Source organism: Megascapheus bottae, chromosome 13, assembly GCF_031878675.1.
Source record: "Megascapheus bottae isolate mThoBot1 chromosome 13, mThoBot2.hap1, whole genome shotgun sequence".
In the NCBI taxonomy this organism is placed as follows: Eukaryota; Metazoa; Chordata; class Mammalia; order Rodentia; family Geomyidae; genus Megascapheus; species Megascapheus bottae.
This window is the reverse complement of record NC_143521.1, coordinates 10,367,169-10,511,347: the sequence shown is the minus strand read 5'-3', so window position 1 is coordinate 10,511,347 and position 144,179 is coordinate 10,367,169. Positions and strand designations below refer to the sequence as shown.

Sequence of the window (144,179 nt, the reverse complement as noted above, 5' to 3'; positions counted from 1 at the left end):
TTCTGACAACTAGATTCATTCTTTGGACAGGCTTGAATTAACCTTCGGTGTACAAAAGAAAATCAAAAGTCTGCTTTTCTTCTGGAGATAGAGACAGAGAAAAAGGGAGAGAGAGATGTAAATGCAGGGGTCTGGTGTGGGGGGAGAGGAAAGAAAGGAGGTTGATAAAAAGGAACACAAAACAGTGTTGGCAGCCAAAAAAGGTGCTGTATATTAGCTTGTAAGATGTAAAATGGCCCAGCAGAGATTGGTGTAACATCTGCCCTGCTCATTTGCTGCATGTCTACATATTCATGCTCAGCTTTGGGAATTCTCTGGAGGCACTTGAGTATATAGGAAGACGAGTTCCAATGAGCTGCAGCCTCCTGCTTTGCCAAAGGGGATTTGGGGGGGGGGGGGAGAAATCTTGCTTCTTTGATTCAACCTCAGCCTAAACTGAAGCCTTCTTGATTCTTTACTAACCAATGCAGAGCCAAGGCACAGGTAAAAAGAATAAAAGAACGTTAGAGCAAATGCCTACATTTAATGGAAATATACAGACTGTGTTAGGATTACATGATAGAATGACTAGGGCAGTAGACATAGAAGGAGTTGGGCTCCAATCCCAGTTTCCTCACCCTCCTTATAAATGCTGAGAGAAGTAGTTTATTGGTGTTAATATCAATGCTTTATCTGAGCACATGTTCAGTAATATGAGCGGGAATTAATTCTCTGTAATATTAGACATGGGCTACACAGTCGGATATTTTTTAATATTTGTATTATCCTTAAGTAGTTGTACAAAGAAGTTTCCCATTCAACAAAACAGTTAATAAATACGGTGTATCTTGATCAATGCCACTCCTTCAACATTCTTATACACCCACTCACTCTTTCCCTTTTTTATTCTTGGCCAGCTCTGGGCTTGAGCTCAGGGCCTGGGCACTGTCCTTGGGTTTTCCCAAGGCTAGAGCTCTACCACTTGAGCCTCAGCACCACTTCCAGCTCTTTGCATGTATGTGGTACTGAAGAACTGAACCCTGGTCTTCAAGCACTCCACCTCTAGGAAGAACTCCCGGGCCCTCCCTTTTTTGTCAGTCCTAGGATTTGAACTCAGGGCCTGGGCACTGTCCTTGGGCTATCTCAAGGCTAGTGCTCTTCCTCTTGACCACTTCTGTCTTTTTTTTGTGTATGTGGCACCAACGAATGAAACTCAAGGCTTCCTGAATTCTAGGCAAGCATTCTACCACTAGGTCATGCTCCCAGACCCTTCCCTCACTGTTATTATTTTTTAAGATATGTATTGGGTTTTTATTTTTGCTATTTAACGAAGCAATTTATGTGTGCACTACATTTTGATGTGTCATCCCATCAACATCTAAACCCCCCTTCAACCCATCCCTTCCCCTATTTTTCTTAGTTCTGTAGTATATACAATGAATTCCTTCCCACTTCCCCTTTGACTTAGTCTTTCTACAAAATTATACTAGTTGAGTTCTCTAAAGAGTCTATTATACTTTAGTTATACTTGTATACCACCCAGTGTGTTTACTTATAAATGTATAACATATTCTAGCTACCACAAATGAGGGAACCACGCAACCTATGTTTCTCTCGGTCTGACTTTCTTTGCTTAATAAGAAATCTTTACATTTCATTATGAATTGTACAATATCATTCTTTCCGATGGATGAGTAGAATTTCATTGTGTATGCAAACCACATTTTCTTGATCTATTCATCCACTGAGAGGCATGTGGGCTGATTATACATCTTGTGATATATAATGGTATATAATGCTGCAATGAACAGGATTGTACTGTGCTCTATTGGATAAATGCCCAATAGTAGGATTACTGGTTCTTAGAATAGTTCTATATTTAGGTTTTTTTTGAGAGATCTCCATACTGCTTTCTAGAGTGAGTGAACAAGATCAGCCACATCTCATTAGCTTTTGTTATTGTTAACTTTCTTAATAATGGCCATTTTAACTACAATGAGGTGGAAAAACAATCTTTAAGTAGAAACAACAGTGTTGGAGGAATAACAATACCAAATTTCAAATTCTGTTACAAAGCCATAGTAATGAAAGCAGCTTGGTACTGGCACACAAATAGGCATGAGGACCAAAAGAACAGAATAGAATACCTAGAAATGAACCCATAGATCTCTGGCCATCTAATATTCAATAAGGGAGTCAAAAACATAGGCTGGAAGAAAGATATTTGTCTTCAACAAATTGTGCTGGCAAAATTGGATATCCAGTTCAGAAGACTGAAACTAGATCCTTATATATCACCTTGCACCAATTAAAAGTGGATCAAAGATCTCAAGGCAAGATGAGAAACCATGAATCAATTACAGGAAGATGGAGGGACAGGCTGAAAATTTCTAGATTAACGTCCAGAAACACAACAAATCAAAGAAAGACTGCATTCATGGTGTCAAACAAAAATTTCTGCACTGCAAAGGCTATAGCTAAAAAAGTTAAATAAATAGCCAACAAAATGGAAGATTTTTGCCAGCTATACATCAGACAAGGACCTAATATCCAAAACATACTTACAGCTCAAAAAATTAAACCCTCCTAGAAACAATGCAATTAATAAATAATGACTTAGAGACTTCTCAAAAATAAAAAATGCCAATAGATACATGAAAAAATGATCAGCATCTTTGGCAATAAAGGCAATGCAAATCAGGACCTAAATTTGTCTGAAACTATTGAAAATGGTTTGTCTCATAATTTCAACAATTTCAGGTTACAGAAGGTAAGAAGAACAGATCTGAAATCTGAAGCAGTCATCCAATCCCTTTCCTATCTTCTAGATAGTTCCATTACAAGATTGAATGACATACGGCTGCCAATCCCATTTTCTAAGATGGGTAGGCATATGCATTCCGGGGTCATTGTTTACCAGTTCCAATATTTAATAGTCATTAAACCTAGTTTATCCTTTTTCACATATTCAAACTCTCTTTGCATGCTAAACCCATTGAGCTTTCAGTTTGTCCACTGTAGATTTAGAGAACAGCTGGTCATTGCCATCTCTATAATTATCTTTCGTATGGTGTACAGCAGTGCTGTCCAAGAGAAATATACTGTGAGCTACATATATAATTTTGAATTAACTAGTCATCACATTTAGAAAAAATAAATGAAACAAGCAATTTCTTTAATACAAATTATTAACAAATCACCACCAACCTATGTTATGATTTAACACAATCAATTTCTGGAAATCCAAAATCCAAAATCAGTACCCCCTGAGCGCTTGGGAGAAATGTTCCCTATCCCTCCAGCTCCTGTGGCTTCTGGCTTTCCTTGGCTTGTGGCCACATCACTACATTCTCTGTCTGCATTTTCCCATGCCCATCGTGTGTGTGTGTGTGTGTGTGTGTGTGTGTGTGTGTGTGTACTTCCTCTACTTTCTTCTCTTTTTTTGCCAGTCCTGGGCCTTGAGCTCAGGGTTTGAGCACTATCCTTGGGCTTTCCCAAAGCTAGTCCTCTACCACTTGAGCTACAGTGCCACTTCCATCTTTTTCTGTATATGTGGCACTGAGGAATCGAACCTGGATCTTTGTGCATGCTAGGCAAGCACTCTACCACTAGGCCAAACTCCCATCCCTACTTTCTTCTTTTAAGGGTACATTTTATTATATTTAGAGCCCAGTTAGACAATCCAGAATAATCTCCCCATTTCCCTATTTGTCATCACATCTGCAGACATTTTTCTTCCAATAAGGTGAAAATAACAACTAATTAAAGGCTTTAAAGACTAGAAGCTAATATCTTGGAGAGAGATCATTTTCATGTACTATAAACAATATTGCAGGCCAGGAATTTAGCCTAGTGGTAAAGTGCTTGCCTAGCATGCATGGAGACCGGGGTTCTATTCCTCAGTATAACATCAATGGACAGATAAAGAAACAACAATAATAAATCATTTGTACCATGAGTCTGAACTACTGTTCACAAATACTAAAGTTATATTTAAACTCACAGCAAATGAGCTGTCAGGTTCACTCCCTGGGCCCAAATATCTGTTTTGAATGATTCAAGTCTCCTCCAGGACCAAAGCCCTTACATGAGTCAGGCCACTCCTGAGCCGATTTATAGTTCTGAGCATAATTTTTATGTATGCTTCCTCTGACCACATCACTTTTTGCTTTAATACTCAGCATCAGCAAGTCATTAAAAGCTCTTAGGACATCATAATTACAAGGATGTGCATGACAGTCACAATTCTTTGACCATGGCCAAAGAGCAAGACACCATGAACTGAAAGGAAAGTCTCCACCACAAGTCCTAGGGTAGACAGAGAATAGGCTCTATCCTCTGTGGCCATTCACTCCTTATTCCAACTTTCCTGTCAGCTTGGTTCTGTACAGGAGGAGTCTGACCTGGCTCATGAACAGGAGAATATTATGCCAAATTTTAAGGGATACAGAACACAATGAGATCTAGGGGTATAAGAGCTGAAAGGGGATTTTCATCATCGCCAAGTTATGCAGATAGCCCTAATGGATGAGTGGATCAAGAAAATCTGATAGATAGATAGATAGATAGATAGATAGATAGATAGATAGAGCGATAGATATGAATTTTACTCACCCATAAGGAAGAATGACATGTCATTTTCAGGGAAAATGAATGAACTTAGTAGAAAAATCCATTAAGTGAACTAAATTAGATTGAGAGACAAAGGATGCATGTCTTTTCCTCATATGTGGAAATTAGGTCTACATTTTATATATATATATATATATATAAAACATATGGGTAATATACATATATACATAATCATGTTAACTAAAGTCCAGTATATTCAGGAAAAGACTTCAATGGAATAATGCCTTTCTGCAATTACCCTATTGTTTAACAAAATGAATACAAGGAAGCGGGAACATGTGTTCAGGTTGAGAAAGATGCGATCACAAGGGGAAAGGGGGCAGGCACATGGAAAAAGGCAGGAATGATTAATTCAATAATAATATTCAATGTACATACTGAAAATGAATCAGGTAAATTGAAGGTATGGGCAGGGTTGGGAGAAACATTGGAAAATGATGAAAAGGGTGATACTGATCAAAATGCATTGCACTCACCAATAAATTCTGCTCCCAAACTCTTAGAACTAATAAACCACGAAGTGGAGGGATACAAAAGCCAACCTTCAAAAGTCAGTAGCCTTTCTGTATGCCAACAATAAACAAACGGAAGGAGAAACCAAGAAAATGATCCCATTTGCAATAGCTCCCAAAAGAATGAAATATTTAGGAATTGACCTAACAAAGGATGTAAAGGAATTGTTTAATGAAAACTATGAAAGCTTAAAGAAAGAAATTAAAGAGGATACCAGGACATGGAAAGACATGCCATGCTCATGGATAGGAAGAATCAACATAGTGAAAATAACCATACTGCCAAAAATTAATATACAATTTCAATTCAATCCCCATCAAAATCCTAAGGACATTCTTCACTGAAATAGAGTGTGTAAATCAAAGGTTCATATGGAACAACAAAAGACCTAGAATAGCCAAAGCAATTCTAGACAAAGAAGAGCAATGCCGGTGGTATTTCTAGACTTCAAACTCTACTATAGAGCCATAATAACAAAAACCACACAGTATTGGCACAAAAACAGACCAGAAGATCAGTGGAACAGAATAGAAGATCCAGAAATAGAACTACATACCTATAGGCAACTTACATTTGACAAAGGAGCCAAAGATATACAGTGGAACAAACACAGCCTATTCAATTATTGGTGCTGGGAAAACTGGGCAGCCATATGCAGAAAACTAAAAATTGATCCCAGCCTACTGCCATGCACAAGCATTAACTCAAAATGATCAAAGACCTCAATATCAGAACTGAAACTCTGAAATGGCTACATGGCAGAGTAGGAGAGACACTGGAACTCACAGGCACAGGCAAAAACTTTCTGAACAGAGTCCCAAGGTCACAACAGATTGGAGAGAGACTCAACAAATGGAACTAACTAAACATAAAAAGCTTCTGCACAAAGACATAGCTACTAAAGTAGAAGAAAGCCAACCAACTGGGAGAAGATATTTACCAATAATACAACAGACAAACAATATCCAATATCTCTAGGGAACTCAAGAAACTAATCCCCCCCCCAAACCCAACAAACCAGTCACTAAGTGGGCAAGGGAACAGAAGAGAGACTTATCAAAGAAAGAGGTTAAAATGGCAAAGAAACATATGAGAACATGTTCATCATCCATGGTCATAAAGGAAGTGCAAATAAAAACAACCCTAAGACACCACTTTACCCCAATTAGAATGGCCAATGTTCTGAACTCAGACAACAACAAATGCTGGTGGAGATGTGGAGAAAGAGAAACCCTTCTGCACTGCTGGTGGGAATGTAAACAAGTTCAGCAACTCTGGAAAGCAGTTTGGAGGTTGCTCAAAAAACTAAAGATAGACCTTCCCTATGACCCAGCCATACCACTCCTACGCATCTACCCCAAGCATCATAACCCAGGATATGATAAGGACACCTGCACAGCCATGTTACTCACTGCACTATTCACAATAGCCAAGCAATGGAAACAGATGCCCTACTACAGATGAATGGATACAAAATGCATTTTACTCACAAACTGACATGTTGAGCTGAAACACTTTTGTACAACTGATTTAAGATAATATAAATAGGCTGGGAATGTAGCTTAGTGGTAGAATGCTTGCCTAGCATCATGAAGCCCTGGGTTCAATTCCTCAGTACCATATACACAGAAAAAGCCAGATGTGGTGCTGTGACTCAAGTGGCAGAGCACTAGCCTTGAACATAGAGAAACTCAGGGACAGAACCCAGTCCCTGAGCTTTAGTCCCAGAATTGGCTAATAATAATAATAATAATAACAATAACAACAAGTGAATAAATGAACAAATAAATAAAATTCACAGTTGTCAGCAAGATTGTTTCTGCCCTTGCCAATATTGTTTCCATCACTTCCACCAGCATCATCATTCCTGTTTGTCCCAAATGGTTTTTTCAGAAACACACACAGCAGTCAGAGCCACAGCTTTCCCTGCTTCTTCATCTCCTACTTAGCTGACAGTAATGTCCAGACTCCTCACCTAAACAAGCAGCCAAAACGAAGCCTTGGGCAAAAAAATCAAGGACAGTCCCTGCTCCCATTTTTCCTCTGGTATCCCTTATCTTCCCACCCTATCTTCCCACCTTTTCTGGCCCTTTACAAGGTAGTATTAGCTAGCTACTGCCATAAGTTTCCTTTGGAGTTGTGTTGTATAGAAAGCTCAGGATGTCCTGCATCCCCCCCCCCCCAAAGTATTTGGACTAGCAGATGCACCCAGGTTCACAGTAGTTAGGATTTATACAAACCACCAATAGTGACCTGGAGGTATAAGTCTCTTCACTAGAAAAGTCCCGACAGAATTTTTATAGAGAGGACACTACCTCCTCAATTCATTCATCTAGAAAATATGGGAGACTCACCAAAATCAGTAGCACCTGGCTGAAATCAGAGAACCAAATGAAACCATATTGCTTCTGGAGTATCTTGCAGGATATGATCCTGCCCCTTCCAGCTCTGATGGCTGCTGGCTTTTTTTGACTTGTGGCCTCATCAAGAATTCCAAGAATATAAATAGAACATCTATATTCCAAGAATATAGATAATGATTGAGTGAAGTGATGCCTGGCAAAATGAAAATATAATACTGATTAAATTAGATATATTCCTTGTATGCATGAAATACAAAAACATAATGGGGGTTATTGAAAAGGGTACCGTTGACCAAGACGTATTTAGAAACTGCTTTGTTAAACGGCACTACTTAAATATAAAAAATACTTATAATGAGAGAGAACAATAGTAACTGAACAAAGACCTTCGTAATATCTTCATTGACACATGTAGCATGAAGAGAAAGAAATAAGGGCTCAAGTGCAAAAGGTATGAGGAACTTGTTAGAATATGGCAGGGATAGAGAATCCAAGGAGGCTTATCTGAAGTGGCATGAAGCTGCTTTGTGACGGTGAATGGATATCAGGTGGAGGGGCAGGATAGCATGTACAAGGCCTCAAGGCAGAAAAGAAACTGAAAAGAACCCTTAAAACACTAAAGTGAGGGCTGGGAGTTTGGCCTAGTGGTAGAGTGCTTGCCTAGCATGCACGAAGGCTCAGGTTCAATTCCTTGGTACCACATACATAAAAAAAAAGCTGGAAGTGGTGCTGTGGTTCATGCGGCAGAGCTCTAACTTTGAGAAAGCCCAAGGACAGTGCGCAGGCCCTGAATTCCAGCAAAAACAAACAAGCACAATAAACAAACTAACTAAAGTAAAAGAATGCACAACAGTGACCTAGCAGCGTTGCAGGAAGGACCTCAGCCACAGAGGAGCTGAAGGTTGAAGGATAGATTTTTAGAGCTCAAGATGCTCTGATTCTTCATTAAAGGAATGATTTCATGACTGAACACAGGTATGCAACTGCATGCTTAAAATAATCACTGGATTTTGTGGTTTGTATTGAGGAATAATTTCCTCCAAGTGTGGCGGGAGAAAATAATGAGTTTCTTAAGTTTGCCTTTTCTAATTCACCCCTTAAGTTCAGCCCACTTTACACATAATGTTCAGACACCAAAGAACAGTGAAGCAGGTGAGTGTTCAATTAGGATGCAATAGTAATAGTTGTAGCAGTAGTAACTAATAGCAGCATACCTAAAAGAATCTTGTGAGCTTTACTCAAACTCTACTTTTCCTCTCCTTACTTCTTTCTCCCTTTCATTTTCTTACTAGGATTTTCTGAAGTCCTTAAACTGGCAACTTTTTACAGCCACAACCAATGAAGTCCATTGTTTCAATGTTAAACAACTCATTCTGAATCCCTTCAGCTTTCCATTGCCCAAGAAAATGGAGTTTTCAATAGAAAAAGGCTACCCTTTCAACCACTCTGAGGTGTTTCTGGAGCCAGGAATTGTGTTCATCGCCACCATAAAAATGCACAGGCAGAGGGCAGACAGGCAGATAGCTTTTGGAAGGCTGGTGGACAAAGGAGGTGCTCTGTGTAGTACAACCATTCACCGCAAAGGGATTGTTTAAGTGGAGACAAGGAGTGGACACTCACACAAGAGGCAGGCCTTCATACGTAAATAAAGGCTGGCTGCTGGGAGACCCCTCCATCTGCTGCTGCCCACCTCGGGCCTTCCAAGGCGCAGGCTGCACTAATTGAAAACATGGATGGATGTGTGCCCACATGCTCACAGTTAGGGAAGGAGTGTGTTTATTGGACAGGCCCAGTTCCAGTCTGACACTGAGCTTTGTAAAGTTAATGGGTATCCCCTTTAGGGCCACTTTCTTTTTAATCATGGATTCCTAACACTTTTCCTCCCTGACACCCTTTCCTCACTCAGATAGCTCAGGTAACTAGAGCTTTATGAAGCCTAAGCTTCTTTTTCTTTGGGGCCACTTCAGAGGGCCCAGAGGGATGCTGAAGGTTGAACTTCATCTTTGCAGATGTGGCCCTATGTACTGGGCAGAGAACTCTTGGGACATTTGTAATTGGGACCCCTGCTACCCTCTGTAGGGACTGATGTGTCACAGGTTCTAGTACAGCAAGCCATCCTTGCTGCATCAAGCTGGCTATATACAATATTCCCAGCCCCAGTAGAGATTTCTTCTAGGCTGAGGCCACATTTGTATATGTCAAATCTGAGGCAGTTTTAGCTCACAAGCACTAGCATTTTTTAAAAATATTTTTTATTGTGATTAATAGAAGGGTTACATTATATTCACCAGATAGAAGGTGCATAACTTCACAAACATTGATACCCTTTCTTATGACATGGTCCCCATTTCCCTCCCACCCTCCCCTTATTCTGATTCCCCCCTTCCCTATCCAATTTCAAATAACCAATTAAGCACATATAAAATACATCAGATAACAAGGTGAAATATTGTAACAATATGAGATAACAAAGGGATGGCAAAAGAGATAAGATAACATAGTACATTAAGAACAATAGTCACTCATTATATGGCTTTTGTTTCCTTATCCTGGAGGTCCTTACATTTAGAAGCACTAGCATTTTCTGAATGTGTGTAGGCATAGGTCCTGAGTAGAAAATTCTGATAAATTGACTTTGACCACCTCCACCTCCATTTCTGATGAGCCTCACAGGTATAAGTGTTTTGCTCCTAAAGGAACCTATGCCAAAGGACAGGAAATAACACACTCACAGTGAAAATAACTGAAGGACTCAACTCCTGGCTAGGAAACTTGGAGCTCTTCTGTAACAGAAGGTGGCAACCACTAAGTTGAAACTAGCCACCTGGCTCTTTAGAATAAACCCTATGTGTCCCGTGGTACAATGGAGCTGGGGGGCGGAGCTGGGGGGGAAGGGAAGGGATCTGCATTCCTGTTCATGTAGCCTAAGCCTGAGTTACATTCAGGGCATTTTGTTACTGTGAATGAGGGGGAGAAGGAGAGGGAGGGGTTTCTCCTTTGTTTGACAGAGAGTGAAAGGTTGTCACAGAAATTGTGTAAAGTAGAATCCAGACTCCTTTTCATACTTCTTTCTTTCTATTTTTGTTTTCTATTTCTTTATTTTTCTCCTCTTTCCTTTCTTCCTTGAGACAGATTCTCCCTATATAGCCAAGGCTGGTCTTCAATTCACTATGTAGCCCATGCTGGCTTTGAACTCATGATCCTCCTGCCTCTCGTATTCTGGAATTACAAGCACGAACTACCAGGCCTGGCTTGACTGTAACCCTTTCTTAGGTGAATTGGAAAGAATAAACTATCTTTTCCACAGGGAGATTTTGGAACATTAGGATTCCTGTAGTAGGCAGAACTGATTTAAAATATCAGCGGTTCTATTGTTTAGCATTTTCTCATTCATACAGTGTTACTGGATATTAAATCTAGTTGCCTTTGCTATATCAGATGCATTCGAGGACATTTGACTTTTTGCTGATTTCACTCCTCTGTCAACTTTCTCCTAACAACTTTGAAACAAAAGTCAAAAGAAGCAACCCACAGGGTTGTGAAATGTTATATACCAACAGTTGGAGAAAGAATATTGCCTTTATTTCAGTTTGAATTCTGTTAATTTAGTGCCAGAATGTTGAGCAGAAATACTTTACTTTTTAAAGCATCAGTGTTTCTAAAGATTTTTTTAGCTCTAGCCATTCTTATGGGGATTTAAATAAAATCTGAAAACATTTTAGCTTCTTCTGTAAGCATGTCCATAGATTACAGAGAAGATGATTGCATGACTTTTCATTTGTTTGTCTGAGTCATCTGTTTACTGTTTACTCTAACAAGCATGTTCATTTTATTAGTTGTTGACATCAATATTAAAAGCTAAGAGCTATTTTAAGTTTTTCTTCCAATTCTCAATTATCTCATAGACCTCTTAATATTTCATGCACAATATGCAGACAATATTGGAATAGTTTTAGGATCTTAAAGACTTTTTCTTTTTGAATGAGGAGCACAAATCAGGATTTACATAATAGATTTTGATCTTATAAAAGATACTAGGGATCTTGTTAAATTGAGAGTGGATAAATTGGTGTATTTTTCTTTAATTTCAACTTCATGAAAGCTAAAAAAAAATAGGGCTAATCCAAGAAAAGAAAAAGTAGGAACAAAGTGAGTAAAGTGTCTTTCTATTCTGCTAAGGGCACTGGGTTAATATGCAAAAGGCTTTGTGCATGTCAGCATCCCTCATGAAAAATAAACATGCCCGGGCTGCTCCGACTTCAGATTTGGGTGACATGTTTCTTTGTCAATGACCTTTTTTTTCCTGCAAAAAGAAAGATTTTTATCTTAAGTTCTATGGCTTCAGCCTAGAGGTCTCTTCTTCCCTCGTTGTATAAGCCTTATAACAAGAGCAACAAAATTCTATTCATACTTTGTTAATGTCTTTTTCGCTTCCATTTCATTCTGATTTTTTTCCTTGAACTTTTTGTGAGGGGGAAAAATAGATTCTTTTTTGTGTGTGTTTATTTTCTCTCTTTCTCTTGAAACATTTAAAAGTGAGTTTGTTGCTGTGAAAGATACTGGGATTTTTGGTTCTCATGTTGTTTAAGTGAGCACAGCTTTGTGTCTATCTCTGCAGACCTTTGTTTGAGGGAGGTTTACTTTACCCCTTCCTGGCTGTTGGAAAAGGGAAGTCCATCAGTCTTTGCAAGGATGCTCAGAGCTGAGTTGGTACAGTTCTCTGCTGATTCTCTTCTTCTTACCCAGGGACGCATACGTGGTAAGAGGCTCTCTTCCAGTATAGCAAAGGGAGAAAGTGATCCTAGTCCAATTGCAAGATGATTCCATCTAGTAAGTATTGATCTCCTGACAGGCGCTGGGTACTATACTAAGTCCAAGACAGATCAATGTGATCCTGCAAGCGTGACCAAAAAAAGAAAGTCAGGGTCATGACAAAGACAAAATTTGGGACAGCTGGAATTAAGAAATCCCAATGAAGCAAGTCTACAAATAAAACGAAGCAAAACAATCACCCTGATGATACCAAGCAGAGTAACAGACCTGGAGGATAGCTGCCTGATGATTTCTCCCTTTCCTGGGCCCTTCCTGAGTCCTGCCTTTGGTTCTAGGCCATTCTCCATCTTCCAATAAAACTCTCTTTTCACTAAAGATGAGGGGTTTTATTTTTTTGAGGGGGACTTTGTTCCTTGCAAAAAGTCCCTGTGTTAAAACAGGTGACATTATTCACTTTTAGCAGAATTCTGAAACATTTCACTTTTCTAAAGAAGAGATGCTTTAAAAGCAAAAGGTATTAAAATATTAAATTGGGCAAAAAAGGAACTTTGTTCCTCCCTTCCATCACCCAGCTTCTCACACTGGAGAATAGATGAATGGTTTGGGGGGGGAGGGTTAGCATATCATTTCTCAGGGTCCCAATACAGAAGGGAAATGAGGCTAACCAGCAACTGACCCAGCTGACGAATCCCATTTCCGTGCAAGCACATTTCCACCAGCACAGACAGATTCTGATTTTATTTAAATCCTACTCAGAATTAAATTCCTGCAACATCAAGCTGAAAAGGAGAGCCAGGTGTGAGATGGAGAGGAAAGCAGGTTCCTAACTTGATAAGTCCTATTGAAATGGAACTGAGTGAGATGACTACTAAGTATGTTGGAGGGGAGGTAGCGGCAGGGAGCTGGCTCTGCAGAAGAGAAGGCAGAAGGGGTGGGAGCTTTATTGTGTTTGGTTTTCTTTTTGGACACATCTGTCTTCCAGTCACCAGCCAGTGTAATTAGGTCAGTATTCAGAGTACTTGAAGAAAGGAAACCATCAGCAGTTCTGAAGGCTTGGGGAATGTTAAGCAACGACCATGAGAAAAAGTTTCCTCTTGTCTTAGTTACTCGGGAGGCTGAGCTCTGAGGATCAAGATTCAAAGCCAGTTTAAGAGCCACGTTTGTGAGACTCTTATTTCCAATTGCCCGGCAAAAAGCTGGAAGTAGAGCGGTGGCTGAAGTGGTACAGTGCCATACACACACATACACACACACATACACACACACACACACACACACACACACACACACACACACACACAGAGTTCCTCCAGGATGATTTGCCAATTGGCCCTTAGAAAATACTGACAGTGGAGTCCAAATCTTCTGTAGGTCATAGTAAGAACTGGAGAGCAGTTATAATCATATGCTTAATCATAACCTCTCCCTATTTCCAGCCTATTATTGCCCCAGTCTCCAGGGTATTTTCTCTTTTTTTTAACATTTCAATATGCTCATGAAATTGTATGCCATCCTAATAATAGGCAGGGTGCTCAAAATTCACTGGTAGCTAGGTAGTAGGGACTGGTATGAAAATAACCCCAATCATATGCATCTTAACATACAACAAAACTTGCCAGATCAATTTCTTGGGATAAGGATTCAGCCTTACACAGAAGGTTGACAGGGCTTTCCTAAAGTTATCTTGGAAAGAGTAAAGACATTTAAGACCTCATTTTATAACAGATTTGGCTGTCCCTACCTAATGAAAGCAAAACAAGATCACCAAGTACATGAACTGCAATTTGTCTCCAAGACTTCTTGTACCTCTCGATTAACACGTATTCTGCAGCATTCACGTGGTGGCAGTTTCTCTCTCCATATATGTTTTTATGTACTCAGGTCCTCTCACTTACTAACTCTCTATTTCCATATCTCTCATTGTTCAGATTGTTCTTCAATAGAAAACCTACCCAACAAAGGGGCAGCACCTGATGCTGTCACATTTGGCACTGCTACCAGCACCACTGCGGAAGCCATTTGTAAAATGGCCATTATTCTGTGTATAATCTGCTTTCCTGATGGCTTTTAACTAACTGGAGAAGTAGATGCACTGAGGTAGAAAGGTTTGTGACCCATCTGTTGAGTGTATAATTTCCTTTTCATTGGCTTGCACAGTCCAATAAAAAATATATTATTAGGTGCCCTAACTCAATCAGCAAACAAATGACAGGCAGATGGTCTTCAAAAACAATACTGGCCATGAATGCCACCCAGCCAGAACGTGGGCCCCAGCTTTTAAGCAGCCTTTGTCTGGAAACACTCCACTGGATTAAGGGATGCAAAATACGAAAGGGAAAGAGAAGCTGTGTGTAAATGAGGAAGAAGCTAAAGGCCTCCAAAGTGCTCCAGAAAAGGCTCTGATCATTTTATTGGGAAGAGGGGAAAAATTCTTGCTTTAATTTTGTTAGACTTGTGATAGTGCTGAAATTCAGCAGATCACGTTAAACTGACACTTTTGCTCTAAATTCTTATTTTAGTCAGGTTATTCTTCCTTTAAAGGGGCCTTTATCTGTCAGAATTTCCTCAAGCTTTATTTTCAGATGAGTAATGAAACTTGGTGTGTAGAAACTTTCGGATGAAAAAGAATTACTTCTTTCAAGGACAGAGAGAAAGACAAAGCAAGAGGAAGAGAGGGGAGGTAGAAAGGAAGGAAGGAGGGAGGAAGAGAGGAAGGGAGAAAGAAGGAAGGGAGGGAGGGAGGGGGAACAGAGGAGGGAGAGGGGAAAAAGGAGAGTTTTTAGAGATTTTGTAAATTCAAAGTGGTAAGAAATTGGCATAATTTCAAAGAAGTTGGGTAACTTCAAAGTCACAGGGAGGTACAACATAGAAATATGCATACACATCCATATATCCACATTGTAACCTTTAACATTTTATTATAGTGAGCAGCAGAAAAGCAATTTCATGTTCTGGCTAGCCCATTCACCATCTTTGGGTGCAAGCTTTGGTTTGTTTAGTCCAGATTGATACCGAGTGGGTTAGATAATCTATACATCACATTTTTTTTCTTGTAAGTGTCAGCATATCTGGCTCCATAATAATCTAAGCCATGGTATCTGTGAGAGAGATAATCTTTGAGTCCTTGATCTAAAAGTAACTTAAGTTTTCTCAACTATGAAGCTATATATGACTTTCATGATCAGAACAAATATCTCTGTTTTTGTTTCTTTTTTTATTTGTTGTCTTTGTTTTTGGTGTGGGAGTAATTATAGGGCTTGTCTGAGATTTTAGCTCTATCACTTTGAGCCACAGTTAATTGGAGATAATAGTTTAACAGCCTTTCCTGCTTAGACTGCCCTCTAACCATGATCCTCAGAGCTCAACCTCCTGAGTAGCTAGGATTACAGGTGTGAGCTACCAGTGCCTGTCTATCTCTGTTTATTTAAGTTAATTTAATTTAATTTTGCTAGTCCTGGGGCTTGATCTCACTGCCTGGGTGCTGTCCATGAGCTCCTTTTTGCTCAAGGCTAACACTCTACTACTTGAGCAACAGTGCCACTTTTTTATGTGATTAATTGGTGATAAGAGTATCACAGACTTAATAAAACAATTTTTTTAAAGTATCACAAACTTTTCTATCCAGGCTTGCTTTAAACTATGATCCTCAGACCTCAGCCTCCTGAGTAGCTAGGATTACAGGCATGAGCCACCAGTTCCTGGCTTATCTTTGCTTTTTAGAAGAAAAAAATAGACCCTATTTAGTTCACATTCTGAACATTTTTCTTATAAAAATAATTTAAAATTATATAAAAAATTTTAAAGGACAGGAAATGTCATCAAGGTGCAAAAAAAACCCCTAATCACCTGAAGCAATTATGTTGAAAACATGCAATTTACACAATACATCCTCCCAGTAATTTCCCTTTTTATTTTTTATAATTTTAAATATATTAATTGATCTTTCTGAAAGCTAGTTATATTGGTAATCATGCCTATATTCCTAGCTTCTCAGAAGACTAGGATTCAGCTCCAAGATAGCTTGTGCTAAAAAGTCTGAGAGGCTCCATCTCCAAAATAACCAGCAAAATCTAGGCTGCAGGCATGGCTAAAGTGGTAGAGCACTATCTAGACAAGCCTGGGCCCTGGATTCAAGTCTAGCACCACAAGAATTTATAAAAAGCTGTTATTATCTTAAATACCTGCTTATGTATTTCACTGTTTCTATGGAACACAACCACCTTAACATTCTAAAGAGAACTGTGTAAGTCTTATTACTTGATAACTTCATAAATTTGAGGAGTTAATGCAACCTCCTGAGGTTCAATCCTACAAAAAAAGAATCAAAATATCCCCAAAAAGAGTTTAACATACCTTGTACATAGTAACTGCTCAGTAAAAGTTATCAATGATGATAATTAATGTATTAAAATTCTTTCTTCTCCCTTTATTTTTGGTGAAAATTGAGGCAGTGGGTCTCACTATGTAGTTCCAGGCTAGCCTGGAACTCAGGACCCTTCTTCTGAGTGCTAGGATTACAGGTATATGCTACCATACCTAGTGTACACAGTAGAATTTATCACATTTCAGATACTTGTTTTACTAAAGATTCCTATGAACGAAGGGTCTAAACATAAGGATGTTTCTTGATGCAGTCTATAAAGTGCTTCCATGGACTTAATAATGATCTATGTCCCACCTGAAATACATAACACTAAACAAACCCTTGCAAAACCCATTTTGTAAAGAACTTTTCCTATTTCATAGGTTAAAATATGCCATCATATTGTTTTCTAACTTCAGACTTCTTTAGAATTTTTCAATGTGTTTTAAATATTTACATTATTTTTCTTTTGTGGGTGTAATTGGTAAATTTTGTGTTTATATTTTTTTGCTGCCTGGGTGGTTTAAATCCTTTGCCCCAAGTCATTCAGAGACACATCTGTGACATGTCACTGTGTAACCAGTGGCTACCAAGAGCCATTGCACCCAAGGTCTAAGGTACGGAAAGACCAACAATTTTCTACTGTAGCTGTCTGACTGACCTGTTGACCACCTGATCTCAGTTTGTTTGGATTATACAAGTCACTGATACTTTAGCAGCTAGTCTGCCATAATCTACATGCTGGTATCAGAAGTCATGAAGTTCTGATATCTTGCTAGCCACTGGTCTTACTGCCTGATCTTAGCTTTGATTAAAATAATTAACTATGATCACCTGGTTTATGCCATGCTGGAATTCTATTTTTCAGATCTTCTTTTTCAAAGAACAACTTTTCTTGTCAGCATGACCTATAAATGAGATTTTCAAAGGTGCTGGAGGGCCTGTGCCCATGAAGTTCCCTGTAATTCAATGTAGGTTGGGTGCTCTGTAGTCTGTGATAGCACAGAGTCAGACTTGGGCCTGTTTTCTTACATTTAATCCATACTAACTCTCATATCTCTGAACCTTTGCCTCTCCCACAATGTACTAAGACAATTTCTGGGTTCTCAACTTCATCGCTGTGTCTGAAGATCAAAAAACTCTTAAGGGTCACAGTAGGACCCATTCTAAGTGTCTCTGCAGTGCCTATCCTGAGGGTAGCAGTAAATGACCTGGTATTATATGCTTTCCTCTTGCCAGCCTTAGATTCTTTCCCGTCCCCTGGACGAACAAGCCAGACACTCCCACCAATATTATTCCATTTTCCTTTTTCTCCTGTGGTATATGACATTGGCCTCAGGTGAGGCTTTCCGTGTCTCAAGATAAAAGGGAGAAAGAAGTTACCATCTTGTAAGAGAAGATGGTTATTTTTCCAGTTGAATGAGTAAGGGATTTGGGGTGGTTGTGATTTTCACTACCTATACACTCCAGTTCAGGGCTCAAGATCCCACCTGTAGGGAGTGAAGGAAGGAAGGATCAAAACAGTAAGGAAAGGGGCCAGGAGTTTGGCCTAGTGGTAGAATGCTTGCCTGGCATGCATGAAGACCTGGGTTTGAATCCTCAGAGGCACATACATAGAAAAAAGCCAGAAATGGTGTGGTGGGGTCAAGTGGTAGAGCTCTAGCCTTGAGAAGTCCCAAGGACTGCACTTAGGCCCCAAGTTTAAGTCCAGGACTGGCAATAAATAAATAAATAAATAAATAAATAAATAAATAAATAAATAAGGCAGTATAAAACTTAAGGGGAAAGTAGACATGCTCAAACTACATTACATGAATGCTTGACGCCCATTATTTTGCATAAAGTACACTAATAAAAAAGTGAATGAAATAAAAGAACTTATTCTTTTGCCATCAAAACCTTGACTTTATCCTGAAGGCTGTGTGCATCCCAGCTATCTTTACAATTACATTCTGGACATGATATTCCGGGGCTGAAGAAAATGAGTATCCTTAGTCATTGCCACAGAAACCATATATATATATATATATATATATATATATATATATATATATATATATTTAATTTTTCCAGTCCTGGGGCCTCAGGGCCTGGGCTCTGTCCTTGAACACTTTTTGCTCAAGGCTAGCCCTCTGCCACTTGAGCCACAGTGCCACTTGCGGCTCTTTCTGTGTAGTGGTACGGAGGAGTCAAATCCAAATCAAAGTCATGCATGCTAGGGGAGCACTCTACCAGGAGGCTACACTCCCAGCTCCCTTTTTGTTTTTTTGTAAGACATTTAAAGGAGCAAATCACTGCCGGTTCAACTATTTATTGGTTTTGTAGTCTCTTATGCCCATATGGCTGTCACAGACATTCTGGTCTCTAAGCCCACTCAAATGCCATGTCCTCAAATGAACCTACTTCACCCCAACATCTTATAGATCAGTGATGCCACAACCTGGGAGGAGCTTATCACTATTAACACATGATCACTACTCAGGCATGATCAATGATAGGATTAACGAAAGATTTACCTCTAAGGTATCATGCAAGTGTGCGCTTTCTGAGACCTTCCCTGTATCAACTATCTCATGTTCCCTGAAATCAGCGTTGAGGCAGGTCATTTTTTTTCCTTTGTGGGTCACAGGGCTTGAGCTCAGCCTCCGTGCTGTCCCTGAGCTCTTCAGCTCAAAGCTACCATCCTACCATTGAGCCAAGCCCCACTTCTCATTTTCTAGAAGTTAATTGGAGATAAGAGTCTCACGTCCTTTTCTGTCTGGGCTGGCTTTGAACCTTGATCCTCAGATCTCAGCCTCTTAAGTAGCTAGGATTACAGGCGTGAACCACTGCATCCAGCAAGGCAGGTCATTTTTGTTAAAAAAAAAAATACATGATTTTGAGTTGGACATTAGTGGCTCACACCTGTAATTCCTCGCTATTTAGGAGGTTGAAAACTACAGAGTTGTTCAAGCCAGCCTGGAAGAGTATCTGTGAGACTCCATTTCTTCAATTAACAAGCAAAATAAATAAATAAAAATCGACTGGAGTACGGCTCTAGAGGTAGCATGTCAGCCATGAGCATAAAACCGGTGAAAGAAAACACGATCCTGAGTACCAAACAAATATGTGCTTAATATATATTATAGATGTTTTTATTGTGAAGGTGATATACAGAGGGGTTACAGTTACATAAGTCTGATAATGAGTACATTTCTTTTTCCCTCCCTCCCTCATGTTCTCCCAGTTTTCCCCCTCCCTCCTCCTGCCACGTTGTATAGTTCATTTCCAACACGGTCTGTAGTGAGTATCACTGCTGAATTAGTTCTAATACATATTGCTCCAGAATCAATATTGATTGCTGATTCTGGAGACCAGGTATGGTAAGGTAGATAAGCAGAGAAGGTAGATAAATGCATATAAGAACGTATGTACATTTAATACATACTTACTATGTTACTATGTGCTTCAGATATCAATTATGTATAACTATCTGAGGATTATTATGACATGTACATAAAATATAACCACCCAGATGAAAGGGGAAAGCATGGCTTTGTTAGCTCCCATATCCTGTTAGCCAGAGACAGCCCCACGGCTACTAACTCCTTTATTCATCCAGGGTGGATAAACTAACTTTTCAGCAAGTTCATATGCTCATCAGAGACTCCCTGGACCACATCCCTTGCCAGGATAAAACTCCTACGGCATTTAGATAAATGAATTATCTTCCTCAGGTAAACACATATACTGTGTTTCCAATTTTATGATATTCTATTCTGGCCTTTTTTTGGTGGGTAATTAGAGATTTTAGATCAGAAAGAGCTGATAGAAAATTTAAAGTTAGCCGAAAGTGAGGCCTGGTGGTAGAGCACTAGCCTTGAGAAAGCGCAAGGACAGTGTCCAGGCCCTGAGTTCAAACCCCAAGAGTGGCAAAAAGAAAAGAAAAAAAGAAAATTTAAAGTCCTCGATTTTCATTTGAATTTTATGCTGAATGGGTGAAACTATCTACAAAGTTCATAGTACATTTTTCTGGAGTTTAAGTTTTGTTTTAACAGGAACATGTTTTTCAGGTTTTAATAGTTCAGCTCTACCAGGATCAGCAGATACAATGATAGCCTTGGTTATATACATTTTTTTTTTAGTAAATTGAAGGTTATTTTCTGGAAAAGATGTTACACGGGTGTTTAGAAAGTTCTCTCTCTTCTTTCTCTCATTTTTCCCCCTTTAATTGGCTATGGGACTTGAACTCTGGGCCTGGTCACTGTCTCTAAGCTCTTCAACTCAAAGCTAGTGCTCTACCACATGAGCCACGGTGCCACTTTCAGTTTTCTAGTGATTTGTTGGAGATAAGAGTCTCACAGACTTTCGTTCCCAGGCTGGCTTTGAACTGTGATCCCCCAGCTCCAGCTCTATTAAGTTCTCTCTCTTTTTTTCTATTGTATTTTATTGTTAGGATAATGTATAGAGGAGTGACAGTTACATTCATCAGGTAATGGGCATTGCTTCTTGAACCTTGATACCCCTTCTCATGTTTTTGTTCCCCTTTCCCTTCCCAGTCCCTTCCCAATCATCTTGTTTTCCCCTTCCCTTTCCTATTTCAAATGAATGAATAAATGGATATACAATATACCAGGTAACAAAGTCAGGTACAGTAACCATAAGATTAACCATAAAGGAAAAAAAGAGAAAAGAAAATAACTTCACAGAGTACATTAAGTACAACAATCACAAAGACTCTGAAGCTGAGTGCCACTGGCTCATGCCTGTGATCCTAACTACTCAAGAGGCTGAGATCTGAGGATAATGGTGAAACTATCTAAGGCAAGAAAGTCCATGAGACTTATCTCCAACTAAACACACATACATGCACACACATGTGTGCTGGAAGTGGAGCTGTGGTTATAGTAGTAAAGCTCCATTCTTCAGTAAATCAGCTCAAAGACAGAACCAGGTCCTGAGTTCAAGCTCTAGGAATGGCAGAAAGAAAAAGGGAGTGACTCTACTCAGACTACTGGGTGAGACTTGGAATTTTTGCTGATATATATATATATATATATGTGTGTGTGTATATATATATGCACATGCACACATATATATGCATATACACATAGTTGTACAAAGAGGTTTCAATTCAACAAATCAGTTTATAAGTACAATACATCCTCCCATTATTCTTTTTCAAATTATATTTTTATTATTTTTAAATGGTTGTTAAAAAAGAGTTACAATTCAATAAATCCAGTTGTTCATGCTCTGAATTAAAGAGGTACTGTGGTCTTTACTCATATACATATTATGTAGTCTCCTGATATTTATTTATTCTGCTTTTTTAATGGAATTTCAAGCCAGGAACTGGACTCATGCCTATAATCATAGCTACTCTGGAGGCTGGATCTGAGGATCAGTGTTCAAGGCCATCCTGTACAAGAATGTCTGTAAGATTCTTATCTCCAATTAAGCACCAAAAAACTCAAGAAGTGGAACTATGGCTCAAGTGGTTGAATGTAAACTCTGAGCATACAAGATCAAGGTCAATACCCAGGCCCTGAGTTCAAGCCCCAGGATCAGTTAAAAAAAAAAAAGAATTCCAAGTTAAAGAGCACCTTCCACCTTTATCCCCTTTCTTAAACTTTTACTTCTATGTTTTACTACTCCAGGCCATGTTCCCTTTTAGAATCTCAGGCTGAAATGAGACATTTGGGCAAAGAGAAAAATCGAACTCCTCATTTCGCACATTTAAATATCTATTATTAAAACATGCACATGAGGACACTTGTCTTTAATTCCAAAATTTTATAAGCATAAATGTGGGGACCATCACAACATTCATCCAGAGAAGGAGCAAATGAAATGGGCCTGGGAGACAAAGCTGTGAAGTGTGGATGTGAAGAGCCAGCACACAGCCTGACGCCTCTGAGCGTTAACACATGGTCCTTCCATCAGCTCTGTATATGCAACTCGGCTGCTGGAATGACAGAAGATTTGGAGTTGTTAACACACACTTCATTAAAATACCAGCTAAAATCCAAGTTTGAAATCCCACAGTTTGTGTTAGCTGATAAAACTCAATTGCTTCTAATTGCTGTTAGTGCGACTTTAAAATAATATTTTGTTGTAATAAAGGGCTCAGTATGACAGTGAAGTTAGCCCGTTGAGCTGAAAATGCCAGGCCAGAGGGAATATGTGTTTCTCTGCCTGATTAGTTTCTCTAAAATGTTTCCAAATATCCAATGGAGTAAAAAGAATGACCAGTCTTTTAAATGGATTCCGCAAGGGTGGGGTCATTTGCATCTCTGATTAGTCAGTGGGTTAAGAGTTTGGAGCAATGACTTGAAATAAAACAGGCAGAATTCTGTGGCTTTCCAGTCCTTTTATGGAACATGCACCAAAGTTAGCTAACATCCTCTTCTTTCCATTTATTTATTCCGTCCATCCCATCTCTAAAAGATGATCAAGTCTGGTCCACTTGAATGCAAAGGAACAGCTTCAGATATTGGAACTTGTTGGCTAGCTTTAGCACTAGAAAGGGGCAAACCTCTCATCAATATCTTCTATTCATTCCAATCCAAGAATACAGACTTCTGGTAAGATTTCCCCAGAGGGCTGATTTAATTCTTACTTCCGGGCCTTCCTCCTTCCTAGTCCCCAGATCTTTCTCCTTGTCACCTATTCAGCCTTAATGTCTGAGCTTAACTCTGGTCCTGAGGGAAGGAGGCCTCGATCTTCCCTGTTTAGTTTAGTCCTTCATCACCTACACACCATCATCACGGCCTTCATTTCTTCTTCAGCTCCTTTTGATCAAAACTGATTATTTGCAACACAATTTTATCTATTGATCCTGTTCAGCTCCAAAGTGTGGACATCTACCTTTTCTGCAGCCATATCAGAGTGCATGGAACGTTTGTAATGGATTGGCTGAACTGTAAGATCTGAAAATGCAAATGATTTTGTATGATACAGAGAAGAAATAATCAAAATGTGAATATGGAAACATTGACTAGAAACAAGATAAAATGTTTGAAGAGTCAGACCCCACTCAACAATAGAAAAGAATTGTCTCATCTTCTTGTTAAATACCTCAGGGAAAGCTACAAAATCCTCTGAAGAAATACAGAAATATAGATGGACAAACCATTGTCTATCAAGAAAGACAGTCTCAACACTCAAAAAAGTCTCATCAGAAATATCTCTACTTCTGCTCTGGAGCTGGTCACTTTTCAATTCACGTACAGCATAAATTCCATCCTAGCCTTAAGCTTTCGCGTCAGATCTTACTAAAGCTATATCTTTGGTAAACGATATCTTTCAATTTTCTAGCAATGGAAGATAAAGATTATAGCAATGAATAATATTGATGATTATAATGATGATGAATAATCAGTGTAATGGTGAGGTGGTTTCCTTTGGTTGACTAGTATCTGCTTTACCTTCTCAATAACTTTGCAATATCCTTAGTGAAAACAACAGTCCCACGGTTCTCTGTCTTCTCCTAACTATTTATATGCCTTAGAATTTGAATCTTGAACAAAGTAATAAGATGAACAAAATAAATCGAACAAAAATAATATGGTACTTTATCTGAGATTACTCATTCTACAAGAAGCATTTAGAAAAGCACTATTGATGATAGTTTTCCTACATCCCTACCCATAACTTAAACTGCCTGAGCCTCTTCCATACCTTCCTCCCTACCAACCTATCAGCTGGTCAATATCCTTCCAAGAAAGTCTTCATGCTTTAGAAGCCAGTCTGTTCCTATTAGTTTCGGATGAAATTTTAATCAAATTATCCTGATAGAGGGAAAAAGAAAAGGAGGAGGAGGAACAGGAGGAAGAGGAGGAAGAAGGGGAGGAGGAGGAGAAGGGGGAGAAGGAGGAGGAAGAGGAGGAGGAGGAGGAGGAGAAGGAGGAGGAGGAGGAGGAGGAGGAGGAGGAGGAGGAGGAGGAGGAGGAGGAGGAGGAAGAGGAAAGGAGAGTGGAGGGAAAAGGAGGAGGGGAAGGAGCAGAAGGAGGAGGAGAATCAATTATCTCCCGAGATTCCATTGCAATCTTCCTTATTATAGTTCAATCACTCCAAGATTACTCATTAACTTCTCTGAAAGCAAATAATTTAAGCTTAAAAAAGTTATATGTGGCTCTTAATGTATCATACAAAATGCTAGTATACCAAATGTTTCTACAAAGATATAATTATGATATAATTCAGCCTCTTATTTGGATTTCTTAATTATATTAAACAGTCATTGAATAGATAATTTTTCTAAAATTATATTATCTAACCCACTATTAATATTCACACCAAAAATGTTCTCTAAATGTTTGAGATTTCCAAAGAACATATTTCTGTGCTTAAAAACAATGGTCTTTATTGTCACTATTAAATAATGTTTCATAAACACATAAACTAAATAATACAAAAATTCACTCTCCAAGTCTCAAATCTTACCTATATTTGAACGTGCCCATTCACAGCTGTTTGAGCCCGCTGTGGTAAGTGGCCAGCCACTGTAAGATTCAGAGGGTTAAAGCCACACCTGTCTATTTGTGCTGATTTAGGCTGTATGACTCTGATCCTAGCTGCTAGACTAGCTAGATTGAGCTCCTAGCTATACGTGGAGCTCAAGCTTTCTGTACCAGTGGGTGTTTTGGGCTCCAGGGTAATGGAGATGCAATTGATCACAGAAAGCTCTTCTCGTGATGATAGCAGAGATGAAAGGTAGTGGAATCAATTGCACATGCACATTACCCGCCTTTGCTTTTGCCATAAACATGCATGTCACATCATACAGAGCACATCACAAGGCCAAGCCAAACCTCTCTGTTCATGGGAGAAGTGGACTCCATACAAGCAAGGCAGGGGAGAGAAGTTTCTGTTTCCTGGAGAATCACCCACATGACTGCATAGTCTAAAAAAGACTCAATACAATGATAATTTACTCAAAGCACATACCTTTAAGGATATCTGTTGCAAGTGGCAAATAGCTAACGAATGCCTAAAGTTAAAGTTTAAGGCCAAAGTTGAAACCAAATGAGAGATGCAGCTCATGACTGAAGCTCAACTTTTGTTTGTCCAGGCATCACTTGTAGAGCTTTGTGGTGGCATGGCTGAAGTTTCATCGATTCTATCTCAGACCTCATGTTCTTCAGCATATGCAGTGGTTCTGCTCAGCAACCATTTGACTTCAACTTGGAAGACAAAAACAGAAGCATAGAATAGAGAAGCATTAAATATTGATTTGTACCACCCTGAACCTGAGTGTTTATCTGTATTCTTTCATTCTTTTTTTTTTTTTGCCAGTTCTAGGGCTTGAACTCAGGACCTGAGCATTGTCCTTGGGCTTTCCTCAAGGCTAATGTTCTACAACTTGAGCCACAACACCACTTCTAGCTTTTTCTATGTATGTGGTATTGAGGAATGGAACCCAGGGATTAATGCATGCTAGGCAAGCACTGGACCACTAGCAGCTGCATTCTTTCATTTTATCTTTAACTCTCATAAGGAAAAAGTAGTTTGCAAGACTTCATAGATTAGAAATCACATAAGAAGGCATTTAAGGGAGAAGGGAGTGGGGGGCAGCAGGAGACTGGGAGAAAAGGAGGGAGAAGGTAACACTGTTCAAAAAAGAAGTGTACTCTTTACTTATGTAACTGAAATCCCTTTGTCCATTCCCTTTACAATATGATTTAAGAAGAAATAAAAAGGTTTTTAATATATTCTTAAATGTCTAAGGACTCACAGGTAAAATAACCTAAAACTTAGCCAGATACAGGTGGCTCATGTCTGTAATCCTAGCTAGTCAGGAGGCTAAAATCTGAGGATCAGGGTTCAAAAGCAACCCGGGAACAAAAGTCCCTGTGAGACTCTTATCTCCAATGAGCCACATAAAGACTGGAAATGGCACTGTGGTTCAAGTGGTAGGCACAAAGAGGCTCAGAGACAGTACCCAGGCCCTGAGTTCAAGCCCCATAATTGACGAGGAAAAACAACCCACAAAAACAAAATGAAAACTGAAACCTTGAAAACATTCCTCTCTACCACATAGTCCCTCCCTGCTTTTCTATTGAATGACTTGAATTACACAACCATTCCACCATCCCAGAATACTCAGCAATCAGGACTAAACGTTGGCACCCAATCTAAGATGCCTTGGCTAATTGTTTCTCTGTTACCTCTCCAGTAACTGGCTCTCCAAAACTGCAAGTTTCATTTTAATACATGGCTTAACAACTAGTCAAAATATTTAAAATACGTATTTTCTAACACATCCTGGTTACTCTCAGTGCATGATATATCCCTTTATTAATTCATCTAACATCTGTGGCTTTTTAAAATAGAAGCAGGGATGGTCCTATGAAATATTATAAATGTCTACCCTTAAAAAGAAAATTCTATTACAAGATGCAGGAAGTCTAAATGTTGATGCAAACATTTCATTTACATATTCCATCATCCTCATGTGTGAGACAGTGCTGCCTCCTGCCACTGATAAAATAACAATAAAAATGGTAAAAATGGTGTTTGTGAATTCTTCATCATCTTCCGCAGCAATTAACCAGGATTCTTTTAATGAACATTTTAATGTCTCAGGTTTTTTTAGACTTTATAATGCCTTCTTTAGAAGAATGTCAATTTGATAGAGCTTCTAGGATTGTCTGTACTGTGACTATATCTAAATATTTAAAAATACAGAACTAACACTTCTGCAATAGTCTCTGCTTATTTGACTGAATTCCATATAGGAGAATCTTAAACTGGAATCATTTGTCATCCCAACTCAAGGTGATCAGATAGGATTAAAAAATCAAATCACTTTAAGAAATTGGTATCTTCTGAGGAAACATAAGAGATTTCATGTACAACGTTAGTAGCAGACATTTTAAAAGAAAATATATATACAAGTGCTATATAAAATATTTGGTCATTTATCTTAGCTCTACTCAGGAAGTAGAGATGGGGAGATCTCAGGTCAGGATTGTCTAAGCAAAAAGCTAGTGAGACGCCATCTCAACCAATAGCTGGTATATGTCTGTCATGCCAGATTTAAGAGAAGTAACAACAAGAGCCCTGTGGCTCAAACTGGCCCAGGCAAAACAAAAAATGTCATCCAAAACAATTACATCAAAAAGGACTAGAGGTATGGGTCAAGTGTCATAGTATACAGTTAGCAAGCATGAGTCTGATTTTACCCAGTACCATCAAAAAGAAAAAGCTTTCTTGTGACAAAGGAACCATGAACAAAGCCTATGAATAAATGATTAGTTTGGAGGTTGGAACTAGGTTCAAAGAAAGAACAAGCAAAGGTTCAGAATCTATAATAAATAAAGAGCTCCTGCAAGTAAACAAAAACTATACTAAATAAATACTAAATAAAGTAAATAAGTAAACATACAAAAGTGCCGCCCAAAATAACTTAATAGAATAGTAGAATTGCCTTTTTTTAAAAGGCAATTTGTAGATAATCGAGTTCAAATGGCTAAGTAACACAGAAAACCAATAACAGAAGCCTTCTGACCAGTCAAAAAAATACAAATTAAAGAGTGAACTAGTGCTTCAGCTTTATTACACTGGAAAGAGTTTACAATCAAGAGGCAGGAAAATAATAGTACTTACATGGATGGCTAAAAACCTTTTAAGTTGAATAGGACACAGGGCACATGTTTATAATCTCAGCAACTGAGGAGGAAAGACAAGCAAATCTCTAATTCAAGACCAGCTCAGGCAAAGTTAGCAAGACCATGTCTCCAAATGAGACATACATAGTTCAAGTGGTAGAGTTCTTGCTTAGCATTCCCAAGGCCTTGCTGAATTTTTTAGAAAACAATCTTTCAAAAATCTATTAAAAGTCAAATTTATATACACACAATCAGAAATATCATTTTAAAATCTTTGAAATATATGTACCAATACAATTTGGTTAATATAAAAAACAAAACTGGAAACAGCCAATATTCATCAACTAAGCTCCTATTAGTACACTTGTCTGTAATGTTTATGTTTATGTATTATCATGAAAATGTAAATAAATCCTAACAATTGATGTAATCTTGGTATTGACCCTTAGCTTGAAATTGTAGATGATCGATTCAACTTTTAAATAGATCATTAAACACTTATGCTAATGGCACAATGTATTTTGTACATTTATAATTTCTTCAAAGAAGTCTATATCAGTAATTTCCATACAACATTGACTAAAATATACTGAACCAGTCAATGTTGTAGGGAACATAATACAATACACCATATTATGTTGTATAGAACATATTATGTTCTAGTAAATTGAAGAGTCTGGTACATGGGTCTTCCTTGACTAAATGTTTCATCACAGAATAGCCATTTGCAAGTAGTTCAGTGTAGTCAGGGCAATGCAAGGTGAGGAGCTTATGATGTCTGCGCAGAGATCTGAAGCCTATATCATGTGTAGCATCTGTAATCTCCACTTATTCCTAAAAAATGGAAACCAGAAAGGACAAAACAACGATCTGCCATGATTTGATGCAATTACAAATACTATAAGAACAAAATCAGTATTAATCTTACTCTCTCAAATAAAATACTAAGCCAAAATATAAAAGAGCAATATTTTGGAAGCATTCTTGTAATTGCCATCATGTACCAGCATGTAAATGTCTCCTCTCTAAGTTATTTTAATTGTTTTTTCCCATGTGTTAACTTTATGGGTGTTTGTTAAGTAATAATTTTTGTTTCCTTCCCTACTCCTCCACTGCTTTTCCCTGTAGAAAACCATCACCAGACTGGATGCCAGTCAGTTACAATCAAGTTTGCACATTTTATAGATTTATTTTTTAATATCAAGATCAGCTGCAGCACAAGAAAACAGGAAAGGCCTTTGGATTCTTGGTCATATCCCATAGTTTTCAAGTAACAAAGGAGGGTTAAACAGTATCACTCTAATGTTCATCTTGTTTCCTATATTAAAAATAAATTCCGCAGGCTCATCCAAATACAAGAAGCTTTTAGACCCCCAAACAGACCTGACCAGAAAAGCACATTCCACCTCCACATTATAATCCATACAGGATCAATACAGACAAAAGAAAGGATACTAAAAGCAGCCAAGGAGAAGAGAACAATCACCTACAAAGAAAAACCAATCAGAATAACCACAGATTTCTCAGGAGAGACCATGCAAGCAAGAAGAGATTGGAAGGATATATGCCATGCCCTTGAGGCAAGTAACTACCAACCAAGAATACTGTACCCAGCTAAGCTCTCATTCATAACTGAGGGAACAATAAAAACCTTCCATTCCAAGGAAAAGTCGCAACATTACTTAGCAACCAAACCAGCATTACAGAAAATTCTCAAAGATGATGTTCACATTGAAAAACAACACAAATGTGGTACTGACAAAGAAATGGCACCACCTAAAAATCATACCAGTTAAGTACAACAAGAGCTGTCAAGCCAAAGGCCCTGATGAAACCTTTTAAAAATGGAAGGAACTAGTAAATATTTTTCAACCCTAACACTCAATGGACTAATATCAATGGACTTAACTCTCCAATTAAATGGCATAGACTCTCTAGCTGGATCAAAAAGCAAGATTCATCATTCTCCTGTCTTCAAGAAACATATCTTGCCCCAAAAAACAAATAATTTTTGGAAGTGAGACGTTGGAATAAAGTAAAAAGCTAACGGCCCCCATAAACAGGCTGGAGTTGCCATCCTCATAAGATAAACTAAACTTCAAACTAAAATTAGTGAAAAAAGACAAAGACGTTTATTACATAATAATAAAGAGATCTCTCCTCCAGGAGGACATAACCATCCTAAATATCTACAGACTTAATCCTGGAGCACTGAACTTCATCAAGCAAACTTTAATTTCACTAAACCAGTCATAGATCGAAACACTGATTGTTGGTGACTTTAACACACCACTCTTACCTATGGACCGATCAACCGGGCAAAAACTACACAGAGAAAACTCAGAATTGAACAACTGTATAGACCAACTAGATCTAACAGACATCTGCAGATTATTTCACCCAGCAACATAACAATATACTTTTTTTTTCAGCAGCACATGAAACATTTTCCAAAATAGACTACATTTTAGGGCATAAAACAAAACTGTGCAGATTGAGAAGCACTGAAATTATTCCCTGCATTCTCTCAGACCACAAGGGCATCAAACTAGAACTGAACACCAATCTCCACCAACAAAAATCCTGTAACTCATGAATATTGAACAACACACTGTTGAATCACCAACGAGTCATCGAAGAGATCAGAACAAAAATTCAACAGTTTCTGAAATTTAACAAAAAGGAGCACAGAAAATACCCGCTTCTTTGGGACACAGCAAAGGCAGTACTCAGGGGAAAACTTATAGCTCCAAGTGCTTGCATTAACAAATTGGAAAAATCACAAACCGACAATTTAATGTCATACATTAAGCTCTTGGAAAAAGAACAACAAACCAACCCTAATGTCAGTAGAAGGAAGCAAATTATTAAAATCAAACAGAATTAAATGAATTGGAGCACAAAAAAAAACTATAGTAAGAATCAAAAAACAAGGAGTTAGTTCTTTGAAAAAATTAACAGACCCTTAGCAAATCTTACCAAAAAAAAGAAGGGAGCACACCCAAATAAACAAAATCACAGACGAGAATGGCAATATCACGACAGAAATTACCAAGATCCAGAGCATCATGAGGGAACACTTTTGAAACCTATATGCCAACAAATTTGAGAATCTAGAAGAAATGGATGAATTTCTAGCCAATATTAACATACCCACACTGAACCAAGAAGACCTAATCCAAATAAACAGACCTATTTCAAGCACTGAAATAGAAATGGCAATAAGAGACCTTCCACTTAAGAAAAGCCCAGGGCCAGATGAATTCACAGCTGAATTCTATAAGGTCTTCAAAGCAGAGCTCACACCAATACTCCTCAAGCTCTTCAATGAAATTGAAAATGAAGGCTCTTTGCCAAACTCATTCTACGAAGCGAGTATAACCCTCATCCCAAAACCAGACAGAGATTCATCAAAGAATGAGAACTGTAGACCCATTTCTTTGATGAATATTCATGCAAAACTTCTCAACAAAACACTGGCCAACCGTCTTCAGCAACTCATCAAAAAATTATGATCAAACAGGATTCATCACAGGGATGCAAAGCTGGCTCAACATACGCAAATCAATTAATATAATTCAACACATCAACAGGAGCAAGGACAAAAATCACATGATTGTCTCAATAGATGCAGAAAAGGCATTTCACAAGATCTAACACACCTTTATGCTAAAAGCTCTGGAGAAACTAGGCATCCATGGAACATTCCTCAGTATAATAAAGACTGTGTATGACAAACCCACAGCTAGCATTATACTTAATGGCAAAAAGCTAAAGCTATCCCCTCTAAAATCAGGAACAAGACAAGGATGCCCAGTCTCTCTATCCCTCTTTAACATAGTATTAGAATTCCTAGCCAGAACAATAAGGCAAGAAGCAAGCATAAAGGGGATCTAAATAGGGAAAGAGGAAGTGAAACTTTCCCTCTTTGCAGATGACATGATTCTGTAGACTCCAATCCCAAGCTGCTTGAGCTGATTCAAAACTTTGGCAAGGTAGCAGGGAATAAAATTAACCCTCAAAAATTAACCGCCTTCCTATATGCCAACAATGACAGGAACTAAGCAACAACCAGGAAAGCAATTCCTTCTGCAATAGCTTCAAAGAAAATAAAGTACCTAGGAATTAACTAAGAATGTAAAGGACCTTTTTATGAAAACTTTAAAACCCTGAAAAAGGAAATTAAAGCAGAGCTGAGAAAATGGAAAAACCTCCCATGCTCCTGGATTAGAAGAATTAGCATCGTGAAAATGGCAATCTTGCCAAGGGCTATCTACAAATTCAACACAATACCCATCAATATTCCAATGTCATTCTTTAAAAAAATAGAAGAGGCAATCCAAAATTTCATATAGAATAATAAAAGACCCTGTATAGCAAAAACAATTCTTAGCAGAAAGAACAGCGCAGGAGGAATTTCAACACCAAACTTTAGACTGTATAACTAAGCTATAGTGAACAAAGCAGGTTGATACTGGCACAAGAATAGGCCTGAAGACCAATGGAATAGAACTGAGGACCCAGATATTAAACCACAGACCTATGGCTAACTAATCTGTGATAAGATAGCCAAAAAAAATAGAATGGAAGAAAGACAGCTTCTTCAACAAGTGGTAATGGCAGAACTGGTTAAGCACATGCAGAAAAATAAATTGGATCCTTCTTTGTCACCCTGCACAAGAATTAACTCCAAATGGATCAAAGACCTCAAGGTAAAAGCAGGAACACTGAAAACTACAAGAAGGAATAGGAGATAGACTATGTCTCCTTGGCACAGGTCGAAACTTTCTTAATGAGGACCAAGAAGCACAACAAATCAGAGAAAGTCTGGATAAGTGGGACTGCATTAAACTGCCGAGCTTCTGTATGGCAAAGGACATAGCTAGCAAATTAACTAGAAGGCCTACAGAGTGGGAGAAGATCTTCACTAACCATACAATGGACAAAGGCCTCATATCTAAAATATATCAACAGCTCAAAAAATTGAATCACTCCCAAACTAATCTCCAAAGAAACAACCATCCCATTAAAAGTGGGCCAAAAACTTAAAGAGAGTCATCTCTGAAGAAGAAATAAGAATGGCCTATAGACACACATGAAGAAATGCTCAATATCTTTGGCCATAAGGACATGCAAATCAAAACAACTCAAAGATTCCACCTCACTCCAGTTAGAATGGCCAGGATCAGGAAATCTAGTAACAACAGATGCTGGAGGGGATGTGGCCAGGAGGAATCACTACTAAACTGTTGGTGGGAGTGCAAACTTGTTCAACCACTATGGAAAGCAGTATGTTAGTTTCTCAAAAAGACTAAACATAGAGCTCCCCTATGACCCAGCAATTCCACTATTTGGCACTTACCCAATCATCCAGAAACAAGGATATACTAAATCCACTAGCACAACAATGTTCATTGCAGTGCTATTTACCATAACAAAGATATGGAACCAACCCAGATGTCCCTCAGTTGATGAGTGGATCAACAAGATGTGGTATTTACACAATGGAATTCTATGCTGCTGTCAGAAAGAATGACATTGCCCCATTTGAAGGAAATGGAAAGACTCAGAAAAAAATCATATTAAGTGAAGTAAGCCAGACTCAAAGGAACTTAGGCTCAATGGTTTCCCTCATTTGTCATAATCAGTAGAAACCTTGGGCTCTCCTAGCAGAGATTTACAATAGAACAAAATGTAGATTCATAAGGCCATATAGAATGACTAAATGAAAGGATCTCCAGGATATAGAAACAAAAGCCATATAATGAGTGATTGTTGTCCTTAATGTACTATGTTATCTCTTATCTCTTTCGCTGTCCCTGATTATCTCATACTGTTACAGTATTTCTCCTGGTTATCTGATATATTGTATGTATGTGTATTTGCTTATTTGAAGTCTGATAGGGAAGGGAGGAAAACGTGAGGGGCTGGGGGAGGGGGAGGGCAATGGGTACCAAGACAGAAGAAAGGGTATCAATGTATGTGAAGTAATGCACGGTCTATCTAGCAAATATAATGTAACCCTTCTATTAATTACAATAAAAATATATTAAAAAAATAAAAATAAATTCCCTGCTGAAAAAAAGAAAGAAAATATTACAATAAGTTACGTGTTATAATGAAAATGTTACTATATGTACTGGATTGCTAAAGCTGGTTATTTCACATCATTGCATTATAAACTGATTTAAAGGGACAGGAGGAAAAGGAAACCAAAAAAAGGAAAAAGAGGGGGAAAAACACACTTTAAAAGAATGATTCTATATTTATACATTTACCTGTATCTTTATTGATGTGACTTCAATTTTAAGGAAAAATTGAAAATTAATTTTTTAATAAAGTAATACTATTGCTGGATTTCATGTCTTATAGATCCTCAAAAATTTACGTCCTGCCTGATATGTGTGGTACATTCCTGTAATTCTAGCTACCCTGGAGACTGAGATGTACTATTTGAAGCCAGTTCAGGCAGCAAAGCTCAGAAGAGACTTACAATTCAATCAACCAGCAATAAACTGAAAGTAGAGGCATCGCTTACGTGGTAGATCACCAATCTTGAGTGAAATAGTTAAGGACAGTTCCCAGGCCCTAAATTTAAGCCCCCTACTGGCATATACACAAATATAAATTGTTCGTGTCCTTTAGAACATCACCATGTGTTTCTATTTGGAAATAAAGTCTCTGTTGATACCACCAGACAAGGTGAAGCCATACTGGATCACAATGTGTCTTGATCAATGGTGTCTTTATACGAAGACCTTGCAGAAACATAGAAAAAAGGGTCATGGAAATATGGAGAGGAATGGGGGTTGCTGCAAATCAAGGAATGTTAGGGCCCACAGCCTAGAATTTATCTTGGGTCATATGGAAATATTTGATCCTCGCCCTGTCTCCAAATAGAATGTCAAGTAATGATTCTACTTTGCTTTTCACCAAACTTTCTCTGTTTTGTCCATTCACGTATCTCTTATGTATAATCGTATTGAAATACAGCAGGTGCCTAATAAATCCATGTGGAATAAATCATGAATGAATAAACCTATATGTAGCACCAATGCTTTTGAATTTTGAAAACAATCTGATTTCTCCATTATTTTGACCAGCTGTGCCCATCACTTTTTTTCTCCAAAAAGTGAGCTTGTGTTAGTCTGTACAATAAATTGTTACAGAAATCTTTCTAGAACATAAAAGCTATTCTGGCATCTGGCTGAAGGTTACCGTTAGCATTCTGGAAAGAATTTCAATAGGAATAGAAAGACAAGGGAAGGTGTAAGGTCATTTCAGAACCATTCTTGGAGGGTAATGCCTTCATTCCGGAGGGATTTCTGTGTTCTGCAAAGAGGGCAGCAGAATTATTGCCGTAGTATTCCTTGTGGAGAGCTTTAACCTCATGGCTGAAGTGTATTCAAAACAATTCTGCTGTGATAGTAAAATATATATATATATATACATATATATATATATATATCCATGCTATGTATTCCCAGAAGAGCATTTTGGCCTCCTTCTTCACAGAAACCAAGAACTGAAAAAGAGCTGAGGAGATAGATTAGTAAAGTGCCACCACAGAGATTTTATTCTAAAGACTGTTTAGGGAAGTTCCACTGTCCCTAAAGGCTGAAGACATTAAATGTTTTACAAGGTATATGCCCAAATGAATAATTCATAGAAAAGGGCTTCTGACTCTATTCAGGTAAGGTTAGATTATAAAGTAACAGAAAAATATCAGATAGAATATTCTTCATTGGTGCAGTCCTTCTGTAGAGCCTTTCAATTAATGCTTAAATTCAGCTCCATGAATACATGGGTACCGGGGAATAAAGAACAGTTGAATCTCAGACTTACTAAGTATATAAGGCATAATAGAAGTCAACAAATCCTTCTTATCTATCTGTTGCATGTTAAATAAAATCTGAAATGCAGCCTGTATTAGTCAGTGTTACATTACGGCAATGAAATGGCTGGAGCCATTCATTTTATAAAAAGAATGGTTTGGAATAATTTGGAATGCTGCCATATTAGAAGATCTGTCCAAGACAGAGTGGCTTTCGTTGGAGTGGTTTCTGGGAAGAGCACAATATAAGGATGGTTATATGTGTGGGAAACATCATGTCTTCAATCCCAGATCAGAAAGTCAAAGAAAACAGGAAAGTCCCATATTCCACATTGAGAACAGGACCAAGGGACTTCTTTAGGTTTCTTGGCAACTCCCAACAGCAAACCTTTAACCACAATGGATCTGAGAATCTCTCAGGCTGCACCCAGACCATAGCACAGTTCTTAAATTACAAAAATATAGTCAAGTAAAGAGACATTGAAAAGAAAAAAAAAAGAGAGACATTGAAAAGAATAAACTGAATCCAATGAAAAAAGTACCCAGCATTAGAATCTGTTCAAGATAGATTGTATTTCTCTTGATGTGGGGACGGGGAGGGGAAAACTAGGAGAGAGCAATGGAAAAAGTGACATTACCCAAAAGAAGAAATGTACTTATTATCCGACTTATGAAATGATAATGAAAATATATAATAACACTGTGGTAAGAAGAAGTATAAAATTATGTTTAAAAAATAAGAAGAAGGCTGGGAGTTTGGCCTAGTGGTAGAGTGCTTGCCTAGCATGCACAAAGACCCAGGTTCGATTCCTTGGTACTACATACATAGAAAAAAGCCAGACGTGATGCTGAGGCTCAAGTGGTAGAGCTCTAGCCTTGAGAAAGTCCAAGGACAGTACTCAGGCTCTGAGCTCAAGCCCAGGACTGGCAAAAAAAGAAAGGAAGAAATGAAACAGAAAGGTGTATTGTTTGGGATAATTAAAGAGCTTCTAATAGCCCTCTTTCACCTCCATAGCGTCCCTGGGACATCTTGTGCCCTTCTGTGTCTCAGAGCTTGCCTATCTGACCACCCCAGGCTCCTGCCATTTCCACTCTTATCTCTGCCAGTTTTTTGTGCAAATGAGCTTTTCCCTGGATGCTACCTTAGGCTACCCTGATCTATTCCCACGTTTCATATTACACTGGTATGCACTTTATCATTCTTAGTCCACATTAGACAGCCAGGACTTTACACTAAGGGTACAATAGTTATCATAATATTAGCAATTTTGCCAAGCTCAACAATTGCTTCATAAAATACATTGACAGAATAAATTGAACCTAAAATGGATGATGCTGAGTTGAGATCAATTACATAGAAATGAGATCAAATCTAAAGTAAAAATTCTCACTATTCACAAACTCAGTTTTTACAGTGATAGGCCACAGGAAAAGAAGGAAGTTTTTGCTAGAATGATGTCACTTCCATGCATATTAGGAATTGACTATTTATGGTAATTTGATGGAGCAGCTTAGGGACTCCAGAGGACACCTGGGTGTCTCTCTCCTTTTTCACCTCCTGTCTAGGGAAACAAATGATGATATAAGTCAAGTTCAAAGAAAACAATAGTGTTTATAGGAGCATAAAAGTAATGCAAATAGCCAGGCACTGGTGGTTAATGCCTGTAGTCCTAACTACCCAGGAGGCTGAGATCTGAGGATTACAGCTCAAAGCCAACTCAAGCACAGAAGTCCAAGAGACTCTTAACTCCAATTATCCACCAAAAAACCAGAAGTGGGGCTGTGGCTTAAAGTGAAAGAGCACTGAAGAGCTTAGGGACAGCGCCTATGCCCAAAGTTCAATCCCCATAGCTGACAATAATAATAATAATAATGTCATTGTTGGGTTACACACTCTCTTCTGACACACTCTCTTCTTTATTCCTGAGTGTGATCTTGCAATCTAAATGCTAAAAATCTAAAAGGACTAAGATTTAGATAGCACCAAGTGCAGGTGGCTCATGCCCGTAATCCTAGTTACTTGGGAGGCTGAGAGGTAAGGATCAAAGTTTGAAACCAGCCCAGATAGAAAACTTTATGAGACTTTTAGCTCCAGAAAACTACCCAAAAGCCAGAAGTGGAGGCATGGCTTAAGTGGTAGAGTGCTAGCCTTGAGCAAAAGAAACTCATGGACAATACCTGGGTCCTGAGTTGAAGCCCAAAACCAGCCCCCCACACAAAAAGATGTAGTGATGAGCATAAGCAGCAACAAGGGAGGAAAGGTCCTCAGTTCCCCCGAGCCCAGCTGCAGGGCTGAAGAAATCACGACATTTTGTTACTAGGGTCTGCATTATTAAGCAGCTACTCTTGATTTTGAGCAGGAGAGGTAGAGTTTGAAGCACTGACTAGTTAGCCATGGTGTAAATTCTCCTTACCACCCTCAGGAATGTCGTATGGTTTAGTGATTGCCCTGTAGTTTGGATTCAGGACCCTGGATTTTGAACACATGACATTTTAACACCAATCTCAAACACAACCTATTTTCCCTAGAGATTTTTTTTTAATTCATTAGCTAGACTACATAAGTGTACTCAAATGATCATAGGGTTGTATGTGGCCTGCAGATGGAAAATTGCTGTGTCTATTTTAACTCACGTGGGCAGAGAGGGTACACATCATGAATTTGGATTTTTCAAAAGCCACACAGCCAAAGATGGTGTGGGGGAAATTATCAAGTGAGAGATAACGTGCATGCGGGAATCTGGATCAGTCTCTTCTTCACTGCACAGTTGAGAAATCATGTGCTGAGATGAAACAGTTCCTAAGTGTGAGTCTTGTAGACGATGTGAAAGAGGCTGAGGTCCCAGCCTTCTGGGGTAGTGGTCAGCTGTGGAATAGGCATGGAAGCAGTCCAGAATGGGCCACTGGGAAAGACCACACTTTATCAGTGGCACTCATCATGAGGAAGGGCGTAACTTTCAAAAGAATGATAAAGTTGAGTCAAGCTTACCAAAATTGAAAAAAGAGGAGATTCAAGAAGGAATGAAGATTAATTAGTAAGGTCTCCATCAGGGCTGTTTTAGCTAAAGTGCTCAGCTATCTCTTGGGTGATGATACTGTCACCCTAGACTTTGGATGAATGGATCTTCTCCAAAACTGCTAACCTGTGAAGGTAGAAAGTAACACAGCCCATGGGGAGGAGTGGGAGTTGGAACTGTGACAGATCTTCAAATGATGAGGTAGCCAGCCCTGCATTGATTGCAACTGATTTGTTTTTTCCATCAAGGCTGGCTCTCCACTACTTGAACCACCTCTCCTTTGGTGGTTTAGTTACACCTAAGACTCTCATGGGCTTTCTTACTAGCACTATCTTTGAACCAAGATTCGCAGATCTCAGTCTCATGAGTAGCTAGGGTGACAGGTGTGAGTCACTAGCACTGAGCTCTAAATGTTGATTTTTCAGCCTCATACAAGACATACTGTTGGCAGGCTCAGAGTAGAATATGGGTATCCAAAGGTAGCTCAAATGTTCCTGAATTCATTGATGTTTGTATTGTCGCTTCAGTTTTCCCCTTTATAATATGAGGTGTTTCCCCTATATCCACTCTTACTCTCACTTCTTGTGGCTGAGTGCCGAATATCTTCCAGATTCTTCAGTTCCCATCCTTTCGCTATTGGTCCTACTGTCGAGCAGATGTATCCTTGCAATCGTGGAACTGGGGAACTAGTGAAAATGATTGTAAACATAGTAGTTTCCAACTCCATTGGTTCTCCAGTGCTCTCATTCATAATTTTCTGATGCTTACCACACAGTGATGAAAAAAATCATAATTTATCACATATGGGATTATTAATAGTTCAGGTTTGATGAATTAATAAAGATTGCCATAGGGATCCTGTTACATAGCCAAAAAGGCTAAAAAAGTATTTTTGTCCACAAATTACTTAAAACCCAATTATAATTTAACAGTTGTCTGAACAAGGAAAAGTGTATATAAAGTATAAGCACAAAATAACAATAATAAAAGAAGATGAGATCAAGATAATATGGCACATTGTCTATTTAGAATAATATGATGGCTCCTTGAAAAATGAAAATAGAATTAACATCTGACAATCAATGCTACTTCTTAATAGATATCTAAAACAATTAAGGATTTGAATGGCTATTTATATATGTCCATAGTCATAGGAGCTTTATTCAAAGTAGCCAAAAAGTAGAAACAACCCAACTACTCATCAGTAAATAAATGAATAAATAAAATGTGCTCTACAGAAAAAGGATACTCACCCTTGAAAAGGAAGGAAATTCTGTCACATGCTACAACATGGGAGAAACGTAGAGATGTTCAGTGAAATAATGCACTCACAAGAAGACACATAAGAGTTCAGTTATATGTGATATATATAAATTCATATAAATAGAAAGTAAATGGTATTTGCCAGGGGCTGCGAAAAAGGAAAAACAAAGAGACGCTGACTTCATGAAGACAGTTTCTGTTTTATAAGATGAAAAGTTCTGTAGATAGTTTTCATAATAGTTGTGAGTATAAGCAGCATCTATCTATTATACACTTAAGAATGAGTAAGCCAAGTATAGTGATGCATATCTATAATACCAGAACTTGAGAGATTTGAGTTAGAAAGACTTGAAATTCAAGACCAGTTTAAGTTACATAGCTAATACCCTACCTCAAACAAAACAAATTGGTAATATTCTATTATGTATTTTCTATCCATATTTTAAAATTAAATCATTCAGAAAATATTACAGGAAGGGATAAGGCAACCACTAGGGCTCTTTGGCAGAGGTAGAAACTTTCTAAGTAAAGATCCAGAAACACAACATATCAAAGAAAGGCTGGATAAATAGGATTACATTAAACTCCAGTTTCTGTATAGCAAAGCACATAGCAGGATAAATAGAAATCCATTGTCTTTGGGAGATCTTTATTAAACATATACAAAGGTCTCATATCTAAAATATACTTAGTGCTCAAAAGCCTAACCCCTCATCCCCACCAAAAATAAAAATCCTCAAAGAAACAACTCCATTAGTAAGTGGGCTAAAGAGTTAACGACTTCTCCAAAAAAAGAATTGCCAACGAACACATGATGAAATGTTCTAGATTTTGGCATAAAAGAAATGCAAATCATTACCATAGCGAAGATATGGTACCAACCCAGATGCCCCTCAGTTGATGATTGGATCAACAAGATGTAGTATTTATGCACAATGGAATGCTATGCTGCTGTCAGAAAGAATGACATTGCCCCATTTGTAAGGAAATGGAAAGACTTGGAAAAAGTCATATTAAGTGAAGTAAGCCAGACTCAAAGGAGCATAGGCTCAATGGTTTGCCTCATTTGTCATAATCAGTAGAAACCTTGGGCTCTCCTAGAATACAATAGAACAAAACCTAGATACATAATACCATATATTATGACACTAAATGAAAGGACCTCTAGGATATAGAAACAAGAGCCACATAATGTGTGATTGTTGTCCTCAGTGTACTATGTTATTTCTCATCTCTTTTGCTGTCCCTTGGTTATCTCATATTGTTACAGTATTTTACCTTGTTATCTGATATATTGTATATATATTTATTTGATTATTTGAAATAGGATAGGGAAGGGGGGAAACAAGATGAGGGGTGGGGGTGGAGATAGGGAAATGGGGACCAAAACATGAGAAAGGGTATCAATGTTTGTGAAGGAATGCACCTTCTATCTGGTGAATATAATGTAACCCTTCTATTAATTACAATAAAGATATATGAGTAAAAAGAATATAATAAATGTGTGAAATGTTTAAAAAGAAAAGAAATGCAAATCAAAACAACATTGAGAGTTCATCTTACACCTGTTAGAATGGGCATTATCAAGAAAACTATAATAACAGATGATGGTGGGTATGTGACAAAAGGAAACACTACTCCACTGTTGGTTGGAACACAAACTTGTTCAACCACTCTGGGAAGCAGTATGGGGTTTCCTCAAAAGATTAAACATAGAGCTTCCCTATGATCCAGCAATTCCACTCCTTGGCATTTACTAAAGATCACAAACAAGGCCACATACCAAAGCTACCAGCGCAATCATGTTCATTGAAGTATTATTTAACCATAGCAAAGATATGGAATCAACCCAGGTGCCGTTCAGTAGATGAGTAGATCAAGAAAATGTGGTGTATATGCACAATGGAATTCTATGCTTCCATCAGAAAAAATGCCCTATCTGTAAGGAAATGGAAAGACTTGGAAAAATTGTATTAAATGAAGTAAGCTAAGCCCAAAGTAAAGCAGGTTATGTGGTTTCCCTCATTTTTAATAACTACAATATGTCTAGGATATTCTCAGCAGAGGATCACAATGGCTCAAAAGCAATGTGGACATGGCTTTATACAATGATGATTATTGGGGCTGGGAGTTTGCCTTGTGGTAGAGTGCTTGCCTAGCATGCACATAGACACGGGTTCTATTCCTTGGTACCACATACATAGAAAAGTCTGGAAGTGGTGCTGTGGTTCAAGGGGTAGAGTGCTAGCCTTGAGAAAGCCTAAGGACAGTGCTCAGGCCCTGAGGTCAAGCCCAAGGACTGGCAAAAAAATAAAAGGGAAAGGGTAAACCAAAGCAACAGTGATACTCACTAGACGTTGTGTAGAAAATAAACTTTACATCTTGTGGGGGGAGGGAGGTGGAGGGGAAGTGGAAGAAAATGATAGAGGGGTAACACTGATGAAAAAGAAATACACTAATTACCTTACTTACACAACTGTTACCTCTCTGTACATCACCTCCACAATAAAAATTTTGATGTAATGAAAAAAATATCCTTAATAAAAATAGCATTGAAGAAAAGAAAAACATTAAATCATTTTAAGATTTTCAGCTGCTGTTTGGCTTATTTTCTTCTTGATCTGAGACCTCTACACATAAGGCAACTGCTCTCCATTTTCTGACCCATTTTTACCTGATCATAGAAGCTTCCATATGACCTGAAAAAACTCCTCACCACGATTCCAGCCACAAAACTCTAAGCTTCCATTTCCATCGATTTTCTCACGACCAGGTTGAAGGGCAGCTCCTCCCGGGTTGTCGTGGCCTCCTGGCCCAGACAGCCCACGAGAGGGGAATTCAGCAGATCAGCACTTTACCACACTGAGCGTCCTTCAAGGACAGTGCCTGGTACTCAGAGGCCATCGTGGGAAAGGTAGGTACATTAATCATCCCTCCTGCCGAAAATGAAGGAGAAGAAATAAATAAACAGCCCATCACCGTGAGCAGGTAGCAAAGGTTTGTTTTAGGTCATACCCCCATTAAAAAGAATTTCCATGTTGTCAGGAGCCGATGGCATGAATCTTCTGTACTCTTTTTTTTTATGACTAATTTATGCAGGGAGGGGGCAGTCTCCCTATGAGCTTCGTAGTAAGTTTCCACGTCACTCTCCACCTTTGCACCTGGAGAGATCTCCCAGCATCATAGAGGAGCTGTGTTTACTCCTCCTCTCTTAGGTGCTTCTGCCTTATGTAAATACGACCTGAATTTGAGGCTGTCAAGAAAATCAGTAACAGGAAATACTACTCACGTTTTGTTCTGTTTGTGCTTTTCTCATAGGGGATTATTATTTGAATATTACAAAATCTTTCAAAACCATTTATCTCTTTAGCATGAATTCAAATAGAAATATTCAAATATATATATAAGCAAAAAAGATGAAAGTATGAAGTGAATGCCTATCTAGGGGTAATAATTGTTAATTCTTTGGTATATCTTACAAAATCTTTCCTTTTCTTTTTTTGCCAGTCCTGAGGCTTGAACTCAGGGCCTGGGCACTGTCCTTGGACACTTTTGGCTCAAGGCTAGTGCTCTGCTACTTAAGCCACAGCGCCCCTTATGTCTTTTCTGGTGTAGGTGGTACAGAGGAATCGAACTCAGGGCTTCATACATGCTCAGCGAGCACTCTATTTTATTGTTAGGCTATGCTCTTGGCTCCACAAAATATTTCTTAAGTGCACATAAACACACACAAACCCATGCAGAAAACTAGATGAATAAAATGTTTTGAAAAATGAGATTCTCATGTCCTAATTTAGTAGGCAGAATTCTGAGCTAGTGCCTAAAGTTTTCTGCCAGATACTAATGCCCCCACCCCACCCCCACCCTTGAAACTGTGCAGGGAGCACAGCACAAACCTTTATCAAGCCCAGGTGAATATGCCTAATATGTGGTATGATGCAGTCAGCAGTACCACTTTGATTGTGGTAAGGGTAAAAAAAATGCTTGACTCCTTTAGTTGGATGGATTATAGAAAAGAAGGTCTGGACATTGTGGCTCATGCCTGTAATCCTTGCTATATAGGAATCTGAGATCCTAGTTAGAAGGAGATCTTAGTTAGAAGACATCCTTGGGGTGGGGAGAAACTAAGGCTCCATCTCCAAAAGGCAGCCAATATTCGGGCTGAAGATGTAGCTGATGTGGTACAGCAGCAGCAGAGAGACACAGAGAGGGAGAAGGAAAGGGAGAGACAGAGACAGATAGAGACAAAAAGAGACAAGGAGAGGGAGAGAGAGGCCCCATTTCCCATTCTAAGCATTTTGCAGGGGGAAAAAAAGACATATCAGTTGACATTAGTTTTTCTTTATAGAAAAAAAAAAAAGACCCTAGGGATTTGTGGAAAAGACACTCCGTATTTGTAGCTGTTGTATTTAGGGATAAGTATTTTTGAGTTGAAATTCTTTAAATAGACTCTATCTTTTGTTTTTACTAATGTGTTTTTAAATTATGGTAATGTAAATTCTACCTCCAAGCTCTAGATAGTGGCAAAGAGCATTAAAATAAAACCTGAACAAACAAACAAAATCCCAAATCCTCAATCTATGTGAAAAAAAAGGCAAACTGATTTATCCCCTGTAGTAGAATGCCCAAAGAAAAAAATTTTCTCACACTGTTAATCCAGCAATCATCAGATTCCCATGAGTCAGAATGCCAAAACTGTGAATATATATATATATATATGAATTTGTATGGCTTGTCTCCTTCCTTGAAAATAGAATGATTTAAAGTCCAGGGGAAAACAGGCTAACTTCTGAGCATTCCTAATTTCTGATTATTTCTACCCCTAGAAGAGTTTTTCTATCGCTACCACTATTATTTGTTAATAAGAGTTTAATACATTTCATTTTATTTGTATTGTCTTTAATCAAATAATGTATACTATTATTGATGGTAAATAAGAATGCTTTATTTAAAAAAAAAAAAAAGAGCATGAGCTCATGCCTGAAAACATTCAGTTTAGTAAGACGAGACCTGGAGTATTAGAAGATTAAGGTTCAAAGATACCCAGAGACAAATCTAAGAAACTCTGCTTCCTATTAATTAGCAAAAAGCTGGGCAGGAGATGTGGTTCAAGTGGTAAAGCACCACTCACGGGCAAGAAAAGCGAGAAAGAGGGAGGGGATTGAATTTAAGCCTCAGTACTAGCACAAAAGAGAAAGGAGAGGAGGAAAGGAGAGGAGGGGGAAAAGAGATGGGAAGGGAAAACTATTGCTGTAATTTGTGTAGAAGGGAAAGCTTCCTCCAGTTTAAAGTCTCTAAGAAGCCCCAGACTACATGTGGTGCAAGCTACCTCTTACTTCCCAAAATCCTTGGCCATCCTTCAGTAGGGAGCTCCATCCTAATCACTCAGCTGAACAAACAAAGCCCTGAATTGAGTTATTTTCCCAGAACCTAGATAAACAACCACTTCCTTTTTAGTGTCTTCTTTTCAGTTAAGAGGGCCACACCTCTCCTAATCACCACTTCATTTTTGGTTTCTGGGTTAAAAGTTGCTGCTCCTCGATTTTTGCTATTTTAGCCTAGTTAAACAAAAGACACTGGCAAACATGTTATATAAATAAGGTAGCACATAAATTGTATGCTGCATTTAATAAATCCATTTTAAGCCAGGCCTTGATGACTCATGATTGTAATCCTAGCCACTCAACAGCCTGAGATCTGAGAATTGAGGTTTGAAGCCAGCCTACACAGTTGAAAGTCCATGAGACTCTTCCCTCCAACTAATTAGCAGAAAACTGGAAGTGGTTCTGTGGCTCAAAATAATAGAGTGCTAACCTTGAGCAAAAAAGCTCAGGGACAGCACCCAGGCACTGAGTTTAAACCCCATGATGGAAAAAAAAATTAAATCACAGATTAATCCAATAACTAGATTCACACTGTGGCACACTATTGAGTTTATGTATACGGTCAAAAACTACTCACTAAGGTTCTGGGTCTGAATCTAGTTTGGTAACACCATCAAAACATACAGACAGGCTATTTGCCTAATTATATTTTTTCTTATCTTTAAATAGTTTACAAAGAAGTTACCACTTGACCAATCAAAACACCTTGAGCCATGTTACACGTCTCATCATTCTTTCTTGCTATTTTCTATTTTCTTTTGTTTCCAGTCCTGGGGCTTGAACTCAGGGTCTGGGCACTGTGCCTGAGCTTCTTTTGCTCAAGGCTAGCACTCTACCACTTGAGCCACAGAGCTACTTCAGCCTTTTTCTGTTTATGTGGTACTGAGGACTAGATCCCCAGGCTTCATGTATGCTAGCCAAGCATTCTACCACTGAGCCACATTCTCAGAGAGCCTTTTCTTGCAAAAGCCACATGGTCAGTGTATTTCATGATATCTCTACTTCCTGGACATGTCTGGTCTATCCTCCTCTTTTTACTTCCTGGCTGCTCTATTCACCAGCCCTTTATCACTTTTACTTTGATCACAAACCAATAGGAGGCTTTTACCTTTCTTATTTCATCTCTGAATTCACCACTTGGTCCAAATTTTAGCATTTACCATATTTTGGGGGCAAATTAGTGAAGAGAGAAATTAGTCTTTGATCATTCCAGTTTATCCAATCAATCTAGAGATTGTAGATTGTCAAACTATAAATTGGTGGATGTGATGCCTACCTCAGGTCACAGGACCTGGGAGAAATCACAGGACACAATCCACCATTCCCCACTGCTACATCATGCTTTAGATTTGTCTTTCTTCAGAATTTATTGTGAGCACGCAATCATCATAAATATATCTAGTAAGTATGTTCAAAGAAAATAAGCCACATTGAAGCTGCATTCTTGTAAAGCTGGCACTGCTTATTTGGTCTGCCCACTCTGAGAACTAGTCTTGATAACAAATGTAGGTTGAGTTCATATTGGTCAGATGTTTTATAGCAGGATTATTTTAGAATAGACATAATAAGAACCTCAAAAATGTTTCGAGTTGAAAATAATAGAATTCTTACCTTGAAACACATTATGTAGGAATAATTAAACAATAAATTTCAATCTAAGGATGGATACTAAGTTGCCACTACATAAAATAATACATCCCACAGTCACAAATAGCTCCCAGTCTCATTTAATAATCTATACTTGACATGTAGAGTCTTCTTGGTGCTATGAAACTTCTATATTCTATTTTTCTTTATATATATATATTGTAATTAATCAAAGGGTTACATTATATTTGCCAGATAGAAGGTGCATTCCTTCACAAACATTGATACCCTTTCTCGTGTTTTGGTCCCCATTACCTTCCCTCCCCCCCCACCCCTCATCTTGTTTCCCCCCTTCCCTATCCTATTTCAAATAAACACCTATTTTTTCTTTTTTGCTTTTTGCATGTTATCTGTAGGACATTTCTAGGCTGACTGCCTCTCTTGGGTCTCAGCCACGTAAGTTAAATTTTACTCAAGAACTCTGAGAACTGTGTCTCTGCTGGTCTAGAGCTCTTTCTTCCGAGTTAACAAATAAACTAGGCATGTGAACTGCAACACCCCTTTTCTCCATGTTCCTGGATTGTTTATGGCTGCCCTTTTCTTCATTCCTTCCTTTTTAAAATTCTTCAAAGGTTCAAACTTAGAACTTGTAAGAAATGTACAAAAGAACTCTAAGGTTTCCTCATCCAGTTTACCAAATTGTTAACATTGTGCTAAATTCTCTTTACTCTTTTTTTTTAAATTTGCTCCTGCCTTTCTCTCTACAGAAACGTATTTACATATATACATTCGCATAAATGTACATGCACTTATTCTGTCAAGTTATCTGTCAAGTGTTATTTTTTCTCTTTTATGTAATATGATGACCGTCTGTCTATGTACATAAATACAAATGTATATATGTACATAAATACAGTGTACATATGTACAAAAAAGTCTCTAGGCCACCAACGCTCAAAATATTGAACACAGACCTCTGGAGATCCCCAAAAGTTCATAAGACCAAGGAATATCCATAGAACCCCAAAGACTTTATTGGCCCTTTCGTAGTACTGCTGTTCCAAAATGATGATAGTAACACCACTCTTGCTTTCACCCAGGACATGATGATAAGGAGAGTCATTTGTCTTTGTGTTAACATGGCTCCAATAAAGGTATAATATTGGGTACAGTATGAGTGTTAGTACTAGGACTATGACAGGTAGGTATTCCTAATATAAATAATACATTATCTGCTTACTGTATTCATGTTAGGGTCTTTATCACCAAGAGTTTGGTTTTCTAACTACCAGTAGCTTCAAACACTGTTTTTGACAAAGCATTAGAAAATAATTTTTATGAAATCTCAAGCCTGGATGACACATCTTTTAAATATTCCCACACATCTCTAGAGGGACATCTGCCTCAAGAAGCTGCATCGTGTCACTCGTCATACTCTTTCTCATCAGGACTAATTCAGACTTGGATATCTGGCAGAACTGGGTATTCTACCAAATTAGTTTGTGACTTTCAGGGCAGCTTCTGACAGTATTGATTGCTCCATAGGTGACATTGCAGGTGAAACTTAAACGTTTTGGAGAATAGCTGCCCTCATGAACTTGACAGCTTAGCTTCTCGATGTCTAAAGGCTTCTCTGATTTGAGATGTGATCACATTAATGACTATAATTTTCCAATTGCATAACAAACACCTTCATATTCAACATATCTCTGTAACTCAATGGACCAGTAAAGCATAATGTTACAAAACCATGCATGAGCTAAGGAGCCAGCTCAACAAAGTACAAAGATATTTCAATCATTTAAATGCAAGAATATATGAACATTTATAGCTACAGTTTTAAATTCTGCATTTCAACCAGCTTTAAGGAACTCACAGATATTGAGGGGTGTGTGTGTGTGTGTGTGTGTGTGTGTGTGTGTGTTTGTGCAGGTTCTGGAGGTTGAACTCAGCACTTGAGACATAGTTCTACTTCAGGCTTTTTTATTCTTGGAATCATTTTTTGGAGATGAGTCTCACAGACACAGATTTTCCTGCCTAGACTGGCTTTTGGACCTTGATCCTCATCTCAGCTGAGTAAATAAGTTTACAGACATCATATGTTGAAATTTGATTGGTGTCAGTAAGAATATCCATCCTTGCCTGAGAACAGCTATTTAATAATGCATTCTTTTCCAACTACTTAAATTGGAAAGGTTTTTCTATTGTTTTTTATACAAAATACCACATTGCAATTGAATGTATGAAGAAGTCATGAGAATGCATCTATTCCTGGCAAGTGATACTTTACTACTTCTAAAAAGATTTTTAAAAAGTGTCTTGTCACTCTTTTTCTTCTGCTTATTTTGGGGAAATAGATACTTTTAATTGTTGCACTAACATTTAATAAATTTATTATTCTTGACTATTTCTATTTTCTTTCTAAATTCTCGACTTCAAGTTTTAATACTGTAGATGTAACACACATAAAGAATTGCTGGTTGGGGTTCTCAATCATTTTTAAGAGCACAAAGGTCTCTGAAAGTGAAAAGCTTAGAGATTGCTGTTGTAAGTTCTGAATCTTGAAATGAGTTGAAGAAAACATGTCCTACAAAACATTGCTAGATAATGTCAAAATGCTACCCAATACAGTCACATTCCTGTATGTTTCCCATAAAACAGGTGTTTTAGATAGATTCATATGTGTTATTGCCTTAATACACTACATGTTTCATTCATAAAATGAACTGTTTTTATTTTAACATATGTTACTTATACTCTCCGTACGATAAAAATTTGGGTTTGGAAAAAAAAGGAAAAAAATACTACACAATTTAATCTTGAGTTAGGAGTCTATATGTTGAAGCTGAGAGATTATAACTTCATGGAATTATCATAATACTTACTAAAAATAAATTAATTCACTACTGTGTAGAATTTCTTTTTTTCACACACACTTTACTAATTTCTCTACAACAGACAATAATATTAGCCTTTTAAAAACAGATTCTCAGTTCACTTGAGGCCAAATGGATCCGAGGAACACAGATGAAAATTAAATGCTTAACTTAGTTAAAAGGCACTATGTAAGATATCATCTAAAACCTATAGCCACTGTGGTGACAGGCTGAAAGATTAAACTACAGCAAATTATCTAATGTGAACGTTAACAATTACACAGCAGGAAGCAAGTTTGTATTACAGGAGACTATAGTACAATGACCAGTTGGGCCCAAGATATTTGGCCAGGAAGAAGTCAAGATAGCTGAATGTAAAGCCAAATAGAAAGGAATAGGTACAAAGGAGTATCCAAGCTACACACAGTCAAGCAGATGATGATGATGATGATGATGGTGATGATGATGATGATGATGATGATGATGATGATGCTTCCTACACTGAGCTACCCTCCACCCACTTCAAGATCCTGCCTAACAACTGCTTAAGCTGAACTACTTGCTCCTGCCTTACAGGGGGCTTGCTGTGGGAACTAGGTTTGAGGTTGTTCAGACCTCTTTTATTGTAGTAGTATAGGCCTTGGAGAATTTGTCTCATATAGGCTGGCTTTGTTGCAAGTTACTTGGAATAAAGGGGGAAAAAAAACCCAAAGCATTCACAAGCAAAGGAGTCTAAACTTTATCAATCACATTTAAACTGCTTGCAGAATATGCACAAAAGTCTGCAAATCTTACAGCTGAGCTCTAGTTCATGCTGAAGGGGTCATAAAATGAGCAAGGAAGCCAGGATAATGCAGGGAGAAAATCCCAGCAATTCATCTCAATTTGTCTTTCCCCAGTTTAGGATCCACTAGCTCTAATATACCATGTGGGATGTAGAAAGCTATACTGGAGCAAGCTAGGTCTTTTGCTAAATGTATCAGATACTAAGAGAAACCCAGGGAGAACAAGGAATGGGGTTAACTTCATTTTTTAAAAAGCCTCAGAATTTATTCCATTATAAAGGGACATGGCTGAATAGGTAAGAAATAGATTGTCCATTGCAAGTTCTTCTGATGGCTTCTGTGAGGATTATGGAGATGTCAATCACCTGCATTTTGGAGCAATGCTTCCTCTTGTCCTCCTGAGGTATAGTGTTGGTGATTACAACTGCTTCAAAGCACGCATTGTTGATGTGAGACATGGCTGGGACAGAAAAGATCCCATGTGTCAAGACTGCATAAACTCTGGTGACTCCAGCTGAGAGAAGTTTGTCAGCTGCACGGCAAGATGGCACCGCAAGTGCCAGCCATGTCATCCATACGGATAGCCACTCGCTCCTTCACATCTTCTACGAGCAATGTGCAGTCCACTTCTCCGGCCTTCTTCTGCTCTTTGTGAATCAAGACAAAGTCCTCGTTTAAGCAGTCTGCAATGGAAGTCACTGACTTGGCTCCACCAGCATCAGGTGAAACAATAGCACAGTTCCTCCTTTCAGAGATGTTCTCCCTAATCCACTTGAGGACTGCAGGCTCTGCATACAAATTGTCCACAGGGTTATCCAGAAAAGCCCTGAATCTGAGAAGCATGTAGATCCATGATGATGACGTGATCTGCACCAGCTACAGACACCATATTTGCAACCAGCTTGTGTGAGATTGGAGCCCGGCTCTTATCCTTCTTATCCTGCAGAGCATAAGGGAAGCATGGGAAGTCTGCACGCAGTAACCGACTGGTTGAAGAAATCTTGCATGCATTAATCATGATCAAAAGCTCCATCAGATTGTCATTAATTTCACCACAACCACTCTGAACAATGTAGACCTCTCCACGTACACTTTCTCCAATTTCCACACAGGTCTCCTGACTGCTGAATTTCGTAGACCACCTTGCCTAGAGGTGGTCCGCAATTTTCTGGGATAAGTCTTGATGGGAGCTACCTCTGGCATCTTGCACAGCTATCCTAGGAGTTCTTCTCTCAGAGATCACGGGTGCTGTGAAGACGAGAAGCTAGGTCGGCACAGAGACTTAATATTAACCTCACCGTGCTATTCTGTCGTCTTTGAGTAGAATTTCTTTAGGTAAGAAAATACCTTGGAAGACAGCTTAAAAAAATTGGTCCTACTAAGTGCCTTCTATTTTTTATTATTAATTAGAAGGACAATCAAATAGAAGAAAGTCTTTTTAATAAATACACAAGTCAAGTGAGCATAAAAATTAAATTTCATTACAGTATTTTACTAGTAATTAGTTTAAACATGTATCCTAGGACATCAATAAATTAAAAATACTATATATTCTTCCAGTGTAGCTACAATATATAAGCATTCGGGGAGCATATGAACTGATTAAAAGAAGTGCAATGATTAAAAACATGTGGCCTATTACCATGTAAAATAGGTTTGGGATTAATTCTACAACTGTTTGATATTTAAAAGGAGTATGTCATTCAGTGTATTAAGGAGTTTTTATGTATATATAATAGGAAATGATTTAAGATTTCTTAACATTAAAATATAATGCAAGAAGGAAGGAAAAATTATATTAATTCTTTCAGAGCAAGACATTATAATAAGCAGGATCATAAAATTTTTAATTTTTAATGTATGTGTTAAAAGGAATATAAGCCCGTTGGACCAGATGGAATAAGATGAGATTATGATCTCAACAGGGAATTGTTTGGAGATATTTTCTATAGACATCATACCATCAAGACCTCATAGAAGAAATGGCTTTCAATCATATCTTCTGAAGTCATAGAGAATTTTATCATGTCTCATGTATAATGAAATGTTAATGTGATTTTTTGATTGATATAATTCTGAGTGATTCATTTTTCAACAGTAGTTCCTATCCATTATAAGACTGATTTAATTTGATACGTATAATTAAAGCTGTGGTTTTTAAAACTTGTTATTGAATCTAAAGGAAGAATGAAGCATTTGTCATTTAGAGAAATAGTTTGTATTAGAGAGAATTTTTCACTGGACTCTGCATTCACTCAAGTATTTTACATAGATATGGAGACAAGTCAAATACACAATCCTTAATTCATTTGAATTCTTTATGCAAGTCTCCCCATCTCAAACTCTCATTGGGCTCAAAAATGATAGGGAAATATTTTAAGTAATAATTCTATATGAAAATTATCAGCATTAAGATATTTGAAGTAGCCAGGCGTGGATGGCTCGCATCTGTAATCCTAGCTACTCAGGAGGCTGAAACCTGAGGAATAAGTTTCAAAGCCAGCCTGGGCAGGAAAGTACATGAGTCTCATCTCCAATTAACCACCAGAAGACCAGAAGTGGCACTGTGGCTCAAAGTGGTAGCATGCTCACATTGAGAGAAAGAATTCAGGCCTGAGTTCAAGCCTCACAATCAACCAAAAAATAATAAAAAGATACTTAAAGTAGTAAGATAGGCAGATGGATAGATGGATGGATAGATAGATAGGTAGGTAAGAATTAAATCTACCTTAATGAACTTCCTAAAATAGTGCTCTAAATAACTTTTATTAGAAATGTTCATTATAACTAAGGATCAGAGACTGTGGCTAGAGGGAGTTATCTGACACTTGAAGACCAGTTGGCCTGGCAAGGTCCTCAGAATGCACTGTGGACCAATACAATTAGCGTTTCCACACACAAATAAAAAAGTGACATTACACACACCCTTTCAGCAAAGTGGCCTCAACAGCTATAACTGGTGGCCCAGGCTTGTGGCTATGATTTCTTAACACATTGAGCAGGAGGACAGGACCATTCAGGAAGTCTCTCAACGTGGACAGCCATGTGTGTCTCTGGCTATATGGCCATAAGACTGAGCAAGCTAAGATCTAGAATAGAAGTTGTAACACTCTCCTCCCCTCTCATCCCCTTTTTTGTTCTCTGAGTAAACTCTGACTTACAAAGACAGCAAATGATTTTTTCAATGTCATTTCCATTGTTCTAATTCATGTCTTAAAATGACCTGGGAAAATACTACCCACTAGGAAAAGGGTGGTAAGAATCTGAGATTTTTTTAATGAAATATTGTTATAAAAGCTCAAATTCAGTGTCCTAATTAAGGTCCTTTTTGGACTAGCCTCTAGCATATCATCCCTCGATTTTTGTTTGTTTTCTGCCATGTAGGTATCCACATTACATAGTGTTCATATTTACTTACTAGAGAGTGAGAATAATACCTAATACAGATCCTGTGATCATGGTACTAATATAAAAATTCTCATTCTGCAGTTTAATAGCTATGAGCAAAATTCTATGCCTGTTGGAACAGTGCAATTGCAACAAAAATTTTGGCTGACATTCTTTTGTTTGGAGGTAGATTTTCCTTGTTGGTAAGAGCAAAGTATATGATCCAAGTAGAAGATAAAATCCAGGATCAATCTCAAGTAAGCAAGGGAGGACTATGGGCTTTCCATGCTTTGTTTCTGAGACACGCTCTTGCTACGCAGCCCAGATCAGTCTGGAACTCATGATCCCACACTGCCTCACATCCTCGGTGCTGAGATTATAGACATGTGCCACCACACCCCGCAGAGATTTCGTTCTTTATTTGCTTGATGTCTATCTCCTCACCTAGTTTCATCTTTGTTTTTCTATGTTGGTGACTCAGTACCTTGAATGATATCTAGAGCATAATTAAGCTGAAAATCAGTTAATACATTTCAAATAAGGCTTTGTGATTTAAACCCAACTCAACAGACTTAAAGTAGTATCCTAAGTCTTATATATATGTTTAGCTGACTGGGGGACATGGAGAAGGGATGACAAAATGGTGAGACAAAGGAAAAAGGTGAATCAGTGCAACAGTAATACTCACAAGGCACTGTGTTGGAAATGAACTCTACAACTTGGAGGGAGTGGAGAGCTGAGGATAAGAGGAAAGTGGGAGAAACAGGAGATGGGAATAACAATGTCTGACAAGAAATGTACTCATTGCCTTACTTATTTAACTGTAATGCCTCTGTATAACACCTTTAAAGTAAAATAAAAATAAAAAAGAATGCCTAGGCTAACAAAATTACGAAGACGACATTTGATACTAAACATCGAGCCTCTGCTATCCATGGTGGTCAAGATTATTGACTTTATAAGGCTAACAGTGGCTTTTTGGCTTTAGTTTTCTGTTCTATTTACTCTACATAGCCAATGCCTCATCTCTTGTGGTGATTGAGTCCACAGCATACCTCAAAACTTCCCACTGATAGTCTATCTTCTTTCTCCTTTGCAGGTTTTATGAAAATTGTTTCTCTTTCTTACAAGTCTTAGTTCTGCTACTGACTTCCTATTATCAGCCTTATGTGACTGTTAAAATGTATGTAGCATTTTATTAAAACAAGCTCTCAATAAATTCTAAGCTGCTTTCAAATCCTGGTTTATCCTTCTCTCAGTCAGTTGGAGCAGGCAGGTTATTAATAATTCCAAATTAAATCAGGGGCTCAGACAGAATGACAACTGGTACTGAAGAAACATCCATCTTCTCAAAAGGCCAGAGTCAAGATGATTGCATTCCAGTACCTCCTCCCTAGTCCAATGGCTACCTATGGAATGCCTTATTCTCTGGTTGACTTGCGTGAGGGACATCTCTTTATCCAGACCAGAGATTCTGTAAGAAGGTATTGTATAGATGTGTTTAAGAAGGTATCTACAGGCACAAGAATATAGGAAGTCATTAATAGCAATAAATACCCAAATATTTCTACTGGCAGGGCAGAAAGCTCCAGAAATATTTTTTGTCAGTCTAGGGCTGGGCTCAGGGCCTAAGCACTGTCCTTGGGCTTTTTCAAGGCTAGAGCTCTACCGCTTGAGCCACAGCACCACTTCTGGTTTTTTTTTTCCCCATGTATGTGGTACCAAGGAATCAACCCCAGGTCTTCATGCATGCTAGGCAAGCACTCTACCACTGGGCCAAACTCCTGGCCCCAAGCTCCAGAAAGTTTTGAGGAATGACAGACACGGACCACTGTGATATTTAAAATTGGATGTAATCAAATTAGGAGACATTCCGGGTCTTGTTAGAAAAATAAGAAACACACTAGAAAATAATTACAGCTGTAAAGAAGTGGTCATCTTAAATAAACTTACAATGTCATTTCCATTCCACCAATCAGGTCTACTCACAGTTCCTGCCAATATCTCCTACATGCTGGTCTCAAGCAGATGCTTTTTCTGGACCTTTCTTTAATTGACATATATTTGTTTGTCAAGCATGTATTGGAAATCTAACATGGATCAAACAGTATCCTAAGCAGTTAGACACAATAGTGAGAAAAACTAAATTCATGGTTTCATAGCAGACACAGAAATAATATCAGTTAAGCAACCAATCAACTACATACAAAACCAAAGCTGTGACATGTGATATGAAGGAGAAGGAAATAGTATTTTGAGAGCACATGCCAAAACCTTTTCCCTGGGGAACAAACCTCAAATTTACAACTTGAAGCAGAGATGTTATACAATGAAGACACCAGATAGCCTCTCAGGCTAAAGAAATGATATGTACAAATGCACTGTGATGGAGTACGAGAGACAAAAGAACCAGGTAGAGCATGTGAGATGGGACAAAAGAGTGAACGGAACCAGACTGTGCTTGACCCTGTTGGTTTTGTTAAAGGGGTTTACTTTATTCAAAGAGTGAAGCTGCACCTTCAAAGGACAATGTCTTACTTCCATTACCATTTGACTTTGCCACTATCCCAGCTACTATCCTGGGTATTCAATGTGACATAAAATTGGATGAAGGTGGCCAGAGGTGACTCATGCCTGTAATCATAGCAACTTAAGATGAGATCTGAGAAACATGATCCAAAGCCAGCCCAAGCAGGCAAGACTAATAATAATAATATAGACATAGAGCTATGGCTCAACTGGTAGAATGCTAGCCTTGAACAATAAAACTCAGTGCCCAGCTTCTGATTTCAAGCACCTAAATTGGCACACAGACACAGACATGCACACACACACACATAGACACACACACACACACACACACACACACACACACACACACGCACACGCATGCATACATGCACACATTGGACTAATCTGGGAAGAAAAAGACTAACAAAGCAAGGAAGGGAACCTGAACAAGTTGCCACCGGAAAGCCTCACTCAAGGTATCTGTAGGCAATATGAAAGCATGAGAATGAGATTGAAGGTCAAGTCATAAGCACTCAGATGCAATTCCTACCAAAATGGATCGAATGACCATTCATATATCTCCCAGGCTTCCCCCTCTCGATCCCATAGCCATTTGAGTATTTTGCTATATCCCCAGATCTTGGAATGTCCATCAGGATTGCAGAAGGAAACTGAATGGTAATAAGTAATTGATTTAAGTTCTGCCCTAGGGTAAAATAATGATTCATTGACGTTTGTAGCATTTTATTGTAAGTGTGGTGGAAATGATTATTATCTTTAATGGTTAACTGAGTAATTGATTATTGATAAATGAGTGCTCTATTCAAGCCAGGATCCATCTTACAGCACCTGGAAAAGGATGATGTTCTCACTCTTTTAATGACCATTAAGTGGTAAATAAGGAAGTGGAAATGTTTCATAACTTACATATTAAGTATCTTTGGTCATTTAACCACCTCTACCATAGAGCAATAAGGCAATGGGGGGTAGGGAGCCGACATCAGGAGAGATCAATGACTGTTTTTCAGAGTTTTATTGAAAGTGCATTATAGATTGTCTTGCTTTTAACATTATTACTTCATTGAATAACGATATATGAGTAGACCAAAGGGAAAAATTAGAATACAGCAATGCAAGCCTATCTGCATTGTAGAATGAAAATTATATAGGAAAATAGCCTCCATTCCAGCCCTACTCTTCCTACTAGTACAAGTAGGATTATATGTAGAAAAAGCCAGAAAAACACAAAATTAATGAGGACTGGCTTTGTGTTCCTTCTTAGCCTTCTGATGTCTCCTCTGTCACTGAACCCTCTGGCAATCTTGTACCACCTAACTTCACTCTTTTATTTGACATAAAATCCCACATGCCATCACATGTGTTAAAATCTCCAATTCCCACTCTTTTGTTGTTGGTTTTGATTTTTTGTGCTTTGTTTTTGTTTTTGTTTGGTAAGGGATTACCAGTCCTGGGGCCTGGATACAAGGCTTCAATACTGTCCCTGAACTTTTTTTTGCACAAGGACAACTCAATCACCGGAGCACAGTCCCATCTCTGGCTTTTTTGGTGCTTAATTGGAGATGAGAGTCTCACAGACTTTTCTGTCTGAGCTGACTTTGACCCATAATCTTCAGATCTCAGCTTTCTGTGCTGCTAGGAGTACAGGCCTACACCACAGGCACACCAATCCTTCAGTGTTTTGTTCTCAGCCAAGTCTTAAAAAGTAGTAATGCCATTTAACCAGCTTACATGACATCCCACCAGCCTGCTTTGCAGTGAATTAAGTTAAAGGGAGGATACCCGCTGATGTATTCACATCTGGTGAGGAGGGAAGCCAGATAAGTTGAATGAGGATATGCGATTACACTGTATATGGAGGCAATGGAAGTCTTGCTCAGGATGCCTGGCAGAGGCAGGATGGATGGTTAGGAAAAACGACAAAACCTAGTTTAACATCTAACAGAACCAAGTCTAAATCCTAACTCTCCCCATCAGCTGGACCACCTTCAAGACTCAAGTTCAAGTGAGTATCTCATAACAATAAAGTAGGTATTAGAAAATAGTGCAGCAGTATCTTTACTAGTGCAACAGTTGGTACACAGGGGTTAACACTCCCAAATAACCATTATTATTTTTATAGAAGCAAATAACTTACAAAAGCATTTGAAGGATCATGTAGACATCCCTTCTCATCTGTTTGTTTTTTTTTTTTGTTGATAATTCAAAGGAAGCCTTAACTGGGTTACCCAAGAATTTAGAAAGAGAGGGCAAAATTGGAATAGTGATGCACAAAAATATCCCTTTACTCCAAATTTTAATCCAAACTTGGTCTGAAAACTGTGAGCTAAGTGAAGGTACTCTCTTTACTTTCACTTGGACTGCAAAAGCAAAAGCATTAGTACAAGACTGTGAACAACTTCAATGCAATTTGAGAAGTCACTCAATATTCAGATTATGTCAACTATAGAATGATTCTAGTTGAGGTCCCATAATTTTGTTTTTCATTACTCATGATGGTATAATCACTAAGAGAGCAGATTCTTTAATGAAAAGGTACGCTAATATCTATGCTAATAATTGGCTAATTTCTTTGTTTTTTTTGCCAGTCCTGGGCTTGAACTCAGGGCCTGAGCACTATCCTTGGACTTTCTCAAGGCTAGAGCTCCATCACTTAAGCCACAGCACCACTTCTGGCTTTTTTCTATGTATCTGGTACCGAGGAATCAAACTCAGGTCTTTGTGCATGCTAGGCAAGCACTCTACCACTAGGTCAAACTCCCGGCCCTAATTTCTTTAGTGTATGGTATGCTAATAAATGTACACCTCCTGCCTTTCCCTTTTACTAATCTTCACCTAAGAACCAGTGCCTTCAGCTCTGTCATTTTCTTTATCCAAAATGCTTCTATTGTCCATCATTTCTGCCATGGGCAAACAATGAGAACAGTTTGGGGTTAGAAAACATCAAGTTAGTATAGCTTCTCTGAGGCTATTTCTGGAAGAAAAAGTATTTATAATTTAATGCTCCAAATATACCATCTCTGTTTAAAGTGAGAGGAGACGGAACCTAGCCATAAATTCATTACTCCTAACCCTTGACCTCATAGCTTCAAGCCATCCATATATTATCCTGTAAAGAGTCAAAGTTCAGAGTCCCTTTAAATCATACACAGCAGTTACTCTTCTAATAGTCTATTGAAAAGAACCACCAATCCACTTTAAATGAAAGAGGAAAGACTCTGTATTACACAGCACTTCTACCATTGTAGATGGCTATACTGAAGCAAAAAAGCCTGCAGAGAGTTTGTGGGACAAATATGGAGTATTGAGAATAAATGTTGGTGATAGCAGGAGGGATGAATGAAACCATGTCATTAAACTAATTGTACAATATTGCAATCTCCCCCATGGTGTTTACTGGCAGCAGTAATAAGCAAACTGTGTTCTATCTCATCCCAAGGAGTCTACAAAAATACTGAACAAAATCCAGGGAAATGCTAAGAGGGAAAGTTAGAAGATCCTCTATAGCTAGCCCTGTACTGCTTTCTTAACCGAGCACTCACATGTATGTGTAAAGTCAGACATCAAAAAATGAGTTCTATTTCTGAATACTTGAGCCTTTTTGATATATCTTTTGGTATGCCTTGGTAACCAAAAGATAACGTGATAGATAGATAGATAGATAGATAGATAGATAGATAGATAGATAGATAGATAAACAGACAGACAGACAGACAGACAGGCAGACAGACAGACAGACAGATAGAAAATTCTTGAAACATCTTCAAAATTTACTGACTACTCTTTGGCTGTCAAATAGAAGACAATTTAAAATATGAAAGAACAGTTTACTTGTATCAAGTGTTTATCATATTCCCAGCAATATGCTGAAGGACTTTACTCTGGTAAGTTGTGTAATAAATACAAACAGGTTTGTGATACTATGGTCTTTATTTTTAGGTAGGAAAACTGAGATTCAGGAAGCTAAACTGTGCCCAAGATTCTAAAAGGCAGAAAGCAGTATTTGTTTGGACAATGGAGAAACAATTCAAAACTCTCAAGGTTTAGCATTTCAAAAAATCTTTTGGGAAAAGGTCCTCTGCTAGCACACACACACACACACACACACACACACACACACACACACACACACTTATACACAGATGCTAAGCACACAGGTGATAGAACTGCCACAAGTCTGCATAGTGCACTGTTCCCAAAGAAAGACTGAAGCTGAGGTGCTTGGCCTCTCTCATGTCTGTGTGGCCGCTCTACTATTCCATTTTGAAACTGGAGCCATGCTGAAGTGTCCTGCTCTGGGGGTAAGAAGCTTCCCTCCCCTTCCATCCCTTTGTAATCACTGAGCAAACTCCACTCCTGTCAAATGGCTGCAGAACCCTAACCACTGGGCCCAGCTGCTGCAGAGCTGCTTCTTCTCCCCCCCCCGCCCCCCGCCCAGCAGCCATACCACACTGCCACTTAGTGAATACCACCCTCTGCCATTGTGGACTTCTTGCTGCCGTTGCACTGACCTCAAAGAATCTGGGATATCATATATCTCAACATACTGAATATTATAAGGTGCCACATCTCCTGAAGCCTAATTTGCCTATTGCTCTTGAATTGCAGCTATGTTCTATTCACCAGACCTAAATCTTTAAAGAAACACCTTCTTCTTAGGAGCTAGGACAAACTTGTGTCCTGATTCCAGAGTCAGAGACTCAGCTACAACACACCACCCTGGCCCAGCATACCTAGAGGTGTCTTAAGTCACAAAGCCCAGCAATGTGAGTGAGCTGCATCCAAATCTGCCTCTTAGTGAACCTGCAATCCCAAGAACCCAACAACGCAACATGGTCACAAGACCTTTAGTCTATCCTGGGTTCTGAAACCATGCAAAACACTTGTCCTCAGGGGCCGCACAATGCTATAGCTGCTTGTTGGCCATTAGACTGAATACTAAGAGGAATTCCTTCCCTTGATGAAGTTTCTTAACTGTGAGAAAAAATGAGAATAGACCTTATTGATAACAACCTATCCCGCTACTGCTGCTACCACAAACTCCAATAGCCCAGGCCTCAGAGAAACTCCCAGTGTTCACAGTGGACCGCAGATGGGGAGGTAAAAGAAGGCTGCATACATCCTTGTGTCTACTTAGCACCTAAACCTCCAAGTTCTGCCTGACTGGGAGGGAGGAAGGGAGGGAAGAAAAAGAGAAAGGAAGGAAGGAAGGAAGGGAAAGAGAGAAAGAGAGAGAGAGAGAGAGAGAGAGAGAGAGAGAGAGAGAGAGAGAGAGAGAGAGAGAAAGAAAGAAAGAAAGAAAGAAAGAAAGAAAGAAAGAAAGAAAGAAAGAAAGAAAGAAAAAGGCAAAAGTACTGAAAACTTCCCCAAGTCTTAGAAAACATATGGACATCCAAGTACATTAAACTCAGAAATCTCCAAATATATTCAATGCAATGAGTTCTTAGAGGATGGGTATAGAGATCAGTGGTAAATTATATGCTTATCATGTTTGAAGACCTGGGTTTAATTCTTGGCACAAAAAGAAAATTTAAAAAGATATACTATCCAAGACACATGATTAAACTGTCAAAAATCAAAGACAAAGAGAATTCAAATTCTAGTACTAACAAGGAAAGAAAATACAAACATTAATCTCAAGCACTCTAATTCTTCAATTGTTTTACAAGAATGAAAAATATTCATTGTGATGTTTGATATTAATCTTAACATTATGGACAAATTTATAGAGTTTTCTTTTCTAATTTAAACTTTTTTCTTACAAACTTCTGAGTTTCTGATGAAGTTAATAAGCATATGATAATACTAATAATGATAAACATATTTGTGGGGGAGAAGGAAAGTACAAAGTCTAGAGATTGTTAAGTAGTTGAAGTTAAGTTTGTTGTCAGTATAATTATAGTCTGTTTTATGTAAGTACAGTGATACTCTGCAGGGGGGGAGGAGGAAACAGCAAAGGAAAAACAAAGGGGGAGAAGGAGAAGAAGAAAGAGAAGAAGAAAGGAAAGCAAGATGAGGAGGAGGAGAGAAGAAATCTCAAATTAATATCCCAACATTTCATACCAAGGAACAAGTTAACTTCAAAGTTCTTAATCACATAAGGACAACTAACTTTAAAGTTATTAAATGAAAGAAAATGAAATAAAGCATATAGTAAACTGAGCAATACCAAGAAAATAAATAGGGGGATTTTTTAAAAACAAAATTAACAAACCCTTAGCTAGCCTAAGAAAATAAAAGAAATTCAATCATATAAAAAATCAAAAATTATATTAAATGAACTAAGCCAGACCCAAAGAAACATAGACTCATGATTTCCCTCATTTGTAATAATTAGTATATGTCTAGGATAGTCCTAGAAGAGGATCACAATAGCTCAATAGCTATGTACAAATGACAATATAAGATAATGCTAATCGAAATGTCCAAGATATGGACACAAGTGGTTTTGCTTTGTTGTTGTTTCTAATGTACTGTGTGAAGTTCTTTCTTTTTTTCTTTTGTTTTTTCTCTTGTTGTCACTGTATTTGATTTTTGGTACCCTGTGTCTTGTGTTTATATTTCTCTGCATTGGGGAAAGGAAGGGGAAGAACAAACTGGTGAGACAAAGGACAAAGGGTGAATCAATGCAACAGCGATATTCACAAGACACTATGTTGGAAATGAACTTTAGAATGCGGGATGGAGGCAGGAAGGGAAAGTGGGAGAGAAACAATGTTCAACAAGAAACAGGACTCATTACCTTAAGTCTGTAACTGTAACCCCTCGGTACAACATCTTGACAATAAAAATAAATGCAACATTGATACTCACTTTACATGATGTTGGAGATGTACCTTACAACTTGGGGGAGTGGAGTAGGGAAGGGTGAGTGGGAGAAAATGAGGGATGGGGCAACAATGTTTACATACTTATGCAACTGTAACCCCCTTGCTCAGAAGCTTTTCAATAAAGATATAAATAAATGAATAAAATCAGACATAAAAACAAAGACATTACAAAACACCTCAGAAACAATTTGTTTCATGTATGTATAGACAGTTATTACTCTAGAGGAAATAGATAAGTTCCCGGGAAAAAAAAATACAAGCTACCAAGTTTGAATTGGGAAGAAATCAAAAGCCAACAAAATCATTAAGATAGATAAAAACACTTCCAATAAATAAAAGCCTAAGTAGATGGGTACCAGTGGCTCATGCCTATAATCCTCCCTACTCAGGAGGCTGTGATCTGAGGATCCTGTTTCAAGGCCAGCCCTGGCACAGAGATGCTTATCTCCAACTAATCACCAGAAAACTGGAAGTGACACTATGGCTCAAGTGGTAGAGTGGTAGCCATGAGCTGAAAAGGTCAGGGATGGTGCCCAGGCCCAGAGTTCAAGCTCTATAGCCTACAAAAATAAATAAATAAAAGCCTAAGATTTTCATAGCTAAATTCTAACAAAATTCCAAAGAAAATTCATACTAATATTTAAACGCTTTCAAAAAATAGAGCTGGTAGATCTTGAGATAATACAGTTAGGATCACCTTATTCTTAAGCAAGATACACACCATAAAATGTAACTATAGCTGGGCACAGTGGCTCATGCCTGTAATCCTAGCTAATCAGGAGGCTGAAATATGAGGACGGCGGTTCAAAGCCACTGCAGGCACTAAAGTCTGTGAGACTCTTATTTTCAATTAACCACCAGAAAACCAGAAGTGGTGCTGTTGCTCAAGGGGTCAGGAGGCAGACTTAAACTGAAGAGCTCAGGGATAGCACCCAGGTCAGGTTCAAGCCCTATGACTGACAAAAACGAATTCATTGATTAATTAATTAACTATATGTTAATATATTTGATAATCATTGATGTAAAAATATTCAATAAAATAGAAACATTAAATATAGTATGCGTAATGACCAAGTGGGATTCATCAGTAATATGTAAGTCTAGTTTAACATATACAAACCAACCAACACAGATATCACATTAACATACTGGAAGATAAAAGCCATGGGATTATATTGGCAAAAAAGGGCCAGAGAGCAGCAGCAACATTTCCTTCCTTCCGTCCTTCCTTCTTTCCTAACTTCCTTCCTACCTTCCTCTCTCAGGGCCAGGGATTTGAACTCAGGGCCTGAGCACAGCACTCTACCACCTGAGACACAGCTTTTTTCAGTAGCTTATTAGAGATAAGAGTCTCACAGACTTTCTTTCCGTGTGGCTTTGAGCCATGATCCTCAGAGCTCAGCATCCTGAATAGCCAGAATTACAGACATGAGCCCTAAACACCTGGCTCAACATCTATCTTGATAAAAAACACCTCTTAACAAATATGAAATATTAATTGATAGACTTCATATGAAAGAGTTTCCTAAAAGCCCATGTCTACTATTGTAACTAGTAGTGGAAACTTAAGGTTTTTTCCTCTGAGATCTGCTATAAGAAATAAATGCCTACTCTAAACACTTCAACCCAACACAGTAGTAGAGCTACAATCAAAGCAATTAGATTTAAAAAAATAAAATAAAAGCAGCAAGGAAGAAGTAAAGTTGCTTCCATTAACGCGCGCGCGCACACACACACACACACACACCTATTTGACATAAAAAATGAATTCCATCAGGCTGTCATTTCAGTATAACAATCTAGCCAAAAATATCATGAAAAGATCTCATTTCTTATAGCTTAAAAAATAGTGATTAAGCAAGGAGGTAAAATCATGTACACTGCAAACAATGGCATGTGAATGGAATTAAAGAGGAATGCCATTAAATATGTGTTCCATGTTGGCAGAATTCAAATTTTAATAAAATGTTCATCCTGCCTAGATTTCATGCAGTCTCTACCAGAGGGAAGGAAGGAAGGAGGGAGGGAGGGGAAGGGAGGGAGGGAGAAGAAAGGAGAAAGAAAGGAAGAGAGAGAGAAAGGAAGGGAGGGAGGTAGGGTGGACTGGTTATGTCTGTGATTATCAAGGAGATTTTAAAATGGCATGAAACATCTTCCATCCATGCCTCCTGGCTATTGCAGTGCATGACTAAAGGCTCCTGTTTTCACAACAGTATACAATCTTGATGATCCAACAATTTCCCAGTGAGTTGGCCTGTAGAGGGTTGAGGGCCTGGTTTATTTCTGACAACAGAGGAGGCTAATTAATTTGGCCTCTCTATGCTGATATGTACTAGCACCAATAATTCCGATTTTCATCATGCTCTAATCACAAAATATCTGTTAATCGTATAAAGCAGTTTAGAGAGTGCATTGGCTATTCGACAGCTGAAATGCATAAAGAAATTCAATAAGGGTGGTTTGCAAGGAACAATGGAATAAAGAATAAATTCTGAGAGTACTGAAAGTCAAAGTTGACCTCTTAAAGGAGTACATCAAATGAATGAACAATAAATTTTCCATAAGGAAAACCAAAGCATATTTTATAAAGCAAGAATTGTCTCCCCTGAATACTAAATGAAGCACCTAATGGGCCCAGTTCTTCCTCAGTGTAACTAACAGACTGGCTCTGCCTTTTCCAATGCATTCACTGCACTCTCCTATTTCATTAGTTTATTCCCAATCAATACTCCCGCTGTGATTGGCTAACGTCCCCACTGGGAGGGAAGCGTCTGGAAGACTTGCAGGCAGTTTAGTCTTCCCAAAGAAACACTTAAGCATTGAATTGCTACTCTGGTCCTGCACTCAAACTCCAGTACCACCTAAAAAGAGAGAGGAAGAAGAAGATAAAAAGAAAAAAATACAAAGTAAACAGAAGAACATAAGAACATACTTTTTCTTTAATCCCAGTCTGTCTCTTCAAGACAAACCAAAAGAGTTTCTCTATAAGAAGAATGCTTAACAAAAGGGGTTCTTAGCTGACATTCAAGGCAGAGGGGTATCTAAGGGTCAGGGCCCACTTTGAGCTAGCAGGAATGCTATGCCAAACATGTCCATTGGGTAAGAAACACCTTTGGCCACAGAGAAGATCAAACGACTCTCCTCAAGAAGCCAAGAAGAGCCAGGAAGAAGATTCTAATCTCAGTAATGGACTCCCAGAACTCTCATTTGCTTTCTCTCAAGCTAATACAGTCTAACACCACAAACAGAGTCAGCTGAAGCTCAGTCTTCCCTATGACCTTTCAGGTATTTATCCTCAACTTATTTTCTGTTACCATCTATGAGCTCATAGAAACTAAAGGAGTTGCAGATGGATTGAGTGTGAACTTGGACGTGATTCTTAGTGTACCAGAGAAGTGATTTTATGTGTATAATCTTTTTATGCATACAACAATTATTTCCACATGGTTTCAAAGAGTTCAATGCTTGGGAGAAGAAGCCGTCAATAAAGGGATGCTTGGATAATCATTCATTTCAATCAGAGATTTTTTTTAATCGTTTTGTGCCATTGAAAATGACTTTCTTATCCTAGCAGGTTTTCCTTACTTGTTTTCATTTTCTTCAGAGAATCAAACATTGTACAATTGTAGTCCGGTACCTTTATGCTTTTAGTTTTAAGCGGATTGTATTTATTGACACTACATAGAGAGTGACATTTATTAAATGCCAACCTTATGCTAGAAATTGTTTCAGCTGGATATCTATATTAATCCTTATATTCTTTCCAAAGCCACAATTACTCTGTGTCACTAATGAAGAAACTCAAAGAAACAATAAATTTGCCTGTGGTCAAAAGTCTGGAAGTAATAAACTATGTTTAACTCACATCTGTCCAGCTATCAACTCTCTTGTCACTTCAGGCTGCCCTCTAAGGGTTCATCATTTTTAAGGGAATTGGTCATCTAATTCTATTCTATTTATTTACTTTTTTATTGTTTTTAGTTTAATTGCTCTCCACTTTTTTGTTGTTTGATTTTGATTTTGTGCCTCTACTGGGGCTTGAATTCAGGGTTTTGCTCTCTTGCTTGGCTTTTTCACTTAAGACACCAGTGTTTGGCTAGAGGTCAATTTCTCATGAGTTTTGGATCAGCTAATAGTCCCAGACACCAAGACAGGTCTTTCTTCCATCAGAGAACAGAAGAGAAATGATTTACAACTGCATCAAAGCTATTTAGAGTGAGAAAAAGTACTAAAAGTCCTCTCTTTTACTGAGTAATGTATTCTTTCATGTGTGTTTACTTTAAACTGATAGATACAAGTGTATTAATTGACCGTGTATAATGTATTGTATTAAAGTCTATACACTGTAGAATAACTCAACATCACTAATAAACAATTAATGTTGCTTCATTCAGTCATCATTTTTGTTTTGTTACCATATTATATCCATACATATTTCTCCAGTATAAAATACATTATCAAGTGGAGTCACCAAATTGCACAACTGATCTTGTGAACTTATTCTTCAAATTTAAGGGAAATTTTGTGTCCTTTGACCCAACACCTCAATATCCACCCTCCACTCCAGTCCCTTCTCTATTTGAGATTCCACATCTGAATGATATCAGATGTGTACCTGCTGTATTTCATCACTGAGTAGAATGTTTTCCAGACCGGAAGATATGTTGTCATGAGTGAGAGATTATCTTTCTTTCTTAATGACCCAATAGTATTTGGGTATGTATGCCACATGTTTCTTATTGACCCATCTATTTACAAACACACTGATTCCTTATCATGGCTATTGTGAACAGTGCTGCAATAAACCTGGAAATGCAGAGATTATGCCATTTGTACTGATTCCATTTTCTGTGAATGAGGGAATGAAGCTTAAAATCACAAATGATGGGTATTGGTGACTCATATCTGTAATCTTGACTACCGAGGACTGACATTTGCAAATAACAGTTCAGACTTGGCTCAGGCAAACAAATCTGAGAGGCTCTTATGGTCAGTTAACCAGCAATCATGTGGAAACAGAGGTATTGCTTAAGTGGTAGTTCACCAGCCAAGTAAGAACTTGTTTTGTAATGATACTGGAAAGGATACATGATTCCACTTTTCTTTTTCTTTGTGCTAGTACTGAGGCTTGAGTTTAGGACCTTAGCTTGCTAAGCTTTCTTCCTCATGGCTGGTGATCTACCACTTGAGTCATAGCTCCACCTCCGGCTTTTGCTGGTTAGAGATAAGAATGGTTCAGATTTGTCTGCCCAAATTGGTCCCAAACCTTCATCCTCTTATCTTAGTCTCCTGGGCAGCTAGGATTACCAGCACTTGGCTATTTGTACAGACTTTGTGAATTGCTCACCACTTTGCCTTTTTTTTTTTTTTGCCAGTCCTGCCTGTGGCTTGATCTCAGGGACTGGACATTGTCCTTGGACATTGCTCAACGCTAGTGCTCTGCCACTGGAGCCACAGCACCACTTCCAGCTTTTTCTGTGTATGTGGTAGCGAGGAATTGAACCCAGGTCTTGGTGCATGCTAGGCAAGCACTCTACTACCACTAGGCCAAACTCCCAGTCCACTTTGCCATTTTTTTTTGCCAGTCCTAGGCTTGGGCTCAGGGCATGAGTACTGTCCTTGGACTTTCTCAAGGCTTAGCACTCTACCACTTGAGCCTCAGCACCACTTCCAGCTTTTTTCAATGTATATGGTACCGAGGAATCGAACCCAGGTATTTGTGCATGCTAGGCAAGCATTCTACCACTAGGCCACACTCCCGGCCCCAACTTTGCCATTTTTTTATCTTAAAGAATTTTCTCAATAGTGTTTCAGTTAAAGCTATTGTTTCTATTATATAATTTCCATGATTAAATAAAAATAACTGATGTGGTATACAAAACACCAAGATTAAGATGGCTTTTCTATCCAAAGAACATAGGCAAATGTGGAATTATTCTATGCAGTTTGTGACTTTGTGAATTATTTGAGCACCAAAGGCTTTTTTAAAATATCAAGGATGAATTAAACAATAAAACATAGCTTGGCATGAATTACAATATCTGAATTCATTTCTCTAACTAGTGTGTTTGTGGGCCCAAGGTTGAAAGCAATTAGGTATGAATTATTATACCATCTTCCATGCCCTGGACGGTTTTATGGAGATTGTAAAATTTTATTATTAATGGCTCACTGTTTTGGAGGAGTTGTTAATTTAAACATATATATTTAGATTGTTAATTAATGAATGGGACAAAATTAGTCTGTAAAATTTTTCAAAGGACCAGAAACTATTGGGGAGTGAAGCTAGCTGGCAGAATAATCCTGCAAAGAGTGTGAACATTGGCTCCATCAGGGGTGTCTGGCCCTCAGAAGCAGAGGGCATCTTCTGAATCATCTTGTCTAACTTCCTTGTTTTAAAGATCTGAAAGAAACAAGTGACTTGTCCATGATCACACTAGTTCATGCCAAGGCCATTTCCAGTCCATCAAAGACACGTGGATCCTGACTCCCAGTCCAATGTCCATGATTTCAACAATTTAGAAAGATTCAGAAAGAGCTGACTAGAAAACAGAGAATACCCCCCCCCAATTCCTAAAGACTTAAATAAGAGTTTTAGTTTAATTGGGATCGTTTGTCAAAAATACAGCTTGGTTGTATGTCTAGAGCGGTGTTGAAGGAAAAAGGGGGTTCAGCAAGATTTGCCAAAGCTTTTTGTTGATCAAGAGAGCAATGCTCTGAGACCACCATACTGAGATCAGAGAAAAGCCCATAGGAAATTGCCAGAATGCCCCAGCAGCCCGATATGTAATGGCTGGATCCTGTTCAATAATGGTCACATATCATTTGCAACTGTGGGTCTCCTCTTGCCCTACTTTTTAACTCACCTCATCTCCCAATGCTCTCTTTCTTCTGCTCACTGAAGAGGAAAGCATTTCGTTGGACAAATGCAGTCCTAAAAGAACAATTGAAAGCTGATTGAGTTTTTCCATAGGCTAGGCAACAGAAAGGAAGAGCAACCCTTGATTACTAAGTTTGATATCAAATGAACTAGAGATAGAAGCACCCATGCAGAACTGCTAACACTGCAAGTGGTAGTCTATCTTTATAAACAGGAAAGCCCAGTCTTCTTTCTTCCTGCTGGAATTCTACCAGGTATCTTAGGCAAGTGGCCCAAATGAATTTGACTTTGATATCCCAAGTGTATATGTGTCTGCTTTTTCCAATTTTTTTAATGAAGAACTCAATATTTGCCAGTAAAGCCATGTCAAAAGCCATCATCAATTCAATCTGAGTAGTGATTGACAGAACCTTCTCTATTCATCTTTCCCTGTTTCTAATTGGGCTGTTGCTAAGTCTGGATCTTCCCAGATTACTATTCCAGGCTCATGATCAGATACAGAAACAGTTCCTGAGTGAAAGGAGGCATGTTCTAGAAATGAATATGCTGTGCTTGGTTTCAGTGCTATATTCCATTATTTTTGGAAATATCTTCACCCATTTGGACAATGCCAACCTCTGATTTCCTAGAAGTCCAGGCTGCCTCTGAACATCCATCCACACCAACATAATGTCATTTGCACATGCTCAGGTGATTTCTCACAATGCTCTGAAGAGCATTGATAGTTTGATAACTGAATGAATCTCTATGTAGGTATCATAGAATTCTATGGATAATACAATATTCTGTGATATCTCTATCTCTGCTTTCAAGGCACTCGTCTCTGCTAAATGCTGCCTCTAATAGAGAAAAATATTACTGAAATACATGAAGAGTTCAAACCCCCAAACCTTAGCATGAGGTCGAACATGCCTGAAGATATTTCTATTCATTCCTTCCAATAAAGCTTTAAAACTTTTCACATGCCTTAAATACACAAAATTGTCAATAATCCATAGACCTTTGGCTGCTGTGTTTTATATTTATATCAAACTTCATTCTTCATCCAGAAGGGTTGGAATTATCTTTTCATATGACATCTGGCTCTAGAAGATGCATCTTTTTCTCTGGGTCTATTCATTGAAATTCAATGCTGACAACAGTTTTCATTTGTGCCTTGACTTTCAACAACCTCTTTTTCTCTTCGTCAGTCCATTTGTTGACCTTAGGTGCTGTGACTAGCAAATTTTAAATAGGAGGTAGAATTTGCTGCAGGGTAAGACGTAGATTTTATAGTTAAAAATGAATTGCTCTACAAAGGAGAACAACCACTATGGGCAACAGAAAATGTGATTGTATTTTTTTACAAAAATGTATTGTAATTAATAGAAGGGTTACATTATATTCTCCAGATAAAAGGTGCATTACTTAACAATTATTGCTACCCCTTCTCATGTTTTTGTCCCCATTTTATATACAACACATATCATGTAAATCCTTGGGAACTGCTGAGAGCAGCAGACCAGGGAAGAAGGCCTGTGAACCCAGATTAGCTTCCAATACACTAACTTTCACACAATGCACATGGCCTATTGTACTCAGCACTCAAAGTTGCAAGTCTTTAATGGTTTCCCCAAGCGTTTGCCCACAGACTACATTTTTAAGGAGAAAGAAGTCAACTAGACCATATAAGATAATGAATATTCACTCATTTCCTAAATATGCATCTCCATAATCTGACCAATCCCCAAACCAGCTTCTCCATATACAAATATTTCACTTTACTCCAAGTTTCAGTCACTGAAAGTCTATTATTATAGCTTTATTTAGGTGGGTTAGCAAATTTAAGACACTCTGATGAAGAAAAAACCCATAGCAAGTGTGTTATCTTTCTTTACTGATAATAACCAAGCTAAGTCTGACTTGAAAGTACCTATATATTGTTGAACTTTTAAAATGTACTGTTTATGCATTAACACTGAGACAAATAGACATATGAATATATGTTATGTGTTATATATGGTGTTATCTACCATATAAGCATATACACTTACATATACTTATGTCTATCAGGGCGATGTCTTGCTTCAGTGTAACAAATGCCTAATCATTACATATGCTTATAAAGATGTGTATATCTAAAATATGTGCATATAAAGTTATATATATGTGCATACATATATATCTATACATGTGCATAGGTACATATACATACTGATATACATTTGGGTTTTTTTCTACAGCCCAATGAGGATCCATTTTCCCCATTTTATGTCTAACACTAAACTGAACTTTCTAAGGTTAGAGATTGTGACTTAGTTTATCTTTGTTTCCCAGCACCAGCCACTACGTCTGGCACCTTGTAGACTGTCATATGCTTTGAATTAGTGCTAGATTAAGAAAGACTAACAAAGCCTAACTCCATATTATAAAATGTCCATGAAAAGTAGTTATATTAGGAGTGCTCTTGAAATTTCCCATTTTTATGGATATACAAATGTACATGAGGTGTTGGAGAGGGGATTTTTGTCTCCTTGATCATCTGCTTAAAATTAGATGCACACATAATCAACTTACACAATGGTGTATGTAGTATGAGGTAGTTTCTTCCTTCTTCTTCCGTCACTGAATATCTCAGCCACTAAAAAAATTGACACTTCCTAAAATTGGATTTACTTCTCTAAAGTAAGTAGAGTGTCTCTGAACAGGTACCCACCTTGAAATGTTTGTTGAGGTCTACAGTGTCACCAGCCTGTGGGGCTATTGGGCGGTGTGAGCTCTAGTTTGAAATTAGGTCATTGGGCTATACTCTTGAAGAAGATATTGGGATGTGCCTCTCTCTCTTTTCTTTCTCTCTCTAGCTCTCTCTCCTTTCTCTTGGCTACCATGAGGTGAGCATGCTTCCATTCTTCTCTGCCACACACTTCTGATATATAATTTAGCACATCAGAGACAAAGCAATATGGCTAAGAAGCATTGCGCTGAAAACTCTTTCCTCCTTTGACCTTTCCACCTTAGGGAAAGCTGACTAACAGAAGAAATGCTGAGCCATTAGCACATATATGCGCTTCCATGGGCATATTCAATTATAAGTATGTATAGAAGACACCAGAGTCCTAAGGAAATGTGACCAGGGCCTGGATGGAGCTGATAGGAAGAAGAGACTGGGGGAAGTGATGACATCTGAAAAGGCTGGAACAGAGCATAGAGCATTGGGTAACATTGGCTATCAAGTGGCCTAGAACTCTGTTGGGAGTGACTAGGCCAGCTTGATTCCTCATTACTTCCCTTGCTACAACTATATGACACATTCTGCTGCTGTTTCCCTTGGGTGGAATGACCCAAGAGGTAATGGTTGGATATACAGCTGGTTTCACATTGCTTCCTTGGAGAAGTAGTTTGCTCATTTTAATGCCCCAAAAGATATATTCTAGTAGCCTTCTGTGATCAAAGGGAAAAAAAATCACTCAAGCCCTCAGTAGAAGAGAGCAAACCAGGTAAGAATTGTGATATATTCCAGGCAATCCTCTGAGACTTCCACTGACTCGGCTTTCATTTGATGACACTTCCAACAAGAACAGAAACTCATGCCAAATTTAATGCATTTTTATGACCAGAATTGAAACAAGAGTGGCAAATGTCCCTCATTCTTTTATATTGGGTCATAACTGTAATCTCATGGCCCTGGTCAGATGTCATCCTCTTGACTGAAAGGGCAGGTAGCTGATTCAAGAGTTCATTCTAGTTCTCTCTCCAATTTGTTCACTTCAAAGTGAAGAGGGGTGTCTCCATCATATAACAAAGCATGTTCCTTTCATTGTCATTTGACTTCTAGTGTGTGCAAAAGGTGAATGCATTTGACCTCTCAAACTCTAGTCTTTTCATCAAGTTATTTCCCATGCTTTGGGTTCTGGTGTGTGGATGTACACAAAGAAACACACACACACACACACACACACACACACATACACACACACTCCAATAATGACCACAAAATTAAACCATTAGGTATTCTATTTCCCACATATAACTCACTTAAGAGTTAAAGCAAACAATATCTCTAAAATCTGTACTTCAATGTACTTCAATCTAAAATCTCAGAAAAGTTAACTGCAGGAAAAAATACCTAAATAAATTCATTATCATTGGCAGACATAATATCGCAGTTTACTTTTCTGACAACAAGACATTATGAGAGTCTACAGGGTTAGTTAATAGTCCTTTATGTCCTGTAAATTGACACAGATATATTATGTTTGTTGAGGTAAAAGGCTACAGGATTGGAGTTCCTAACCTTTTTATTCACAGACCACTTTTGTCACAGATATATTCTACCCAAAATATAAGCATACCCACACAACATTTTATACTGTATCAAACACATTAGTGACCTCAATCATATCTATGTTAGTATTAACCAAATATTTTCCGATGACTATGGTATCATTCTAGATAAAGTGAGTTTATTATTCAATCTGAATCATTTTTCATGCAAGAGTTTACTGTTTTAGACATTGAAATAATACAGAAAAGACCATTTTGTTAATCTAAAATGTTTAGCACATGACTACAATGAAGAAAGGAAGGAAGGAAAGGGAAGGAGGGAGGGAGGAAAGGAGGGAGGTTGGGGGGAGAAGAGGTAGATTTTAAACTACTACTTATTACAGACTGCTGCTGAATGTAAATGAAACTAAAGAGTTGTAGCTAATCCCTCTAAACACGTTTTTGTATTCTCAGTCATAAATTTCTTACACGGTACACAGGAACTGCTAGAATCTGTTTTTCAGAGGTTCAGATCCATTTCATAGAAGCCAGTACTCTGCCCAGGGACTTTCTGTCACATGGCTCACGCTGTTGGTGGCACACCAGATAATGACTACTAGCCACTTGGACCTGAGTTTTTCATTGCTCAGTCAGGAAAGTCTCATAAAGAAGAAAAACATGACACACATATATAGTGTCCGATGACAAGCAGAATGTCAGTAAGGCCTGAAGACAGATCATTGAAAACAAGAAGACTATCTAACTAGGCTCTCTGAGGCTGTTCCTCATTTTCTGGACAGAGATGGATAAGTCAGTAGAAGGTCCTCAGCTCGACTGTATCACTCTCAGATCCAAGCAGAATTCCCTGGTGAGCTCAGGCTTGTTGGCATCAGATGGAAATTACAGCCAAGTAATTCTCCATATTGTAACTCCATTATCTCTTCCTCCTTCCATCTATCTCTCCTGTGCTGTGCACGGTTGGACCTTATGGAAAGTTATCATTTGGATGCAAAACAATTATCCTAAAACAGTTAGCCAGAGTGGTCTGGACACACAGATTTATCTTCCCTCTCCTTCAGTGAGGAACATCTATCTTCCATGACCTCTTGATTACTGAAGCCTTCAGAATATATTCTTTGGTCTGTGACACTGTGCACAGTGCCGAGCTGAGCATTAAATATCACCCTCTATGATTAATTGGAAGTTAATTAAATCTATCATTGAAACAATGGGAAGGCAATGAGCTATGTAATCATTGCGATAGTAAATGAAATGATGTACAGGTCTGTCCATCTCGCTTATTGACAATGATGGAGGGCTGGCTGGCCTTGGATGTCTGACGAGGCTTGCTGCCTGACCTTGCAGGCCAGCTCTCACTTTCCACAGAGACTGGTGACAAGGCAAGCACATGCATGCTCTTGACCAACTCTGCTGAATCAAGGGAAGTCTGGGCTCTGGGGCCTTAGAACGTCCTTTGAAAGACTATTCGCTCTTGAACAATCAGTTGGATTGTATGGGAATATATGGACCAGCCACACAAAGGCTGGGTGGGTATTGCTGTTTCCACACAGCTTCAGGGAAGCATGGGCTTTGAATTTCAAGGCTCATCCAAACACATGTCCCATGTCCAAACACAGCCCATGCCTACTGAATATGAAATGCATTTTCCTTTTTTATTTCTCCGTGGTACTAGAATTTGAACTCAGTCCTTTGTACTTGTATGCAGGCAGCTCTACTGTTGGTGCCAACCCTCCAGCCCATTTTGTTCTGATTATTTTTGAAATAGACTATTGCTTCCTGTCCAGGAGCAAACCTGGATGCACATTTGGACTGTGCTTCTCCTATTTTTTTTTCATTATCTCTGCACTGAGATGATAGGCTCTCACACCTATTGTTTGAGATAACGTTTCATAAAGTTTTTCCCATGATCCTTTCAATGGCAGTCTCCAAAATAGCTAGGATTATAGGCATGAGCCACCAACCAGTAACTAGCATGCTTATCTTAATTTCATAATTTTCAAAGTGTTTTCACAGGTCTTATGGTATTTGGCCTTTATAAGCCCTAAAATGATCAGAGAACTGTGAAACAACAGTCAAATGACTTTCCTGAATTTATACAGTTGATTAGGGAGAGAGGTGAGAAAAGCTAATTAGGAACTAAAATGGCAGAGTGGGCCTAGCTAAATCCTGCATTCCTATTTGCAAATTTGGTTACATGTGTAGGTGGGAGGATATAGAAACCCAGGGTGCTTGGAACAACAATGGAATTGCCAGCTTCCTAAGAGATTCCTAGATTCAGACTGATAGAGTTCAACTTGTTTGTGGTAGCAATATTAATTTAGATCACAGGGTGGTTATCCACACATAAATTTCTCTTAACTGCCTCAAGCTACCAAAACAAAATTTTACAGACCACTGACTTAAACACAAACATTTATTTCCTTTAGTTCTGGAGTTGGAATGTCTAAGCCCAGGTCACGAATGCAGTGTAGCTTTAGTGAGGACAGTTTTCCTGGCCAGCAGGCAGCTACTTTCTCCCCATGTCCTTGCTCCCAGAACAGAGCTTCCCCTTTTTAAAAATCCTCAATCCTATCAGATTAGGACTATGTCCCTAGGGCCTTATTTAACCTTAATTACCTCTAAATCTCCTGTCCCTACAAAGAGTCACACAAGGGAAAAGAGCTTTCACATATAAATGGGATAAGGCTCACACAAATCCGTCCAGATTCAGTCCTAGAATAATTTCAAAGAATATTTATGAATTGTTACACTATAAATTAAGGTCACCTGCTTCTTTAAGATCTAATCCACCTGTAATTTAAGTAACCATATTTTCAGCCCGTATTTTCAAGTTAATATAGCATAGACCCATCTACTTATGTCTTGTCAACCAACCCTTTCCCTTTCCTAACTTGACAAGCTCTGCTTCCTGACGGCAGGCCTCTGCGGTTTAAGGAGGAGAACCTTCTCCTCCCTCTTCAGGTATTCACTGGGCAAATGCATGTACTTAATGTCATAGGAGAGACAGTAGTTATCAATGTGTCCTTGGTTCTACAATCCCAGGGGAACCTTAAAAAGACTAAGACACTATTTGGGGATCAATTATAAACAAATTAATTAAATCAAGATCCCTTATCAGTGTCTTGAAGTTTGATAGAGTTTAGTAGCAAGCTGGTCAAGTGAACTTCTTATCACTGCTAGACTAAAGAGATAGCCAGCCCAGTATGGCATTTTATTTCCTCTTCTCTTTCCTCCTGACAAACAATCAAGTGCATCTTCCCAAATTCAACTAAGGATGAAAGGTTTTTCCAAAGTACCACACTGGTTGCGATTCTAAATTGTTGTCCTACCCAGTCCTTCCCAGAAGCCCACTTGCTCATGTGTAGCATGGTAGCTGAAAACATGGAGACACAGGAGAGCCTGTCTTAAAGGAGGTTACAGAGATGAACACATCTCCCCTCCCTTTGTCCGTTACTTAGAGGACTCTGCCTCTGAATACCTGTAGAGCTGATGGATCTACCCACTTCAGATGTTTGGCCAAATGCATTCTGATCCAGTGAAGCTATCTGTGATCTTACTGTCAAATATACCTGCTCTCTGCCTGCTCCTTTCTCACATGGTAAGTCTATTTTTCTCCCAGAATCCTACTTGCTACTGAATAGTCTATGATTCACTTATTTTCTATCTTCCCCACTCTGTGAAGTCAGGAGGGTTGCCTGGTTTTGGCTGCAGCCTGAGATTTGCACTGGACACAGCACCTGCAAGGTACTCTGATGAGTCAGAGTGCATGAGAAGGTTGAAGGGGCCATGCCAAACAAATAAACAGCTCAAGTTCGCTAAGCCAAACCAGCTGTCTGGATGGAGAAGGTGATAGAAGTATCTGAGTTTCATTAGCAAAATAAACACTTCAGACTACTAACAGAACCTCTGTGGGTATGGTTACATAACATTTCAAACATCTATCCTTTTCCAGTTCTGATAGTCTATGAGCTATGGTTTGAATTCTTTGAACTTGATGGTGACAATGTCAAAAGTGTTGATCCTGAATCTGCCTAAAGGGAATGGACAGGGGTAATTAAAAGAGACACCCATATTTTATTAGCATCTAATTCTACAGGGGGTTTAGTTTTGACATGTCCATATATGTGTATCATGTACCTTGATAGAATTTACTCCTTTCATCCTTTTTCCCCCTTCCTCCTCTCCTTACCTCCCTCAGTCTCAATAAACATTATTGTTCCATCTTCACACGTGTGCATAAGGTACTTTGAACATATTTATCCTCTTTCATTTGCCCTCTTCTCTCCCAATAGAGCACTAATCACAGACAGAACCTGTTTACATTCCTAAAAAACATTTCTAGTGTGTTCTAATTATTTATATATATCTGGTGTGTGTGTGTGTGTGTGTGTGTGTGTGTGTGTGTGTGTGTGTGTATGCTTGAACTGAAGGCATTGTGCTTTGGTTTGGCTTTCTTGTGCAAAGCTGGAACTCTGCCACTTAGGTCGTGCCTACACTCCATTTCTGAGTGGCTAATTCAAGATGATCTTATGGACTTTTGGGCCATGCTAAATTTGAACTTCAATCCACAAGATCTTAATCTCCTGAATAGTTAAGATTACTGGCCTGAGCCACCAGCACCTAGCCAAGCTACATATTTGTTTAGTTGAAGGGCTTGCATGAACCTACCAACTTTCTCAGCATGTGTTCACATGTTTAGTCTTTTGTAAAGACAAACCAATTATTTCACCACAAATTAAGCAAATAAAGAATCTACCAATTTGAACTGAATTCAAAACAGAAAGCTGAACATACTACTTCACTGTAAATATTTTACATGATGAAACTACAAGAAGGGTAGGCCACTTTAAACCAAAGAATACTTTGGGCTAATATAAGAGCATAATTATGTTGCTGATGTCACTTCTGGTCATAATGACTTGGAGATTATAGCCAAGAGAATGTTATTAAAGTGATTGGAGAAGTTTTTGTTTATCTATTTAAGCCTATTAACTTAAAGACTCTGGGCAAATGTACAAAATACTCATTTGAATTGCAAATTGAATCCATCAGTTAAAGTTACATATTTTTTAAATCAAATTTGGAATCTCCAGCCATTAATTTATAAATAGTCTTCTGTAGAGTATATGAATTAGCCTATCACAAAGATAATATAACATTATTGAACAACATAAAACAACTTCCTTTTATTTTCCCATAATGTCTGAGTTCCAGGTTTCCTGGCTCTCTCACAGGGCTTGCTGGTGCCACAGGGCAAATATGTGTGAATTGCAGTTGCAAAATGAAAAGTGACTCGGGAAAAGGCGTTCAGGGGCTTTCATGCTGATTCTCTGTCAATAGCCTTACATTAAACTGCCTCAGTGTCTAGGCTAAGCAACACATTGCATAGACTCTAGCAATGTCACATCTGAATGCTGAAATGGCTGTGCCCTGCTCTGAAATCAGCTTCAGTAGTCTTGGAGTGGAGGGAGAAAGAGCAATGTGGCAACGGGGGACTGATCTTGAGAATGCACAGGATCCCATCTGCTTGTCACAGAGAAGTACAACACCTGTAGATGGATTCGTAGGTTCATGCTATCTACACAGTAAATGGATGATTCCAATCTGTCTATCTCTTGGTTCTATTAACAAGAAACCCAAATATCTGAGCTGACCAAAGCAGATGGAGTGACAGAAGTTTATTATGGAGGGAAGCCTGACTGCTTCAATAACTAAAGTGAAAATAAGAGACATTTGCTTACTTCCAAAGGAAATCTTGCAGCCTTAATAGCCTAAAACTGATTTTGGTTGATTCTAATTCACTTAGAAGAAAATTGTGAAATTACTTGATATTACATAACCTCCATATTTAAGTGTCAAAGAGGGGACTTTAGTTTTCCCTTCAATAGCACAAATAACTCATATATGCAGAGAGTTTAAATCAGCTTTACAATGCATGTTTTGTTTTATGATCTTTATCCTTTGTGTAGGGTGGAGTTTTTATATCAGAATAAGCCATGATGAAGCAGAAATCTGGCTAAGCAACAATTTTTATCTGTTTGATGCCAAACAACTGCTGGATATTTGTCTGAGCCGACACAGGCATTTAATGTCATATTGACATAGCCATTACCTCTTATCTTAATTTATCAATTAGGGAAATAAAGACAACAAATGATCTTCAAGCATTTTCTCAACTATATATAAGCCTTGCATTCACTTTCAATATTATTCCTTTCATGGGCTTTAATTTTCTCATATATTGAAAGGCAAGAGAAGGTAGTGAAGAGAAAAGACAACGAGGTCAGCTTTGTCTGAGTTCAGGTACTGGCTTTGAATTAATTAGATCCATAGGCTTTGATGAGCTATGTAAGTGGAACCTCAGTTTCCTCATCTCTTATGTAGAAAAATAACAGAGTATTGTCAAGAATACATGAAGTCAATTAAATAATACTTAGGTGCTAGCAGAAATAGAGCAAAGGGAGGGTATACAAAATGAATGTTTCATAAATTATTTTTAAAATCAAATTTTAAAACCTTCAAAATAATAGACTCAAAGCCAAAATGTTCATCTTTGAGCATCATACACTTGAATGTAGAAAGAGAAATCACACAGGCCCAGAGTTCAAGTCCCATGACTGACAAAAAAAGAGAAATAGCATTCAGATAATTATATATCTGATATATACATACTCACAAAACAATATTATGTTCATCAAATGAAAGACTGGTAGTCAGTAAATGTTTCCTGCTATCAAAATATCCAAAACTTTTCTCAGCCTTAATCTTTAGTCTGAATTAGGAAAAAAAATTAAATTTTCAGCTATGGCAAGTATTAAAAAGATGAATCTCATTTTTCTAAGGGAAGTTAATGGTTCCTGAGGATCCCATATTAGTTAGAGTTCTCTAGAGAAACAGAATCAATAAAATGTATATAGAATTGTCAGAAGGAACATATTGCTTTGGCTTGTTTAATCAGAGCCTTGATAGTCTCACAATGACCATCTATAAGTTGAAGAGCTGGAGAAAACAGTGGCTGTCAGTCTATCAAGCTGGGTAAAGAACCAATAAACGTCTCCAGTCTAAAGCTGAAAGTCCCGAAGTTCCCTTAAGAGGGAATGGTTGAAGAATCTGATCAATGGGAGTGGCAAAAAATGCTGCATCAAAGCCAGAAGAATGCAGCTTGTGAATACAGAGGGGCATCCTTCTTCTTAGGCTTCTTGTTTCAGCCAAGTTCTCAGACACTGGGATGTGCCATCACCTATGTTCAAGATAGAGCTTTCCATCTCAGTTCACTGACCCACAAGCCAACTGCCTATGGAAATAGCCAGAAACAGATACCCAGAAGTGCCCCACATCCATTTTCTACAAGTCTCTCAACCCATTCAAGTTGACAATCAAGATTAACCACCACACGTCCTTCATCCCAAGAATTAACCAAAGAACTCTTCTAGACCTTACCATCAGGTTAATGTGAGATGGATGCCTGGAAAAAAATCTGTCTGCAAAAGTAGGTAGCTGTAGCTTGTGTTCTCCTTTATCTTTTTAAATACGAAGTGTAGCTTTATTCAGATCAAATATAATCTTCTTGGGAATGTTTTTGAAGTTTTCTGACACCTCAGGCATCGCTTGAGGTCCTTAGGGATGGCCCCAGGGATTGCTGCCTCACTGAGGGACTGCTGGCTTTTGTGTCAGTTATCAAGGTTCTCTGGGCAAGTGGGAAAATGGGCATGGTTAAGAGCATACCCAGAGACTCTATTCCACCAGTTTTCTGCAGTGTACAATATTTGACTAGACAAATCTCTTGCTTTGCGGGAGACAACATATTTGAAAACCTCTGTCTCTCATTACTTCTTAAATGAAGCAGTCATGCCTATAATCCTAACTATGCAAGAGGCTGAGTTCTGAGGATCACAGTTATCAGTCAGTTTCAGCAGAAAAGCCCATGAGACTCATCCCCAATTAATCACCAAAAAAGCCAGAACTAGAGCTGTGGTTCAAGTGGTGGAGCACTGGCTTTGAACACAAAAGCTCAAGGACTCTGCATTGGTTCTGAGTTCAAGCCCCAAGACAACACACAAAGAAAGAAGAAAGAAAGAAATAAAAGAAAAGAAATAAACAGAAAGGGAAAGGAAAGGAAGGGAAGGGAAAGGAAGGGAAGGGAAGAGAGAGGAGGGGAGGGGAGGAGAGGAGAGCAGAGGAGAGGAGAAAAGGAGGAAAGGAAAGGAAAGGCAAGGCAAGGCAAGGAAAAAAGTCAAACTGTAACATGGGCTGTTTTTACATTATAATGAGGTACAGAGTTGGAGTTAGGTCTGCATTAAAATTCCACATATTAGTTGTTTGCTTGGGTTTTTTTTGCATAGCTATGGCTACAGTACTGGTGAGATCTACATAAATTATGAGTTATTTTGTCTCATGACTAAAGAGGCTGCATTCATGATTGTGAAGCACAGTGTACTTGGGCAGGTATCACCATCAAAAGAGCATGTGATAGGCCAGGACTGTAGGCTAGTGGTAGAGTACTCACCTAGCATGCATGAAGCCCTGGGTTCGATTCCTCAGTACCACATACACAGAAAAAGCTGAAAGTGATGTTGTGGCTCAAGTGGCAGAGCACTAGCCTTGAGCAAAAAAGTGTCCAATGACAGTGCCCAAGCCCTGTCTCTAATTCTCAGTTTCCTGAGATAACACATATGAAGTGCTGAACAGACTCCATAGTTAATATATTTGTTTCTGTTATCATTACTAATACTTGTATTCCATCTAAACCAGAAAAACAACATAGGGCAATTTGTCCCATGGTCAAGCATGGAGTTAAGGAAACTTTTATATGGCTTATTAGTGTTTCCAGGTTGGTTTTATTTTTTAAAGTTCTTGTCTTAGAGCTAGTCTTCAGATGCTAGTTTAGGGAAGAGCCATGAAGATTTACTCTCAGCTACATCTTTACAGCTTTATCACCATAATGCTTAGGCACTCATGTAGACAACATCATTTCATCATAAACGAGAAGGTCGTAGTATTGAACTGTAATCCATCCATTGATTTATGGTCCCAAGTTCCTCCAAGGATTTTCAAAAATGCCTATGACGTTTCCTAGTGCTGGACTTTGCATCTGAATCTGTGATTTAGATGACAGATGTGTGAAATCATATGTAGCCAGACAAATCCCTGGTGATAACACATTTAAGGAAGCTCAAGCAGTGATGGATTAAGGGCCAATCAACCAGATCAGCTAATCTGAGCCCTTTTCAGTGACTTTGGCCCTGATGCTTTAAAGGGGCATCCCAAAATAAATTACTTTCCAGAAAGACTTTCTGTTCTGCATCTCACTCTATGTACTTCCTTTTCCACAAAAAGTCCCTTCAAGGATACTGAAGAAGCTTTGCCTGTTTCAGGAGAATTGATTATCATAGTTAGAATTAGCATTTGCCTTAATTGATAGGTGAACTTTGCTTGTAAAATCTCATATTCCACGTAGTAATAGAATTGCTTAAATGGTCACTTTGATTAGCAATAACCATCTTGAAAACTCTGACAATGTAGAGGCTAATAAGCCACAGATTTAATAATTGTATGTTATATGCACAAATGTTTGTTCCAGAGAATCCCAGAAGTTCAAGTCTTCTTCTTGGAAGGAAATAGATCCCAAAGCCGTACTCATGAGCAAATGGCATGGTGTCATGGATGGACTTACAATCAAGAGATTTATCTCATATATTTTATGGGAGGAAGATGACCAGGACCACGATAAAATAAAGGAATATAAACTAAGGATTGAAGCTCTTTGATTAGTGGAAGTATGCACTTGAAAATCTCTCTCTTTGCTTCCTAATTCCATGATTAGCCACCTTTCTTCCACCATGCAAAAGCAAAGAAAGAAATACCAAAGAAGCAAAGTTCTGGATTCTTCTACAAGGATCTCTCTAATGGAAGTACTATTTTCCCCGAAAATGCTCCCATTCAATTTCAGATAAAAAAGCAAATTTAAATTCTGTGCCACTCTGTCATTTGCCTGAGCTTTTCTTTTTTTTCTTCTGCTTATAGGTTTAACTTTAAACAATTTGTTTTCTTTGTCATTGTTGATTTACGTGTTATTCAAGATAACCTCTTCTATGCATCATTGTATGCCAGTAACAGGCCTCTTAGCAAGACTGAGCTGCATACTTGGAATAACCAAGAAATTATTTAAATCTGAGTGCCGGTGACTCACTTATAATCCTAGCTCATAGGGAGGCAGAGATTGGTGGTTTGAAGTCAGTCTGGGCAGGAGTGTCTGTGAGATTATTTCCAAATAACCAGCAAAATGCCAGGAGTGGAACTGTGATTCAAGTAATAGATTACCACTCTTGAGGGAAAAGGCTAAGGGACAGCTCTTGGTTCCTGAGTCCAAGCTAAACAGTAGCAACACACACACACACACACACACACACACACACACACACACACGAAACTATTTGTAGTAAAGATCTGATGTTATTCATTGTGTGTGATAAGCATAAGAAGCACATCAAAAAGATAAGTTTGTATCTTTGATATTATCATGTTCTTGACTTGTTTTCTTTCCTGGCATATTAGCCAGCTGCCCGTCACTGCAATATCTGAGATAAACAACTTAGTTTATGGGGGGGAAAGTTAGTTTGTCTCACAATTTAGAATTTTCAGTCCACAGTCACTGGCTCTTTGACTTTGTACAGTACATCATCAGGGAAGTACACTCACAGGAAGTTTGTAGTGGAACAATGCTGCTAGCCTCAGGTTACCAGGAAGCAAAGAGAGAGCAGGAGGACCCATCAAAGGCTCATCCCCAGAAACCACACTTTCCTATTCCTAGACTCTACCTTCTGAAGATTCTGCCACCACCCCATAGCTCACCTCAGGGTATTGAGCCTTTGTGTGGGACATTTCAAAGTTAAACCCTAATGCCTAGATTCTTTTTCTGTCCTGAAATCTGTTTATGCTTTATCTTTAAAACTACATTAAGACTAATGGTCTGTTGCATGTCATATGCTTGTGGCTCACCAATCTAAACACTGCCTTATAGTGAATTATCTTCCCTGATGTATGGCACTTAAAGTAAGCTGAGGCTAGGCCAGGCCACAAACTGTTTGGTTGTTTTTTTTAAATTATATTGAGGCTACAAGTCTCATTACAAGTTAAGTGTGGTGCTATAAGCCTGAAACTCTCAAACAAGTTACGAATAGTAGTAGAAGTCTGAAATCACAGCCAGGCAGAGGTATATGGATCCAGGTTTGAGGCTGGTCCTGTGCAAAAATTACAAGGGTCTGTCTGAGAAGTCACGCAAAAGGGCTGGAGGTGGAGCCAGCACAAGGCTCTGAGTTCAAATCCCAGTATAGTCCAAAAGAAAAAAATCACAATCTGGCTAGTTGCAGAAACAATTATTAACCTCTTATCTTTGAAAAAAACTTATTTAAAAATCATATTGTACTTGCACACTCAACAACCTTACCAGATTTTAGTGATTTCATTATAAAGCTCACTTACTTATGCTTTATACAAAAGAGTGTGTGCATTGTGCTGGTTGTGTGTAGAGACACACAGATTTCAGAGTTGCCCTAAAATAAAATATAAACACACTTGCTATAAGCTACCCAACTGATCAGAGGCTTGGCACATGCAGAGTCAAATGCAACATTCCACTTGAAACCATGCGATGAAGATAGAGTCCCACGATATGACATTGGACAAGTCATTTCACCTCCATTTCACCCTCTTTAAAATAAGAGTCTTGATGCCTCTCAGGGCTGTGTAAATCAACTCAAATTACCTAGGAGAAAATTCTCGGTTACCTCATAAATTACACAAAAACCAAAGGTGGTTATCCTGCCATGTCTCAAATGCTTTGACTAGAACTGACACTGTAAGCAAGGACCTCCAATTCAACTTGAGTGTGGGATTTTCAGCTCCCCCCAGACCCACCTGGCTCTTTATAGGGAATCAATGCAGCAAGATTCAATGAAAACATTCCTTCCAATTTTACAAAAAGGCCTGAGACCAATGTTCAGCACAAAAGATGCTCTGGGTGGTCCAGGGCCATTTCCAGAGTAATTTCAAAACCTCCTGCTTTGAAGTTTGCCATTTTTCCCCCACCTATCCTTTGAGGTTCATCTCATGGCATTTCCATACCTGACATTTCCTGTCTTAGCTCTTCGCTCATACCTGTCTCCCTTCCCTTCCTCTTTCCACTGTCTCCTTTCAACCTCTGCTCATTTCTAATTCTGCAGGCCCTTTGAGAAAGGGGGAGGGGAGGAAAACAAAAGGTTAATTTTCTCCAGCCTGCCCAGGCCGACTTAATGTAACAGAAGGCAGCAAATTGTATTGATTTAGTGACATGCAACTGTCCAGAAAGAGCTATTTATACATTATTCAGGACAAACACTGTCATAATGGACAAGCAGCAGCAGCATCTGGGATGTTAATGTCTACAAATAAGATTATTCTTTGAAAGGATTAGGATGAAGCATTTTGTGTAATTAGATTTCTCCGTTTCAGGAATGAATTGCCTTTTAGCAGTAAAAGCTGTCACTGAGGGAGCCATTAGCTCCTTATAACTGAATTAAATGCATAATTAGTGACATGATCACATTAGGATTTGTTTCATTTTTAACTAATCTGAGGGAGGGGGAGGGGGAGGGGCAAGGGGATGGGGGGCGGTGCCATTTCCAGGTCACTGGGCCCTTCCTCAGCTGGGATAGGCCTCAGCTGGCATACTGAAGTTGGTAAAAGTCAGGCGTGTGTGAATCAGAGCCCAGGCCTCGCCACGGCAACGGCCGGGCTATTCATCACTGGGTGGTGGGTGACAGTGACTGATGGGCTAGGCCCAGGCCTGGCACTTCACCAGTGCAAGAATCATAAGAGCCAGGGAGCAGAATGACAGCTGGAGCGCTGTGTCAAGTGGTGGAGAGACCAGAGCTATTAATAATGTGTGCCACATGATCTCGGCCTCGAGAAAACAATGATTTAGACATTGGTGAGAATAAAGATTTTACATTTAGTCCGAGGGTGACTCTTCTCCTTGGCATTTGTAGAATAAATCGCTGTGCAATCCGCATGTATGAAAATCAGGCAATGCATACATTACAGCCTGGCCTGGGAGGGAGGGGACTCAAAGAAGGGAAATGGCAATCCGGGCCTTGGCGGTGGATGGCATTCGTTCCATCTTCCTGACACCTGTGTAAATGTCTCAAGGTAGCCATGGAGAATAAGCAGACAATGAGGAAGTTCTGGCATTCACTTGCTCACTGCGCATCGTCCTCCCTTGTCATACCACTGTGAGTGCCATAAGATGAATGAAGAGGTATGGGAAACTGTCTTCATCCTCAGAATTTACCACAACTGAAATGGAGTTGTATGTGTGGGTGTGTGTTGTTGTCGTTGCTGCTGTGGCTGTTGTTGTTAAGTCACTGACATTTTCTGTACTTTAAGAGACACTGAATCTTATATCTTGGCCTGCAAAATAGTAGTGGCAGAACCAAAAATAATGTCACAAAGATACTAGGCAAGGCAACTTTCATCCAAATCATTCCATGTTAAGCAAAACCCAAACTAGCGCAGGCAGCAAGAAAAACGGACTAGCAGGTCAGCAGGTAATATGGTCCTTGAGTTTTATGAAGAACGCATGCCATCCAGCCCAGCCTGGGCCAAATAATCCAATACTGTTGGGACTAGTAGTTGTGGAACAGTAAGTTCTACTTGCAGTGATAAGGAGTTCTCCAATGGACAGAGGAATTAAGGGCAATTGGCATCACCCACTATCACCCAGATGCTAGTATCTCATGCCTGTAATCCTAGCTACTCAGCAGACTGAGATCTAGGGTTCAAAGCTAGCACAGGTAGGAAAGCCTGTTAGATTCTTATGTCCAATGAAGCACCAAAAAGCCAGAAATAGAGCTATGGCTTAAAAGGCAGAGCACCAGACTTGACAACAAAAGCTCAGGAATAGCATCCAAGGACTAACTTCAAGCCCCAGTACTGGCATATACACACAGAGACAGACAAGAACACACACACACACACACACACACACACACACACACACACACACACACCAATAAAATAAAATAGAATGTCTCAGTCCTGCATATTCATCCTTGTTTCTTCACTACTGAAGCCTACATTGACTTCACTCAGAAATTCAGGAAGGCCAGGGTTTACTAACTCAGAGTCACCTTTGGATATAGTACACCTTCAAGTCAGAAAATAAATGAAAAGCTAATGTGCACATGAATACCATTGTAGAATTGAAAACTTAAGAAATCTGTGGTGGAGATGTGGTACTAAAAGATGGAGTCATAATGGACAAGATAGCCAGGAGAAACCATGTCATCGGTAACCATGGTAATTTCAAAACAAATGGCCTGAGTTCTACTAATCTCTTGTTAACCTTGCTATGTCACCATCAAACATATCAAATCCCCTTAACTAATGGCTCAACAAAACTGAAAAATTGAGAAGTGAGTAGAAATTCTTATTTCTTTGTATGAAACTTAAAAGTTGTGCAGTGCTTGAAAAATAAATAAAGAGCTTTCATAATGTTATGCCAGAAAAAAATGTATGTAAAAATTCACATATAACCTTTATATATTGGTGAGCATTAAGATTTCCTGTTCTTTGAGGCAAATATTGACCTTGACTTCACCTCGGTCAATATTTACCTCTCAGGTCAATAGATCTTGATGTTCACCTCAACAGAAGTCAATATCTACTTCTTATCTCATTTCTATCTGTCAGGTACCAGTGTGTAATCAGTAATGTGAAATTTCTTCCCTTATGCATTTCCTGAGGTTAAGATGGGATTAATTTGGGACCTTATGCTTTTCATTTGTTAAATACCTTCTCCCCACAGGAGCTAATGGCAGGTTTCATGCAGAATATTAACCGTCTTTTTCATCTTCTCTCCTTGCTCTTGCTCACCTAAATTAAGGCAGCATATGGGTAGCAGAAAACAGTTTTACAATGAAAACATCATTCATTTCTTCAACAAACACAGCTTGTCTATCATGTATCTGGGACTACAGACTGTGTCTATGGTAAAGATACAGGCAGACATGGCGCCTGCCCTCAGGAAGCTTACTGTCAGCTGTAGCACTTCCCAAATCTCCCCATTTGGTTTACTAATAGTGCTTTGTTCCTCTCCTATTGTTCCTCTTCTCCTTTTTTTCATCCACATGTCCCATTTTTCTGCACAGTTTGGGGAAACATTTTTGTGTACCAGTCCTGGGGCTTGAATTCAGGGGCTAGATGCTGTCCCTGAGCTTTTTTGCTCAAGGCTAGTCCTGTACCATTTGAGCTACAAGCTCTGCTCCCAACATTTTTAGTGGTTAATTGGAAATAAGAGTCACACAGAATTTCCTCCCCAAGCTGGCTTCAAACTGCAATCATCAGATCTCAGCACCCTGAACAGCATAGATTACAGGCATGAGCCGCTTTTAATATTCAATTTTATATGACTGTACAGCTCACAAAGTACTCTCTATAAAAATCTCATCTGGATTTTTCTCTCTTCCTTTTCATGTAGAAACATTAATGCAAGTATTTGTACCTACTCAGTGTAAAGTTTATCCACAAACTGCAAGTGGTACATAGGAAATAGTTGTACCAAGTGTATGATGAAGAAATACCTTTATATCCTTGATATAGGGCTAATTACTTTGAAGGGCTAATTATTAAATGGACTTTGAAAGTTTTAATTACTGATAATTTGCTTCTGGGAAAGCTTTTGCAACTTCTTGAAAAAGAAGTAGTTATGAAGCTCTCTCTTAATTTATATAGTTTAAGTGACAGATCTGTTTACAGCTTAGCTCGGACTGTAACTTACCATTGAGAAAGGTCCATAATAGAGTTAACCATCCCCAGTGATATATGCAGGGTTAAAATGGAGACCCTAGAATTTAGAGAAGTAATGTTTCTATAGATTTATCCAGCTAAGTAGACAGAGCTTTGAATGTCACGGCTAGATCGCAAGTGGGTATTTTCATGGCCTCATGTGTATACCTGGGCACAATCCAAGTTTAAGGAAGAACAGTAGCCTATTATTTCCATAGACTCAAGGTGGGAACCTACTTATTTTGTTTCTTTGAACCTCCACTTCTTCACCAGTAAAACAGGAATAATTATGCACACCTTACATTTTAGTTGTGACACTTGAGGTGTCATAAGTGGACCCCATAAAATGAACATGATGAATGAGCGATTACAATTCTCACCTCTTTACCCATCACCACTAAAACCACCACTCATTCAGTGATCACAGTCACAGCAGTATTTTAGATGGATACAGATATGTATTCAGACAGACACATAAATATACATACAGAGAAATGAAAGACAGATAGAGGGATGATAGATTTTGCATATATAATTGTATAGTACATTCACACCCATATACATATTACACACAAACTATAAACCTTGTAACCATATAAAATTTAGGTGTGATGAAGAAATGAAGGTGATAGTGGCAATGGTGATAACAATAGGCAAGAGGAAAGGAGAGTTATAGCAGTGAAATCAATAGACGGAATAAGATTACTTCAAATGTTGTCCCAGCGGATTGGAATACCATAGAAAATAGAATTCAGATTTTTGAAAAAAAAGTTAATCCTATAACCAGCAAATAAAGTATTTTTTCTTAAAGACTTTTAAAAAATTAAATTTCTAGGAAACAATCCAAAAAAAAAAAAAAGAAAAGGGTATCTCAAGTAGCTATACTAAGAATGCCCAATTCTGAACACCAACCAATGGAAGAGATATCGTCTTTCTCACTCTGGCATATCCTCAAGAAGAAAGATTAGCTTTGATATGGAAAAAAATAGATTCATTTAAAATATAATATGACTTACATTTTCCAGAATCTTCTGTGTATGTAGATTCATTTAATGTGTTTCATGTTCCAAGCAAATTCCATCAAGAAATCCCCCTAAAACTCCCCAGCTCTCTTCCATCCTGGGAGAGATCTCTTCCTTTACACAAACCCTCAAGAACTGAAGCAGTTGAGATGTTTATAAAAATAACTTTGGCTGTATAGACCCTCGTGGCTTAGGTGAATTTGTGTTCACTCAAGGAAGACTACAACTGAGGCATTTCTGCAAACTGCTGTCCCTTCCTGCCCTGCTTCATTTACCTGTGTAGGTAAATGACCATCTTCATAAAAATGTCCCCACTGCTTTTCACTGTCTCATTTACTTTACTTTCTATCCAAGATGTACAAAATAGAATTCAGTGAAAAGAAACACAGCTTTCAATGGCATGGATACTCCTTTCCAATAGATCTGTTCGGTCTGACACAGTTAAAATGGCGATCATTTCAGTTTTAAACTGACTGTGACGAAAATCAATAGATCTCTTTCACCTCTGAAAAACTGGGTTCAGATCTGAATTTGCTCTCAAGTGAAATCAATTTGGTGGCCTCTTAACCCAGTGTCTGGGAACCACTGGTCCCCATCACACAATCACCCTGTTGCTTTTATTCAGCCTAGCTGCCTGTACTCTGGAGAGATGAGGGATCATAGGTGAGACAAAAGCCAAGATGGGCCTGAGAATGAAAGTTGACTTAAGAGAAATTTGACAGCCAGTAGTCAGGCAGAAATAGGTCTCTACCAGGTTGGGGGTATTGAGAAGAGGAGAAGGAAGAACAAAAGAGGCCATCGCTTGATGTCAAGACTCAGGTCCTTTCCATCTCATGTTAGCTCTGCTTATGTTGATCTCTTTCTCTTTTGAAATCAAAGGTGTGTGTGTGTGTGTGTGTGTGTGTGTGTGTGTGTGTGTGCATGCATGGCACATGCACACTAATACTAGGGCCTGGTGTTCTCAGTTGACTTTTCCTCTCCAGCATAGCCTTCTGCCACCCATTCACTTCTGGCTTTTTGCTAACTAATTGGAAATAAGAGTCTCATGGACTTTCCTACCCAGACTGGCTCTGAATCATGATCTCAGACCTCAGTCTTCTTGGTAGCTGGGATTACAGCTGTAAATCACCAGGATATAGCCAAAGTCATAATAAAAGTAAAGCTTAGATTTTAAAAATACAGTAAGTGCCATGATGTTCCAATAGTATTTGAAAAATTAACTTTTAACCACACACTTAAGTTCTCAATGAGGCAAAAAACTTAAACTTGGTTTTTGTTACCTAAATGTTATTTGACCTAAAAAGGAAATACATGTATATATATGTAATTTTATATGTAAGCCATTATCTACTTATATTATATATTCTTTATGTTTATACATAAATACAGAGATGCATTGAGATAATTCTGTTTCATGTAGTTTTATTATCTTTAAGTAGTTGTACAAAGGAGTTGCCATTCAACAAATCAGTTAATGAATACAATGTAATTTTTTGGGGGGTCATGGGGCTTGAACTCTGGGCCTGGGGGTTATCCTTGAGGACTTTTAGCTCAAGGCTAGCCCTCTACCATTTTGAACCACAGTACCACTTCTGGTTTTCCAGTGGTTAATTGGAGACAAAAGTTTCAAGGACTATTCAGCCAGCCCAGGCTGGCTTTGAACTATGATCCTAGAATAAAATATATCTTGATCAAATGTTACCCCGTCATCATTTTCTCCCATCCCTCCTGTTCCATTAATTTTATTATTTTTTTAGGTTATGCATTGAATTTTATGACTGAAAATGCACCTCCCCCTTCTTAAGAGATAATTCTGTAGACACGCTTCTCAACGACAGTCAGCAATGTCGACCATGAAGATATTTTCAATAGGGCCACACTTCACATTTATATTAATTTCTGGGTTATTTTAAAAATTTTGAAAGCTCTATTTTCAGTATAGTCAAATATATAACTTTGCATATGCAAGAGCTAGGTGCAGTCGTTCACACCTGTAATCCTATCTACTTGGGAGCCTGAAATCAGGGATCACAGCTTGAGGCCAGGAGCAGCATTCCTGAGACTTCATCTCAACCAGAGGCTGGGTAGAGCCGTACAGGCCTGTTAGCCTCAGGAGAAGCCCAGTGGCTGGGTACAGTGCTCCTGCCTGTTATCTCCCAGTCCTCCCCCGTGACACAGGGAACCACAAGAAGGAAGATGCCAGCCCAGGCAGGTCTAGACATACATTGAGACTACAGCAAAAAATAACCAGAGCAAGAAGGGACTGGAGGTGTGGCTCAAGTAACCTAGTAATCACAAGTCTCAGAGTTCAGTCCCTAGTACCATGTAAGTAGCTGGTTTTGTTCATTTTTTGAGGTTTTTTTGTTCTTATTTTTTTGGTTCTTGGTCCTCTTTTCTTCTTTTCTTTTTGTAGTAAGAGCATTTCTCTTGAAACAATCTGTCACTTGAGCCACCTCTCCAACCCTTTGTACATTCTGGTTAGTTTTCAGATGGAATCTCTTATTTTTCTGCCTATGCTGGCCTGGGACTACAATAATTTCATCTATGCCCTCTCACCTAGCTATGTTGTCACTATTTGAGCCAGATTGTTTATTGAGATGTGAGTCTAACTAATTTTTTCATCCTCTAATCATGATCCTTCTGATCTCCACCTTCTGAGAAGCTGGAGTTACATACATGCATTACCAAACCCAGTGAGAGTTCTCTCCACATTCTCCCAATACTTCACATTACCTCCTTTATTTTCTTTTTCTAATACTAAGAATTGAATTCAGAGTCTCATTCTTGTTAGGCAGACATTCTACTTCTTTAGCCATATCTTAGCCTTTTTCTTAATTATTGGTTTTGTGTGTGTGTGTGTGTATGTGTGTGTGTGTGTGTGTGTGCCAGTCCCAGTGCCTGAACTCAGAGCCTGAGCACTGTCCTTCTGCTTTCTCAAGGCTAGAGCTATACAACTTGAGCCACAGCACCACCTTTTCTATGTATATGGTACCAAGGAATCAAATCCAGGTTATTATAAATGCTAGCAAGCACTCTAACCACTAGGCCAAACTTCTGGTTGAGTTTTTATGCTTAAGGCTATTGCTCAACCACAGTGCCATTTTCAGAGTTTTTGCTACTTAATTGGACAGATTTTTCTGTAGAGGATGGTTTTAAACCCTGATTTTCAGATCTCAGTCTCTCAAGTAGCTAGGATTACAGGAAGGAGTCATGATGTTTGGCTTGATTGGTTATTTTTTTAGATGGCATTGTACTTTCTTGCTTGGCCAGTTTTGATTGTGATCCTCTTCCCATGGGACAACAGACTAATGTATCAGCCATTAGTTGGAGTCCTGAATTTATTTTTTCTTTTTGGCTCAAACTGACCTCAAGTCTTGATCCTCTAATCTCTACCTCCCTCTGAAGTAACCAGCATTACAGAACTCCACTCTCTCTGTTCTTTTGTAGTAGATATGAAGTAGCATGAGATTACACTTTTAATCTAACTTTGCCTGCTGATGAGTGAGGTTGAGTGTGCGTTCAAGTGCTTATCATCCATTTGTTTACCTTCTACATGGAAAATCTATTCAAACACTTGCCTTCTTTTTGTTTATTTGTCTTCTGATCACTGAATTACAAGAATGAGTTATATGTTCTAGGTATATGGATCATCTATCAAATATTTGCCTTTTAATGTAGCTATCCAATTGTTTCAGGATTATTTGTTGAAGACTGTCATTTTCCCTATTAAACTGGCTTTATTTGCTGGTTAAAATCAGTTCACCACAACCATAAGGCTTTACTTCCATACTCTCAAATCGGTCCCACTGACCTCTATGTCTGTACCACACTGTCTTGACTGATTTGTAGTAAGATCTGAAATTAGAAAGGGCAAGGCTTGCACTTTCTATCTCTTTCCAACCTATTTTTGTGCTCATTACTGTTTTATGTAACTTTTGAGTCAACTTGTTTTCTGCAAAAAGACCTGCTGATTATGGTGTTTGATAAATATACTGGATTTTCAGATCAATTTAGTAAATATTACCATTTTTTAATTTTTCCTTTTTTTCTTTGGTGGAGTTTTGAATTTTGCCCAAGCTAACATGTACTTTGATCCTCCCATTCACTCCTCCTGCCATAGCTGAGAAGATACTTAATTACCATCATCGTACCCAGTTTTCTCTATTGAGATAGGGTCTCTCAAACTTCGTTTTTTGCCACAGCTGGGCTCAAACTATGAAACTTCTGTTCCCTCTATCCCAAGTAGCTAGAAATACAGGCATGAACCACTAGTTCCTGACTAAGAATTATCATCTGAGCCATACAACATCTTCCAATCGATGAACATAGAATATCATATCATTCTGTCTTTTTACATTTGTTTCAGGCATGTTCTAGAGTTTTATATGTATACATCTTGTGCTTTTTAAACCAAACTTATTCCTAAGTATTTTGTCCCTTTTCATATTATTTTCAATAAAGTTGTTTTCTAAATTTTATTTTAGGAAGATTTACTGTAATTAGAATGAAAATACCATTGAATTTTGGCTATTAATTTTGTAACCAAAAATCTTATTGAACTCATTTACTTGGAGTGGTTACTTCTGAAGAGTCCAGCTGTAAGCTAAAATCCTATGTGTGGTCCTTCAGGCCTGAATGCAACATATAAGTTTTATAAAGATGATAATTTATAAAGAGACAGTGCTCATGAAAAGGAGCTCCACTTCCCATGCCATCATTATGGCATATCTGGGGCACAGCAGTTATCTATTCTGTAGTCAAGGGCTGCATATCTGTATCCCAGTTCAGAGGCCTCATTGTTATTAGTATCCTATATAGGCACTTCCCAGGAGTCTCTGCTGCCACTGCCTCATCATTAAGTTTGACTGAGGCCCTTTTGTCCTTATCACTCACCATCTTCTAATGCAACACCTCTCCTCCCAACCCAAAGGCCCATAAAGAAGCTAGCTAAGCTTCTGGTCAGCAAATTGACTTTTCAGCCTGTACTTCATCTACTTGACCTTTACCTAGAGCCATTCCCAAGAGAAAAAAATGGAGCACTACAAGGCTCCATCTCTTTTTGTCTCTTGCTTTCTCTGTAATATACAGTAAACACAAGCTTGTTAGTTTGTGTTCCCTTTGTTCTGTTGATTGTAATTTTGTATTAGTAATTGTAATCCTGCTCACTTTAGAAATATGAAACATCATCTCTTTTACTGCTTTGACTACATTTACAATGGCTGACTTGAACTCTTGATTCACTAACTCCAGTAAATGGGCACTCTCAGAGACAGTTTCTGTTCACTGCATGGTTTTTAAACTTGTGTTTAAACACTTTCCTATTTCTGAGTAGCTGTTTTGTTGAAAATTAGTCACATGTAATACAACAACTCTAGATTCCAATCCCCAAATACCACCAAGAAGTTGTTTAGTGGCTTAATACAATCTGTCATTTTTTGTAGTATGTGACAATGTCTCTGATGAATTTGTAGTTTGCATTCTTGTTTTTATAGTTTAGCCTGTATTTTTTTTTGCCAGTTGTGGGGCTTGAACTCAGGGCCTGAGCACTGTCCTTGGACTTTCTCTTTTTTATTTTTATTTTTTGCCAGTCCTGGGCTTGAGCTCAGGGCCTGGGCACTGTCTTTGGACTTTCTCAAGGCTAGAGCTTTACCACCTGAGTCTCAGCACCATTTCTGGCTTTTTTTTTTCTATGTATGTGATACTGAGGAATCGAACCTGGGTCTTTGTGCATGCTAGGCAAGCATTCTACCACTACGCCAAATTCTCAGCCCCTGTCCTTGGACTTTCTCAAGGCTAGATCTCTACGGCTTGAGCCACAGCACCACTTCCAGCTTTTTTTCTATGTATGTGGCACTGAGTAATCGAACCTGGGCCTTCCTGCATGCTAGGCAAGCACTCTACCACTAGGCCATCTCCTGGCCCTAGCCTGTATTTTTGAAAATGCTTTGTTATGTGGGTACCAGTGGCTCATGCTTGTAATACTAGCTACATAAGAGACTGAGATCTGAGGATCACAGTTCAAAGCCAGCCAGGGTATGAAAAGTGCACCAGACTCTTATCTCCACCAGAAAACTGAAAGTGAGCTGAACAGCTCAAGGACAATGCCCAGGCCCAGAGTTCATATGGCTCTTGTTTCTATATCCTGGAGGTCCTTTCATTTAGCCTCATCCTATATGGCCTTATGTATCTAGGATTTGATAATCCTGGACTTTGAGGTCAGTGTTTTGTACTTGTCAAGTAGTTGCTCTACTGCTTGAGTTATACCACCAGCTCTTCTTGCCCTATTTTTGAAAGAGGATCTCATTGTTTGCCCAGGCCAACCTAGACCTTGATCTTCTTATAGCTGGAAGGGCAGGCACATGGCAGAGTGCTCAGGTATTAGTGGAGATACGGGGAGGTCTCACAGCCTTTAGCCTGAACTGGCCATGAACTGCGATACTCTTCATCTCCACCTCTCAGTGTGAGGTTTACCGTTGTGAGTCCTAATGCCTGGCTAATCAGCCTTTCTTAGCATCAATGACTGGTCAAAAGTTGCATTTGAATATTTTGACCCAGTAACTTATCAGTCTTTATTAATGGAACTGAATTACCAAATGCATTAGGAAATGTATTTGAAGTTCAGAGCGATGAAAAATATGTCTTGCTTTTGTTTTAGTTATGTCTTCTTGTATCTCCAGTGATAGTGTTCGATGCCTCACATTCATCCAGGATCAAGTGCACAACTCCAGTCTCTCTGGAGCATTCATGAAACCTTTCCACAAGTATGTATCTTTCCAAACCACCAGGGGTTGTGTGGGAGCCTAGCCAGGCTCACCATGGCGACCTCTCTCCCCTGGATCTCTCTGTCAAATTTTTGCTGTTTTGCTAGTCTACTGCTCCCCTGTCCCCATGACAACCTCAAGCCTGGTATGAAGCTGGTCTTTTTTTAATTGTTTGCCACTGTGACCGCCAGTGCTTACATCAGCTCCCCTAGGCAGATACTTGCTCTAAATCAAGTCAGCCACTTGGGTAATGTTCACAACTTTCCCTACTCTCATAGAACTTTGGTACCAATCGAACTAAAAGACTAGAATTCTGCCAACTCCCACCATTCCTAAGATTTGCAGGGTTTGTTTCTTGAGTAACTATGCCTAGTTTGTTCCAGATTTTTGGTCAATTTCTGGAGTCATGAAAGCTCTACTTAAGCCTATTATTGAGTCAAGGAGAAGACTTAGCTCATCTTTCACTCTTCTATTCCTTAAGTCTCTTCCAAACCTTTGATTTTTGTTGTTTATCCAACTCCACTTCCATTTGATACTATGTCCTAAGCCTGAAGGAAATTCCTTTTTAATACCATGACATCACATCTTGTGCCATTGATTTCAAAAGATTTTTAGCATTCCCACAAGTAAGTTAATTTTCCTTATCTGACTGTATGCTCAAAGAGGCAAGGAGTATGTGTCTTTACCATTATTGTTGCATTCTAGTAGTTAACAAAGCCCTAAGTACATCACTCAGTGAACATAGCAGAGCTACTTGAACTTACCAAAAGGAATTTTAAATCACAGGTATTTATCCACAATAACGAAACTGTGATTGTCTTTAGGAAGACAAAACTGAGGTCATTTGATGGATTCTAGCCACTGTCTTGACTCCTGTCAATACACAAAATAATAGGTGTATATCAACAAGTGTTGCCAGAGAGAAAATTTTATTTCTAGAGATTTAAGCACTGCACTGTATTTTTCTATAGAAAGATCCAATGGTTATCTGTCATATATGAAGAGGACTTGTGGTTAGTTACCACCACTCCATGAAATATGGTATTATTTGGGTAGGCATGTATTAATGTCTATGTGGGTGCCAAGATGGAGTAATAGTAAATTGCCTCAGGTTATATAGTTAAGGACCCCCAGGAGAGCCAGAAACAGCTTTCTGACACTCAATATCTTTTACTCTCACTTTCATGTTTTATTTATTACAGTTTATCCTATTTTTAATGAGTCTATAACAAAAATGAAACTGTGGTTCTAGTATTATGTGGGGAAAGCACAGCTGCTTGATCAGATGTTAAAAATACTTTTCTCATAGAACTATTGTGAATTCTAAGTGGAATGATGCACTTAAAAATACTTTCCTATCTTAGTCCACTCAAGCTTCTATAATGTAATTCCATAGCCCAGATATAGCTTTAAAAAATTTAACTGTATTTGTTATAGCTTTGGAGACTGACCAATGGAAGATTAAGACACCCCACAGGGAGCTAGGCAAATGGAAAGAGGAAAAGTGGGCAAATATGGTTGTAATATTCCACTTTTTCTAGGTGAAAATGGCCCTAAAAAGTTGTGGGAATCGGTGTGGTTGGAGACCTGGGAGAGATGATGGAGAGGATCACGTTGATCATAACTGTTTGTACTCACAAATAGATATGTCCAGTTGAAACCCCTTTGTACAACTACTGAGGGATAAGTATTTAATTAATAAAATATAGGCATTGCTAAATACAATAAACACAGGGGGAAAATACACCCACAGACCTGGAATCTGAAGAGGGTTCACTTTCTGGTACATAGCTATGATTCTCTTTTATGTGCCTTCCATGGTAGAAGGAACTGGCCTGTCCTTTGGAGTCTCTTCTTGCCCAAACACTAGAGTTTCACTCTTATAGCTCAATCATCTCCAAAAGGCCCTGCCTTCTAAGAGGTAAGAATTCTAAGGAACATGTCATTCTGCTACTTGCACTTGCAAACTGTAATGTGTCTACAAAGTTGGATATTATATATAGCTACTTCCCTTTAGGAATCTATGGCCAAAGAGAGATTAACACAAGAAAATCATTTTTGCTACATATATTTTTTCAAGTTTTTTTCATTTGTCCTTACATTGTTTTCCTATACAAATTTGTTGGTGGTGGTGGATTAGAGTCATTCACAGAATCCCCTAGATCTAGTCCATGGTAGATGTAGAGATTAACTGGCTTCAACTCCTAAATCTCCTAGTTCCCTGGGGAATGGTATCCCCGGGGACAGAGGCTACTTGCTAAAATGTTATAACTAATCCTTCCATATATACAAGAGAAAAGGTTGCAAGGTTTTAATTAAAATATTATGATTCCATTCTGCCTTCATGATAAAGTAGTACAAGGGATAGAGAAAAATATCTTGCTTAAATCTGGCTTTATCTCACTCCCCAGTGCTTTAAGAGAGGGGGAAAAAAGCATCCCTGATCTTCATTATGCTGATAATAAAGAATGTTCTCTTAATTTCCTATTGTTGTGTACAAGATTTAGAGCTTACCCTTTAATTTCAGTGTCAGAATGTGAACTGTAATTAATTTTCATAAAATGCAAAGCAATAAAATCAGATATATTAAATGCTGGCTGTAGAGGTTGAGATTGCATAATTTACCATGAAGGGCAGTGGGGGAAAGAAGGAATCTACACACTAAAGGAGTGATAACTCATCTTGGCTTCAGCTTCAAAGATGATAAAAGTGGTCAACAAAGCTGCCCAAACAAAACTCCCAAATCTATGGGGTATTTGGAATCTTCTTGAGAAGGTCCATCAAACTTGCTGTCACTTCTCCCTGTTCCAACATTTGGACCGTTTGTATTATCATTAATTAACAATAATAATATGCATGGACCTAAATTACCACCTAATGAATCACTTAAAACCTTCCCTAGGTTTTACTCGCAACAAACTATAGATAATACACTATAATTTGATATCAACCATAAAATAAGTCAGCTGCCCACTGATTAAAAATGCAGATTCCCTTCATCCTACCATCCAAGCATTGGTAGAGAAGGTGTATTGTAGGTAAGCAAAAACTATAAGCATTTTGACAATTAATTTAGACTATATACTAAAAGGAAGCTCTATACAAAATTATGTATTAAACTTTCACATATTTTAAAAGTATACTCATGTTGAAGTCATTGAAGAGTGTTTTTCTCTACCTTACTATTTGATTCAGAATATGCTCCTTAGATGTTCAACTGCTATGGAAAGCAGTATGGCAGTTCCTCAAATGACTAAACATAGAGTTCCCCTGTGACCCAACAATTCACTACTTGGCATTTACCCAATCATCCAGAAACAAGGACATACTAAATCCACAACGATGTTCATTGCAGCGCTATTTACCATAGCAAAGATGTGGAACCGACCCAGATGTCCCTCAGTTGATGAGTGGATCAACAAGATGTGGTATTTGTACACAATGGAATTCTATGCTGCTGTCAGCAAGAACGACATCACCCCATTTGTTAGGAAATGGAAAGACTTAAAAAAAATCATATTAAGTGAAGTAAGTCAGACTCAAAGGAACATAGGCTCAATGGTTTCCCTCATTTGTCAGAATCAGTAGAAACCTTGGGCTCTCCTAGCAGAGATTTACAATAGAAAAAAATCTGGATACATAAGGCCATATAGGATGATGCTAAATCAAAGGACCTCCAGGATATAGAAACAAAAGCCATATAATGAGTGATTGTTGTCCTTAAGGTACTATGTTATCTCTCATCTCTTTTGCTGTCCCTTGGTAATCTCATATTGTTACAGTATCTCACTTTGTTATCTGATATATTGGATATATTTGTATTTGGTTATTTGAAATTGGATAGGGAAGGGGGGAAAACAAGATGAGGGGTGGGGGTGGGGCGAGGGAAATGGAGACCATGACATGAGAAAGGGTATCAATGTATGTGAAGTAATGCACCTTCTATCTGGTGAATATAAGGTACCCTTCTATTAATTATAATAAAATTATATGGGGAAAAAAGAACATGCTCCTTAGAGAATTATACCTATTATTGCCTTATTATTGATTTTTCAAATAGTTATACAGTGGGATTTCAATTTGCCATGACTACTTATGTGCACAATGGTCATCAACGCAATGAAAGTCAGCCCTCCATCATTTCACACACACATACACACAAACACAAACACACATTTCACACACAACCCTCCCCTATCCCTACTTCATCAAATTTCCTCATTCCATTTTCATGTATGTCTACTGAGTATTGTGACTGTATTTTGCCCACCAGCAATAGTACTTTTGAATGAGTATTAAATGAACAGAGAGAAGCCATCATCTCTCTGTTAAATGGAAGTTTATAGTAGGAACTGGTGACACAGACTTTACAATGGGCAAAGCTTTTGCACACCTCAATATAATTTCACAGGGCCCTTAAAGAGAGAACAGAGAAAATTGTGAAAGCATATATTTCAAGATGGACCCTGCATAGTGAAGTGGCCTGTCCAAGTTCCCACTCTCAGCACATGACTACATCAGAAATTGGATATAACTTTAGGGTGCTCTACACTTAATATCGAGTCCAGCACATGCAACAACAGCAGATAAGACCAAGACAGCATTCAGGAATTGATATAGACCACATTCATGTAACTGGAATGAAGTTGTTTTTTACAAGTATGGAGAGAAAGAAGAGGGTCCTCAAGAATTAAAACAAGTATAGCAACTTAGGCCTCAACCTTGAAAACAAAAAAGACCAGTCAAAGAAAGTCCAACTGAATTGGGGTAAGTCCTATCCTATTGGATTACACATCGAGAGTACAGTCAGTTAGATCCATACAGACTAACACCTAAATCATGTATACATTAGGTTTGCATTCATTTCAGCACCACCTTTTACGTTTTCCACAGAAAAGAAGACACTTGCCAACTGCATTTCTCTACAGATATCACTGTAGAAGTTAGGCCTGAGATGATAAATCAACTGGCAGTTACAATAGAAAGGAAAGGCTGGGGTCATGGCTTAAGGGGTGGAGCACCTGCCTAGCAAGAACAAGGTCTGGAATTCAAATCATAGTTTGAAAGAGGAAAAGGATGATAAAAAAAACAAGAAAGAGCCCTACCTTGGAGCAATGAAAGATTATAAAATAATCATTGAATGCAATGTCCAATCCTAGGACAGTCTGGAATAAATTCAGCTAACCAAGACCCCTGGCCTTCTGATTATTTTGCCCTGCGCAGTATCAACAGCCTTTGCTGTCATTCAGAGGTGCAGGTGACAGGACTGTGGGGAAGACAGCCAGACTCCTATAGCCCTCAGGTCACAGAACAGTCCCCAAGGACCACAGTTCCAGGCTCTGAATGGATATATGAACTGAGCCAAGGTATATCTTACATGATCACTTTTAAATCTTTGAGGATTGATATGTGGCTTCTATTTGTACTTTTGCCCCAGACCCCACAGGTATTAAAGGAACATTTGGCTGTTTAATGATTATCTTCCCTAATAATGAGTTGAAAGATCATGTTTTATTTCAAACACTGCCCTCTCCTGCCACCACTAGTACAGGGCCTAAAATATGTGAAGCATACAGTAAGTGTAGAATGAAAGAATAGCCATATAATGTGCTGGTATACAATCTAACCAAGCTCTGAAAGCAGTTATTTTTTTTTCAGTACCAAGGCTTAAATAAGGGACCTCTTACTTAGCTTTCTTGCTTGCAGCTGGAGCTCAACCACTTGAGTCATGCCTCCATCACTGTTTTTAATGGTTATTTGGAGATAGAATCACATGGACTTTTCTGTACAGGTTAGCTTTGAACCATGAGTATGGGTATGCACTACTGGAGCCTAGCCTAGAAGCATTTCGGATAAAAGTAGATAACTATGTGAAGGAGAAATATACCATTTTGTACTAGCAGGCACCCAGTGTTAACCATCTTTAACAGGGAAAGTCAATGTACCATTGCCTAAAATCCCATTTCACCATTACAGTCCTTGAAAGTTTCTACTAAGGATTCATGCCAATAGTATACTTTGAAATAAGGTCTTATTATATGGCCCAGGTTGGCATCAAATTGGTAATACTCTTTTTTAAGTCCTCTTTTCACCAACAGCCCTGAGGTGATAATTCATATTGAATTGCAAAATCAAAGGAGCAGCTTCAATTCTGTTTATACTCCTAAATGCTGGTATTACAGGCGTGTATCCCCAAAACTGGTAAGTAGTGAAGAGATTTAAAAAATACATATAGTACAGAAGAGAGTAGGCTCCCATCTTGCACTTTAAGAAATAATCCCCAGCTTCTATCTCCACCTCATTCTTTTGTTCATGGCAATTTTATTCTATGTTATTCTATGTCTTTTTAGTAGGAAAGATGTAAGTTCAGCAAGCAATATGGAATAAAATTTTCTTCTGGAAAAACTGCATTCTTTTTCTCATAAATCTAACTTGCAGTTTAAATGAAAGATGAAGTTACATGTTTAAAAGCAAGTTGAATACAATGTGTTTTGAGACACTATTTGCAATTGGTAATTTCTATATTCTAGGTCAGGGGGGTGATATTTACTATATGTTCTAATCATTACCTGCCACTCTGTAAAGCCTGTAATAACTATAACATGATTCTTTCAATCAGCCAGCAGCTGACCTCAGCTAACTCATTTTCATGCACATTGCTCTCTGCAAATGGGAAATAAATTTCTCAGAAGAGTTCAGTAGGTGTTCATTAAGCAATACTGCTTTTCTACTCATATCTAGTTTTGAAGCAACACCATGCTTTATGAGAAGAGGCACCTGGCAGTAAGAAAAGAAAAACATTAGTAATATATAGTAGGAAAAGATAAGTGAAACTATTTGTAGAAAGAAAATATGCTAAGGGCATCTTTCATTTTTATCTTAAGATTTTGTAAAACCACTTAAGAATCATCATATTGTTGAAGCCCAAGCAACCCTTTAGAAAAAAATCAAGAAAGAGAAATATTAAGAATAGTCTCAGAGTAACTTATTCTGTACTATTTTCAAATTTATGAAAAGCAGGACAGCATTGTTCCACTTGATCTCAGTTGACCTGTTTAACAATAACCTAGAACCCTGATCTCATCCACACCTCTATACTTTTGTCTCTACTGCATTTTGCTGAGGACTGGACTCATTTCCAGCCAGATGGTAACTCTGATTAACCTATACCAACCCACATTACTTTCTGCTAGCCAATGACAGGCGTGGGTAGTGGTATATGAGGAAATTATAGCTCATGAGTGAGAGGATAAGAAGCTTCCTCTCAGAGACAAGGCAAGAAGAACTCTTCCTGCCTATTTGGAAGGGATGTTAGAATCGCTATGATCATCATTATAAATAAACCAGTGATCTCCAGTTGTAACCTGTCCATTATACCCCAGATCTGTCTATCCAGCTGACTTCTTTTTTTTAATGTTTTTGAATTTGGGGGGAGGGTACTGGGAATTGAACTCAGAACCTCAGACTCTTCTACCTTTTTTGCTTAAGGCTGGACCTCTACAACTTGAGCCATAACTCCATTTCTGGATTTTTGGTGATTAGCTGAAGAAAAGAATCTCACAGACGTTCCTGCTCTGGCTCGCTTAGGAGCAGAATCCTCAGATCTCAGCCTCCTGGGTAACCAGGATTACATGCATGAGCCACTGGTCCCCAGTTACCCACTGGCTTCTGGATAAATTTATTCATTTAGACATTTCATTGGTAACTTTAACTTAATATATTCAAACTATCATTCTTTATTCTTCCCCCTTTACCTTAACTTGTACTAATCTCTCCCTGTTTGATCAAGTGGCACCTGAGCGTATGCCAAATTTAAATCTCCGAGTGAGTCCTATCTGCCTCCACTCAAACCCATGTCACATGTTTCTCCATTCCTATTATCTTTGCACTGCTAACTATGCTCTGCCCAGACAAGGGTTTCTCTCCTGCTTGGCTGAGCCTCCCTTCAGTTCTAGCCCTCTTCAAAATCTAGATTCCATGCTACAACTATGGCCAACTTTTTAAAAAATACCTTGGATAAATCTACTTGCCACTGACTTCTCGTTATTTTCCGAGTGAAGTACTTTAGCACCACGTCTTTCACCAGGTTAGACCGCAGCTTCCATTGTTTCTAAAAACTTCATCTCTGTCCTGTACGTGTTCCTTGAATACATGGAATTCATGGCTGCTTGGAGCCTTTGTAACCACAGCTTCTTTTGGTTCTTCCTCGAAGTCCTGGTAAGAAGCTAAAGGAGTATATGATTATCAGCCTTCCTCTGGCCTTCACTATAAATAAAAATTAATATTTCATGACCATTTTTCTCACAACTACATGAACTCATCTTTCTCAGATAAACTGTATTCAGCCAGATGTAGCCCAATATTGCATTTAATTAGCATACATTTATTTTGAAAATTAAATATGAAAATCTTTTTACATTTAAAAAAATTTTTTTTTTTAAATAGCATGATCCTTACGGGGTTTCCAATCAGAACATTACAATTTAAGCAGGAAGTTTTGGATTTATCTGTTGCATCCGCTACTTCTGTCAACTTAGGAACATATCCAAATTCTCTACTTCCATTTGACTTGTGAATTGAAACATTAAATAGGGCCATCAAAAAAAGAGTTCTGTTGCCGGGCACTGGGGACTCACACCTGTAATCCTAATGGCTCAGGAGGCTGAGATCTGAGGATCGCAGTTCAAAGCTAGCCTGGGCAGGAAGTCCATTAGATTTCTATTTTCAATAAACTAGTCCAGTAAACTAACAAACAGTAAATCATGCCCTGGTTCAAGTGGTAGTGCTAGCCTTGAGCGCAAAGAAGTTTAGGTGCAGTGCCCAGGCCCTGAGTTCAAGCCCCAAGGTGGGCAGAAAAAAAAGTAGTTCTCTATATTGAAATTGGTCTTTTTCTTTTTTTTTCTTAACTACTTCTTGTAAATATTTGAGCAAAAGTAAACGCATATGAAAATTTAGTGCATTCAACATTTGTCCTCCATCTATATTATAAGCATTGCCAAATAACTCACTAAATATAGGAGATTTGGCTCCTCCAGCAGTTTCCCAAACTTGTTCCATGTAACCCTAGTCCTAATGAAATTTTTGTGGGTGGAAATTGAAAATAAATTGTCAAAGTCTTAAAGTACATTATTCTAAACTCTAGGAGCTCACGGTTTTACTTATTTGCTTTTTAAAAAAAAATCTTCACATTATATGGCCTTAAGCCATATAATGAATGATTGTTGTCCTTAATGTACTATGTTGTCTCTCATCTCCTTTGCTGTCCCTTGGTTATCTCATATTGTTATAGTATCTCACTTTGTTATCTGATATATTGAATTTATTTGTATTTGGATATTTGAAATTTGATAGGGAAGGGGGGAAAACCAAGACGGGTGGGGGGTGTGGGGAGGGAGGGAAATGGGTACCAAGACATGTGAAAGGGTATCAATGTATGTGAATTAATGCACCATCTATCTGGCAAATATCATGTAACCCTTTTACTAATTACAATAAAAAAAATCTTTTAAATCATCAGCTTTTCAAATGTAATTGGTCGTAAGCTTCTTGTTTTACTCCAAATTAGCCCTTTGCCTTACCATCAAATTGCTGAGATTTAAAAGTAATTTATATAAAATTATTCATGGATTGGTTGTTGGGTATTAGAAGTTTCAAAAATATTAAAATTTGAGGCTAAGAAGCTACAAAGTATGACTCCCATCTGCTGCGATGTGTGAGACTGAAGAACAATTCATTTAGGAAAGAAAATTTGGAGACTCTGCCTGGGGTTAACTTGATTGAACATGTTAACTTTGATGTACGTAGCAGATATCCAAGTAGAAACTTCAAGTATCGGTTCTATTTATAATACCTTCCAGCATTTAAGTAATCAACTTACTAGGCAAATGTAACATATATTCTCAACACTGAACAGAATAATTGGCCCATCTTTACTGTGCCTTGCTTCTGTGTCGAGAAAGCATGAACTATGTCACCATGACTAACAGCTTAGAATAACTTCTGACAGTCATAGAAAATTGTCATTGTCTCTGTCTTGGCACAGATGTTCCTCATGCTTAAGACTTGGAGAATTCTATACCTCAAATAAATATACTTTCCCCATTACCTATTGCTATATGGAACCAACCACTCCAAAGCTTAGTGACTTAAAAATCTTTGGCTGGGGGTATTGGCAATGGTAGTAGTGTAATTTTTGCAGTTTTAGTGCCTATATAATTCTGTGGGTTGGGAATTTAGGGCAGAGCTGGTAGTTTCTTCTGTTCTCTATGGTATTGATGGAGGTTAGTTGGTGGGACTCAGCTGTCAGGTGGTCTAGACTGGACAAGATTGCTTCTCTTGCACGGTTGGTGCCTCAGTAAGGATGAATGGAAGGTTGGGCCCAGGGATACTGGCTGTAACAGCTCTAGGAAACCTCTCCAGCATGGCAGTCTCAGAGTAGCCAGCTTCTCCCGTGGCAGATGATGTATCCTAGAGAGGCAGAAAGGAAAAACAGTCATCTGGTGTGACACCAGAAGGCCCTCCTAAGAGTTGTTCCTTAACTGCAACTGCAACCTTGCTTGTGATATGACATGCTTAGTTTCCCATATAGATAACAAAAACGTAAGCTTTAAACACATAAATCCACTCTCTTTTTCTTTGTTTCAGGGGAGGAGGAGTACTGGGGGTTGAACTCAGGGCTCTGTGCTTCCTAAGCAGGCACTCTTTGGCTGAGATGTGACTCCAGGCCTTGTTTGTGCTATTTGTTTTTGAAATGGGATCTTGATTACTTCCTGAGTCTAGACTGTGATCTGCCTATTTTTGACTTCTTAACATAGCTGGAATTACAATTTTATTCCACAATGCCTGGTTCATTTCATTGAGATAGAATCTCACAGACTTTTCTGTCCAGGTTGCCCTGGTACCTCCCACATAGTAAGGAGTACAGGCATGAACGAACACTGCCCATATCTCTTTGTGCTTTTTGAGACAGGATCTCATTATATAACCGAGGCTGGCTTTGAAATCTTGACTCTCCTGTCTCTCTCCCTAGTGCTATGATTATAGACATGTCCTACCACACAAGCTATAAATATAGTCTTATTTGGATACCACCCAAAACTAAGCACCCTAATTAAATTATTGTATGACCTTCAAGTGACAGGACTGAGTTGAAATTGAATCACTGTCACTTATTGAAAGTCTAAAATTTCTTAAGATCGCTAAGGGGCTACATTTTAAAATGGGAATCAGAGTAGAAATCTCATAGAGTAGCTGGGAAGTTATGTTGATCATTTAAAGCACCTGGTAATGTAAAGATAAATGATTATTTAGCTCACTGTTCTGACATCTGTTCTCAATAAGTAACTACTGAAATTTTGTCATGGAAAAAAGAAGGAGAAAGAGAAGGAAAAGGCGAAGATGAAAGAAAAAGAAGAAGAAGGAAGAGGAGGAAAAGGAGGAGGAGGAGGAGGAGGAGGAGGAGATAATACATTGCAAGAAAATGTCTCAATGTTATTGTCCTTTGAATGTGCCTCCAACGCTCATTAGTCATATTCTCTAGTGACACCTGATCAGAACCAAAGCAAAGGAAGTGAAAGAATGAAGTATTTCTCAAAACAGAACTCAAAGATCTTTCAGGTCAGGACTGTGTTATCACTCTTCTACTCCAAGTTTTTGCACATGTTAAAGAGATACTCAATGTTGTTGACAATAAGGACATTGAAATACTTGATTTCCATGTCGAAAATATCCAAACCCAAGTGTTGAAATGAAAAGTAATAATGGAAAGTAATAATTTGAGGTCAAAAGGAACTAAAGCTTTTTTAAAAACATAAAATAGAAAGTTTCCAATATATTGCTCAAAATACTAAACCCTATTTTTTTTTTGCCAGTCCTGGGACTTGAACTCCAGGCCTAGGCACTATCCTTGGGCTTTCTCAAGGCTAGCACTCTATCACTTGAGTCACGGCGCCACTTCCAGCCTTTTCTGTGTATGTGGTACCGAAGAATCCAACCCAGGACTTCGTGCATTCTAGGCAAGTACTCTACCACTAGGCCATGCTCCCAGTCCATAAACCCTATTTTTGACATGTAAGGAGAAGTTTATTTCCTTTATAACTCCTAAGGTATTTTCTTCCCAATCTTTTCAAGAAGCTCTTTGTCCTATGAAAGGCTCTTGGCATACCAGCTAAGCCTTAACTTTCTGACACTCCATGACCAGAACACCAGAGTTAGAAGCTCTCAGCCCAGAGCCTCCACCCTTCCAGTGCAACAAACCTTGCTTTATATCATAGGCCTTTGTTAAGTTAGGGATAAAGTGGTTGAAAATCAACAGTAAAATTACTGCTTCCTGATCCCTAACATCCACCCAACCTACATCCTTCCTTCTGCCCTTGACCATGTACTTACTAGTGGCTCTCCATGGAGTAATTAGACCTTAGAGGGAACAGGTGATTCCTCACCTGGCTAAACCTTTGGTTGCTGTCACATGTACATTCTGTAATGAGGGAGAAGTGTGGGGGGTGGGGTGTGTGTGGGTGTGTGTGGGTGTGTGCACGTGTGCTCATTCTGGAGTTTGAACTCAAGACCTAGGCACTGTCCCTTAGATTTTGTGTTCAAGGCTAGTGCTCTATCACTTGAACCACAGTTTCACTTCCAGCTTTATGCTAATTGGATAAAAGAGTTCCTCTGATATTTTGCCCAGGTTGACTTTGAACCAAAATCCTCACATCTCAGCTTCTTGAGTAGCTAGGATTATAGGCATGAGGCACTGGTGCCAGACAGAAACCCTCTGTATACAGCAAACCGCGTGCTTCTTTCCATAGATTCTGCTTCATCTCTGGAAATGCACGTTCATCCTCTTGATCTCTGGATCTCTGGAGAAGCAAGGCGGTTGATCTGGAAGGCGCTCCACGCACTCTCAGGCCCCAGCTCCGATTCTTCCTGCTCCCCATTGCACACCAGGTTACAGAGCCAGACACTAGTAGAAAGTTCTCCTGGGTCAGGGATGGTGTATCAATAGTTTCAGAGCCTATTGGACAATGCGAAAAAAATATGATAGAAAAATTTTCTGAGAGCCCATTTGATGAAAACAAGATTGCATTTCCTATCAAGACCCAGCTACTTGCCTCACATGCTTGAACAGTGTTTGAAATGTGAAGCCGGGTCTGAATATGAGGCTTGTGCCCCAGCCCATCCCCCACCCTTCCCCCACCTTACTTGATGGACAGCTCTTTAACAGTTTGGGCTCCCAGGACTTGGTGAGAAGGAGGGAGGGAGCAAGCAGGGAGGGGAAAGAGGCGGGGACAGACCCTTCTGGAGGCAACTTCTAGGCTTCCTTTCCTCCACATTTCACAAACCCTACCAACAGTCAGCCCAGTCGTTCCCAATAAAAACCAGTTGCCTGTGACACCCCGGCTGCTCCTAGCTGTGAAAGTGGCACAGTTAAGGAAGCACTTAACCTGCTGGACTGCCTTTCTCCAGACACCTGCCAGAGCAGCAGACTAAACAAACAGGGATTCTCCACTGCGCAAAAGTTGGCTTCTTTCACTGGGTCTCCCATCTGTTAAAAAGCCATTGTCTGAGAAAGTGTTCAGCTAGCTGGGGCGAGGGCGATTGCATACTGAACTGCCCCCTTTTCCCCCATAAAAAGTCCTCTTTAGCATTTTCTTTTCTCCCTGGTTTTCATTGCCTGATTTATTCATTGGTTTCACCTCTTCTCCCCTCCCCCTTGGTTCGGGAGGAGAGCCTCCTTGTCTTCGGTTTCTCAGGGGTCATGTCTTTTCAGTCACCAAGACAATACCCGCTGCTGGCATCTGCTTCCAGATCCAATCAGCCATATTGTGAACACATCCTGCCAGAGAATTGTTCCTCCTTTTGCTCGGCTTTGTTGCCAATTTCATGCCATGTATTGCTCCGTGTTTTGTGCTTCATGAAGCTGTCACGGGCATAAAAGTGCTCTGACCAGGGTCGTAGTAAAAGGGGTGGGAATGAAACATCCACCAAAATGTTCAGCAGGCCACCCACAGTCCACACACACACACACACACACACACACACACACAGTCTCCACACTCATACCCAGTCCCCCAAGACACACTCATTCACACTCTACACATTCACACCCAGCATGCACACATAGAGTACAAACACAAATGTACATGATACATCTATGCAAATAATCCACACCATCTAGTCACACTCACAACTCACACCCAATACACAGCCCCCCCCCCGCACCCACACACATACACAGAAGCTTCTCAAATACATCATTCACACAAATTCATATGCATATATGCACTGGAACTGTCACTCATTTTCAATCCTCTCCCCAAGATTTAATTCACACCTTAGTAAGACACTTCTACTAGGAAATCCTAGGCTTCGGTTACCTTAATAATGAGAAGGGATAATAATGATAAGGAACTGTGAAAGTTGCAAAAGAATTCAAAAGTTCGCTCAATAATGGTCTCAAGTCACATACAAAATATTAATAATAGTTCACCACCTTGAAGTCCCAGAAAGTATTTAAGAAGACAAATTAAACTATCCTGGGTTAAAAGAATAATATCACAGGGAACATATTCATCAAGTCCCCTTTATTATAATTTTGTCGGTCATGGAGCTTGAACTCACAACCTGGATGCTATCCCTGAGCTCTTTTGCTCAAGGCTCATGCTCTACCACTTTGAACCATAGCTCCACTCCCGTTTTCTGGGGGTTAATTAGAGATAAGACTATCACAGACTTTCCTGATCAGGCTGGCTTTGAACCACCATGCTCGCATTCAGCCTTCTATGTAGCTAGATTACAGGTGTGAGTCACTGGTGCCTGGCTTCAAGTCTCCTTTTTGAAGACATTATTCTCACATAGAGAACAATGGTGTAAACAAAAGGAAATGGGTCAATTTAAAATTTCAAAATTATCTTCTTGATTTAGCAGTAAGTACCTATGACCCTCCCCTCCCCTCTCCCAAGTTATAATTCTGGACTACAAAAGAATTACAGTGTATCAGGAGACTCTGTGTAAACTATGAATTAGCTTAAATCCTCCATCACCTGGTGACCCACTGTCTGAATTAGGTCCCACTTCTGCCCACCAGCCAATTGGAAAGGAAGTTTTATTTGTCCATAGTAACCTAAGCTCAAGGGGAGGAAATAAGGGAAAAAAGAGACTAACTACTCAACTCCTCCTCATACAAATTTTTTTCATTTTCTTTCTAGCTATGTCTTCATCTGCTTAATTATTGCAACACTATCTGGAATCTCTGAATTCCAGAAATTACTAGAACTTCCTCCTAGTACCTTATGTCTTTACTTCTATTTCCACATGTTTCTGCTTCAATCCCATGACTTGGTCCTTCTTTTTCCTATAAAAACACACATTTTGGTTGTTGGTTGGTTGTTGGTCGGTGGTTTCTGAATGTCAAAAAGTAGGGTCATGCTGCTACAGAGGGAGATAGCGTAGAATCAACCTACTTGTTAACACCTTGATCTTAAACTTTGGTCCCCTCCTGGTCTTGATAGCCCATGGCGGAGGTGCATGACGGTGGCTGTAAGATGTGACAGATTAAAAAGCAAAAGAATTAAGTGCTACACATTAATGTCAGAAATGGTCTTTCCCATCAAACACTCATCCAGCCTTCCATATTCCTTCTAGCTTCCTATCCCTTGGGCCACTTTCGCCCACAGTGAGTCCCACTCCTGAGAAGTAATTCCTTAGGGCTTTGTAGTACATTTGAGCAGGTTGCTGCCAGGAAGTAGTACATGGAAAAAACCCAAATAGTGGAAATGATTAAAACCATGTATTCACCTACCAATCCTGCAAGTCCCGTTTGATTTCAAAATCCCCTGAACAATGTTTGAATTTCTAGTATCCATCCGCTGCTTGACTGAGCCTGAATTTGTAACAATGAGTCAGCCATAGCCTCTACACTTAGAACTTGGAATCGGAAGAGAAACCCGGGAATTCACAATTCAATACAGCGACAATCGGAAACATGTGCAACAGGAGAGTGAACACTTCCCAGAGAGAGTGCTTTCCTTCTGCAAAAGCAGAGAGGGGAAAAAGACCTGACATAATGAGCCACCATGTCAATCCTCAGAGCTGAAATACAAAACAGAGAACTGGGGAGGAGGTGGGGAAAGGAAGAATTAGAGAGGGGAGGAAATGCCAGAGAAAAATGTAGATGCAAGACCATCCCAAGTTGTTTTCCATGGTATCCAGTACTAGAGCCTGAGGGGAGGGGGCAGAAGCACACTTGAATGGTATTAGCGTGGAATGAAAAGAAAATGACCTCCAATACTGTTTCCTAACTTAACCCCCAACCATGCCAGTGCTTGGCTTTTCTTGTGACTTCATTACTTCTAACTTTTTCAAGGACCTTTTCAAAGTCAAATGTATCTAATCTAACCCAAGGCCCAGCTATGCTTCTTTTCCTCTTGTTTTTTTCAGTTGTTTCATGAATTCGTTTTCCTTTCTTGACCCAATACTTTTTTTAAAAATTTATGTTTAATAAGGACATTGAGCCGGCTTTGTGCTCTGTGTGAGCGTGTATGTGTGTGTTAAACAATTTCATGGACATCTGTCATGCGCAGTTAACTTTGCATTGCTGCATTTTAAGTGGTGGGCCCAGGCTTGGCCGGCAGTGATAAAGTAGCTGGCAGTTTTGAAAAAGCCACAGGATAACAGAGCATGAATCATAAAACACACTACTGTGTAGCAATATCCAAGTTCATTCAATGCAATGAAACCATGCAGAGGCCCTTTATCCCCAGCTAATTATGTGGAAACGGCTAAGACAATAAAGCATCTGGTGGTCTTTCTTCCCCATTTCAATTTTTCTCAATATTGTGACAGGGGAAAGTATTGTGCCTTTCCCAGGGTAGTTGCAGTGACGAAGAGTAAAAGCAAGGGTCAGAGAAGAGCAAATAGATGAATTTATAACTTTCTTTTTATTTATTCCTTCCCTATTGTGTGTCTGGAAGTCTTCCTTCAGAGGCTGTATTTTGCGACCACTATTCTCATTACGCCTTGCTTGAATCCCCCTTTTCTCCCCTTTTAAAAAAAATACCACCCAAACGGCCAGCCCTTCTAAGACGCCCTGTTGGCTAGTGGGGCTTTCTCTTGCCCTCATTCCCCTCTCCCCCTGCCTGCTGGGGCATCTAGGAATGCAAATGTGAAATGTATACTCCCTTCCTAGATGCAGGTTACAGGAAGGGACCATACTTCCAGGAGGAAACCTACTGTGTGATTTCCTTGCGAGAAAGAGATGATGAGAATGATCCCAGATTTCCCCGAGCGGATTTCCCATAATTGCCTTGCACATGGTTCTTTCTGCCATTCTCTTGAACACACACACACACAAATGCCATGTGCTGCACTCCTGGGGGTTCGGATGAAAGCCCCTTTATAACTATGTACTGTGTGATGAGCCCGAGCCAGAGGCTGATGAGGTGACTAATTGCTACCACTAGCTTAAAAAGCTAATAAGTTAATTAGATTAACTTTGTTCATGTTTGCACAGGGCTTTGAAGAGGAAAACACCACAGGAGCCCTAAGCTTCTCTGAATCAAAATCTGACCCAGCCGCCCCCAGGATGTGGGGTAAAAAAGCTCTTCCTGGAACTACATAAGTCTATTTTGATTGCATTCCGTTTTGTTTTGGTCTATTAGTTAATTCCTCAGCTACCTCCCAGTCTTTCTCAAAAGCCAAATTCAAATGACATAAGAGAACCTCAGTATCTTCTGGTGTAACACTTTTTATCTCGAATCTAAATTCCACTTAAAAGTCGTAATGGCATGTTTCTGTTTTCCTGCTTTTTCACACTTTCTAGTCACTTTTATGCTAATTTAAGAATCCAACTTGATCCTTTTTCTATCAAAAGACCTAATTACAAGGTTACTTGAGTAGTATTAGCCTTCCCTTTGATCGCTTAATTTTCCCATCCCTCAAAAAATTCAATAAAGCCCAGAGTTACAATTGTTTGGGGTAGAATTTTAGCACTGGCTAAAATTTATGCCTATTATAGTGCCTCTTTTATTTACCTACCTGTCAGTTTCTCTGTCTGCTGTCTATTCATCTGTCTCACATATTTAGTGAACACTGAGGAAAGCACTTAAGCAAGGCCCAGAGATTCAAAGAGAAAGCAAAATTCAGCACTCAAAGAAATCACATGTGATCAGACACATAGTATATCCCACGGAGAGGAAAGACTGACTTGGAGGGCACAGAGGAGCAAAAATAAAGATTATAACAAAGAAGAGAGCACATGGATCAGCCAGTCAACAAAGAGCTAATCCAGGGTAGCTGAGATACACACATGGCAGGACCTGAGCTATGGGGCTTGAGCCACAGGAGGGGGTCAGAGCATACAGATCTTCCTCAGGTTTTGAAGTTTTGTTTTTGTTTGTTTGAACAGGATAGTAACTTCAAAGGAATCTGGCCAAAAAGGACAACAGGAAAGTCCTTGAAGGCATGTTTCATTTGTCCTTTAAAAGGTAATAAAGATCTGAACCAAAGTGGTGAGATGTATGAAAATGAAGTCCAATTCAAAGTGCATATGAATGTGCATGAGCTTTTTAGGTTTAAAAAAAGGAAAGGACAGATGATAGGGTAAGTGATCACATAAAATGAGATTTTTATTTGTAGAGTTCGATCTTCTCTTAGTAGTACTTTAAAAGTGTTTACTGAGAAATTCTGACTTGTTTTTCATCATTTGTAAAGTAAGAGTTTAAATTGTTTTAACGAATGTTAATATAGTAGCATTTCTATGAGGAAAACTCCAGAAATAATTCAGGCAACTTGAGGGAACGGGTGGAGTTGGAATACATGGGAGAGAATGATGCAGGGAGTGACACTGACCAAGATATGCTGTATTCATAAACTGACATGCTGAGATGGAAACCTTTTGTACAACTATACTAAAACAAAGGGGAGGGAGACAAAGGACAATAAAGATGAGATGATCTGAGCTTTCATTTCAGCTTCACAATGTAACTGCATAATTCTAGACAAACTACATGACTACCAGACCTCAGTTTTCACATCTATAAAATGGGCTAACAATGGTACTTGACTTATAGGGTTCTTGCTAGGATTAAATGAGATAGCATGTGAAAATTGCCTAATGTGATAGATATATAAGTATGATAGATAATAAGTATACGACAAGCTTGAAGAATATCCATTTAACAATATAAGCCGAACACTGGTGGCTCAGGTCTATAATCCTAAGTACTAAGGAACTGAGATCTGAGGATCCTAGTTAAGAATGTTCCCAATACTCTTTTTTTTTTTTTTTGGCCAGTCCTGGGCTTGAGCTCAGGGCCTGATCACTGTCCTTGGACTTTCTCAAGGCTGTAGAGCTCTACCACTTGAGCCTCAGCACCACTTCCGGCTTTTTCTATGTATGTGGTACTGAGGAATCGAACCCAGGTCTTCATGCATGCTAGGCAAGCACTTTAACCAGTAGGCCAAACTCCCGGCCCCTGTTCCCAATACTCTTATTTCCTATTTACCACCAAAAAAACAGAGGTAGAGCTGTGCCTCAAGCGATAAAAGTCTAGCCCTGAGTTCAAGCTTCAAAAAAAAAAAATCCTACTCTTTAGCCATCCAACATGTATATTGTTTGCTGAATGTTCAGTTGGAAGCTGTTTTAGTTTACTAGGACTACCACAATAAAATAGCACAGGGGGATAGCTTGAAAGAACACATGCATTCTCCCACAATTATGGAGGCCAGCAGTCCAAACTCAATTTAGGGTACAGAAGGCCCTACAGGAGATTGTTTGTCAGCACTTTCCTATTCTTCTGGCTCCTAGGATTTCTTGTCTTGTAGCAGCATTATTACTCTGCTCTCTTTATAGGATCTCATTATCTGTGTCTCTGTATGTTCTTTTCTGACTCTAGTAAGACACTCTGGTTGGATTTATGACCCACTTTTGTCCACTTACCTCAATTTTAATTATATCTGTAAAGTTTAGGTTACATTCTGGGGTCCTGAGTAGATCTGTATGGGAGAGGACTATTCACCCCACTATAGTACATTAGACCTCACTGGATCCCCTGTCAGCTGACAAAAGATAAAACAATTGACACATCTGTGAAACCCATCTCCAACAGCTATATAGCTTGATTTCTACACTATTCTCTAACTAAAGGAACTAGGATCACTTCAAGACACAGCTGATTGTAGAAAGGAGCATGAGAGCAAATGAATGAGCTCTTTCTTAGTAAGGGAAAAAATGGGACAATGTTAGTAAGAAAATAAAATTATATGGAATTATGACCCAGAGCATCAAATAAATGCCTATAAATTTATAATAAAAAAGTAAACGATCAAATCCACTGGTAAATGCAAGGAAAAACAAAATTACCATTGCAGAATGGCAAATAATTGATGTAGGTTTCCTCCATCCACACAGAAGGGAAGCTTATCACAGATACTCTTTAGTTGTGGTGTGTACATGGTGGCTTCTTCACGGAAACAAGGGTATGAAAAAGAGGCAGAGTAACTTCTCAGTGGAGAAAACTGGCCAACATTGTATCAGCCAGTTGCTCAAGGGCAATGTCAAAAGTTTAAAACATCTTGGTGGATATGAGGTGGAGAAAATGACATAGGACCTTCTCCCCACTATGCATTGCCTTAGTTTCATCGTGAGAAAAAACATCAAATTGCAATAGTGAGGCATCCCACAAAATGACCTGAGCAGCCGATACTCTTCAAAATGTCTTCATAAAAAAAAAGAAAGAATGGCTGAGAATATGCTACAGCCTGCAGCATCCTAGAAGGCACAGGGTGTGGAAACTTGGAGCAGAAAACTCTTATGAGATAAGAATTGTAATTAATAATGTATCAATAATGGTTTATTGAAGTAAATAGAGGTTAATGACAGTGGAAGTTGGATATATAATCTATGGGATCTCTGAACCATCTTTTCAATTGCTCTATGTGCCTAAAACTATTTTTAAAAAACAAAGCCTAGGGGCCGGGGGTTTGGCCTAGTGGTTAAAGTGCTTGCCTAGCATGCACGAAGACCCGGGTTCAATTCCTTGGTACCACATACATAGACAAAAGCCGGAAATGGTGCTGAGGCTCAAGTGGTAGAGTGCTAGCCATGAGAAAGTCCAAGGACAGGGCTCAGGCCCTGAGCTCAAGCCCAGGACTGGCAAAAAAAAAGAAAAACAAAAAAAAAAAACCAAAAAACAAAGCCTAAAGAAGCAAGCATAAAGGGGATCCAAATAGGGAAAGAGGAAGTGAAACTTTCCCTCTTTGCAGATGACATGATTCTGTATTTAAAGAACCTTATAGACTCCACTCCCAAGCTCCTTGAGCTGATTCAAAACTTTGGAAAGGTAGCAGGGTATAAAATTAACCCTCAAAAATCAACTGCCTTCCTCTATGCCAACAGTGAGAGGAACAAGACAACAATCAGGAAAGCAACTCCTTTTGCAATAGCCTCAAAGAAAATAAAGTACCTAGGAATTATCTTAACTAAGAATGTAAAGGACCTTTTTGATGAAAAGTTTAAACCCCTGAAAAAGAAAATTAAAGCAGAACTGAGGAAATTAGAAAAACCTCCAATGCTCCTGGATTGGAAGAATCAACATTATGAAAATGACAATCTTGCCAAGGGCTATCTACAAATTCAACGCAATACCCATCAATATCCCAATGTCATTCTTTAAAGAAATAGAAGAGGCAATCCAAACTTTCATAAGGAATAATAAAAGACCCCATATAGCAAAAACACTTCTTGGCAGAAAGAACAGTGCAGGAGGAATTTCAATACCAAACTTTAGACTCTATTACAGAGCTATAGTGACCAAAACTGCTTGGTACTGGCACAAGAACAGGCCTGAAGACCAATGGAATAGAACTGAGGACCCAGATATTAAACTACAGACCTATGGCCACCTAATCTTTGACAAGGGAGCAAAAAAAATAGAATGGAAGAAAGACAGCCTCCTCAACAAGTGGTGCTGGAAGAACTGGTTAAGCATCTGCAGAAAACTAAAGTTGGATCCTTCTTTGTCACCCTGCACTAGAATTAACTCCAAATGGATCAAAGACCTGGAGGTAAAAGCTGACACACTGAAAACTTTACAAGAAGGAATAGGAGATACACTAGGCCTCCTTGGTACAGGTAGAAACTTTCTCAATAAGGATCAAGAAACACAACAAATCAGAGAATGTCTGGATAAGTGGGACTGCATTAAACTGTAGAGCTTCTCTATGGCAAAGGACATAGCTAGTAAATTAATTAGGAAGCCTACAGAATGGAAGAAGATCTTCACTAACCATACAACGGACAAAGGCCTCATTTCTAAAATATATCAACAGCTCAAAAACTTGAATCACTCCAAAACCAGCCTCCAAAGAAACAACCATCCCATTAAAAGATGGGCCAAAGACTTAAAGAGAGTCTTCTCTGAAGAAGAAACAAAAATGGCCTATAGACACATGAAGAAATGCTCAACATCTCTAGCCATAAAAGAAATGCAAATCAAAACAACTCTAAGATTCCACCTCTCTCCAGTTAGAATGGCCAGGATCAAGAAAACTAATAACAACAGATGCTGGAAGGGATGTGGCCAAGAGGGATCACTAATACACTGTTGGTGGGAGTTCAAACTCGTTCTATGGAAAACAGTATGGCAGTTCCTCAAAAGGCTAAACATAGAGCTCCCCTATGATCCAGCAATTCCACTACTTGGCATTTACCCAATTGTGCAGAAACAAGGACATACTAAATCCACTAGCACAATGATGTTCAGTGCAGCACTATTTACCATAGCAAAGATATGGAACCAACCCAGATGCCCCTCAGTTGATGAGTGGATCAACAAGATGTGGTATTTATACACAGTGAAATTCTGTGCTGCTGTCAGAAAGAATGACATCGCCCCATTTGTTAGGAAATGGAAAGACTTGGAAAAAAATCATATTAAGTGAAGTAAGCCAACTCAAAGGAACATAGGCCCAATAGTCTCCCTCATTTGTCATAATCAGTAGAAACCTTGGGCTCTCCTAGCAGAAATTTACAATAGAACAAAATCTAGAGACATTAGGCCAAATAGTACAACACTAAATGTAAGGACCTCCAGGATAAGGAAACAAAAGCCATATAATGAGTGACTGTTGTCCTTAATGTACTATGTTATCTCTCATCTCTTTTGCCATCCCTTGGTTATCTCATATTGTTACGATATTTCACCTTGTTATCTGATATATTTTATATGTGCTTAATTGGTTATTTGAAATTGGATAGGGAAGGGGGAAATCAAGATAAGCGGGGGGAGGGTGGGAGGGAAATGGGGACCAAGTCATGAGAAAGGGTATCAATGTTTGTGAAGTTATGTTCCTTCTCTCTGGTGAATATAATGTAACCCTTCTATTAATCACAATAAAAATTATTTAAAAAAAAAACAAAGCCTAAAGCTGGGCTCTGGTGGCTCATGCCTGGAATCACAGCTACTTGGGAGGCTGAGATCTGAGGACAATAGTTAGAAGCCAGCCCAACTAGGAAAGTTCATGTGACTCTTATTTCTAATTAACCACCAGAAAATGAGAAGTGGAGCTGTGGCTCAACGTAGTCGAGTGTTTGCCTAGCATGCACAAATCCCTGGATATGATTTCCTGGTACCACATGCACAGGAAATGCTGGAAATGTGCTGTGGCTCAGGTGGTAGAGCACTAGCCTTGAGAAAGTTCAACAACAGTGCTCAAATCCTGATTTCAAGCCCCAGGACTGACAAAAAAAAAAAAAAGAAGCTCAAGGACAGAGCCCAATTCAAACCCCATGACCAACAAAAATAGTCTCTTTAGAAATAGATTACATAAAATATAAACATATAGCATATGCACAAAAATCAACTAAAGGACAGTATAAAGTGGCCCAGTAATGTCACTCCTTGAAAAACTACCATTTAACAAAATAACTGCTAGGAAGCTAATAAACATTGGGTTGGGAGGGAGGGAACAATAAGAGAAGAAAACAGAAATGGAGGAAAGAAGAATGAGCAAGTACAATCGTTATATTTAATGTATGTGATGTAAACATTGAACTTGAAGGTAGGGATGGGATGGGGTGGGGTAGAATGGGATGGGATGGGGTGGGATGGGATGGGATGGGATGGGGTGGGGTTGGACAGGGAAAGATGGAGACCAGTAGAAGGGAGACCGTGATTAAGATGCATTGTATTCATCATCTCACTTATGAAACTGAAATCTCTTTGTACAATTACTTAATAAAAATAAATGTAAAGATTTAAAAAATGACTATTTAGAAGAAGATCATTGTTAAGCATTCATCAGCGCTCATCAAACCCCTGCCCCCCACAGTTGAATAAAACTAAACAAAACTAATGAGAAGAAGGATTTTATTTTTCTCCTGCCTACTTAATCTATGAATAATACCCAAAAGTTTGGAGAGTACAATAGCAAGAAGACACATGATAAATATTTGTTGAATGAGTTTTAACATAGGAAAGCAAAACCTTATTGAACACCTGGCCTGGCCTCTGTCTCTGAGCTCCTTTTGCTCAAAGCTAATGCTCAATCACTTGAGCCACAGCACCACTTCCAGCTTTTTCTGTGAGATAAGAATCTCAGACTTTCCTGCCTGGGCTGACTTTGAACTATGATCCTCAGGACTCAGCTTCCTGGTATCTAGGCTTACAAGTATAAGCAACCAGTGTCCCACTTTTTCAAGGAATTTTAAAGGGCTCATGCTTTCTTTTATTCGTTAGCTTTCAATGTTCTCTATTTGTTGGTTCTATTTGTCCTTCTTAGCACGATTTCTATCCGTGGAAGACAATTTCTTGAGGAAGATATAGTGAGCTTTTGAAACTTGCCAATGTATTAATGACCCACTTGCTATGTCTTCATGTGTAGACATACCCCTTTTGCACCAAATGTACTCATGAACTTTAATTAGCAAGAGTCTCATTCAATGTGATTTGGGCCCAAATTAACCAAGCCTTCTGAAGAATGGGTGACTTGGATTCAGGCTACCTCTCCATGATGTTAAATAGCTGATACTTTTGGAAGGCATCTAGAGAGTTAAAAAAAAAAATCAAAACTAGCATCTGACTATAATCTTTCATCTTCAATTTTAATCTTCCCACTTCTTAGAGATTAAAAATAATTTCCTATTTAAAATATCATTTGCTTTGCTGTTATATTTAAGAGATGGCAAAGCCTTCCTTTTTTATTTTCACCCTCATTTTTAATACTTAAGGCTGCTCTTTCAAGGTTCCGATCTTCCAGTTGCATAAACTGATCCTTGTGAGACTCTAAGAAATTTCAGCCTATGCATCTGGAAAAGAAAGGAAGGGAGGGAGGTGAACAATGTGGCAGCAAAGCAAAATTGTCTTCTTGATTTTCATATTGTGAGATTTTTTAGAACTTTGAAGGTTAATGGTGTAAGAAATCACTTTCTCCTGTCACAGGAGTATTAAAAAGAATGTCTGTGGGCCAGGAGTTTGGCCTAATGGTAGCGTGCTTGCCTAGCATGCATGAAGACCCGGGTTCAATTCCTCCGCACCACATACATAGAAAAAAGCCAGAAGTGGTGCTGAGGCTCAAGTGGTAGAGCTCCTGCCTTGAGAAAGTCGAAGGACAGTGCTCAGACCCTGAGCTCAAGCCCATGACTGGGGGGAAAAAAAAGAATGCCCATGATAGGGGCAGATACTATTTAAACATCTCTGTATAATTAATACATGATTTGGGGTGGGGGGGGGAGTTCATAGGACTTGAACTTGGCCTGGACACTGTCCCTGAGCTCTTCAGCTCAAGGCTACCACCCTACCCTTGAGCAAAGCCCCACTTCCCATTTTCCAGATGTTAATTGGAGATAAGAGTCTCGGGTTATTTTGTGCCTGGGCTGGCTTTGAACATTGATCCTCAGATCTCAGCTAGGATTACAGGTGTGAGCACCTCCCTGCTTGCTTTTGGTTTATTTCCTGTTGTCACTGTATTTGATTTTTGGTATCCTGTGTCTTGTGTTTATGTTTATATACATTGGGAAAGGGAAGGAGAAGAACAAAATGGTGAGACAAAGGACAAAGGATGAATACAAGATTTTTTTTTAAATTCCTTTCTTGTTAATTTTTTTTTCCAGTTCTGGGTCTTGATCTCAGGGTCTGGGCTCTACCCCAGAGCCTCTTTGTGCTGAAGGCTAGTACTCTAACCACTTGAGGCACAGCCATTTCTGGCTTTTTCTGAGTAGTTTACTAAAAATAGGAGTCTCACAGACTTTCTTGCTTGGGCTGGCCTTGTACTGTGATCCTCAGAACTCAGCCTCCTGGATAACTAGTATTGCAGGAACGAGCTACTGCTGCCTGGCTCTTTAAAAAAAATAAGTTTAAGTAAAAAGTGACTATCAACTGTCTAACTTAGGTGATTTCTACAAGTCTAAAGGAGATCAACCCATCCTGAAATGTTGAAAGGAACTTAGTCATGCAGTTCTTGACAGATGAGGGATTAGTTCATATATAATAAGCAATATCCCATAATTCAGTTTGTTGACAGACAGCAGAGTGAGCATGTATGAAGAGTACGAGTCTGCAAGATGCCTTGTCTATCTCAAAGGGTCTCAGTGACATCTACTAAAGGTTACTTATTAAGCATACATCATAATAAGGACAAGTAATTTCTTTTTTCAAACCTGCTTCTCTTTTCTTTTTTAAAGTCAGCCTCATTCTGCATCATAGAACATTAGGAAATCCACACAGCCATGTCTAAGAGTATACAGGAAGTATGCAAGTATCTGGACTCATGGTAGAAGAGAAGCCTTGGCTTGCGGCCTCTACGTCCCAATCATCCTCTCACCTTGGTTTCCACTACCACCCAGTCTGCACTCTCGGATGCCATTACTAATTTTCTAGGTAATCAACCTACTAGACTTTCCCCTCATTTGCTTTCTTCTTGACTCTCCTAGAGCATTTGTCACTATTGATCATCTCCTCTTTTTGAAACTCTTAGGTCAGAGTGATCATGTAATTAAGTCCTCTAGATTCTTTTCTGCGTCAACTCTAGCCTCATTCTCCTCTCTGCTCCTCTTTGCCCATTCTTTAAATGTAGATAGCTCTTAGTCCATTCCAAATACTCCCTGTAAAATAGTAAAGTGTTAACTGCTATTAATGTTTTTTATTTTATTGATATCTTAACTATTTTATTAATATCTTAACTACTTCCAACCAGTAGCCATTTAAAGCCAACAACTATTTTTGCTTCTCTCCAAAAAAAAAATTCAAAACTCTTTTTTCAGGAGTTGGATAAAATATTATGTAGCTAATGTCTTTTATTGAAATCACAAACCATGATTTGTATTCCAAGAACACAAACACTTCGGAAGTGGCGCTGTGGCTCTAGGGGTAGGGCGGTAGCCTTGAGCTGAATAGCTCAGGGAGAGTACCCAGGCCAAGAATTCAAGCCCCACAACTGACCAAAAAAAAAGGAATATAAGCACTTCTTATGTACAATCAGAACTTAAAGAAGACTGTATGTTTAAATGAGGGCTCATGAAGCTTCCCTTTGTTTTTAAATTCTTTTCCATGATTAGGCCTCAGCTTTCTCATCTGTAACATGGGACTAATAACAAGATTGAGTTCCTATAGTGTAGTGGAGTAAGTAAATTAATATATATTTAGATATATGGCCTATCACGTGGTGTGCACTTAGTTCTTTTTTGAAAAAAAAATGTTAGCTACATAAGTCATGGTAGCATGCTATAATACTAAATTAAAACTATTTATTTAGTTAGCTATTTTTTTGGTCAGTCATGGGGCATGAACTCTGGGCCTGGGCGCTGTCCCTAAGCTCTTCAGCGCAAGGCTAGTGCTCTGTCAGTTGAGCCACAGCACCACTTCCAGTTTTCCAGTGGTTAATTAGAGATAGGAATTTCATGGATTTTCATGCCTTGGCTGGCTTTGAACCAAAATCCTCAGATCTCAATCTCCTAAGTAGCTAGGATTACAGGGGTGAGCCACCAGCACCCGTCTACAACTATTTATTTACTTGTCTGTTCCTAGAATAACTGAACCTCAAGAACAGGAGCAAGATCCATTCACCATGATAGGCCCGCTCTTATGGAAGGACACGGAACAAGTGTGTGAACTATTTGTTGATCTACTAAAGCAGGTAAATGAGAATGAATGGAGAATGAAATAAAAACGATATGGATCTGAGGGGACTTTACAATTTCCCAGCCTAGGCAGAAGTGTGATGTCACTATAATAAAGACTACAGACTACCCAAAAAAATCCACAGAAAGATTAAATATTGTAAGAGATTCCAACTAAACTGCTAGGAGAGGTTCAACAGGAAGGTTCAAATGATGAAACTAGGGTATCACATTAAAATCTAACTTGCTCAAAACACAAACAATAATGGAGTAAATGAGAACCACAGGAGTCATTTAGACCAATAAGAAAGAACCATTTGTAACTTCGTAAAAACCCAGAATTTGAGATAGATTACATTTAATATGCATTTTACATTATGAATTTCCATATACATACATTTTTATATATTTATTTTTCTCTCTATAAGCTAGCTACCTCTCCTGCTCATCTTTATAACTAATTTTTATAAAAATAGTATCTTCTAAATGGTTTAAGGAGAAATAGTGCATCTTCAATTACACTCTCTCTTTTGCTTTCTTCATATATAACCCAGTCCATTTTCCCTAGAAGTTAATATTCACTGATTCACTGAGAGGAAACCAGATTATAAATAGAAAAGAAGGACCTACTATATTTTTAAGTAGGTAAGTGAAGGTAAGGAGAAGAAACCACTTAAGAAGGTTGATCTTATTTACGAGACATGACTGGGGTTTTTTTTTATAGCTTTTTTATTGCTATTATATAGATGATACGGAGGTGTTAGTTACACAAGTCAGGTAGAGTACAGTTCTTTTGGATAATGTCACTCCTTCTCTTGCTCACTCCCATTTCCCCACTCTCATCGCCACCCGTAACTTACATAGTTCATTTTCAATGTAGGGTCTAGTGAGTATCACTGCTACATTTTCACGCCCTCCATTTCTGTGATCCCCTTACCTTCCCAAAGACAAGTAAATTTAAAAAAAAAAGACAAAAAAATTAAAAACAAAAACAAAACCAACAAAGAAAATTACTTCTTGTTTCTATTTTCTGCAGTTCATTTTGATAATATTATTTCATGTGATATGTACATAGGCATTGTGCCTTTGTGTTCCTCTCCTAAGAGTCTCTTCCTTTGGGGTCTCACTGTGTGTAAAGCTGGCTTTAAAAGAAAAAACACAAGTCAGAGTCATTTAAAGACACTGGCTCAAAAGCAGGAAGATGGATATGCTTAAAACTTGCTGACTGAGGGGCTGGGAGTTTGGCCTAGTGGTAGAGTGCTTGCCTAGCATGCACAAAGACCCAGGTTCAATTCCTCGGTACCACATACATAGGAGAAGCTGGAAGTAGTGCTGTGGCTCAAGTGGTAGAGCACTGGCCTGGAGGAAAGCCCAAAGACAGTGCTCAGGCCCTAAGTTCAAGTCCCAGGACTAACAACAACAACAAAAAAAACCTTGCTGACTGAGTATTTGGTGAAATATCCAACTGTTAAGATCCATCCTACAGCTCACTGGATGATTCTGGAGCCTGGGAGACGATCACAGCAATATCTTTAAAAAAGAAGCCACTTGGGTTGAAGAAAAAATTGGTATTAAGAACACCAATGAGGGCCAGGAGTTTAGCCTAGTGGTAGAGTGCTTGCCTAGCATGCACGAAGACCCAGGTTCAATTCCTCGGTACCACATACATAGAAAAAAGCCAAAAGTGGTGCTGTGGCTCTAGTGGTAGAGCTCTAGCCTTGAGAAAGTCCAAGGACAATGCTCAGGCCCTGAGTTCATGGCCCAGGACTGGCAAAAAAAAAAAAAAATGGAAAAGAATGCCAATGACGGTGTCAGAGAGACAAAAGAAGTTCTTGAAGGAACATATGGTCTCCTGGGAAAAATAATCCAGCACCGAGGAAACTGAAAATTAAATGAGGGGAAAAAAGCCACTGGACTGGAGAGAGCAATGGAGGAAATGGAAGCCTGAGTTATTCAAAAGCCTTTTTTAAAAATGGGTATGGACCACTTTTATCAACATAGCAACTGGCCAGTCAAACTGTCACACAAGTATGTGGTATGAGGGAATGAACATGTAAAGTGATTGGTTGTACTCAAGTCAAGACAGACTAGACAGATATCTGACCTAAGAAGGCCTTTCCAGACAGTTTCAAGTACAACTTGCCAATGTTAGCTAGTAGGAATCTGTGGTGAAGAGCAGTCTCAAAGTCAACATCGGTACAAGTATCCAACAAAGTTTCTAACCTCCCTCTTGGTCTTTTACTACTCTGCCCTACCAATATGCACATTAAGTTGTTCCTCCCAGTTATTTCTTTTTAGTCAGTCTACCATCCCTCATGAAAACACCATGTGCAGCAGTGGTGTTCCCTGGACCCTCTGTTGAAAACAAACTATCCAACTGTGGGTAGGGATGAGAGGGGAAAATGGAGAGAATGAGAGAAGGGGTAGCACTGTCCAAAAAAAAACACTGTACTCTAAACTTTGGACTCTCCTAGCCCAGGATTACAATAGCTCAAAACCTAGATACATAAGGCCATATAGGATGAGGCTAAATGAAAGGACCTCCAGGATATGGAAACAAGAGCCATATAATGTGTGATAGTTGTTCTTAATGTACTATGTTATTTCTCATCTCTTTTTGTTGTCCTATGGTTAATCTCATATTGTTACTGTGTGTGACTTTGTTGCGTGGAATATTACATGTACATTTATTTGTTTATTTGAAATAGGAAAGGGAAGGGGGGAAAACAAGATGATTAGGAGTGGTTGGGGGAGGGAAATGGGGACAAAACATGAGCAGGGGTATCAATGTGTGTGAAGTAATTAATTCTTCTATCTGGCGAATATAACTGTAACCCCTTTATTAATTACAATAAAAATACACAGAAAAATGAAAAAAAACTATACTCTTTACCTGACTTATGTAACTTTAACCCCTCTGTACGAAATAAATTTAAAAGAGAATACAATGTGCACCCTTCCTCCATTGGTTTGTCATAAACTGGTGCTTTCCATGGGAATGATGACTTTCCAGTGTTTTCATGGTTATCAGGTAAAGACATCATATTTTTTCCAACCAATCTGACAGTAACTTTGGCATGAATATACAAGTCTTAAATGGCCAGATTCACATAAAGAGAAATGTTAACAGAATAAGCTTTGATGGGAAAGCAGCTCTGACTCTTAGCTTCACACTGGCAGAGCCTGTATAGCCAAAGCAAGCTCAGAAGAAGAATGGGGTTATAATTTGGCAAAGCCAGGCAATGTAAATACTCATTTCCACAATTTGGACCTCTGAGCAAAATCAAAATATTGTCCCTGTCCCTGCCAATATCTCTCTTCCTATTTGAAAACTGCTCCAGGACCTAGGCCGGAGGGATTCCAGTTTCCCAAATGATGACTTTGCCAAGCTGGCAGAGAATTTCATGAGACAACTGTACAACAACAGAGTAGAATCTATGTTCCCCTCCCCTCTAGTCCTCCGTGATGCTTGCTACAAGGGTGTTTAGGAAGGAATGCCACCCAGAGGCAGCCACTAGGGGATCATGCATCATACCGCTACCATGGCAGTGCAGGGTCTGGTGAACAGAGATTTGCTGGCCAAGGGGCCAGATGGTACAGTGATAGGTGACCTAGCAAAGAGTGGTTAGTTGCCTTTCTGTGTTTATTACCCATGAACGCTTTGGTTACTGATAGGCTCCAGTTGTGACTTCTAGTGGAAGAAGTATTTTCCCTCAGTGAGTCATTTGGGGCTTTCCTTGCATTGCCTGTCTTAAGAACAAGAGTCCAGGGCCAGGAGTTTGGCCTAGTGGCAGAGTGCTCGCCTAACATGCACATAGACTCCGGTTCGATTCCTTGGTATCACATACATAGAAAAAATGCCAGAAGTGGTGCTGTGGCTAAAGTGGTAGAGCCCTAGCCTTGAGAAATCCCAAGGACAGTGCTGAGTTCAAGCCCAAGGACTGGCAAAAAAAAAAAAAAGAAAAAAACGCTAAGAATATCAGACATTGTGATTACTGTTCCCCATAGCCGCATCACTGGATAGATAACTGATATAACTCTTAAGCCAACATGAAACCTGGAAATTTAGGATCATTTATTTTAAAATATTTACCTTCTTAAACATGGCACTGTGGCTCATATCTACAATCTTAGCTATCCAGGAGGCTGAGATCTAAGTTATCTCAGTTGGAAACCCAGCAGCACTAGTAGAAAAGTCTATAAGATTCTTATTTCTAATTAACCAGCAAAAGGCCAGAATTGAAGATATGGTTCAAGTGTTAGTACTCCATTTTGCCATGAGCAAAGAAGCCAAGCAAGAGTTCTCACCCCAGTACTGACACCCATACAAAACCATATCTTCTTGAGTTTCTTTGGTTTTCCTATAGCCTACAACATGTGCCTTACTAGGCATATGGTAATTTAGCAGGGACTGAATGGTGTTTGAAAATTGCTCCAGGAGCTAGGTGGTTTCTAACATTGCAACATCTAGGGATGATTTCTGAAGGAAGTCCTAATTCTTAGCAGCAAGAGTAGACTCTACTCAGATATCCACTCTCATTCTCTCTTTTATTTGCCTGAAAACATAAATGACACTATTGGAAAGAAGCTAGGAAATTCTCCATCTTCACAAAGCTGACACAAACCTTGTTGGACTAATAATGTATTCAGCAGCCACTTAGTCAGCAATGCAAAATGGTCCCTGGGTTCAAAGCTCTGATACATTAGAATATAATTTGGCTGGAGTTTCTCTCTCTATTATAGAGAACAAATGCATTTTTGAATGACTTGAAGAAGAGGTCGTGCTATTACTTATGATGGGTAAACTCAAAAAGGGTCAGAGAAGAAACATAGTTCAGATAAGCCCCTGGAAAGTATATATGGTCTTTCAAATCTAATCCCATTTTTCAGGTCTCTCTCTTCACATTCAGGGCAGAGAGCTCGGCTGCCACCTGGATTCGTTGGCTACAACTCTGATCTCCAATGCCTCCCAGTTCCTCCATCTAGGACGTATGGGAAATGACACTTTACATCAGGTTCCAGAGTATATGGTGAAGTTGATGGCGTTTTTAGCTATTAACATGTTGATCACTGACTTCTCAACAGACTAGGATCTGGCCATTCGTTTTCAACAGTGGGTTTTCTTGCTAACCAGACCATGCTAAAAAGAGACCTATACAGTGAGCAGGTAATGGAAATCTATGTTCCCTTTAGTCATTGTGTAACCTTTATCATATGAATGGAATTTGCTTGCTTGGTTTCCAGTGGATTATTATTTGAGTCATTAGGTGTTTAGTTATTCAATATAATATTGAACTCAAAGGAAGAAAAAGAAGCTCATGTGTTGGGAGTGTGCCATATTTTCAGTCCCTATCCCTGCCTTGTCTATTTTATATACAGCTTGAAGTCAACTAGAGAACCAATTAAAGTTCTTTACTGAGGAGCTCCAGTTCCTACTTCTCCCAAGCAATTAAACAGTATATTTAGAGAGAGGGCAAATATGCCTTAGATATTCTTAACCAAATCCTCCAAAGGAAATTGCTTAGCACTGTGTTCTATTTGTAGTCTGCCCTTTTCTAATTAAACTGGGTAAAAGGAGAAGAGGGGAAATTGCATAATTACATGAAAAATCAATCTCCCTTATTCTGACAGGGTTTGAATACATTTTAAGAAATCATGGCTAAAAGTCAGCTTTTATTTTTTCTAACAGATTCATAAACTTTGGTATATGGTCTAGCCAGCTTCCTAGACCGGCATTGTAACAATCCTTGCTGGCAGGCATTGGAGAGACTTGGTAATTCTCTGCCATGGCCCAGCTTCAGCTTTCTGTGACCAGCGTTCTAGCCTCAGAGCAAGCCTTCAGCCGGCACAGAGTTTCTTTTACTGGAGAAATAGTTCCAGTCCATCTGCTGTGCAAATACACAAATACAAAACCATCACTCGTTTCATTAGCATTGAGTCCCCACCAGGATACAGCAGCCCTTTCACCTTTGAGATGAAGAATGAATGCTGTGATTGTAGATCAAGCCCCTGAGCATAGTCTTTCCTGGACAACAACTGGAGTCTGCCTTGGCTCCAGGAAGCAGCTAGGCCAGTGGTTCGACAGCAAGTTCTGGACTTGGTGCCACAATGACATAATGTCAACGCTTAGCCCACTTTCTCTTACATCTTCAACTGACCTTTTTTTCTCCATGGCACTGGGCATTCACGTTGAAAAACAAGCAGTGGAGTGAGATCACTAATCTGTAGAGGTGAGGTCACTCATCACTTCTGAATAGCCCAGCACATGGCCCAGTGCCTGCTTACCTAGGATGACAGGCAGGAACTGCCATCACCTACCTCTTCCTTCTTGCTTCTCACTGGGGCCTTTAAGTTTGTCTTCTCTTGCATAATTTCCTCAACCTTACTTAGGATTTCTGCTCCCTGAACTCATCCAACTTTGCTGTTCTTTCTAATGACGTTTTTCTCCTTTTCTAATAACATTTCCTTCTTTTTCTCGGTAGTCTAAACGTTTTATCCTTCCCTCTATAGGGTCATGCTTTGTTTCCTTCGCTTAGATCTGAGACACAAGTAGAAGGAATTAGAAGGTCCTTCTCTCCCTGTTGTTAGTACTATGTTGAAGATATAGATATGGTTGCCAATGGCCTCAGAGTATAGATATATTTTTATTATAATTAATAGAAGGGTTACAGTTATATTTGCCAGATAGAAGGTGCATTATTTCACAAACATCTATACCCCTTCTCATGTGTTTGCCCCATTTCTCTCCCACCACCCACCCTCCCCTCCTCTTTTCTCCCCTTCCCTTTCCTATTTCAAATAAACAAATAATATACAATATAGCAGATAACAAGGTAAGATACTGTAACAATATCAGAATAACCAAGGGACAACAAAAGAGATGAGAAATAACATAGTACATTAAGAACAACAATCACATTATATAGCTCTTGTTTCCATATCCTGGAGGTCCTTTCATTTAGCCCCATCCTATATGGTCTTATGTATTTGGGTTTTGAGCTATTGTAATCCTCTGCTAGGACAGTGCACGGTTTGTACTAATTATTACAAATGAGGGAAACCATTGAGCCTATGTTCCTTTCGATCTGGCTTACTTCACTTAATATGACTTTTTCCAAATCTATCCATTTCCTTACAAATGGGGTGACGTCGTTCTTTCTGATGGCAGCACAGAATTCCATTGTGAAAAAATACCACATCTTGTTGATTCAGTCATCTATTGAGAGGCATCTAGGTTGGTTCCATATCTTTGCTATGGTAAATAGTGCTGGAGACTATGAATTTAGAAAGGAGGAAACCTCCTACTGTGGCATTACGGTCAGACATTTATGCTTGAAAATAGTATCTGCACCACAAAACTAGTGAACTATTGTAATCAGAAGTGTTTCACAACTAATCAACCTTAATTACAGCATCTGGCATGAGAAAATTTCAGGTAAAACTGGAACATAATGAAGGTAATAGGAAACATTTTTAGAAAAGACATATGGCAGAGAAAGAAATGTTACAGGAAGGCAGTACTCTATTTCAGCGTCAGCTATCTTTAAGGTACAAATCTGGGTATTAAGTTTAAATAAAGAAAGAATGACAGGCATGGGATTAATATATGCATAGGTTAAGAGTCCTAGCTGGTTATTATCTCAGTCCTGGTTTTCCTGTTTTAGAGAAATGGTTGTCACTCCTCACTTGAGAGGTGGGAATCTGGTTCCCATGAGATGATTTCTCCAGTTGTGGGGTACAGCCTGACCATTCTAGCTAACTGTCCTTAGTGGGGGTAATCCATCTCGCAAGGCTCTCCAGTTCAGCTGTGTAGTTTTAGTCCTTTCTCAAAAGTTGATATTCAAAAAAAAAAAAAGTTGCTATTCACCAGTCCTTACTTTTCTAGAACTTAATATGGTCACAAAGCCCGTCAAGAAAGCAGCTGAGAAAAATGACAAAAAACACAAATAGAGATGGGGGGCAAAAACAGCTTCATTACCTGGTTTGTATGCACTTTCAATAGACTAAAGGTGAGTTGTCTCTAGGATAAGAACAACAGTGTTTTTGTGGGTTGAGGATTTATTGACATTGCCTGTTAAAAACCTTCATCCCTAGATCTGGGGCTGTGGTGATGTGTGAATTAGGATGTCTAATTGTAACATTTTTCTCTAAGACATGTGATCTCATGTTCATCTTCCATTGTGAGTCCCCTTTGCATTTCCTATTGCTGTGGCTAGCTGCTACCTAACTCTGTCATCATCTTTTTTAAGGGAGTGGGAAGAAAGGGATTGTATTTTAACACAAATTACTATCTAGCGGGTGTTGGTAAATCAGTAGGAAATATAATATATCTTATACTGGAGAGAAAAGTATAGAATACTTGCAGGAGCAAATGCTTTTATCTTTAGCTCTGAAATAGCAGACTTCACAAAAAGAAAGTTGAGCATAAAACTGAGATGTTAGTGCTTTTATTCTTATCTTAACTATATCACCATATTTCCAAGAGGACCATCACCATCATCCATAGTATTAAATAAACCAACAGGTAAAGTGATCTTGAAGGAAAATTTTCAAGTTTCCAAAAGTAAGACTTGTCCCCACCCTGAGACCTCATAAAGTGTAGACAGAAAGAATGTTATGTGTACTTAAAAATCATATTAGAAACTGGGTGAGAGGGTTCATGCCTGTAATCCTAGCTACTCAGGAGGCTGAGATCTGAGGAGAGGGGTTCAAAGCCAGCCCAGGCATTAAAGTCCATAAGATTCTTATCTCTAATTAACCACCAGAAAACCGGAAGTGGTGCTGTGGCTCAAGGGGTAGGGCGGTAGCCTTGAGTTGAAGAGCTCAGAGACATGCCCAGGCCCAGAGTTCAAGCCCCATGACAACAACAACAACAACAACAAAATCATATTAGGAAAGCTAACGAAGGAAAAAGAGCTCTGCTTGAACGGAAATGTACGGAAAGCCTTGGCCCGGTGAAGCCTGATGACTCCATTGTGTGATGTCACTGCATCCCAAATCATATGTGATAATGAATTCATCGCAAGACATCTACTACCAGAAACTCATCCTGCCTCTGCCCCAACCCATCCCATTCCCAAAGGCCAGCCAAGTATGTGTGTACCACAGTGCTGATAAGCCTGTGTGCTTAATGCATTCATTAACCAGGGGGGCTGAGGCTGGCTTCCTATACTCCTCATTATTTAAAGGAACAAGTTAATCTTCCCTTTGGTGGGGGGGGGGGAGAGGAGGAGATTGGAGGCAGCAGGAAACTAAAACACCCCAGGAACTCCTTAAATAGTTCTTTGACCCCGAGCCTCCCTTGTTGACAGGCTTGTTTTCCATAATTTTATTGTAACTGTGGAGCGAATTGTAACCGGGTAAAAGTTAGTTGATAGAAGGGTGGAAATGAGAAGGAAGATGAGGCTGGAAGAAAAATGGAGGAGCAGAAGGAAGCGGATCATGCCAACACCATCTGATGTATGGCAAGTCTTTTATCAGATATATCTCCTTTGCTTTTCGAGTGCCTATCATATCACACAAACTGCTTCTGAAGAGCCCTCCATTTACCCTCTCCCCTAATTAAATGTGCACTTCATTAATGTAAATTGGGGGTTTAATGCTCTTGTTGAAATTCTGAAGAAAGTGCTGTGGCCTTGCGAAATGCTTAAGCATCATTGCAAATTAGATTAGGGACCAAGAAAGGCAGTAAAATTAGAATGATAATGGCTGGTGTGGCTTCCTGACAGGCATGACTATTCAGGGATCAATGGAATGGAGAACAGTTTCCCCGAGCCTGAAGTGAAAGGCAGGGACAAACGTCAGCCTACAGATGTGGCTTTTGGAAGCACTTTCAATTAGTTTAATTTGGTAAATGGTGGGGATTTAGAGGCTCTCAGCCAGTCATACAAGACAAGAATACATTGAAATGTTTTTCAATTTTTTTTTAACATAAAATAGGATTGGCTTTAGATTTGCATTTCTCGAACAAGAAGATGGAGTGGGTTGGGGTGGGGAGAGTGGGAGGTGCAGGGAAAGTATCCAAAGTGGTTTTTTTTTTTTTTAAACCAACTCTGCTTTTGAAAATGGAAATGACTTTTATAAGCTTGGACTGAAACCGTCTAAAGAGTGGGAAAGGGAAAAGTAAAGCTACCCCCTCTAGTTCTCAGACAGGCAGGCCTTAAATCCTGAGTACATCCAGAGCCTGATGTGGGAACCGGCGGAAGGGAATGGGTGAGAACTGGGGAGAAGAGAACAGGAACACAATTACCCATCGTTTCTCATAGCAAAAAGATTCTTTCACCTTAAAAAAAAAAAGTGATTTCTCAACGACGACATCTTCTCAACTCCGTCCTCTCTTACACACTCAAGTAATTTTAATTTAACAGAATCGTAAGAAAGGAAAGTTCCCCATCCCTCCCAGCAATAATCGCCCCCAGCACCAGTACCTCGGGGCCACCTACTGGCTCCCTCCCTGGAGCGCGCCTTGGGCTTTGCTCTCAGCTCATCTGGTTGGGGCTGAGTGTGCCTGTTCCTTTATGATCTCTCCTGCTCACGCCACCCCACCCACAGACCGCTGGTGTCTTCATTGGAAAATAAATTGGCATGGATCTGATGACCGGGGCCGTTTACAGGCAGGACAGCCTGTGTGCACAAAGAGCTCGTTCACATCTGCACAAGTGGACTACAGGCCCCGCCTTGTGCTCCCAGAATGCTGTCAAGCTCCACTTGGACCTCCTCCCTGGAGGCGTCTGCGTCTTTCGCTAGTGAAGAGGAAGGAGATGATGCGTCAGAAACCACGGTAAACATTACCACATCCCCAGTGGCTCCCCAAGCCAGGCTCAACCTCATGAACCCATGCAGCAAAGCCATATGTTCCTTCCCTCGTCTCCCATCCGTCGCCAATGGGCTCACCTCTCACTCTGGGCAATGGCATGGCGCAAAGTAGCAGCATGGAAATGAACAAAACCCACAGTGAAAGAAGTGGGGCGCATGCCCAGAAGGGACCTGGGAAGTCTCCATCCACAAACGTGGAAAATAGTATGCCTTGCAATAACTGGGCAGCTAGGAGTTAGTTCTTGGTTACATCGTAAAGATAGCTCTTCCTTGGGGTTCACAAACAGCAAAAATTCACAACTGAGGTAGGGATTTCACCTGGCCCATTTCATATCGGCTGCTTTTCTCGGGCCAAAAACATTAACAGGAGAAGGAAGAAAAATCCCAAGCATTTCCATTACGTTTTTAAACGTAGTAATGGTAACATCTAACTCCTTGTAGAGTGCTTTCCTAATTTTGAAGAATACAATTTCAAGAACTCATTTGATCTATTGCCAAAGTTTTACAGATAAAAAAGAAAGGCATCCTTCTTCTTATTCCATAACTGACCAAAAGAAACTTTCAGAAGTGACCAGTTGCTTTCCCAAAGATACAGAAGTAGTACCCTATCAAAAAAGAATGAGGTAATCTTTTTCTAATCGTTGTGGTTATCAGAATGAGGTAACATTGATAGATGGCTATTGTGAAAAAATGTAATACCAAAATGTGTAAATAAGGTAAATAATAAAAATACTGAAAATATTTTGCAAAAATTCTTCCATATATGTTTGCAGATGCACATAAGTAGCAGTAATTGTCGTGGTAGTAGTAGTAGTAATTTAAGGGCTAATTTGTTTTGAATTCTGACCTGCAAGTGGTTTGGGCATTGTATGCATTCGCTCCTCCGAGCAATCCTACGTAAGCAGATGTAGATTACAGTTGAGGAAAATGAGGTGTGGTGAGATTAGGTCCTTTAGCCAAATTTATACAACTCAGATTACAATGATTATAGAAGTGGCTAGTTTACAGCTCTGTCCTACTGGCTCACACCTTTAATCCTAGCTCCTCCAAAGACTGAGATCTGAGTATCTCAGTTCAAAGCCAGCCAGGAGGAATAAACTCATGAGACTTTTATCTCCAATTAACCAGCAGAAAGCAGGAAGTGGAGTTGTGGCCCAAATGACCCAGCAGTAGCCTCAAGCAATAAAGCCCAGAGAGAGTGTGAGACCCTGGGGTGGGGTGGAGGTTAACTTGCTTTTTTCAGACAGCAATATACTGTGAATGTCTTTTCAAGTATCAACTTCACTGTTTTCTCCAGACTACACATTTCATTGTATGCATGTAGTATAATTTAATTAACAAATTCCCTATTGAGTGACTGTTAGTATTTTTAATTTTTGCTTTTGTGAATAATAGTAGGGTAGGATTCATGTGTATATTTTATTTCACATTTGGTGAGTGGTCCCCTCAGAGTTAACTGTGTTAATAAGATATAAAGCAGAACAGTGTCTTCTGACTGGCAATTTCATGGCTTACCCTAACCCACCCTGTAGCCTGGGTCATGGTATGTCAAATGAAGTCAGCTGCTGCTTGACTGGTTAATAGATGTCATTTACACTCAGAAACTTATTGCTGGAGGTTTCAGGTTTTTCCCCGCAGGGAACTGGCAAAAACATCCCCACACTTTGTGATTATGGACTCAAGTAAACCCATATCTAGGATTTTTCTGCTTCTTCATTTACTCAGAGAATTGTCTGCTACTGTAGTCCAAGTTCTCAAACAATAATGACAGGACTATACTATGAGATGAGGTAACAACTAATTATGGCTTCCTTCCTTCCTACCTTTCTGCAAACATTTGATTAGATAGATACCAAGGAAATGAGCCTAAAAAAGTAGACTTTCAGCCTTTCGGAAGCACACAAATGCCAGGGGAAGAGAAAGAGAGAAGGCCCTTACAAAAGCGGCTGGAGTCGTTAACATGAGTTTTGCATGGCTAAGCAAGCTCTGCTCTTCACTCAGCATAGAGAGACTGCTGCTGGCCTTCTCAGATGGGAGTTCTGGAGGTAGAGCTGGAGTTGCTCAGAGGTGGATGCTCAGTTCTCACCAGGAAATAAACACCTTCCCTTCCACAAGCCTTCCCTTCAAGGGAAGCCACCATCCCTTCAACCTGTCCTCCCTCGTGTCCCCTTATGCCAAAGGGTGAGTAATTACAGCATTGTATCTTACTAACCCTAGGATCCTAAATTATCCATTTTGGTTTTCACTTGCTCAACAGCTAGGTCATCATGAAACTCTCTTCAAATTACCTAGCCTAAGTGTAAGTTATATTCCTTGCCAGGACCTGGACTAACTCCACACAACTAATTATAAAAGATGGAACAGAGATATGCAGATGACACCGCACTTCCTCCGCCCCTCATCCCCACTCCCAAGCCCATCTAAGGAGGCAGAAAGGAAGGAGCACCTCAGCCCCAGAAGGAAAACACAGCACTGAAATCAGCTGTTTTCCTTTATTGGCACAAGGATCTCAATGGGATGTTTCGCTTCTGGCGCCAGTTAGAAATGTTCAATTCCATTTCACTTTAATTTGCAATAAATGTGCCTAATGTTATTTTTAATTTCCTAAATAGATTGATTTGGCAAAGCCACTTCACCAGCTCAGAGGTTAAGATCCTGATTGAAAATGCTAATCTTGAATTCATTTTCTCAAATGCTAATTCTCTAATTTTGTGAACTTATTCTTTTTTAAAAGATAAAAATCAGAGAGCTATATGGTTGGGAGATTTTTTTCATCACAGCTCAACAAGGTTATAAGTCTTGCCTGGCAAGACACAGTTTGTTTAACAACTTCCTTCCACTTCGCCAGACCTGGAATTCCTGATTTAAGGCAACTGTTGCTTGCCCTGGGAAAGTATTGTCGCCTAAGAAAGGTTCTTGCTTGTTTTGTGAAGCATGTCCTCCTTTGGCATTCACACTGCTCCCAGAAAGGGCTTCAGTTTTAGTAACCAGGTCATGGAAGAATAAATAAAAAATACTACATGAAACAAGTAATAGTAGTGTCCTAAAAGAAAAATTGAAGGACACAGAGAAGAGGATAAAGGAAGTTTAGTTTTCATCAATTAATTTGCAACTCATGACAATTTATTTTACATCTGAATTTATTAAAATGATGAGGGTATGATGAGTAGTATCAAAGTATATAATAGCTGGATATGAGGAATGAAATACACTGTAGACTGTGAAAAGCCAGGTGGCCCATGCCTATAATCTTTGCTACTCAAGAAGCTGGGACCTGAGGATCACAGTTTAAAGCCAGACCAGGCAAATAAATCTGAAAGAGTCTGATGAACTAACAAAAAACCAAAAACCTGGCAGTGGAGTAGCAGAGCACCAACCTTGGTTTAAAAAGCCCAAGTGCAAGTCCTTCAGTTTAAGCCCTAACACACACACACACACACACACACACACACACACACACACACACACACACTGTTTTCAAAAATAGGGGATAGAGGGCAGGGTGTTTGGCCTAGTGGTAGAGTGCTTGCCTAGAATACATGAAGACTCTATGTTCAATTCCTCCGCTACCACACACATAGGAAAAAAAAAAGCCAGAAGTGATGCTGAGGCTCAAGTGGTAGAACTCTAGCATTGAGAAAAGCCCAGGGACAGTGCTTAGGCTGTGCACTCAAGCACAGGACTGGCAAGAAATAAAAGTAGAGGATAGAGGAGATAAGAGGAAGAAAGAACAATAGAGAGTATTAATTTGATCCAAATGCCATGTATTCATGTCTGGAAATAGCACACTCAATATACACCAATTTCTTTCTTTCTTTTTTTTTTGCCAGTCTTGTGGTTTGAACTCAGGGCCTGAGTATTGCCCTTGGGCTTTCCACACACACACACACACACACACACACACACACGCACACACACACACACACACACACACTTGTATGACAGTTTGGCCAGTTGCTATGTTGATAAAAGTGGTCCATACCCATTTTTTTAAAGGCCTCTGAACAACTCAGGCTTCCATTTCCTCCACAGAATATCTCAACTTGCTCTCTCCAGTCCAGTGGCTTTTTTCCCCTCATTTTATTTTCAGTTTCCTCTGTTGCTGAATTGCTTTTCCCAGGAGACCATATGTTCCTTCAAGAACTTCCTTTGTCTCTCTGACACCATCATTGGTGTTCTTAATACCAATTTTTTCTTCAGCCCAAGTAAATTCTTTTTTAAAAATATTGCTGTGATCTTTTCCCTGGCTCCAGAATCATCCAGTGAGCTGTGGGCTGGATCTTTCCAGCTGGATATTCTACAAAAAGCCCTGTCAGCAAGGGTTTTTTGTTTTGTTTTGCCAGTTCTGGGACTTGAACTTAGAGCCTCTTTGGGCTTCCCTCAAGGCTAGCGCTCTACCGCTTGAGCCATAGCACCATTTCCAGCTTTTCTGTGGTACCGAGGAATCGAACCTGGGTCTTTGTACATGCTAAGCAAGCACTCTACCACTAGGCCAAACTCCTGGCCCACTAATTTCACTTTTAATGAAAAAATAACTCAATTTGAAAGGTAAAAATCTCATTATTAGCTGAATTCTGTTCAGCAGGAACTATTGATCAGCTCTTGCATGGTCTGGAATGGATGGATCTAAAGGCATTCAGAGTTCTAGACTTCAAAGAGGTATTGTCTCTTAGAGGAGATGAAAATATACAGATGCAGAGATAATCCATCAAGGAATGTATGAAGCCACAAAAACAAAGGGTAACACAGAATAGGGATGGAAGGAGAGCCAGGTCTCTTGGTATACCTGTGTTGTACATTAGCAGATGGCTGGAAGTGAGGAAAGATGATCCCAAATGAAAAGACCTGTCTAGGAAGGCCGCAACTTCAGAGCAGACAATAAGGAGAACATGAACAGCTTGCTTGTGCACATTAGAGCTAACCCTCAATCTGTCCCCACACCCAGTATGAGGTTACCTTGGATTTTCAGAGGTCCTCTTTGTAATAATGAGGACTTGAGTGACTTTGACATTTCCGTTTTTGAAAGGCCTTTTCAAGTAAACGGTTTCCTTTAATTTCACAATAATGAATCCTCACTCCATAGTTTAAGAAGCCAACTAAGACAGGACAGCAAAGTAGAATGGGATTTTAAGTGACTCATTCACAGATAAAACTGAAGCCTGTGAGGATGTGGACATTTAGATAGGAACAGAGCCAGAGAATTCTAAAGTCTGTTTGCTTCACATACACAGGGGAAAAAAGAGAACTTGCCATCAGATAAAAAAAATGTCAACTCCCATAGGATGGAATAATTAGGAGAATACAGCAAATTGAGATTTGACTTATTTTCTGCCCTTGTGCAGAAATTAATGATATACAAAACATATATCCATATGCAAGCGATGCCCTGAAGATTTAGGATTAGCATTACCAAGTTCAGTTTTTGTTGGTCATGGTGTGTTTGTGGTTATTTATCCACTGTCATTCATCTCAGAATCCATACTTCCAGTGTGCTTATGAGTATGAATGAAGAGCTGACAAGAGAAAGGCAAATCTAACAAGTTTGCAGTGGCATGGTATTGTCCATCCTTTTTCCAGAAAGCACTTTCTAGAAGGGGCTAGTAAAACATTGGAGGGTTTGCTATTAAAGGAGACACAAATCAAAGTCTTGTTGGAAGACTATTGATAGTGTAAAGATGGAAGCCAGGCATGGCTGCCACCCACAGCAAGCAACATGTCAAAGAATCAGGGAAGAAAAGGCCATGGGACATTTTGCCTTGAGTTTCCTGTGAATAATATGCAAGTAACTTCATCTTCCACACCCACGGCTCCCTCACTCAACGTGGGGCCCCAGCCTCACACACACCTCTTGCCTCCTGGCTTCCAGCTGGATCCCAACCATTAGGTGTGGCCTTCTAGGAACTCTCACTTATTCAGCTGTTAAAGCAGCTTAGACCCTCATAAGAACATTAACATTTGGGTGCCAATAACAGATGACCTTTATTCATAAAGTGCAAATAGTTGGAAGTTGAACAGATTGGTTGCCAGCGATTGCCTTTTATGTGCAGTTTAAGGCTTTGATTTCTCTCCCCTTTCTTCCTTTAATCTGACATCGCTGGCTTGAATAGGGTTTGCAGTCTAAGTAAACAGGGCCAGGGGAGGCCTCTGCTTTTGTAGCAGTTTGCTTGCTCAGAGGGAAGGAGACTCAAGCTTGACTTTGAAAGATTTGCCTTTGGAATCCAATGATTTAAGAATGGATTGGAAGCTCCCATACTGAATGGAGCTGTTGGAAGTCTTTCGCATTCAGGATTTTTTTTTAATCCAAAATCAGTCATGTAGATGATCAATGAGAATGTAAAGGATTTATATTAACTCTGGAAAGGTTAGTCTGTGTTATACACAAAAGGAAAACCCAGAAACCCACCAACCATCTGTGAATGTGAAATGGCACCACATCTCCAGGCCAGCTGTAAGCTTTTCCATGCACAGAGCTATGGAAGGTGGCAGAAGCCTTTAAACAAATGGTGTTTCTTTAAAGCATACCAAGGAAGTAACTTTGAAGGATAGGATTTTAAAGATATGTTTTAGCAAGTGCGTGATTCTAGAGGGTTTTTGGCTTTTTTGTTGGAGGAGGGAGGTTGTTTGGTTTTGTTTGTTCCTGATTTATCTTGGCAATCTTTATTTTCAATCCCATGGTCTATGCTTGATAGTAAATGGAGAATCTTTCTAGCATTTTCATAGATAATGTGGGTAAACAGAAAGCTTTCCGTTTTGTAGTGGTGGAGTGCTGTGTGAATCACCAGCACAGGAAACGGAAGGT

General features: G+C 39.0%; 1 long non-coding RNA gene and 1 pseudogene across 3 annotated transcripts; one reads left to right on the top strand and one right to left on the bottom strand.

The window, feature by feature from the left end:
• Positions 1-51,235: 51,235 nt before the first annotated feature.
• LOC150055502 (ribose-phosphate pyrophosphokinase 1-like) lies at positions 51,236-76,245 on the bottom strand (annotated as a pseudogene).
• Positions 76,246-89,214: 12,969 nt separating this feature from the next.
• LOC150055501 (uncharacterized) lies at positions 89,215-135,696 on the top strand. 3 transcript variants are annotated; one of them, XR_016537436.1, is made up of 6 exons: positions 89,215-89,302; positions 125,132-125,327; positions 126,474-126,582; positions 131,651-131,732; positions 134,451-134,574; positions 135,331-135,696. It is a non-coding gene; the product is annotated as an uncharacterized LOC150055501 (long non-coding RNA). The 3 variants fall into 3 exon arrangements; XR_016537434.1 differs by having other exon boundaries at positions 131,456-131,732; XR_016537435.1 differs by lacking the exon at positions 89,215-89,302 and adding an exon at positions 116,866-116,936 and having other exon boundaries at positions 131,456-131,732.
• Positions 135,697-144,179: the final 8,483 nt, after the last annotated feature.